The 144,179-nt window shown below is 32.8% G+C and overlaps 12 protein-coding genes and 2 non-coding genes across 17 annotated transcripts in view; 9 read left to right on the forward strand and 5 right to left on the reverse strand.

The window, feature by feature from the left end:
* The first annotated feature begins 2,587 nt into the window (after window positions 1-2,587).
* On the forward strand, window positions 2,588-14,656 carry LOC132030863 (lupeol synthase-like). Its single transcript, XM_059420626.1, has 17 exons — window positions 2,588-2,864; window positions 3,786-3,971; window positions 5,074-5,163; window positions 5,992-6,189; window positions 7,073-7,157; window positions 7,280-7,446; window positions 8,305-8,493; window positions 8,810-8,923; window positions 9,113-9,232; window positions 9,339-9,461; window positions 10,004-10,162; window positions 11,346-11,389; window positions 11,504-11,647; window positions 12,517-12,694; window positions 12,788-12,868; window positions 14,002-14,085; window positions 14,195-14,656. The coding sequence occupies exons 1-17, from the start codon at window positions 2,667-2,669 to the stop codon at window positions 14,312-14,314; spliced, it is 2,280 nt and encodes a 759-aa protein (XP_059276609.1). The 5' UTR covers window positions 2,588-2,666; the 3' UTR covers window positions 14,315-14,656.
* Window positions 14,657-20,404: 5,748 nt separating this feature from the next.
* Window positions 20,405-27,360, forward strand: LOC132030864 (probable serine/threonine-protein kinase PBL17). The gene is made up of 6 exons (XM_059420628.1): window positions 20,405-21,483; window positions 23,041-23,390; window positions 25,294-25,429; window positions 25,540-25,676; window positions 25,916-26,039; window positions 26,814-27,360. The coding sequence occupies exons 1-6, from the start codon at window positions 21,432-21,434 to the stop codon at window positions 27,125-27,127; spliced, it is 1,113 nt and encodes a 370-aa protein (XP_059276611.1). The 5' UTR covers window positions 20,405-21,431; the 3' UTR covers window positions 27,128-27,360.
* A 14,097-nt stretch (window positions 27,361-41,457) lies between these two features.
* On the forward strand, window positions 41,458-48,636 carry LOC132030865 (sucrose synthase). The gene is made up of 13 exons (XM_059420629.1): window positions 41,458-41,614; window positions 43,853-43,993; window positions 44,462-44,588; window positions 44,682-44,833; window positions 44,915-45,107; window positions 45,665-46,000; window positions 46,092-46,187; window positions 46,272-46,445; window positions 46,537-46,653; window positions 46,755-46,921; window positions 47,011-47,799; window positions 48,074-48,212; window positions 48,361-48,636. The coding sequence occupies exons 2-13, from the start codon at window positions 43,896-43,898 to the stop codon at window positions 48,388-48,390; spliced, it is 2,418 nt and encodes an 805-aa protein (XP_059276612.1). The 5' UTR covers window positions 41,458-41,614; window positions 43,853-43,895; the 3' UTR covers window positions 48,391-48,636.
* A 15,361-nt stretch (window positions 48,637-63,997) lies between these two features.
* Window positions 63,998-64,861, forward strand: LOC132069521 (auxin-responsive protein SAUR76-like). The gene has a single exon (XM_059462857.1). The coding sequence runs from the start codon at window positions 63,999-64,001 to the stop codon at window positions 64,509-64,511; it is 513 nt and encodes a 170-aa protein (XP_059318840.1). The 5' UTR covers window position 63,998; the 3' UTR covers window positions 64,512-64,861.
* A 22,774-nt stretch (window positions 64,862-87,635) lies between these two features.
* On the reverse strand, window positions 87,636-90,956 carry LOC132069522 (uncharacterized). The gene is made up of 4 exons (XM_059462858.1): window positions 90,676-90,956; window positions 89,117-89,728; window positions 88,646-88,692; window positions 87,636-87,826 (listed from the first exon to the last, which is right to left on the reverse strand). The coding sequence occupies exons 2-3, from the start codon at window positions 89,604-89,606 to the stop codon at window positions 88,673-88,675; spliced, it is 510 nt and encodes a 169-aa protein (XP_059318841.1). The 5' UTR covers window positions 89,607-89,728; window positions 90,676-90,956; the 3' UTR covers window positions 87,636-87,826; window positions 88,646-88,672.
* A 619-nt stretch (window positions 90,957-91,575) lies between these two features.
* Window positions 91,576-91,648, forward strand: TRNAA-UGC (transfer RNA alanine (anticodon UGC)). The gene has a single exon. It is a non-coding gene; the product is annotated as a tRNA-Ala (tRNA).
* Window positions 91,649-96,563: 4,915 nt separating this feature from the next.
* On the forward strand, window positions 96,564-98,617 carry LOC132030866 (premnaspirodiene oxygenase-like). The gene is made up of 2 exons (XM_059420630.1): window positions 96,564-97,541; window positions 97,761-98,617. Exons 1-2 carry the CDS (start codon window positions 96,636-96,638, stop codon window positions 98,370-98,372), a joined length of 1,518 nt encoding a protein of 505 aa, XP_059276613.1. The 5' UTR covers window positions 96,564-96,635; the 3' UTR covers window positions 98,373-98,617.
* A 532-nt stretch (window positions 98,618-99,149) lies between these two features.
* TRNAA-UGC (transfer RNA alanine (anticodon UGC)) lies at window positions 99,150-99,222 on the forward strand. Its single transcript has one exon. It is a non-coding gene; the product is annotated as a tRNA-Ala (tRNA).
* A 5,707-nt stretch (window positions 99,223-104,929) lies between these two features.
* LOC132030867 (pectinesterase inhibitor 3-like) lies at window positions 104,930-105,699 on the forward strand. The gene has a single exon (XM_059420631.1). It carries the CDS (start codon window positions 104,969-104,971, stop codon window positions 105,533-105,535), a length of 567 nt encoding a protein of 188 aa, XP_059276614.1. The 5' UTR covers window positions 104,930-104,968; the 3' UTR covers window positions 105,536-105,699.
* A 2,181-nt stretch (window positions 105,700-107,880) lies between these two features.
* Window positions 107,881-117,138, reverse strand: LOC132030868 (3-oxoacyl-[acyl-carrier-protein] synthase II, chloroplastic-like). The gene is made up of 14 exons (XM_059420632.1): window positions 116,222-117,138; window positions 114,440-114,645; window positions 114,026-114,229; window positions 113,591-113,701; window positions 113,415-113,510; window positions 112,880-112,925; window positions 112,726-112,805; window positions 111,897-111,965; window positions 111,693-111,777; window positions 110,284-110,438; window positions 110,110-110,190; window positions 109,471-109,530; window positions 108,930-109,085; window positions 107,881-108,262 (listed from the first exon to the last, which is right to left on the reverse strand). The coding sequence occupies exons 1-13, from the start codon at window positions 116,424-116,426 to the stop codon at window positions 108,969-108,971; spliced, it is 1,515 nt and encodes a 504-aa protein (XP_059276615.1). The 5' UTR covers window positions 116,427-117,138; the 3' UTR covers window positions 107,881-108,262; window positions 108,930-108,968.
* Window positions 117,139-130,387: 13,249 nt separating this feature from the next.
* On the reverse strand, window positions 130,388-131,195 carry LOC132030869 (17.6 kDa class I heat shock protein 3-like). The gene has a single exon (XM_059420633.1). It carries the CDS (start codon window positions 131,062-131,064, stop codon window positions 130,585-130,587), a length of 480 nt encoding a protein of 159 aa, XP_059276616.1. The 5' UTR covers window positions 131,065-131,195; the 3' UTR covers window positions 130,388-130,584.
* Window positions 131,196-133,061: 1,866 nt separating this feature from the next.
* On the forward strand, window positions 133,062-133,816 carry LOC132030870 (17.6 kDa class I heat shock protein 3-like). The gene has a single exon (XM_059420634.1). It carries the CDS (start codon window positions 133,154-133,156, stop codon window positions 133,631-133,633), a length of 480 nt encoding a protein of 159 aa, XP_059276617.1. The 5' UTR covers window positions 133,062-133,153; the 3' UTR covers window positions 133,634-133,816.
* Window positions 133,817-134,730: 914 nt separating this feature from the next.
* LOC132030872 (20 kDa chaperonin, chloroplastic-like) lies at window positions 134,731-139,801 on the reverse strand. 4 transcript variants are annotated; one of them, XM_059420635.1, is made up of 6 exons: window positions 139,644-139,801; window positions 137,554-137,735; window positions 136,482-136,661; window positions 136,242-136,397; window positions 135,906-135,983; window positions 134,731-135,051 (listed from the first exon to the last, which is right to left on the reverse strand). In XM_059420635.1, the coding sequence occupies exons 2-6, from the start codon at window positions 137,722-137,724 to the stop codon at window positions 134,878-134,880; spliced, it is 759 nt and encodes a 252-aa protein (XP_059276618.1). In that variant the 5' UTR covers window positions 137,725-137,735; window positions 139,644-139,801; the 3' UTR covers window positions 134,731-134,877. The 4 variants fall into 4 exon arrangements, with proteins under 4 accessions (XP_059276618.1, XP_059276619.1, XP_059276620.1 ...); XM_059420636.1 differs by having other exon boundaries at window positions 137,554-137,730; window positions 139,644-139,800; XM_059420637.1 differs by lacking the exon at window positions 139,644-139,801 and adding an exon at window positions 138,465-138,494.
* Window positions 139,802-142,050: 2,249 nt separating this feature from the next.
* Window positions 142,051-144,179, reverse strand: part of LOC132030873 (20 kDa chaperonin, chloroplastic-like) — a 3,544-nt gene continuing 1,415 nt past the window's right edge. The window contains exons 3-6 of the mRNA XM_059420639.1: window positions 143,861-144,040; window positions 143,621-143,776; window positions 143,259-143,336; window positions 142,051-142,362 (exon numbers count right to left, since the gene is read on the reverse strand). Of these exons, the coding sequence (XP_059276622.1) occupies window positions 142,189-142,362; window positions 143,259-143,336; window positions 143,621-143,776; window positions 143,861-144,040 (588 nt within the window). The 3' untranslated portion in view covers window positions 142,051-142,188. The remainder of the gene's footprint in view (window positions 142,363-143,258; window positions 143,337-143,620; window positions 143,777-143,860; window positions 144,041-144,179) is intronic.

The raw sequence follows: 144,179 nt of genomic DNA on the forward strand, positions 1-144,179 counted from the left end.
CTTTTAAAAGGGTGAAGGAGTGGGCTATTCGATATAGTGAATGAAAGAAGAGAAAAATGCAAAATGAACCAAATGCGAATGATATTTCTTTTTGAAAGGCTAAATTAAATGCAATTAGAAGTGACTTTTGGGGAAGGTTAAATTAACCGAGAGTGTAGTGGGCTGTTAAATGTCATCAGTGACACTATAAGAAAATTAATGAAGATTAAATTGAAAAATAAGGTGGATCATGGTTTAATAAATAATATCTTGTCCATTATATTAAAATCTTTTCTCTATCTTCCTCCTTTTTTCTTTTCCTACGTACAGTATCTATTTTTTTGAATTGATAACTATTATGCAAAAAAACTTTTTACATTTTTCCTTTGAATCTTTTTCTTTAAAGTTAGCTTAAAAAATTAATTATAATTTAGTTAGAGAATAGGAAAAGTACCAATATAGTTAGGAACAGGAAAAGAACAAACAATTTAACGGGAGAGCAAAATTATTAGGTGTACGAAAATAACCAATAAAATATTATATTATTTAATTTTTTTTATCATTAAATATTCAAATTAACAAATTTGCTTGAAATCCTATATTGATACGGAGCATGATTTGTGCTGGTAGCTTATTTCTCCTTTTTCAATTTTAAAATTAATATAAAACATAAGAGAAAATTGCATAAAAGATTAATTAACTAAAAAGAAACAAGAAGCAATTCAAAAAGGAAGTAAATAGATGTACAGGAAAAGAAAAGTGGATGAGAGAGAAAAGATTTTAATATATTTATGGGGTTTACTAAACCATGATTAAGGCTTGTCAATTCACAAAAAGAGCCTCATCTAATTGATTGAGAAGGATCCTTATCATCTCACTTTAAGAGAAGGAAAGGTCTATTAATTATTGATTTCATGTTATTGCAAAAATACATAAAAGTAGTAAGAAAAACAAAAAAAATTATAGAAAAGCCAAAAAAAGGAGAAAAAAGATAAATATGAATGTTGGTCATAGAGAGGTGTCACATCACCTTATATATGCCTAACTTTATATTATATATAGATTGACTTATAATATAAATATTTAAAACATAAGAGAGATAAAATGTTTATAAAGCAAACAAGATGCAGCTCATGTTAAACTTGTGGATCCAAAAGGTGTAAGATGTGGGTTTACTATCTTGTCTTATAAAAAGAGCCATCGAATTGGTTGAAAAGGTGATCTTTCAATTTTTCGGATACCACTTCTTTATTAAAAAAAAAAAAAAAAAAAAAAAAAAAATTTAAAAAAAAAACTTGCGATGGTAGGTATATGTGACACATAGTCAAACTTTTCGATGGCACTTGGCATTAGACAGTAGGTTACCTTTCGAGGTGAAGCTGCAGTAAGATTCGTTTCTAGTCGAAATTGTCCCTGTTAACAGCAGTTGCCTTAAATGCCCTCAAAACTTGAATTTAATGCCAAGACGAAGCAGACATTTCAACCTACAAGAAATAACGTGTGGCGTCCCTAAAAGTCGACGTTCTTTCTGATAATATATGTGAAAGAATAATAGCTATATTCCAACCATTTCCTGATATCAAGGGAATGATTTATGTTTTGTGGAGGAAATTATTTCATTGTCCTTTTTTTTTCCCTGATGGATGAATATCATTTTTCCATTGAATGCTTCCAAGCATATACTTCTAAGTAGGCGTTTGGACATGCGGTTTGAAATTATGAGATAAAACCAAAGATTTGGACATGCATTTTATCTCATAGTTTCAAACCATGATTTGAAACATCAAATCATCCAAAAAGGCATGATTTGGGGTTTCAAAAATTTTAAATATAAAAATTTGACCCATAAGTTTATATTTTGTAAAAAAGACCCATAAGTTGGTAGATGTTTTTAACAAATACTCCCACCAACCATTTATCAACCTCATTAACTTCCACCAATCCTTATTTATGTCTACCTTTATTTATCTATACCAACATCATTACTATTCATGTTAAATTTTCATTTTTATTGAACTAAAGTTTGATAAATTGATGTTGTATTTTTTAGAAAGACCTTTTAGTAGCGTATTAATTTTGTTATGAACTGACTCGCTCATATGGTAAGATTTTATAAGAATTGAGAATGTTCTGATAGTTTTCACAACTTGCGGGAATGTTTTGATAGTTTTCACAACTTGCGGGTTTTTATGCCTATAAGAGAAGATACAACTTAAGATATCCAAATTGCATGTCCAAACATGGTTTGAAACTATGATTTCAAACCATGTCCAAACGGCTCCTAAAAGTGTCTGGTCTTGAATTTTTGTCTCCCTTAACAAAAATTTTAAAAAATTGTCTTAACCTAAAAAAAATCACTGGGAAGAACTTTTGTTGCCGATCAACCATAATTTCTAGTTTTTTACTATAAGCCAGAACTTGTTGTCAATTGATGAGGTTGACTGTCTTGAAATATCCTGAACTTATGAGTTATAGGCAAAACTAAATTTATGTCTACAACCTATGCTCGATGGGCAACAAAAGCTTTGCGTAGCTAAGTATAAGTAATATAATCAAGACCACTAAGAACATAAGCTGTTTCTGGCTCTTATATATAGTATAAGTAATAAGTAAAGTAATATAATAAAAAATCTCTCGTTGGCTTCCTTGTTAGAAAATTTAAAATTTTATATACAAGTTGAGAGAGAATGTGGAAGTTGAAGATAGCAGAAGGGGAAGGGCCATGGCTGACAACTACAAACAATCACATAGGAAGACAGCACTGGGAATTTGATGAAAAAGCTGGAACTCCTCAAGAAATTGCTCAAATTGAGATGATGCGTCAAGAATTCAAAAAGCATAGATTTGTTCACAAACAAAGTGCTGACTTGTTCATGCGAATGCAGGTAATAAGACAGGCAGAGGCCAATTTAGAATTTAATTTTACGAGTTCAACCGTTAAGTTTTTAGTACTAGAATTATTATAAAGTACGTAATAGTTTCAAATCTATTATAAAGTGTGTGTGTATATACACAAACATATATAGTCACATAATTATGGTTTTTTCCAACTAAAATCATGTAACTATATTCTAGCAGAAAAATCACAGAACTTTCACTCTACCAACACAAAAGATTAGAAATATAAAAAAAAGAAGATTTAACACTATAAAATAAAATATTACCACTCATCGGAAGGTTGGGTTTTTGGATAATTGTGACTTTTGTGTTAATACGGTGAAAGCTTTGTGATTTTTCTGTTAAAAATATATTTATGTGACTTTGGTGAAAAGAAAATCATAGTTATATGACCATTTATATATATATATATATATATATATATATATATATATATATATATATATATATATAATTGTTAAGACATTCAATGTCGAACATTCCCTGCCCAGACGAGATACTTGTTTAAAATGGGTTCGGTATAATTTTACGAGCATGATGGCTTGGGGATTCAAAAGATTCATATAGCTATCTCAATATTTGTGACGAACTATGATGGACCGTCATTTTTGTTACAAATTTATATGAAATTATGACAAGTTTCTATGTCCATAAAAAAATTGGTTCATATCGATGAACTCCGTCACAAATCTATATTTTTCTTGTAATCGAAAATATCATCTTAGCCTCACCCCTATATCACAATTTCTTTTTCACTAGGGAGTAAAGTTTAAAAAAATTATTATAATTACTAAAATCAATTTAATAGCCTATATTTCCTGATATAATTTGTCTTACTTACTCTTTACTCAGGAAAAAATTGTGAATAGTGACTGACGTATTACTTGCGTGTTCTATGAAATGTGCAGCTAAGAAAGGAGAATTCATATGGTCCAACTCCACCAGCAGTGAAATTGGAAGAATCAGAAGATATAACAAAAGAAGCAGTAAAGATTACTCTAAGAAGAGCTATTAATTTCTATTCATCAATTCAAGCACATGATGGTCACTGGCCTGCTGAATCTGCTGGACCTTTGTTCTTTATACAACCTTTGGTAAATTATATTCCTTCTCCTTTGGAATTAATTATCAAAGTCTAATGTATCAATTTGGATATAGCTAAATTGGACAATCACAAAGACAAAATAGTGTAATGTCAAAGGGAATATATTGCCAATAAAAGTTGGTATGACTATTTAAAGAAAATAATTACTTGAAATATCCCATGTTTGTAAAATTACCTTAAATGACCCGATTTTTTATCCTCACTTGTATATTTGCACCCTCCTACAATTGAAAAAATGTGTATATTATTGTATAAAAATTTTGTGTGTAAATACTTCTATACAATTATCTAATAAATAGTAATTGAACTCATAGTTGTATCTTTAGTTATATATAAGTTCTAACGTTAAGAATGGTTATGAAAGGTTTTGAAAACATTATTGAATTTAAATCTTAGTTCAACCATAATACTTAATACATTATAATATAGGGTTTCATCTAAACCCGGTATTTTGATGCGGAAAAGAAATTTTGTGTATAAAGATTCACTAAAATTGCAACAAATAGTAGGTCTGAATCCATAACTTTAGTAATATCATAAGTTTAGTGTTAAGAACATTAAAGGTTGAACCCAAAGAATTTTCATGGATCAAAATTTTTCTAACCCTAATTAGAAACTTCTTTAGAAGTTGTGCAAATATAGTCTCTTTGAGAAAGTGTTGGTTAATTTAAGCAAATGACCCTTTTCTAGGTTATCATTAGATTTTATCTCTATTTTTAAAAGTTGTGCAAATATAGCCCTTGAAAAATTATCCTTCCGGATAACGTTAGACTCGAGCCTAATATTTGCATATATGCTCAAATTTAGAAAAGTATTAGACTTAACATTTTTGCAACTTACAAAATTTAGAACATTGTCTAACATTTTCAGTTTGCTCAAAAGAAATTTTTAGATTCTGGTCTAAAAGGTCCATAAGTTGCAAGAAAAATAAAACGAGGGTCATTCACTAAATAATTAAACCCAAATAGGGATAGCCGACAGAAGTTTCATGAGCATTTCAACCCCAAAAGTAAAACTTCTCTACGTGAATCTAAATCAGACGGACCCTAAAATAAATACTCTCGTATCAAGCTAATTTTGTAAATGTGCAGGTTATGGCATTGTATGTTACAGGTGCTCTTAATACTGTTTTATCACAAGAACATCAAAAGGAGATTAAACGCTACCTTTACAATCATCAGGTTATTTTCCACTTAAAAAGCTTTTCATCTCTTGATAATAGTCACCTAAAAATCTTGATAATGTCACTTTTGTACAAATTACTTTCGGTACAAAAATTTTATGTGTTTTAATTTGATTAGACATAAAATATAAAAAAGTAAGGAAAATTTTGAATTTTGTGGTGTTAAATTAAAGATGCATGTAATATATTAAAATGTTCTTTGATTTTTAATTAACATAACATGTAAAATATTGGGATTAAAGAATAAATAAATATAACAAGTGACATTCTTTTTTTAAACCGACTATAAATGAAAGTAAAACGCATAAATTGAAATAGATAGAGTAAAAAAAATCTTCCCTGGAAGGACAAAGACAAATTGTGAAAGGATTTCATTTTTTATGCCACTCTTCCTCATTAGCCTAGTGAGATAAATTTCGCGTCTCAAAGTAATTGGCTGAATTCCTAGTGCTGACAAATTTAACCCGGAATTTTTACACAATCAATGCAATTTAACATGCTATACATACTAAACAATCGCTATTTTCCTACTGAAATTTTCCATCGAAAAATGTTGAATGTCGGTGGGAAAAATAAATTAAATAGTAATGTCTTCATACGGAAAAATTAAGAAGTTTTTAGCATTTCAATGAGAATCTGTTTCTCAGTAAACTAGTTCGGTAGGAATGAAATGGAAAAATCATATTTTATAAGACAAATTCCCCACCGAATGTCAATGGAAAAAATCTCTATTTCTAATAGTGATAGAAGGTTATTAACTTTATTTCAAGGTCACTATTTTTACTAATTATGAATGACTATCTTTAATTATCTTTTAAATGAACAGAACGAAGATGGAGGGTGGGGATTTCATATAGAGGGTCACAGCACAATGTTTGGTTCAGTACTTAGTTACATAGCATTGAGATTACTTGGAGAAGGACCAGAAGATGGTGAAGAAAATGCAGTGGCTAAAGGTCGTCAATGGATACTTGATCATGGTGGTGCTATAGCTACTCCTTCTTGGGGAAAATTTTGGTTGGCGGTATGGATTGGATCACTCTCATTCTTACTTCTCGTAACATATTTCTCGTGAATTAACTTATATACATTAACGGCATAAAGATATTTATATTATCAGTTAAATGAAGCAGATTATTTACTTTATTTTGTAAGTTACCATATCAAACATTCTATGACTAATTACCTGTTGTTGACTTGATCAGTTCATGATGTAAGTTAATAAATGAATGGTCTTTACTTTGAGCAGATACTTTTAGATAGGGATCACAAAACTAGTTCATGAAAACATGATTCTCCTAATTAACCTATTCAAGTGGGATTAACTCAACTCTGTTTGAACTGTTCGATTTAGTCAATCTAAAAGTTGAGGTGATTTGAGCTCGAATTGACCCACAAGGAACCTTGCAATAATAATTTACTCGCACCAGGTGTTTACACCAAAAGAATAAATGCATGACATGTGTTTGTACATACACTTGTATCACTTACCCATATGTAATTAATGATTATTTTCACTCTATTAAATCACTTAATCATGGTAAATTTTTAAAACTGTTTTTGCTTGATAAGTGTCATATATAACCATAATGCATACAACAGGTTATCTTAGTTTTTTTGTTAACTAAATAAATTTTAATAAAACAACTAAGTAAATTAAAAGTTAATAAAGTTGGGTAGCAGGTTGCGTGATAACCCATTGTTTACCTAATGTTGATCTAGTCCTCTTAAACTCAAGTAACATTTAAAAGGGATATTAATTCTAGCCATTTTGACTCCTCTAAATTTAATCCAATCTGCCCATTCGAAACCTTGTTTTTAAGCCTCTGGATCTTAGACAATTTTTGAAAGAAAAAAAAAGGGGGGAACTTAATTATCTAGTCTAGTTTAACATATATTGCTGGCAGGTGCTTGGATTATATGAGTGGGAAGGCTGCAACCCAATGCCACCAGAATTTTGGCTGCTCCCTACACAGTTTCCTATTCATCCAGGTTTCCATTTTCATAAATCTTGCACACCCACAAAAAAAAAAAAAAAAAAAAAAAAAACCTTGAAACATTAGTTATTCAAGAAGAAATTTCACGCAAATTAACTTATTTTTTCTTCAATGCAGGAAAAATGATGTGTTATTGTCGCTTAGTATATATGCCCATGTCATATTTATATGGAAAAAGGTTCGTAGGTACTATAACCAGTTTGGTGCAATCTTTGAGAGACGAAATTCATACTCAACCTTATCACGAAATTAATTGGAATAAAGCAAGGAGTACTTGTGCTAAGGTTATCCTTTTTCAATCTTTATCATTTTAAAGTTTCTTCTGCTTTTAATCTTCTAAAAATGAAGGGAAACTATGGGGCAAGAAAAAAGTTGTCTCTAATTATCTTTCACGAGTAGCTTTGATTTTGAAATCAGGGGCATCTCATAGGGTGTTTCTTAGGATATGCCTATTCATTGCATGAAAAAGCTTCGTGTCTTCCCAGGTCACTTCGAGATGTGGAATCGATCGATCAAAGTTATATACGTTAGAGAAGGGCACTATAGGTTACTACATTTCACCTCATGGGGTGTGGTCCTTCTCCAGGTCGGAGCCTTGTAGTCAGTGGCGGAGTTAGATTTTCACTAAGGGGTTCAAAATATAAAGAAATAAATACACGACGAAATCATAGAGGGTTCAACATCTGCGATATATAAATAAAAAATAATTTAAACCATGTATGAACAGTGTAGTTTTCCGCCGAAGGGATCCCTGGCTCCACCCTGTAGCAACAGTAAACTTGTCTTTGTGTGGCCTATAAGTAATGAGTTTGAGCTGTGGAACTAACTATTGATGTTTGAGTCGGGGTAGACAGCCTACATTACATCTCATATGGTGGAGTCCTTCTCCGGACCCAAATTTTGGAGCAATGGTAAAATTGTCTTTATGTGACCTATAGATCACAAGTTCGAGTTGTGAAATCAGTCACTTATATTTGCGTCAGAGTAGACTGCCTACATTACACCCTTATAGGGTACGACCATTCTCCAAACCTTACATGAGTACAGAATATTTCGTACATCGGGCTGTCCTACTTAATGCTTTAATAACATTTTGGACAATTCATGAGATGTTAACCATTTGTTATATATGACAATTAAAGGAGGATCTTTACTATCCACATCCATTGATACAAGATGCATTGTGGGGATTCCTCCATCATGTTGCGGAACCAATTTTGACAAGATGGCCATTCAAAGCATTGAGGGAAAAGGCATTGAAACTAGCAATGAAACATATTCACTATGAGGACGAGAATAGCAGATACCTATGCATTGGCTGTGTGGAAAAGGTACCAATAAGTCATCTCAAAACCAGCTATTTTCACAATAGTTCTGTACTACACTAATAACACTATAAAATAGCTTTACATTATCAGTTTATCTGAAAGATCATAAATGAAGGTAATTGTAAGTAAATAGTGGGATCAATAATCTGAAAAATAAAGCATGTTACTTGTTATAATATCATGTTCTGGTAGTGCAAATTTTTTATACGGTTAGTATACATAAATTAAATCCTTTCACAAGCATAAAGTAGAGCAAAATTCTTAAAATTAAAAACACAGAACAAAAAAATCATGGAATTAATTACTTTTATTGATGCAGGTCTTGTGTCTCCTTGCTTGTTGGGTGGAAGATCCAAATTCAGAAGCATATAAACGCCACCTTGCTCGTTTACCAGATTATTATTGGATAGCAGAAGATGGCTTAAAATTTCAGGTTTATTTCTTTTTATATCTTGTTACTCATTTATAAAATCAAATTCTGTATATTGATAGTGTAAAATCTTTTTATTTATATCTATAGTTTAATCTATTATAATAAGTTGTTTACGAATATATAAATTTGTTGATATATCGATGTATAAAAATTAAACTCTCGCCATTAACCAATATATTATTGTTGTAGTCCTTTGGTTGTCAACTGTGGGATGCAGTTTTTTCAATCCAAGCAATTTTATCAAGTGATATTGCTCAAGAGTTTGGACAAACCATCAAGAAAGCACACAGCTTTCTTAAAGCATCACAGGTTCAATTATATAAAACAATTTCTAATTAGCTAAATATTTCCTTCTAACAATGTATGATAACACATATAATATTTATTTATTTTATCCAATGCCCTATATTTCAAGGTCCAAGACAATCCTTCTGGGGACTTCAAAAAAATGTATAGGCACATAACTAAAGGTTCTTGGACATTTTCCATGCAAGATCATGGTTGGCAAGTTCCTGACTGCACTTCTGAAGGACTAAAGGTAAAATGTTGAACAATTGAAACTTTTTTTCTTTTTTTAACGATACAGTAACCGCAACTCATTGACTCGATTAATTTAATTTTGCGTCGGGTAGACCCAAGCGGTAGAACACTCTCAGTCAAGAAGTTTTTCATTCCCAGGATTCGAACCCGAAACATTTGGTTAAGGGTGGAGGGATCCCATCCATCCCACTATACCTTTCTAGGTGAAAATAATTGGGATAATTATAGCGAATACCTTTGGGTGATCTAGTTTACAAAATAGCCAGCAATTGTATAGGTTTTGTATATGTATACTCAAATATACATATAATATACTTGTAATATATGTATAATATACATATACTATGCATATAATTTAATACTCGTATTAAGGTCTTGTATATTTGGGCTACTTCCAGTAATTAAGTTTGGCCGGAGGACACAAGACAAAAGAATACAAAAAAAAAATAAAAAAAAATTGCACTCTGTTTCTTTTGTTAAGAGTTAAATTACATTTTCTAGATAGTTCATTACAATGATATTCCTTTCCTTATTTTGCAGTGTGCACTTTTACTTTCACAAATGCCAACAGAACTTGTTGGCGGAAAAATTGAGAATCATCGCTCATTTGATGCTGTAAATATTATTTTGTCACTGCAGGTAAGTTGCACGAGATTAATGTTCATATTAGTCACGAACGACAAATATAATCTTTCTTTGGTTAATAGTATTTTTGATCCCTTAATTGTGTAAATTCTAAAATTTGATCTTTGTGATATATCACACTAAACACATTAAAGTTTAAATCTTCTGGAAAAAAAATATGTAGAATATATAACTACATTTTGACCCCTCTGTTATTAATAAATTTTGGTTTCCCCCCTTGTGATATTTAACTAAGCATATTTAACCTTCAATTTGTTAAAATATGTTGCTTTTGATCCCCTTATATAAAAAAATGTTACATTTTAGATTATTTTTAAAACTATATTACCCTCAAATATGAAATATAGAGTAACATTTTAGTTTTAACACAACACGTGAATGATTAAACGGTTTAACAGCGAATAATTTGCTAAAGTCATAGTTACCCAAAAAAAAAAAAAATTGATAGAGTTGTAAAGATTCAGAAGTAGAGAGATCAAAAGTGAACATTTCAATGAATTGAAGGTTTAATTAGCTTTTTCTTTCTTTGTCATATATTGTCAATGGACTAAAATAAGAATTTATTGGTATGAAGGACTAAACATGCGTATCAAAAAAGAGGTGAATAATATTTTTTTTACTTTCTTTTCACGAAATAATATATTGCCCAATGCATATTAAAATGGGGGTTTTCTACACGATGGGAACCTCACAAAAGAAGTGTTTTCTTGCTAATTTACCCTTAACTTTTTCCAATAAATGTACACTCTATTATGTGTCTTATTCATATTAATACTAGTAATTATTAGAGTTAATGGTAAAAAAAATATAATTAATTCTATCTTGATTTTATAAATTAACAAGTATATTGCGAATATTTTTAGTAATGTTGACAATTAATATGGGATGGGGAATAGTAATTTATTACTTCCTCCCTCCACTTTTATTTGTCCACAATACTAAAAATAGATGTCCTTTACTTGTTCAGTTGGAAAATCAAGAGATAATTTCTCTTTTTACAAGTATTTTACCCTTATTATTAGTACTTGGTTCATTTTAAAATATTAATACATAAGTGATAAGATGGTATAGTAAATTTATCATTTTAATAATTACTTCTTAGGTGCAAGTTGTAAAAATAAAAATTAACTCTAATTATTATTGCTATTGTACTCTAGTATTATACAATTTATTATATATGTTGATTTTCGTTTGGTATTGACTTATCTCCTCTTAATTAATTTGTGGGTATCAGAAGTTTAATCCTACAGAATTTTTCGAGGACGCTTTAGTTGAGCGAGAGTAAGAATATTTGTGGATCCTATTTTTCAATTCTGTTTAATTTTTTCAAACTTACTACTATTAATTCATTATGTAAAACATTTTTAAAAAAAATTGTTTAATTTATTTGGGCAGGTATGTGGAATGCACTTCTTCAGCAATTCATTCTCTAACATTGTTTAAGAAGTTTCACCCTGGACATCGAACGAAGGAGATTGAAGCTTCAATTAAAAAAGGTTTACAATATATTGAGAACACACAAAATCCTGATGGCTCATGGTATGTGTAAAATGATTTATTTCAAGCACTATTTAAGAGTAGATCAGTTTTTAAACCTTCATGAATAAGTTTCAGTGACTAGACTATTCTCGGCGATTTTTAAAGTGATCATGAAAAGTCTTTTCTGGCAATTTTTTCACTTTCTGTAACGACTTTAATTGACACAAAAGGTGTGTTTGGTGGGAGGAAAAATGTTCTTCACGAAAAATATTTTCTTAAAATATATTTTTTCAAAAATAAATGATTTTGTTACTTACTTTATGATATTTAATAAGGAGAAAATATTATTTCACGAGTATTTATATATAATCTAGATAAATACTATTAGTGTGAGTGTGAGATTGGGGATTGGAGTGGGGTGGTTGGAATAAAAGGGGTGGAGTGAGGTATTTAGGGGGTGGCGAGGAGACAAATAGGGGGAATTCATATATGAAACTTGTTTTCCCGACTCTCAGCTAGGAAATCATTCATAATTTCAAGAAACTTGTTTTCCTTAAAAAAAATGTTTTCTAAAATATCTTGATCAACCAAATATGAAAAAATTGAAAAGTATTTCCTCCATGCCGAACACACCCAGAAGGTCCATTTTTTTTTTCATTGTACTTCGTAGTCATATAACTATCAAACAAATTGACTTTTTAATTACCACCAAGAATTGTGGTGGGATGAATAGGATCCTTCTACTCTTAACTAGAAGTCTTCACTTCAAGCCTTCAAAATGAAAAGAAAAAAAAAATCATAGTAGGACCGTTTCTCCCTTTAATAAAACTTATACGGTGCGAATTGAGATTAATCGGGCTAGTTTACTTCAAACATCAAATATTTATATGAAAAAGAGTTACTACTTATTTTTATGTAACATGAAAAAGGTATGGTTGCTGGGGAATATGCTATACATATGGAACATGGTTTGCAGTAGATGGATTAGTAGCTTGTGGAAAAACATATCGTAGTTGTCATGCACTTCAAAAAGCATGTGACTTTTTGCTGTCAAAACAATTACAAGATGGTGGATGGGGTGAGAGTTATCTGTCCAATACATGCAAGGTAAAAGATATGTGATATATTTGTCCATTATTTACATTATCAGTATATAAAATTAAAGTCCATCTTTAACTTTATTTTTCTATTTTGCAATAGGTTTATACGAACCTCGAAGGTGATCAATCAAATTTGGTTCAAACTTCATGGGCATTGTTAGCTCTCATTAATGCTGGACAGGTTTGTATAAGTTGTGCTAAAATGTCATACATGTTTTTCCGATATGTCACATTTAGCCTATAAGAATATTACTACCTCCGTTCACTTTTAATTTTGCACACCGCTTAAAAAATAATAAATGAAGTGCATAATTTACTAATGTACCCATATTAATTGGTGCATATTTTTATTAGATTTGAAAAATGATTTGAAGTTAGTATTTAATGCCATGGGTAGAACAAAAAAAATGAAATAGTCTTCTCTTTATATGTTAAAAGTGATAAGTAAAAGTGAAAATTTATTTTTAGAATACTGGACAAGTAAAAGTGAACGGAAGGAGTATACTCTATTCGTTTCTAAATAAATGGTGTTTTAGGCTTTTCATTTTGTTTCAAAATAAATGGGACTTTAGGATTTCAAGAAGAAATTATTCTTTCAAAATTACTCTTATTTACATAATCAAGGATCATTAAGTAGCTTTTATTTTTCTAAACATTTAATTAGGGTAAGTTAGTAAAAACACTCTAATTTTCTAGGAGTGAAAGACTTTCTTAAAGAGTGTGCATGTGCGAAAATAATCACTTCTTATAAAACGGAGGAAGTAACATGTTTAAATATGGACAAAATAGACTGAATGTATATATTTATTGGAGGGTTATTATTTGTGTTATTTACACCAGGTGGCCACTTTTGTGGCCTTATTCTCATAATTAAGTCGTCCACATTTTCAAATTAAAACCCGTGGTCTGAATAATTTTATAGTGACCACTTTCAAATTTAGGCCACTTATCTAACTCTGAAAGAGTGTCCAATTTCTAAATATAGGGCATAAAAGTAGCTATTTGTGTAAATCAACCTTTACTTTGGGTGTAGCCTTATATCTAAAAGTGTGGGACAATTTAGACTGCATATGTAATCCAAGTTGATCCATAAAAGAATTGTTAAGACAAAGAAAATTAAGTTTTCTTTTGGTTTGTCTCATATAATCATGATAAATAAAGGAAAAATAAAACATTTTAGTTGCACATAATATGTTACGTACAATTTAAGTTCAAAATAAGCATAAAACCTATATATTATTCCATCAAGATGAAAAAGTAAGAAATATATATTGTTTGATAATGTTGCAAAAATATCTTGTTTTGTTTTTTCAGTGTGAAATTGATCCCACACCAATACATCGTGGAATAAGATTGTTAATAAATTCACAAATGGAAGATGGTGACTTTCCTCAACAGGTAAAAGATTAAAAGATAGGATTTGCACAAAATTTAATTCCATTGATGCATTTTTATATTGATTTCTAAATAATTACCTACAATTTTCTTTGTTCTTAATGATTTTCAGGGAATAACTGGTGCATTTATGAAGAATTGCACTTTGAACTATTCATCATATAGGAATATTTTCCCAATGTGGGCTGTTGGTGAATATCACAAACGTCTTATGAAACTAAAGGGGATTTGATATGATTGTTTATCAAATAATATGAATATGCACAATAAAATAATGAGTCGTTTACTTTTAAAATATGTAGTATATCAAATTATTTCGTTTTATTCTTATGTATATCTTGATACAAATAGAAATTTGAAAATGTGTGATAATACGTGTGAGAGAGTCAATGACAGACATACGATTTATGTTATGAGTTCTCAAGCGCCGTTACTTTTAGAGTCAAAACACTATTACTTATATAGAAATATTAGTAATTCATACAAAAATATATTAACTGAGCACCCAATCTCAAAAATAATTTTTAAATTAAAAATAGTTGAGCACCCGTAAGGTAAAAAATCTGAATTTGCCGTGGTGGGAGTAACATATATTCTGGCTATACAACAATAGCTACTCCAGTATCAAGATAAACTTGATTTTCACCCTTAAATTACAAGTTGCTAATCCTTGTTTGTTCATTCACGTTATTGTCATCTAATGGAATTAGAATTTAAATTATTGGAGATCAAAATTGTCATTGGTTGTAAAATTGTTAGAGGTTGTTGTTATATCTCGTATTTTAAACATTGGGACATTCTAAAGCTAATCGCGATAAGTTAAGGACAAGACTATTTTGGGATAAGGGGTAGAGATTTTTAATCTCCGATTTTATTTTAATCACAAGTTGCTTATAAATTTTATTTGGTATAGAAATATTATTGGAGATTAGGGATTAATTAAGCTAATTAGACCACTAAGTGGGCCCCACGACACATGGCAGAATTTGATTGGTAGTTGAATAAAAAGTTGACACATGTTACTAGAGTGGACACATGTCCACTTTATAAACAACATATAAATACTAGGATTGATGACTAAGTCATCAACAAAGGGTCATTTTCATCTTATGGAAAAAGAATTGAGAGAGAGGAAAAAATGCTAAGCTTGAGAGAGAAAAGAGTCACGGCCATGGCAGCCATTTAAGGGGCTCTCGGCCAGCCCCTCTCCCTTCCTTTCTACATAATTAAATTGAGGGATTTCATGGCTAATTGAAGGAAAAAGATGGAGACCACAACAGCCATGGCAACTCACGGCGGTCATTTCTTGAAGAGGTTACATGTTGACTTTAAGAGCTTTGCTTCTAAGGTAAGATTTCATTCTCTTTTCCATGTTTTGGGAAATGATTAATCTTGGTATGAATTGGTGGATGTGGAATTGAATGCAAAAATTGTGTGGGTTGATGTTGAAGCTTGTTTGGGCCGTGGGGGGCTATTTTAAGCTAGAAGTGGTGAGCAAATTTTAATTAGTATTGTTGTTGTTATTGTCATGAATTAAATGATGAAAGTAAAGGGAATTTGATGATTAGAGATGAAGTTATATTTGTTTAGTGGGCTGTTCTTGTTGAATTGAGGGATTAAGGATTGAGATAATGTGTTATGTTGTTGATCTTGTGTAATTGGTGGACTAAGTGTCATTAAAACTTGTGTTGTGTTGATTGTAATTGACGGGTGTTACGGGACTTGTTGTAAAGTTAAGATAATTTTCTTGCACATAAGGGCTTTGAAGTCGTTGTTGTGTCGTTGCTAATGTGAATCACTAATTTGATAAGAAAGGAATGCATGAGATATTGTATGCGAAACGTATGTGGGCTGTGTTGGAATATCTTCGAATCTTGCCTCGACTAGTTCTTAATGCGATAACTTAGACGTGCTTTGGTTGTTGTTATGTTGGTTGTTGTATAGTTGGCGTAAATGTGAGGAGATTGAACGATATAAGGGAAGTCTTTGCCCAATTGTCGAAATAAGTTACTAACGTTAAAGTACGTGTTATGCCATTTCGTAGCTTAACTATAGTCTTGACGTCTTAATATAGGTCGAGATATTTTGGGCAACGTGTACATATCGAGTCATGGATTAAGCGCCAAAGGTATGTAAAGCCTACCCTTCTTTCTTTTGGCATGTCTTAGATGTAAGTATGATACGATATGAGCTTCGGGGTAACTCTATTCATAAGTTCCGAGCATGTTTTATGATTCCTATTCACTTCTTGATATTGGATTTCTTAAGATGATCGGGCTATTGCCCTCGAGTCTTTTATATGACTGAGTAGTAAATGATGCATAAAAGTTCCTATTCCTAAAGGGTTCTATAATGAATAATGTCTTTAACTTTCATAAGATGTCTCGGATTGACTTGATACATGTTTATGACTCCTGAGACTTTCCTTAATATAGTTCTTAATGACGTTTAGAGAAAACTTAACATGACTATCATTTTAATACTCGAGCGTTGATTAGTTTACTTATCTATTGAATCTCAAATGATGACTTATATGTATATGGTTACTTACTACTCTGCTCGTGCATATTGTTACATCTTTCACTGAGTCCGGGCCGGGACATGTTCTCGTGCGCGGCTTCATTGCATCGTTCACCGAGTCCCTCACTGAGGGGCGGGACACGTTATATGTATATGTATATGATAATATGATGACATGATGATATGATGATATGGGGATGGCGGCCAGGAGGGCATATGATGACTTTATTCACCGAGTCCCTCACTAGAGGGCCGGGACACGTTATATGTACATGTATATGATGATTTTATTTACCGAGTCCCTCACTAGAGGGCCGGGACACGTTATATATATGCATATGTACAGATGATTATCTAATTATGTCACTAAGTCCCATAATGAGTTGGGTATGATATGGTCACACATGATTTGTGTTTCAAAGGCAAGCCTTGTGGTTTTCTGGTTATTGTGTTAGTTTTCTATACCCTTTATTTCAGTATGATCCTGTTCTTGTATTTTATGCTTTACATGCTCAGTACATATTCCGTACTGACCCCCTTTTCTTCGGGGGGCTGCGTTTCATGCCCGGCAGTACGGACGCGCGTTTTGGTGATCCGCCACTTAGGATATTCATTCACTATCTTGGAGTGCTCCTTGTTCCGGAGCCTAGCTTTTTTGGTACGATTCTCTTGTTGTATATATGTGTTTATCCGGGGTACGGCGGGGCCACTGTCCCGTCATATGATAATCTTGTTGTTACTCTTGGAGGTCCGTAGACATATGTGTGGGTTTGTATATAGTTGTCGTTCGATTGTGTATCCATGACTTATGTTTTGGGACGTTCCCGTTCGTAGTGGCGGCCTTGTCGGCTTGCGTATATATATGTTTTGGGATGTTGTGTGTGTGGTAGCGACCTTGTCGGCTTGCGTATATATATATATATATATATATGTTACGGAAGTCGTGTGTTATGGTAGCCTTGTCGGCTCGTGTGTGGTTGGGACATTCCCCCACATTATGACGACCTTGCGCTTGCATTATGATATCAGTTGAAAGTTGTGACTCCACAGGAGACAGGTTACTATGATACGTCTATACAATGCGACAGTTTGAGGCGACATCTTGCCTTTTTATTTATAAGTTCCTTATTATGCTAGTTGTGGATGGTTATAGTTAACAGGTGTACACGAGTGTCCAGCTCGGGCACTAGTCACGGCCTACGGGGTTGGATCGTGACAAAAGTGTATTCACCAAACAGTATGTGAGAGACCTAGTTGTCTACTAGTTCTCTGATACAGTGCATTACGTAAATCATATAAGATTTTACCGTGGAAAATTCCTTGCTCAAGGAATTAAAAACCACGACCTACCACGCAAGATTTCAACTCCACTAACACCGAGCAACTTCAAACTACAACTCTTGCAACCTAAGAATTAACTCACATAATCCCTCAACCCTTACAATACACCTTATTGTAAGTAACTCTTGACTACCTCTAGCCAAGCGAACTAATACACCTAGACTAACCCCTAGCCTAATGTACCACTCAGAAGCTTAAGTAGGTAAACCTTCTTCAAACAACTTCTGAGAATTTAACTAATACATCTAGACTAACTCTAGCCTAATATACCACTCAAAAGCTACAAACAACTTCTGAGAATTCAAAATACCTACAAACAGCTTCTTAAAAGAGAAGAGTAGGTTTACAATTTATAGAACAAAAGACAAAGACTCAAACAAACCTAAGGACTTAAAATATCTTCATTGGTGAGAACTGATCCTTCTGTTCGTTGGAGCTTTGTTCTTGAGAGCACCTCATGAGATGGAGACTTGCACTTAGGTTATGAGTAATTTGATTGTGCAAGAATGAATTTTCACTTCAACATGATGTTGTCTATGTAGAAAGAAAGAGTGAAGATGACAGCCCATAAACTTTGGACCATTGGTCAAGCCACTCTGCTGATGTATTGCTGCACTGCTACAGTGTCAGCAGCTTTACAGCTGTACAATTGACCAAGTAATAGCTGGATTTGGACCCTCTGAAAACATATGTGGTCCTTCATATCCTGCAGCTTGTGTAAAGTGACTGATAGTATCTGATTCTTCGAGAAACATGTTAACATATCAGCACAGAAATATACCAAATTCAATAGGTGAACCTGATCATATCTGATTCCTTAGGGTTTGTCAAATCATCAAAACATAAGATAGCATAGCTTATCAAATATTTAAAGGACTAAATATGTTTAGTGTTATATTTACAGGACGGTATTAGACTTATTCCCAAATAAAGTATCAATTATGTCATTTCTCGAATGAACGTCGACATCTTTTCTAATAACAAAAAAATTATATATATATACACACACTTATAAAAGGATCTGAAGGCATTTTGGATTTTTAGGGGAAAGAATAGGAGAAAGGGACGGTACAACCTGAGATGCAAACATAAAAGACCAATTATGTCATCAAACAAAAATATGTCATGATTTTCTCGAACAGCAATAGACATCTTTTCTAATGCCCAAAATAAAATACAAAAATAATCAAAAGGGAAAGGACCAATTATGCTATTTTCTCTATATATAAAAAAAAAATTCTCATTCCGCATTCGATATTCATTTAAGGCCAATTATTCGGATTACGCCGAGAAATTTCATTTTAAAAGGTAAAACGCTTTCTATAAAAAATATTGAAACATATATCCCTATTTTGTGTTGATCTTTAATTTTTGTCTCTCATAGCAAACAACTTTTTTGTGGGGCATAAATTTGTCTATTCGCATGATAATATTTGACACTTATGTCCCATGTCCTTAAAAAACTTATATCCCGCTAACGTAAACCTATTTGAAGGGCAAACCGTGCTATTTCTTCACTCCATTTTCAAGAATTTGAATTCTGAGACTTCTATTGACATTGAGGTAGTTAGTGTTCCGGCATAATCTTTGATGTGTCTTTTTCTCTAATAAAATAAATAAACATCCACATCATCTTTAAGGCCAGAAGAAAATAAAAAAAAATAAAAAAATAAAGAGAGAAAGCAATTGTACAATCTGAGATGCAAAAGCCAATGTGACAGCACTAATCATTATAGCCTTTGATTTTTATTTCTTTATCTTGCTTTTTTCTTTAATCCGTTTTAAAAAGATTATTTTCTTGACAACTCCTCTAATTCTAACAACTACAATCTACTCCTAACAACTACAGGATTAAAAAAGTTTTTTTTAATTTTCTTAAATAAAATATGATAAAAAATATACTTTTAAGTATCATTTTTTTAATAAGTTTCCTACATGAAGTATCTCTCAAAATACATCTGGAGTTTGTGTTTCTACCTGAACTATCACTAATTATTTATCAAAACACACTTTAACTAGTATCTTGACGGTGCTAGAAACTCGCAAAAAAATGATACTTCAAATGTGTTTTTGATCATTATCGCTTAATTTTTTTAATTTTCCGATTAATTGCTTTAACTATCCCATTTGACACCATTTTTAAACAAACAAAAAAGAGAATCTACACCACGCACCATTAGATACGTGTGTTTTAATAAATAATTAGTGATAGTTTAAGTAGAAAACGTAAACATCTGATAGTTCAAATAAAAAAATCACAAAAAAATAATACCTAAGGTGTGTTTTTTATCATTATCTTCTTAAATCTTTATTAAATTAAAATCAGACAAATAAATTAGAACGGAGGGACTAACATGTTTTTCTTACCAACCATGGACTCTCATCATTCATCATACGTAGGGCCAACTGTTTACTAAACACTCTTTTTTAACACCAAAACAAAGCAAAACAAAACAAAAAAAAAAAATACTACTCCTACTACTATTCTTTTTCTTCTTTTATTGCATTTCTACTTTGTACATTTCTCAGTTTTTCTTGCTACTACTAGAACTTCCCAAAATAGCATATTCTGAGAGTTCTAGTCTAAACTGAAAATGGGGTCTAAGTAGAAGGTTGTAATTTGTTTAAAAATCTAATCTTTAGTGAAAAATCATTAACCCCAAAAAAGAATACTTAAAAAAAAAAAACTTTCTTTTTCTTTTCTCTTTCATTTTTACCATTTTAGATTCTAGGGGTTTTTTATTGGGAACTGAAAAAAGGTTGTAATTGTTTAAAAATCTAATCTTTAATGAAAAATCATTAACCCCAAACAAGAAATACTTTAAAAAAAAAACTTTCTTTCTCCTTTTTCTTGCATTTTTGCTGTGTGCATTTCTCAGTTTTTCTTGCTACTGGAATTTCCAAAAATAGCATTTTCTTGAAGTTTTAGTGGAAACTGAAAATGTGGTCTAAGTAGAACTGTTTGGTGAACAAAAAAAGGTTGTATTTGTTTAAAAATCTAATTTTTAGTGAAAATTCATTAACCCCAAAAAGAAATACTTTCAAAAACACTTTCTTTTTCCTTTTTCTTGCATTTTTGTTGTGTGCATTTCTCAGTTTTTCTTGCTACTGGAATTTCCAAAAATAGCATTTTCTGGAAGTTTTAGGGGAAACTGAAAATGGGGTCTAAGTAGAAGTGTTGGGTGAGCACAAAAAGGTTGTGACAGTTAAAAAAAAATAAAATCTAATCTTTAGTGAAAAATCATTAACCCCAAAAAGAAATACTTTTGAAAAATACATTCTTTTTCTTTTTTTTTCTTGGATTTCTGCTCTGTAGATTTCTCAGTTTTTTCTAATTATTGTAAGTTTGGAAAGTTTCATATTTGTGTTTAGAGTTAAAAATAGAGTCTAAGTAGTGTGTGTGGGGTTGTTTAAAAATCTAATCTTTTTTACTTCTTATGTGATTTTGTTAAAATGTGAATGTATTGTTAAAGTGAAGCTTAGATTCCATGGGTTCTTGCCAGAGTGTTGAAGAAGATAGAGCAGGACAAAGACCAGGGAGTAAGCAATTTTTTATTTTTTTTTAAATTTATTTGTGGTAAATAATGTTTTTTTGATTAGTTTTGTGATTTTGATAATTGGAAACTGTTTAATGTGCTAGATTAAAACTATATTTTTGGAGTCCATGGCATATGGTATGTTTAATATCTGATATGTTTTGCCTGTGATGCTACTTAATGAAATTTTTGAAGTGAAGTTAGGGTTCGTTTGGTTTGAAGACAAATAATGTTAGGATTAGTTATCCTGGTATTATTTTTGATCTACTGTTTGGTATGTTGTATTAGAAATAACATGCATTGCCTAATTTTTGAGAAGTTGTTTGTTTACAAAAATACCCTCCACCCTATTTAGCCTAAAATGCCTAAAATTTATCTTAGGGGAGCTTTTTAGTCAATTTCTCTGTTTTATCCTGGGATAAGTTATCCCAGGATTATTATTCCAACCCTCTGATGGGTATAAGTTATCCCGGTACTATTTTTAATGCTGGGATAACTTATCCCAGAATTAGCAACCAAACAAGTGATAAGGTGGTACTAAATTTTTATCTCAAGACTATTTTTGCTTATACTTCATACCAAACGTTCCCTTAGCGTTACTGGTATTAGCAGTGCTGGTAATGCACTATGATAAAGTTATTGATCTGATCTATTTTTTTAACCTTAATTACCTTGAGCATTTAGTTTCATTATTTTTTGAGTTATTAAATTTGATACTGATCATAAAGTCTATAACTATGGATAAAGATTCAAGTTTTTACTGAATGATAACCATGTGATCTACAATTTAATCTATGGGTTTACGTGAACCTAGTACCTTTGTCCAAACCTCTACATGTATTAAGAAATCTACTAAATATCTATAAGTGTTTCGCTGTAAGAAACCATAAACTTCAAATCCTGGATCCGCCTCTTAAATTATTACCACTATTTTTTTTTTTGATTAAGTGTTTCTCTTGAGCCCCGACTAATCCCGGGGGTGCACAGCCTCGGCAATCCTTCCCGCAAGTGCACCACGAATCTGGTTTCCCCATCCCCTCGTAAATTGTTTGAATTATTGACCTTGAAAGGGAGCACCCCAAGGCTTTTGCCACCAGGTTCTTAAATCTATTACCACTGGCTTTTACTTATAGTGATCTGACATGCTAGGCATTTAGGCAATGCATATTCTATAACAGTGTAACAAATTCTACAGCTTTTGAAATGTATGATCTCCAAAAGTAACATATTAAAACAAGCCTATCATTGCTTTGCATAGGGAGAATCAAACTTTAGGGTCCGTTTGGCCATGGGAATTATTCTGTTTTTTCCGGAAATTTTTTTTCACTTTATTTCAGATGTAGGGTTTGGTTATAAAATTCGAAATTCGACTTGGAGTTGGAAGTCAAATTTGGAAAAGGGCTCTCTTCTATCCTTTGCAAAAAGTACAACCAAACACAACTCCATTTTCAAATCCAACTTCATAATTTCCAAATAAAGTGAAAAATATCTATGAGCAACAGCCCATTTAATATGCTAACAGAACAAAATTAATTTTATCTTGTAATTCTTGGACTCGCAGTTGTCCGTGGAGTGGGTTCATATCCTACCAAGAGAAATCCTTTAATTCAACCGAAGTTAAATACACCCGAGGGACATGACTCTAGACGAAGAAGCAGCATTATGGTCATACCTGAAACTGTTGAGGACTTGCAGCAGAATCCAGGGATTAGTGATCTTGATATCTTCAAGTATGAAGAAATGAAATTGGCTAGCCAGCACTTTCGACCGGCTCAGGTTTTGGGAGAAGGTGGATTTGGCATTGTCTACAAAGGAGTTATAGATGAACATGTCAGGCCGGGATACGAGACTACTTATGTTGCCATTAAGGAGCTTGATCCAGAAGGTCTTCAGGGTGATAGAGAGTGGCTGGTAGGTGCTTCGATTTCTTGTTTGTTTAACAGCCTTGATCATTTTCTTATAGGCTGTAGTTTGTAATTTTTTGTGAAATTTATACATGGTACTCCCTCCGACCCAATTTATGTGAAGGTGTTTGACTGGGTACGGAGTTTAAGAAAGAAAGGAAGACTTTTAAAACTTGTGGTCTAAAATTAGCCATAGATGTTTGTGTGACTATAAATCATCTCATTAAGGGTAAAATGAGAAAGTTGAAGTTGAACTGTTACTAAATATAGAAAGGTGTCATTCTTTTTGGACTGACTAAAAAGGAAAGAGTGTCACATAAATTGGGACAGAGGGAGTATGTTGTTTTGAATAATGTCATTAGATTCTTTGATTATTGAATTTTTTTTTTTTTACATGCACCGGTATAGTCTAGTATGTACTTGGAAAGAGTTACCTGCCACCCTCTCTTTTTCTTGTGCCATCTTCCCTCCAACCAACCGTGGCCCAAAAGCATGTGATGAAGGAAAGATGGAAAAAAAAAGAGAGAAGCAATTGTGCCGTTGTGAAGGACACATAATGCCTGATTTATGTCAAAAACAATATAGACTAACCAACTTTTGGGGAGATTCATGACATGTCATTTTGAAGCATAAGACTTACTTGATTGAGCCTGCACCCTTCCAATTTGCTATGATTTACATTTTCAAATCTTTTAAAAGTTTTTGGCCTTAAATTGTGCTGTCTGATGGAAAGTAATAATGTAAATACTTTCGGAAAGCTATCCTGTGAACGTCAGTCCAGTTATTTATATTAGTAAGCTATCCTGTGAATTGCATATTTCGAAAATTCTGTTTAGAGAACTTGATGTCAAGGAATGAGCTTTCCACTACTTCAAAGGCTTTTCTTTTCTGCTCTCTACACTGTTCACATTAGAGCATGATTGTAACAGCTCACGGGCTACTGGTGATTGAACTCGAAAGGAGGTTTGATGTGAAGTTGCCTTAGGCTAATTACACATCAGAATGAGAGGGAAAAAGTAAGGGCCTTAAATGGCGATTCAGGAATTCAACTGTTGAATTCAGGACAAAATGCTGAGGCCCGAGAGGTTGGGTTAGAGCAGATAATACCTTGGCAGTTGGGCCAGAGCCGTTAGAACTGGTATCAAAGCCGCTACCTCTAGCACGGTGGTGGGGCAAATATCACGAGGACATTGAATCCCTAAAAAGTGGAGTGTGAGTGTAACAACTGTAGACCACAAAAGGAGGTTTGCTGTAGAACCTGCTTTAGCCAATCCTACATTGGAATGAGAGGAGAAAGTCAGGGGCCATAAAGAGCGAGTTAGGAATTCAACTGTTGAAATGCCTTTTGGATTAAAGCCCTCGGGACAAAACCTATGGCCCCAACAGTTGGTCCAGAATGAATAATACCTTATTAGTTGGGCTTGGTTAAAATGATGGTTTCTTTTCTCCAAAAACTTTCCCGTTTCTTCACTTGCCAATGACCTTAAACGATTTGTGTAGCTACTCTATGTAGTAAATTTCAAGATGCTTTGGTGAATTATACAGGCTGGTCAACTTTTTCGTTTTCCTTTTCCATATGAAGTCATTAATGTTGAAATTATTTGCATAGAAAATGTCAAATTACTGGTAGTCAATGGAAACTTAAGTGGGAGATATCATCACTTCATGTCAACTGGATTTCATTTGAGTGGTACGCATGCTTCTGGAAACCATGGAACAGAGTGTACGTAAAGGAAGTTATTGACGGGTGGTCGGGTGTACATTTTCTGAACCAGATTTTTATGAAAAAGAGTGTCTTTTGACCAGATTTGCCAAAATACATGTTACTTCAAATTTTATGTTATTAAAGTTTGCCGTGAATATGGTAGGGAAATTGCAAAACTCTTATTTTACCTTCTTTTTTTATTCAGGCAGAGATGAACTATTTGGGGCAGCTTCGACATCCAAATCTAGTGAAGCTGATCGGATATTGCTGGGAGGATGACCATAGACTATTGGTTTATGAGTATATGGAATCTGGCAGCCTTGAGAAGCACCTTTTTCCAAGTGAGTACTTTTTATGAATGCGAGTCCGTGCTGGTAATGGTGGAAATAATCTCGATGCGCGTAGAAGGGAATGAAACAAATACTTATCTCATTGATGTCTTGTACTTTAGGAATGTGTGCTACTCTAACATGGTCAAGGAGAATGAAAATTGCTTTGGATGCTGCAAGAGGGCTTGCTTTTCTTCATGGAGCAGAAATGCCAGTAATATATAGGGACTTCAAGACCTCGAACATTTTGTTAGATGCGGTGAGTTTTTGTTTCGCTGATGCATTTTCTTCTTCTTTTTAGTGCTCCATGTGGATGTGGTCATGTCAAAACAATATACTACTTACACATCTTCTGTATAGTTATTATTATGATTATAGTTCTTCATGAGTTTCATTCAGCTACCCTATAAACAAGCTTCTGTTTGTCTATGAGAAAGATGTGGGCAAAATATCAATGGGGTTTTCAACGTCTGACTTTGTTTAAATTTGGATCTGCAGGATTTTAATGCAAAGCTTTCTGACTTTGGACTTGCAAAAGATGGGCCAATGGGAAGTCAGACCCATGTATCGACTCGTGTTATGGGTACCTTTGGTTATGCCGCTCCAGAATACGTCATGACTGGTAAGTCTAGTAGTACCTTGCGACCAAATATTACACTAAGAGGTCCTTTGGTAGGAGGTATTAGAGAAAATAATACCGGTATTAGCTTTGGTACTATTATTTAAACCCTTGTTTGGTAGTGTTTTCAACCTATGTATGAGTACCTAGTTATACACCCTATTCAATACTATTCTTATACTTAGTAAATCATGTCATTAGCTTAGATTGACCCATACTTTAAATCCTCCGCCTCGTATAGTTATACTAATACTATTCTTATACTATTCAATACTACCAGTACTATACCTATTCTAATACACCCTATTGTGCTACTCCTGTTCTGATACACCTTAGTCATTAATAAAACAAGCCAAAGAGTAGATAAAAAATAATGTCAGCATAACCAATCCTCGCATTACTAATGCACCCTATTTAGTAGAATTCTTATTCACCCTATCAAATGACCCCTAAGTTAGCTTTGTTGTTTCAGTAGGTACAGACGTAGATTGTAATTGCAAACAAACAAAAAGGATGGTCAGTCCCATTTTTTGGCCAATTCATCTTCAACCTTATTGCGCTTTTTCCTATCTTAAGAAAATCCACATTTGCCATCCATCTAATAACAAGAATCGCCTATGAAGTACCATAAAGCCAAAGTTTTAATGCCTTTTGAATAATCACTCTTCATATTTGCATATGGCTTGTGATTCTTCGGTTTATTGTTGTTTCCTCTTATTTAGCAATCACCGTTGCTCATTAACACAGTGAATTAAGATGCAAAATTGAATTATTCAGGACATTTAACAGCCAGAAGTGACGTATATGCTTTTGGGGTTGTTTTGCTTGAGATGCTCATCGGAAGGAAAGCAATCGACAAGACTAGACCTAGCCGGGAATACAACCTTGTAGAGTGGGCACGTCCACTTTTGCATCATAATAAGAAGCTCTTCAAGATACTCGACCCAAGACTTGAAGGGCAATATTCCTCTAAAACTGTTGTAAAAGTTGCCATTCTTGCCTATCAATGCCTCAGTCAGAACCCGAAAGGAAGGCCTGTCATGAGTCAAGTAGTTGAAATTCTTGAAGCCCTTCAACCACAAGGCCTATGACAAGAACTAATTTGTATTACATATTTACTGTAATTTTGGAAGACACAATGTCCTTCTGTATCTATTTTGATTTCTTGTTTATTTAGGAATTAGTTTAGTAATGAGACACTTATCATTGATGTCAAATAGATTGGCATTGTTATAACTTTGAAGTCTTTGGAGATCTTTATTTCTTGAATGAAGTCTCATAGGGGAACCTACAAAGTTGTTTTGTGAAATTCTATTCTTTAGCCTGTGTTGATTTTCTTCCTCTGCCTTTTTTTTTTTTTTTTTTTTTTTGGGGGGGGGGGGGGGGGGGGGGTTTAAAGATAGTGGTGTCTGGCCTAACTTAGGCATAGCTCAACTATTTTACAAGTAAACGCACTGAGTAACTGTTTCAATCAAGACTTTAAACAGATGGTAAGAACCTTAGTTGATGTTGATACGATGGAGTAGTTACTCAGATATTTGAGATGCACACACTGGCCAGGCAAGTGTGTAATGTAATTATTTTTGGGATGGAAAAAGCTCATGTTTGGCTTTTACCTATCTTTTGGTTAATGGAATTAGGATCCACTACTCACGGAATAAAATTTGCATTACATTTATCTCATAATTGGTTATGGGATAAATCTATAGATTTATGCCAAAATTATATTGGTATTAGCTATTTCATATAGGACGGCAGACAAAAAATCTTAGATTATAATCCTGAGATTGATAATCTCTGAGTAACTCTATTTGGAACCAAACTACCCTTAAAGAGTTACAAACTTATGGGCAAGAGAAGTTTTTTCATGTTTGGTTGATCAGAATATTAGGAAAAATATTCTCTAAGAAAACAAGCTTTTTAAAAATCATTTTCCGGATGGAAGTAGGGAATTCCATAATGATTGTCTTCCTCCTCCCTCCGCATCCCCAACCCCACTCCCACTCCCAACATCCTCACTTCCAGCACCTTCGGTCCTCGACCCCCCACCCCCCCACCCCCCGCACCAACACACACTCCCAACTCACCCCACACCTCATCCTCCGTCACGTAGTATTTGTCTAAATTATAATGCTCTTGTGGGACAGTATTTCTGTCTAATTATCAAACATAAAAAATGAGTAAGAAAACCACTTAGTATTTTATAACAAGAAATTTTCGTGATTTTTTTTTCTTTGTAACAGACAAACCCTAAAACTATCGCCAGTAGGGATCTAGTAGCTCAATTGGTTGGCTACCTGAACTTTCACCTTGTCGGTGAGGTTTCGAATCCCCACGTTGTAATCCCCTTTCCCATTTCCCCTTCTCCTACCCCACTATGTGTTGGAAATCTTACGGAAAATACTTCATCGCTAACACGTGTTGGGACTTTTCTTCATCACGAACACTTGTAGGGACTTCTCTTCATCACGAACACTTGTAGGAACTTCTTCTAAGCTTCGAGGAAAATACTTGATCACGAACACTTGTAGAGAATTCTTCGTAGCTTGAGACAGGACCAATGGCAACGTCATGGATATTTCACCCGGTATGGGTGTATCCCCCAGATTCAACAAGCTCGCTAGTACAAAACTAGGAGCCGTAATCTAACAAATATTTATTTTGGTGAAAAACCCAGCAAAAGAAAGGAGAATAATTTATGTTTTCATCATTTCTATCTAATCACCAAATGTTAGGACTTGAGTTATATAGGAGGAAGATCATCAACCAATAGGCTGACCATCTGATAATAAACCAACGTTATCATTAGTTTGAATGCCAAGTAATGACACTTTAAAGATTGTTATTGAATAATAATAAATACGAGTAAAGAGCTAACAATGGTCATTCCACCGTTTAGATTATATAATGACTATTCAATATGGTCTTTTATTGGGTAGAATGAATAGGCTCATTATTAAGGATTTCAAAGCCTTCAACGGATAACATAGAGTAAATACTCATTTTGAAAACTTTTAAGACAATTTGATCAAATTGAAGATAATAATAGCGTTTGAAAACGTCAAATTCATTCGACATGAATTAAGCCATTAAGGCTAATAAAAAATGAGGTGATTAATGGCTAGTAAAGAATAAAGAATATGGTAACTTATTTTTGAGATATTAAAAAGAAAAGAATATTTTTCTAACAATCCCCCATATATCTCAAAAATAATACAATAAATAAAATAAGAAGTTTTGCTGGGTCTTCACATATGAGTACAATGCGTCGAATCTGGTGTCTCGTAGACCATGAACCAGACCTAGATAAAATAAGATTAAACTTACAGAACAATTGGTGAAGTTTAGAACTTCTATGAACCAAGAATTCTTTTGTAAGCCTAGTGTCTTATTCTATCACATTATACTCGCACAATCTTTGTCGTTATCGCGGTTTTGCGCTAAGAGGCCATGCGCGTGTCCTGGTATTCATGAGTGCTCTAGAAATCCGTCACAATTTTATAGGAGCGGCACCACTCTACACTCATATAGTCCACCCATCAAGTGTATTCTCGCAGCAATACACCACCTATAAAGGATATGGTAATGGATTAAGAGTTTATAGCTCAACCTCACTTTGCCTTGCAGTATTGCACTATATTCACACACCATAGGAAGGGACATAGTTTAATAGTGCACTTTTGATCAACTAATAACTTGTTATTACCCATATGAACCTAATTCATGAGATCTCCAATTACATAAGTTGGGTTACCATCATTGTTAATCTTCTCAAATGACAAAAGTCTCATTCCCCTCGATGTTTCTTTTAGTCTTGTGAATAGGCCAAATTCACCTCAGACATCACATAATAATTTCATCTCACAACAACGTTGTTTTATCACTTTATGTTCCAAACGAATATGTTTTATTGCCACCGAAAAAATTATTTATTCACTACAGCTAACGCTGCTTGGCAACCACAATGTATAGACATGCTGGTTTTAACTCAACCTTAATACTCACTGAGAAGTCTCATTACCAGCCAACTCCAAACTATACTCATATTTCATTATGGTTTACTTGGCTGATTTTCATACTATTACACCTCCACAAAGGGTGAACACATAACCATAAATCCACTTAACATCATTGTACCCCTCTAGTACAATAAATATTAATTCAGCAAACACTTTACCATCATTTGCTTCTTATCAAACTTTATTTTCAAAAGCATTTCGAACAACACCACCACATGTTATCATTTTATTTTTTTCAAAGAATCCCCTAAACATAACTTTAGTAAGACACCGTGACCCCCACATTTTCAAAAAATTTAAGACATTAAAATAATATTTTTCATAACTCATAAGACGTCATAACCCCCACATTTTCAAAAATTCTACGATAAGGGAATAATATTTTCATAACTCATAAGAAGTATTACTCATTTCTCATAAGAGATTTCATCTTATAAATAACAAACTAATAGTATAACTTCACCCAAACGATTTTGTATAGTTACCCACACTATGCCATTATCAATAAATATTTTAAGAAAATAATATTTTTATCAAGAGTTGGATAAGAAATGATACAAATACTAGTTTTATTTATTTAATGGAAGTAAACACAAATAAACAAACTATGATGACAATACTCATTGCTCATAAAAATATTATTTTGGTTGATACAACCTTATCATACTCAAATAAAATCTTCTCTTCAAGTTTTTCTAGTAATTCCACAAGAATCAAATTATTGGCTCAAATAATAGAAATATAGATCACTTTCCTAATGCCAATAATTTCAGATGTGAGTTTAAGAAGAATTTTTCTTTTTCCAAAAACTTGAGTAACTCTTGAATCACCAAAATAAATAAATTCTTCTCCTCCACTTGGGTGTAAGTCATACAATTAATTTTTTCACACAAATATGCATAGCAACACAAAGTCTATCATCCAGCCACTCAAACTGACCACAAGATTTTATTGAGAAACGACCACAATAATTATATCATGTTACTATATATAGTAGTTACGACTTTTGCTAACTTTCAAGTATCTGATAAATTATTTTCACATGTCATTCACCATATATAATTAACCATATAGCTATAGTACAATATGCTATTTCACAAATCCTTGTTCAAACTAAATACCAAAGCGTATGGATTAGATTCACGAGTAAGACTATTTCATATGTCAAAGATCTATCTTTGGGGCTGATGTAAGATGAAATACTCAAAACTTACTCATAATGGTCATAGACAAATTAAAATTTGTGATTCCGTGACTAATAAGATCTTGCTACACTTTCTGCAGTATATACCCCAATTAAACAATACTAAAAATGATTGCTCATGATAACTCAAAAAATGAAGACTAAATCTTTATTCTGTTTTATAGCAAATATAGAACTTGTTATCCCACACAAATAATATACTTCACACTTAAAAGTTTTTTCATTTCATACTTTGCCAAAGCAGAACAAACCAAAAAAAAAAAAAAAAAAAAAAAAAAAAAAAAAAAAAGAGAAACCATAAAATTTCAATTAAGACAAAACAAATCTCTTTCATTAATAAATTTACGTTACTCAGCAAAACATCAAACCTATATAACGAAAGTTCAAATATCATTTTTGATGTGCATTTTCACGAGAATTCAAGTTCACATGAGAAGAAACAGACAATGAAAATTAAAGTATTTCAAAAAGTTTAGAATACCCAAAATTCAGCTTCTCTTAAATATTTGGTCTCTAGCCAAATACCACAGAATTTCACAAATTTCACGCAAAACAAATTCAGAATTATCAAGCATACATTTGCCTTGAATGATAATTTCCTTTTGAATGATAATTTCCTTCTTTATGTAGAATGGCCAACATGCAATCAAATATTATCAGAAGCATACCTGGAACTTAGACAGATTGTACTAAGTTAGTCTCTTTCAATTTTCCGTAAGAAAAGAGTGAGAAACATCCTTAAGATTGTTGGAAATCTTACGGAAAATACTTCATCGCTAACACGTGTAGGGACTTTTTTTCATCACGAATACTTGTAGGGACTTCTCTTCATCACGAATACTTGTAGGAACTTCTTCTAAGCTTGAGGAAAATACTTGATCATGAACACTTGTAGAGAATTCTTCGTAGCTTGAGGCATACCAATGGCACTGTCTTTAAGATATTTCACCCTATGGGTGTATCCCCCAGGATTCAACAAGCTCTTCTAGTACAAAACTAAGAGCCAGAATCTAACAAAGATTTATTTTGGTGAAAAACCCAGCAAAAGAAAGGAGAATAATTTATGTTTTCATCATTTCTATCTAATCACCAAATGTTAGGACTTGTATTATATAGGAGGAAGATCATCAACCAATAGGCTGACCATCGATAATAAACCAACGTTATCATCGGTTGAATGCCAAGTAATGACACTTTAAAGATTGTTATTGAATAATAATAAATACGAGTAAAGAGCTAACAATGGTCATTCCACCGTTTAGAGTATATAATGACTATTCAATATGGTCTTTTATTGGGTAGAATGAATAGGCTCATTATTAAGGATTTCAATGCCTTCAACGGATAACATAGAGTAAATACTCATTTTGAAAACTTTTAAGACAATTTGATCAAATTGAAGATAATAATAGCGTTTGAAAACGTCAAATTCATTCGACATGAATTCTGCCATGAAGGTTAATAAAAGTGAGGTGATTAATGGATAGTAAAGAATAAAGAATATGGTAACTTATTTTTGAGATATTAAAAAGAAAAGAATATTTTTCTAACACTATGTAATAAAACAAAATAAAAAAATAAAAAGAAGAACCATCGCCAAAAGCTTTCCAACATTGTAAGATATGATACAACTTCAATTGGCAATGACGAGCACTTGAGCAATTGCTACAAAGTTTTAGGAAGGAAAAGCAAAGTTGCTGCTTCAAGCCTTATATCTTATTTTTTTTATTTTTTTTTAATTATTATTATTATTATTATACCAAAAAAGAGGACACAAACGAGTATCTTTACGAAGCAATTTTTGTAAAATCAATTTTGTCTAGAAGGGCCAAAAATGAAGAAATAATTATAATGGGTTGTAGACTTATAGTGCTTATCCATAATCGTTGATTTAATTCTATTATCTTCGACAACTCAAGTTATTGTATTGTGATACCCAATTCTCTTGGCACACTACCATCACATCAAAGATTTATAATTGAGGCTTAACAAACCTTATCATAGCTAAGACAATTATTAGATGGATTGAGACAAAATGAATATTGATACATGCATAAAGAAATCACTTTTTGTGTACCAAAAAAGAAAAAGCAACCTTTTTTGCTTTCTTTTGAATTTTCATGCGGCGTCACACACTTACTTAAAATGAACGAAATACTAGTGAATAAGTCGAATAAATTCTTATGAAACCAAAAAAATATCAGACGAACCTTTACTTAAATAAACATGGTGAGTATTGCCTATCAAAAAATTATAAACACCTAAAAGAAAAACAATTGAAGAAAAGGTAAAAAGAAGTGGACGGTACAGTTTATGTTATGTCAATTGGTCAAGCCATCATCTAAAACTGGTCACAAACCATCAAAACAGTTCACTGGTTTTTATCATAGGTTAATTAATTAATTAGCTGCATATGCTCCAATGTATCATAATATGGGAATAGTATACTACTCCTACACTCCAAATTATCATAATATGGGAATAGTAGTATACTACTCCTACTTGACAATTCGGTGGACATTGATAGACACATTTAACTTAAAAAATAATAATAGTATTTAACTGCTCTTGCTTTAGGACTACGCAACTTTTGGTTTTCAATATTTTTGTGGGGATACGTGTGGAGGGATCCATTTGGACAATATTTGGTTAAAATAGAAAAGAAAAAAAAACATGTGAAAGAATATTTGGTAGCTAAATTGTGTTTGGACATAAATTTTAAACTGAAAAAGAAGTTAATTTTTTTAATGAATAATATTATTTTACTTGAAATACTGCTCAAATAAATTTTTCTACATCAGATTCTTTATTTAATAGACAAAATTGTAAGGCACATATTGATTAGCAAATAAATTGAAACAATGAAAACCATGCCATATTACCTGTATAACTGAACATCTATATATGCAGTATTTTCTTTTGGCCAAACCCATCGATAGCTCCTTGCAGGTGTCAAGATTTTTCAATTGAACACCTCAACTAAATCTTGTTTCATTTAAACATTTGAGGTAGGGCCTGAGTGTGCCATTTAGACACTTTTCACTGACTCAGTCAAATATGTAAAGAGTGTGTAACACACTTGCTGATGACGTGGAAAAGTTGCCAATTAACTAATTACATGTGACATTTGTGTCCAAATAGTTAAAAGTGAATTATGAGAAAAAGAATTTTTCAGCAAAAATAAAAATAAATTATTTTCTAAACAAATTCCACATATTTTTTCGCCAAAAATGATAGCTTTGCCGATTTTTTTTTTTTTTTTTTTTAATTTTCAGATCTGTTTTCTTTTTTAGGCTGAAAATTTTAGAATTATTTTTCTTTTTTAAGGCTGAAATTTTCAGATCTGTTTTTCTTTTTTTAGGTTGAAATTTTCAAAAAGGGGAAGGGGTTGGTGGGAGAGGGGTCGCCGGAGAAGAAGACTAATAGGGGGTGAGTGATTTTTTTTTGTTGATTTTTTAAAACCTAAATTCATTCTTGAAATTGATTTTATACAATGTTCGTAGGGAATGGTGGCGGTTCATTTTTTTCCCGGTGGAGCAAGATAGCAATGGTAGAAGCTTTGTTAATGGTATAATATTAAGTTGAAGAAGACAGAGAAAAAGAATAAAGATGAAAAAGGAGGAAATATAAAGAACTAAAAAAAATCTGTTTTTTTAGCCCTCCCATGTGCCTGTTTTGTGTAAAAATCAGCAACTTGCCAAGTCATCAAAAAGTGTCTAAATGGCACAGTCGGGCCCTATCTCAGGTGTCTAAATGAAACATGGTTTAGTTGTGATGTTTAAGTGAAAAATCTTGACGATCACAAGGGGTTGTCATGGCTTCAACCTTTTTTTTATAAGAGGCACTGACATTTAAAGAAGTAAACTTATGAACAAATAAAATCACATCTTATGAACAAATAAAATCACATTCAATAATATTATAAACTCTAAATTTATTGAGTATTAGAATGAAATCAGTACAAATGAAGTAAAATAAATATTGGGAATTCGAATAACAGCTTCAAATTAACTTGAAATTGAGACGTAGCAATTATTATTTTTGCGTTAAATTGTCAATACTTGGGAGAAAATTTGACACCACGCAATCATATCAATTTAAGAAATTAAAACATCTCTTTCTGTATCCAACTAACTTTACATATTTTTTTCTTCACATGAAACAATATATTTTAGCTGACGGTAAATATAGTACTATGATATTCTTGGTGCTAAATCATTGATGGCCCCTCAGACCTCGACAAATGATGTTTGCGGTGATTATTGCATGTCAAAAATTGAAAAAGCGCTTATTATATACTACGTGTACGGTGTAACACCTAGGTTAAAAAAAAATAAAACATTTAAGTTTCACCAAAAACAACAAAATAAAAAGAACTATTTAATTTTCGCCTACCATATATAATTGTTCTACTTATATATTAATTGCCGGATTACACCAATATCCCATAGGTGAAAGTCGATTGAAGGTGGTTGGAGTCATAGTCATAATCGAACATGACGCTTGCTTAATTAACTTACTGTTGACAAATATTATTAGTGTTGAATGTGATTGATTATGGTATCGAAATTTCCGCCAAGCAAAGACTAAGGAATTTTGTTCAATTTCACTTCTCCAACATGCTACTACGTATAATTATTTAATTTTTAGATTATTAATTCATGTTGAATGTAGATATTTACATCGTCTTAAGTGAGTAAATTGAAAAAAATAGAGTTTTATGCCGAATTTGTGCATCCATTATTAGAGATGTTTCTTAATTTGATGGAAAGAATTGTAGATGATGTAGTCCCTCTAATTTTTTATGATTCCTTTCTTCAAACAAAAATAATGCTAGTAGAAATAATTTGGTTATTTATATAAATCTAGGAACCTTATCCATTTATTCACCCATTCCAGATTCGAAGTGGGGCTTTTAGTTGGTAATTGGTGCTTGATAATGAGAGTATTTTACCAACAAGAAGCTAGTGTTGCTAATATTTTGCAAATAAAAAAAAAAAAGGAAAAGAAAAAGAAAACCTTAGTTTCTAGTTGGTTCTTGGTAGTTAAGACTCAGCAACAAGAAAGCACCTGTTAACTTAAAATATTTCTTATCTGTGATCTAAGTTTATAAACTCTTTTAGTTTAGTCATTAACTTACTGACCCGACTAAGCTAGACTTGTGCTGTGTAGGACGGTATTAAAGGATAAAACACTCTCTATCAAGTGTTTTTCTTTTATTCCAAGCTCAGATCGAGACTTTTAATTAAGAATAGCGAAATTATATTCATCTCACTACGTCTCTTGCTATTTAAATTTATATATTTAGATGTTAAATTAAAGGAGAGATTTATGCCAAATTTGTGCATCTATTATTAGGGATCTTTTCTAATTTGATGGAAATAATTGTAGATGATGTAATCCCTCGTTTAACATTTTATCATTCCTTTCTTCAAACAAAAATAATGCTAGTAGGAAGAAATTGGGTTATATATATAAATCCAGGAACCTTATCCATTTGCTCATCCATGCTAGATTCAAAGGGGGCTTTTAGTTGGTAGTTGGTGCTTGATAATGTGAGTATTTTACCAATAAGAAGTTAGTGTTGCAAATATTTTGTAAAAGGAAAAGAAATCTTAGTTGTTGGTTGGTACTAAATGGTAGTTAAGACTTAGCAACATGAAAACACCTGTCAACTTAAAATATTTCTTGTTTGTGGTCTAAATCTAAACTCTTTTAGTATAATCATCCGATTTTTGATATTTATTGACTCGATTAATTTGGACCTGTGTCATATTGGTCGTATTAAAGGATAAAATGCTCCCTCCCAAGTATTTTTTCAATTCCAAACTCAAATCGAGACTTTCTAATTAAGCGTAGCGGAATTACATTCATCTCACTGCATCCCTTGCCGTTTAAATTTATAAATTTAGATAGAATACGAGTGTTGTGAACAGTATACGTAATAACGTACGAATAGCCAAAAGCGTAAGGCTTAAACCTTAAAGAAGTGTCAATTTGTTAGACGATAATGTATTTGATCGATAAAACAGTCAACTTAAAATTGGGAAGAATTGCTAAATTCCATAGCATGTGGCATGCAATCAAAGTGAGGTAGTTTTCTCTTCTCAGCCCATAGATTTTCTTATTTTGGCTACTTGAAAATGACGACACATAGTTTCAACGTACAATTGGTTCATATACTTCGACCAAGTAGAATTTGAATTGTCTATATATAAAAAAAGTCATTATGCTATCGATATAATAGAACATGTACTATATCAAGTTACTTATCTTTTAATTTAGCTTACCAAACATTTATTAGGGTAATTTTACGGATTGTTAGTCATTTTACTTTTATCATTGTTGAGATAACTATTTGTAACGACAACAGCTCAACTAATTTACTTACGTATCACATGAAGTTATTAAACAACTTTTTTCTAGCATAAAAACTCACTCAATTTTGCTGAAATACCGTAGAAATTACATTATGTCGATCTAGTTCCATTATATATCCGTTGTTTCCTTCTAATGATTGTTTTTTTTTTTTTGAAATTTGAAAAGTTGAATAATATTGTTGTTACAAAAGCACAGTTATGTGACTTCGCGACACTTAGGTAAAGTTGAGCGATAATCCATAGGAAAGTGTGGAAGTCGAGTATTAGGCTTTTTAGTAGATAGCCTAGTGTTCTCCTTATTAGTAGTATTAGTTAGTAATTGCCGTATTTTCTTTTATTCAATGTGTATTACTACTTGTTACTTTATTTGCTTCGTATCTTGCTATTTTACTATCATATTTTTATTTCATACCATGCTTCAAATTCTTTTCTTTTCTTCCAAGTCGAGGATCTATCAGAAATAGTTTCTCTATCCCACAAAAGTAGATATAAGGTCTGCGTACAACTTACCTTATCCAAACCTATGTGTGTGATTAGTGATTACACTGGGGTATGTTGATGTTGTTGTTACTTATTATATAAAATTTGTAATTTTATTTACGTTCTAATAATATAAGTATTTTATTATCTTATCAATGCATATATGACATAACTTTGACTCGATAAATTATTGTAGAGCTTTGAAGATACATAATAATACATTATCTTCTCAAAACATTATAAAGTCCAGACAACTCTTCCGAGAATCATGCCAAAACATAGTAGTATTACGACAATAGGGATAAACATACATTGGAGGAGGGTCACTTTCAGGAGTATTAATAATCCAATGTTTATTTTTAGTTTCTTTAGTAAGTCTTTTTTTACTTTTCTATACCTAATTTGACTCCAACTAAAAAGTGAGAAAAATTTGGACTTATTGTTTTCTCATTGGCTATTTCTCCTTTATTAGGTTTTGATAGGGACTCGATATGAAGGTACTTCCCAACTTTTTTGTTTTCCATCAGATGTAATTCTATATTTATTTTTTGGCCTCGATTAATTCAGATTCTCATCGCGCAAAGGAGAGAGCGACCTGTAATTTTTTTTTTATTTTTTTTATTTTTTTTTATCATTTTCAGGGTTCTAACTCGAAATTTCTATCTCAAAATGAAGGGATCATATTCATTGACCACTGTCCTTGGTAGGGGTACTTCCACCTACCTTACACCATGCCATTAGTTTCAAATAAAGTATTAGCCAGATAGTCTTTCGACCTTAGTGTAATGTGATTATGCCGTTTAATTATAATTTGAGTATGAATGTATGATAGAAAGATCAATAAGTATGATGAAATTTATAAGAGATCATAGTTTGAATTCAACCCTGAGGCAAAAAGAATAATGTGATTTCTTTTCATCTTTCTTGTTTTGGTGGATAAAGTTATTCCAAAGTTTGAAAGAATACATGATTCTTCAACCATGTTGCAGTTTTCAGCAAATGAAGCCGTAATAGGTAATTCAGTTTCTTTTTGGACCAAATTTAGAAATAATTAGATAAAAAGATCCTCTGGAAAATCGAATATCAAATAAACACAGTACAATAATATACTACAGTATCCTAAAACAATAGTAGTACGTGTCACAGCAGTAGATCTTCAGTTCAATTCATTGCATTATTTTATGTACATAATAAAATAATTAAAATGTGGAAGAGTCAAATGATGAGCACTAAATATATAAAACCAGATCAAGAAAGATTTGTTTATTTATACTATAGTAGTCGTTTGATAGGTAGCTAAAATTATCTCGGGATTATAATTCCAATACTAATTTATCCTATCTCTTGGAATAAGAAGGGATATTTTATCTTTTAAGTTGAGATGTATTTTATACTTTATTTGATATAAGATATAAATTTATCTCTGAATAAATTTATACCTTTCATTAAATATGATATAAAAAATTAGTGTTGGGATATTTCAGCTTATACCATGCAAACGACATATGAAAAGCGGATAAAGTGTCCATTTATTAAACAAATGGGTCCACAGGATTAGTGTCAAATACAGAAGGGAACAAAGGTGGTTTTGGTTAAAACCGAGAAGTACTATAAACCAGCAGCTGCCAACTGGAATAAATATATCATATAATTATTATGTGGTTACAAAATATATTACTCCATCATTTTAATTTATATGAATTCATTTAACTAAACACAATATTTAAAAAAAAAAAAAAATTAAATTTATAGTTCAAAATAAGTCTTGAATATTTGTGTGCCTATAAATCATTTCGTAAAGTGAATTTGTTTCCAAATTAGGAAAGAAGTCATTCATTTTGACACGCATTAAAAAGAAAATAGATTCACATAAATTGAAACAGAGAGAGTATTATAAGAATAAAATAAAAAAATCAAATTAATTTTCTTATATATAGAACAACAACAATATACCCAATGTAATCCCACAAGTGGATAGAGTGTACATAAACCTTACCCCTACCTTAACACGTAGCGAGGCTGTTCCGATAGATCCTCAAGTCAAGAAAAAAATATTTCCCAGCAGATCGGACAAAAAAATAGCAAAAGTAAAGACGTCATGATAAAATACTATAAAAAGCATGTCACAACATTCTAAAAGAAAAAAGAAACATTAGTTACAATAAAATAATACGATAATCGAAGTACTACAACAAACATAGATTGTAACAAAAATTGAAGGACAAGAAATTACAAAAGTAATACTAAAATTATTAGTATGGGAAAATAAGCGAGATCACGCTCTACACTTACTACTTCTTCCACAAAGTGGCGGACTCTTTAGCCGAGGGTATTCATCCGAACTCCGAAAAAACATTTTTTTTTACAAGGTTAAAATTATTTTTTATGTATATATATTAGATGTTGAACCTTCATATGTTTACTTTTTTATATTTTGAACTCTCTTCCATCTTAATTTTTATCCTTCACATCCTCCTCTCAAAGGTTATGTTCGTTTGGTAAACTGAAATTGCGCCATAATTATTTTATCGATCTTCTATTCCTTATTAGCACCGATGCCATGTTCACATTTTGTTTGTTTTGACTGTCAACACACATGTTCAGATTTCTTACCATAGAGTACCAAATAGTGCGTGCCTATTTCAACCAAATTTTACCACCCATTGACTATTACACATCTTATTATTTTTGTGTACTAAACCAAAAGTTATTGTAGCATATGGTTGAGTGGTAAGTATTTTTTTTATTTTTAATCGCATATCTCGAGTTAAGTTTTATATATTGAGTACCTTTTTTGAGAGCATTTTGTTTTTAATGTGAGATTTTCTGATACAATATAAATTTAATCCGACCTTAATATGAATAACAAACACCAAATGTAAATAAAAAAGAAGCCTTCTACTACTTGTTTTTTGAAACATATAATCAGTATACATATATAGACACTTAAACTTGAACTTATACCTTTCAACATCGGAAATTCTCTTCATCACGAACACTTCAGACTTACAAAATGGTCACAAAATGATCATCCCATCTTTCAAAATTCATGTGTACCATGTTAGCATCGGGGGTCCACAAAACACATTGGGTATAAATTTAGGTGTCTAAATGTGTATTATCAAATCAAAGTGTTTAGTTGCCATTTAAGGCCACGTTAAAGTGTCTATATATGTATTATGCCCATTCTTACCATACCAAATAGTGTTTGTGCATTTCAACAAAAATTGACCGTCCATTTGCTATTAGTCTATTAGACACCTTATTTTTTTTCTAACTCAACTAAACCAGAAGCCATTATAGCATATTGTTTCTGATACAATTAAATACTTCACCTAATAATTACACTGCTACAAGCTCCACTTTTTTGCATATAAAAAGGGGTCTCTAGCTTTGCTTTCTTCACCATTCACAACCAAAACTCTTTCATTTCCATTTCTCTGTTCATTAATTTCATTCTTTCTCTTTGCATTTGCTCCCATTCTCCTCTCAAAGGTAAAATTACAATTTTTTTTTTTTTTTTTTTAAGTCCCTCATGCAAAAATAGTCTTTTTTTTTGTGTTGGGTTCAAATTTAGTTCCAAGTCTTGATGTTGGAAAATAATGTTGATCTCATCTTTGATTTTGCTTACAAGGTTCTTTTTTCTCAGTTGAGTTTACTTGTACATCTGTTTTTTTCTTTTTTCTTTTTTGCTTTCTTCTGTATACTATAGGACCATAAATTTTGCAGCTAAAAAAAACCAAAGAACCATAGTTTTATCAGGACATTTCTTTATAGAAAAATCTGTTTATCATTCCACCAAAAACCCATAAAAAGAAGTAATCTTTTGATCATTTAGCAAAAATATTCCAACCTTTTTAGTTATAGAAAGTGAATGAACAAACTAGAAGTTATTTCTTGAATTTTTTGTTCTTGATCACATGTTGAGGTCTGTTTTTTGTTTCTCATAGTTTTTGATAGAAAAATCTGTTTAATCATTCCACCAAAAACCAAAAAAAAAAAAAAAAAAAAAAAAAAGGGAAGAAGTTATCTTTTGATTTTTTTAGCTTAAAAAATTCCAACTTTTTTAAAAAGTATAAAGTTTGATCTTTACTAGAAGTTCTTTCTTGAAAAATTTAGTTCTTGATCACATTTTAAGGTTTGTTTTTTTGGTTCACATAGTTTTTGTCAACTTTTTCTTTCTACACAAACTGTTCTGGTCTTTTTTTTTTTTTTTTTTTTGTGTGTGTGTGTGTGTGTTTGTCCTGTTTGTTGGTCCTTTTTTTGTGTCTTATTTTGCATCTCATGTATGCTTTAGTCATCAATTCTTGTTTTTCCTAGTACATTTGCTATTTTCAACTGAAAAACTTACTTGGGGTTGTTGTAATGATCTTGTTTTATTTAGTGGTCCTGTTTATTTTGTATTTGCTTGAGTAAAATTAAGATTTAAAACTGCAGTTCACTTTGTAATAGGAAAATCACTTTTTTTTTTTTTTGTGTGTGTGTGTGTTTGTCCTGTTTGTTAGAATCAAATTCTTAGTTAAAAAGTACCTCATTAAAGACAAATCCATCTTCATCATTCATCAGCTAAGGTCTTTTTTAGTGTTACCTTTATTATCTCCTGTATGCTTTAGGGGTCGTTTGGTGTGAAGGATAAGCAAAAATAAATTTCATGACAAAATTTTAATGCCTCCTTATCGTATGTTTGGTTGGAATAAAAATTCGGAATAACTAATCCCGGGATTAGTTACCCAGGATTGTAGCCTTATTTTATCCCACTTTGAGGGTGAAATAACTAATCCCGGGATAAGTTATTTCCCAACCAAACGAGCACTTAGTCATCAATTCTTGTTTTTCCCTAGTACATTTGCTATTTTCCACTAAAAAACTTACTTGGGGTCGTTGTAAAGATCTTGATTTATTTAATGTTCCTGTTTATTCGGTTTGGTGTTTTGGTTAAATCAAGAATTGAAAGCTGATGTATAGTACTTTGTAACATGAAGATCACTGTAGATCCTTTTTGTGGGGTCTTCATTGAGTTATATTTTTGTAGTTTAGCTTTGGTTGTAACGCATAGCATTGTGCTTTTGCCACATAAGTATTTGAGTAAGACTTAAATTAATGTCATCTGGTCGGTTGGTTTTGGTTTTATTACTTACTATATTTAGAGGTGGAGCCACAATTTTAGTTTATGGGTTCTGGATCACAATTTTTTTTGCTTAGAGTTCTGGATAAATTATTTTGTACATATTAAATAAATTTTTAACATAAATAAAGAGTATAAGCCAAAGTACCAGTTCTGCCGAACCGGTATTACCACCCTGGCAATAGTTAGGGGCAGATGTAGTCTTTTGGCTACGGGTTCATCTGAACACATAACTTTCGGGACGGAAAGACAAATATGTGTCACAACCTACTAAAATATCAAGAAATATTAGATCTGAGCGCATAATTTAACAGTGTACTTGCAATGAGTACAGTATTAAGAATCTTAAAAGTTGAACCCATTATAAATAAATTCGGGATCTGCTTCTGACTATATTAAGTGGAAGGTTTGAAAACTTAAGAGTGGAAACATTATAGATGTTGAAAATTATGGTGGTTCATTGACTTTTTAGTATGTCATTTTCATTTTTTTTTTAGTGGTTGTACTAATTTAGTACTACTTAAAAATTTGTTTGGTATATTGGATAAGATCATGAGGTGTGCCTCTTCTACTAACTGCACTAGTGTATTTTTTTTGGTTGTTTACAGTTGAAACTTGTCTGAGGATTTCCCATCTGCTGAATCAACTGCAATGGCTGAACGTGTTCTGACTCGTGTTCATAGCCTTCGTGAACGTGTTGATGCCACTTTAGCTGCTCACCGCAATGAGATTCTGCTGTTTCTTTCAAGGTATAGGATGTTCTTGTTTCCTAGGAAAGAAATTTAATTGGTGTGTAAAAAATGCTAGGTGATTGTTTTCCATATGCCCAATTGATGGTGGGCAGAGTTTCTCGATTGTGCTAGTGGAGGTACAGTCAATCTCTTTATAACGGCATTGTTTGTCCAAATATTTATTGGTTGTTACAGTGAAATGTTGTTATAAGAACATATAACATAACATAACATAGAAAACCGGTTCCAAAGAAAACTTGGTCGTTATAGTGAAATGTTATAAAGGATGGTTGTTATAGAGTGGTCCGACTGTAGTAAATACAGTGGAATAGTCTAGGCCATGCAAACTGACCTAGAGACCACAGTTATTATAAAGAAGAGGATTTAGTTGGTGTTATCGCTAACTCTGAAGCATAGACTATTAGATCAGATAGATCATGGCTAAAAAAGGAATAAGGTTTACTTATACTGGTTTTGGTATTATAGGATTGAAAGCCACGGAAAAGGGATCTTGAAACCTCACCAGCTTTTGGCTGAATTTGATGCAATTCGCCAGGATGACAAAAACAAACTGAACGAACATGCATTTGAGGAACTCCTGAAATCCACTCAGGTAATTTTTGTTTTGGCTATATGCGTCACCAAAAGTTCATATTTATATCTTTTTGAGTGTATGTGTGAATATTACTATGATATGTTATACTAGGAAGCGATTGTTCTACCCCCATGGGTTGCACTTGCCATTCGTTTGAGGCCTGGTGTTTGGGAATACATCCGAGTGAATGTCAACGCGCTAGTTGTCGAGGAGCTGTCCGTCCCTGAGTATTTGAATTTCAAGGAAGAACTTGTCGATGGAGCGTAAGTTTTAGCCTTTTATGTGTTACAGAATAGGCTATGAATTCATTGTTCAATGTTAAGTGTGTTTTTTCCCTGATGCAGATCCAATGGAAATTTCGTTCTCGAATTGGATTTTGAGCCTTTCACCGCATCCTTTCCTAAACCAACCCTCACCAAATCTATTGGAAATGGAGTTGAATTCCTCAATAGGCACCTCTCGGCAAAAATGTTCCATGACAAGGAAAGCTTGACCCCGCTTCTTGAATTTCTTCGCGCCCACCATTATAAGGGCAAGGTAACTTGTTAGTCCCCTTCATTTCATTTTGAGGCAGATCCAAGACTCACATTTATGGGATCAATAAGGTTCTTATAATTGAATTTATTGTATTTTTAGGACTATGGATTCAGACCTGCTATTTAGTAAATTTTTAGGCATAGATTTGTGCTCCGTGTTAAAAGTACTTGGTTTAGATGAACGTCCGCAACTGCATTCATTGATAGGTTTAGTTTGAGAATATCTCTTTACCTATTAGGATATTCATTTAGAGGATGATCCAGGATTTAAATTTTATGGGTTTAATCTTTAAGGTTCTTAGTATTGAATCTATTGTACTTTTAAGACTATGGTTTCAGACCTACTACTTATTGTAATTTTAGTAACTTTTTATACATAAAGTTATGCTCCGGTGTTAAAAGTACCGGGTTCATATGTTCATCTGCCACTGCATTCATTGATAGGCTTATAGTTTTTGAATATCACTTTACCTATTAGGATAGTCACCAGCAACTGAATCGTGTACTCGATGACTGACGATTATGTTCTAAAGGATAGATTTATAATTTCCTGTACAGACAATGATGCTGAATGACAGAATACAAAATTCAAGTACTCTTCAAAATGTCCTAAGAAAGGCAGAGGAATACCTCATTATGCTCCCCCCCGAAACTCCATATTCCGAATTTGAACACAAATTCCAAGAAATTGGATTGGAGAAAGGATGGGGCGACAAAGCGGAGCGTGTGCTAGAGATGGTATGCATGCTTCTTGATCTCCTTGAGGCTCCTGACTCCTGTACTCTTGAGCAGTTCTTGGGGAGAATTCCTATGGTCTTCAATGTGGTTATCCTTTCCCCCCATGGATATTTTGCCCAAGAAAATGTCTTGGGTTATCCCGACACTGGTGGCCAGGTGCATTACTTAAATCTTGACCTTAATTTCCAACTATGTTTCTAATGCTTACTGCCGATAAATGCTAAGCTCCTTCACCCTTGTTGTGCAGGTTGTCTACATATTAGATCAAGTTCCCGCCTTGGAGCGTGAAATGCTTAAGCGCATAAAGGAGCAAGGACTTGATATCACGCCGCGTATTCTTATTGTTAGTGGTCCCTATAATTGTATATACTGAGGATTGATTATATATTCTCTTCTTGTTAACAACTGATCTTGCTGTTATTCCCAGGTTACTCGTCTGCTACCTGATGCAGTTGGAACCACTTGTGGTCAGCGGCTTGAAAAGGTGTATGGAACGGAGCACTCGCATATTCTTAGGGTCCCCTTTAGGACTGAGAAGGGGATTGTTCGCAAATGGATCTCTCGCTTTGAAGTCTGGCCATACATGGAGACTTTCATTGAGGTGACAAAAGCTTCATTTGTATTTGTCTATCTTCTGATTCGTATTTGGAACAATTTGCTAATTATTAGCACTTTGGTTTTTCATACGTTAGGATGTCGCAAAAGAAATTTCTGCAGAACTGCAGGCCAAGCCAGATTTGATAATCGGCAACTACAGCGAGGGCAATCTTGCTGCTTCTTTGCTGGCTCACAAGCTAGGCGTAACACAGGTGTGTTTTTCACCTCTTATATATTATTTGGTTGCATTTCATTACTTTGGAACAAGGAGTACTAAATTTTTTTTTTTGACTGTGTTATTTGACTTCTGCAGTGCACCATTGCCCATGCGTTGGAGAAAACAAAGTATCCTGATTCCGACATCTACTGGAAAAAATTCGACGAAAAATACCATTTCTCATCCCAGTTTACGGCGGATCTTATTGCAATGAATCACACTGACTTCATCATCACCAGCACCTTCCAAGAGATAGCAGGAAGGTATAAACAAACATTAATTTTCTTCAATTGAAAGAGCTCTCTATTCTTTTTCCCCGTGCTTAATCCTAAATCCTTATTGATTTTTCCAGCAAGGACACTGTGGGACAGTACGAGAGCCATATGGCATTCACAATGCCTGGATTGTACAGAGTTGTTCACGGCATTGATGTGTTCGACCCCAAATTCAACATTGTCTCACCTGGAGCTGATATTAACCTCTACTTCCCGTACTCGGAAAAGGAAAAGAGACTTACAGCACTTCACCCTGAAATTGATGAGCTGCTGTATAGTGATGTTGAGAATGACGAACATCTGTGTGTGCTCAAGGACAGGTCTAAGCCAATCTTATTCACCATGGCAAGATTGGATCGTGTGAAGAATTTAACCGGACTTGTCGAGTGGTACGCCAAGAATCCACGGCTAAGGGGGTTGGTTAACCTAGTTGTAGTTGGTGGAGACCGAAGGAAAGAATCCAAAGATTTGGAAGAGCAGGCGGAGATGAAGAAGATGTACGAGCTGATAAAGACGCATAATTTGAATGGCCAGTTCAGATGGATTTCTTCCCAGATGAACCGAGTGAGGAATGGTGAACTCTACCGATACATTGCTGACACTCGTGGAGCATTCGTGCAGCCTGCATTCTACGAGGCATTCGGTCTAACAGTTGTTGAAGCCATGACCTGTGGTTTGCCTACATTTGCGACTAATCATGGTGGGCCCGCTGAAATCATAGTTCATGGGAAGTCCGGCTTTCACATCGATCCATATCACGGCGACCAAGCTGCTGATCTGCTAGCTGATTTCTTTGAGAAATGTAAGACTGAGCCTTCCCACTGGGAAACCATTTCTACTGGTGGCCTAAAGCGCATCCAAGAGAAGTAAGCAACCCTTTCTCGACCCTAGTCATTAATATCCACTTCTAAAAAACAGAAATTAGGGACAGACAAATTCCGTTGTAAACAGCAAGATCCATCGCTAATCCTATTTAGCGACGCATTAGCCAGGAATTATCATATAATTCTGTTAGCTACCAGCAATTTAGCAACGGATCAACGATGAAATTCATAGCTAATTCCAGTTTTTTTATAGTGATCAATTTGGAATTTGATGCGTAGTTGATTGATATTTTATCGCGTCTATACTAAAATACAGGTACACCTGGCAAATCTACTCGGAGAGGCTATTGACACTGGCTGCTGTTTATGGGTTCTGGAAACATGTTTCTAAGCTTGATCGTCTAGAAATCCGTCGTTATCTTGAAATGTTTTACGCTCTCAAATACCGCAAGATGGTGAGTGTCTCTTCTTCCTGCCCTTCTCCTAGTGTTTAAGACTCAAATACATTCACTTGGAGAGTCAAGTGTTAGAAATTCCTAGTTCTTGAATCTGCCAATGAAGATTAGGTGCTAATGAATATTTTCTTTGGTTATTTTTGTTTAGGCTGAAGCTGTACCATTGGCTGCTGAGTGAATGAAGTTTCCTGTTTGGTTGAATCAAAAGAAGGCTTCTGTTCTCAATTTTTTTGGTCATCCAGAAAAATTGCTCTATCTAGTGTTTCTTTTCCCATTAGTATGCCAACTTTGCTACCCCCCCCCCCCCCCCCCCACCAAAAACCCCCACCCCTCTTCTTTTTTTTACTTTTTTGTCTACATTTTGTCCTGCCAATATTGGTTGGGCTGTTATTGAGAATAAAAGATCAAATTTCAATCTGTCCAATCAGCTTTCTTTGTATAATGCTATAATAGTGTGTGTTACTTTTACTTCAAGAACACTACTTTGGTTTACCTATTCTCATTTTCTATGAGAAAATTATCATTCATTATAGCCACAATGCAGAACCATTCTCATTTGCAGAATGATGAAATTTCCATGCTATCTAGCAAAGATCACCATCAATGACAAATCTTTTGGACAATCTTGAAGAGAGCTGGCACAATTAGTTTGCGTATATTTTCTAATTGAACCTTTCTATAACAATCCTTTCTATAACAATCGTCCTCTATTATCCTCTATTATAATATTTCACTATAACAATCGTCCTCTATTATAACATTTCACTATAATGGTCAAGTTATGTTACATTATACTATATTCTATAACAACCAAAAAAATATCTAAACAAACGATACAGTCATAGAGAGGTTTGATTATATATTGTTTTTATAAGGAAAAGAAAAGTATTTGGATTAAAGCATTTGACACCTTTGTGTCTTTATGTGATGAAAGGAGAAAAAAGTTTGAACAGAGTTTACCTTTCCAAAGTTCAGAATAGAGATTGCTGAAAGATCATTTTCAACGCATCAGAAGACTCTACAATCAAGGCCTCCATGCATGTAATATAAGTGTTTGACAGTTATTGCAACTTATTCAGAGAAATGTAAACATTTGACATTATTAAGATACAAACAAATGACTGACACAATATGACACATGTGAACTTAATCTTATTTGATTTGGTATTGCAGAATATCTGCTGCCTCATAAGTAGAACATAAAAGACTAATAAGCCATTTGTCATGGGGTGTTAAGTTTTCATCGTTTAAAAAGAAGGATAAATTTGTTTCATTTCGCATAGTTTAGAAGCAAATTCGATCCCAATTGTAACGGCGAGGACATATTTGATTTCAGCTATTAACGAAGGACAAATTTGTTCCATTTCGCATAGTTCAGGGACGAATTTAACCCTTTACCCTATAATAAAACTCAAACTTATACTAAACTCACTAATTCTAAATTTGAATTCGCCTCCTATAGTCTTGTCATTATCTTGAGAGAGAATGATAAACATATTTCAATTTATATGATAATATTACTGTTTAGAGAGTATCATGGTTTTATGATTCTTTTTTTTCCCAAACATTTTCCAAGTATTTTAAATTATGAAATGCATGATTCATGATACTTTTTATATAGTTCTCAATACATGGATTTTATTTTAAGAAAATCTAAAAATTGATGTCAAATTAAGACTGCAAATTAGATGTGTCACTCTTTGCTCAGGAAAACAAATTGATCATCAATAAGGAAACCAATATATAGAAAAAGGGGAGTACTATGCATACTAAATTAGGTAAAATTTAGTAATAGCCATATTTTAACTTCTGTAATTGAAATATAACCATTGAAAATCAATATTATAGATAGATGGGGTTACAATGGCATAATGAATTGGGAAAATTAAAAAATAACCACTTTTCAACTTCTATAAATGAAAAATAGCTATTGTCCTTGAGTTTCAATTTCCATAAGATATTGTCATTAATGTTCACTTATGAAATTTGAAACTCTACAATAATAGTCATCTTTTAAAGATAGGACCAAAAGTGAATTCATTTTTTTGCGCAGATTGCCCTTCTTTTGGGGTGGTCATTAAATTTTGCCCCTCGTATTTGTGGTCTTTAAGTTTTGCCTTTCGCTTGGAAAGGTGGGCGAATACCTGAGGTTTTGGGTTCGAACTCCTGCTCAGGCATAAAATGAAATAAAAATTTCGCAAGGAGGGCTGGGGGAGTGTATGCCGGATCCGGCATAACTAAAAGTTTACCCCATGAGACAGAACTTTTCCTTAAGGCATAGTTTAGTTATGCCTTATGGAATAGACTTTTAGTTTAGACATAATCAAAAGTATGCCCCATAAGGCAAGACCTTTCCTTAAGGCATAGACTTTGCCTTGCAAACTTTTAGTTATGCCTTAAGGAAAAGTTCCGCCTTATGGGGGACACTTTTAGTTAAGGCATAACTCAGTTTACCTTGAATAGTTTAAAAAAAAAAAAAAAAAAAAAAAAAAAGGCCTCGAGCAAAATGCCCTAAGAGACTTTTAGTTATGTTTTAACTAAAAGTCTACCGGAGGGGGCATAACGAAATTCAAACTCTGCGTTGCGATTTTTTTTAAAAATTTTGACTGAGCAGGGGTTCGAACCTGAAACTCATGAGTTTTAGCCGAAGGACAAAATTTAAAGACCACAAATATGAGGGGCAAAATTTAAAAGCAAACACACCCCCCCCCCCCCCCCCCACCCCAAACCCCCGCGGCAATTCTACGAATTGCCCAAGTGAATTAAGTGCTATTTCTACTACTGAATTTGGGCTCAGGCCCAATGGACGGACCAATGACCCAAATCCAATTCATCATAAGTAGACTTGATTTGGGCCCAAATTTGAAGCTTGAGTCCAGAAATAGATTTCTGAGTTTAAGCTTTATTCACTGGGAGAAGGACATATATGGCCGGTCGGCAATAAATAATCTCACCCTCTAACTCAATATTTTCCAAACCCAAATTATACCCATTAACTAATCTCATCCATTAGCCAAAACTTAAATAAGACAATTTTCAAATAAAAATCCAAATACAAAAATGTAGGCGATTTTTATATATAATATGTGTCATTTGTGTATAAAATATGTATCAGTACCTATCTGTAATGTATAGAAACTGTATAAAATATGAATCACTAAGGTATGTATCATTTTTGTATATAATATGTATCATTTGTGTATATAATGTGTATCAGCACAGTGCAACTGCCCTGTATAGAATAGAAAATTGTATCATTTTTGTATATGTATCATTTTTGTATAGAAAGTGTATATATAATTCTCGCATGTGTATATAATGCGTATCAATCTTGTATAGAAAGTGGATGTATAAAAAATGTATAATAGAAACCGTATCATTATGGTATATAATATATATCACTATTGTATACGTAAAAAAAAATATCATATCATTATTGCATAATATGTGTATAATAAATGTATAATTAACGTACTCCCTCTGTTTCAATTTATGTGAACCTATTTCCTTTTTAGTCAGTGCCAAAATAAATGACCTCTTTCCTAATTTGGGAACAAATTCACTTTATGAAATAATTTACATCCACAAAAATATTCAAGACTTATTTTGAACCATAAATTTCAAAAGTCTTCACTCTTTCTTAAATATCGTGTCTAGTTAAATGGGTTCACATAAATTGAAACGGGGGAGTATAATTTATGTAAAATAAATGTATGATTAATTCCAGCATATGTATATAAATTGCATCATTCTTGTATATAAAGTTTATATATAATTCCATATGTATAAAAAAAATATCATATCATTATTTTTAGGCATAACCGGTCATTTTTGATTATAATAAATTAGGCTCAAATATTACATTACTTTGGCCATTATATTGGACACGTCATTCTTTTCCCTTATTTTGGCGATGTAAAAATTATGACACAATTATATGGATTGGGACATATTCCTGAATCATCCAATAAGTCAATTTCATATGCTTGAGAAAGTTTAATATTCCTTTGTGATGGTAACAAGTGAGCTAGAGATGGATGAACAAGAGGATGATTGTGCTTCTCTTCAAATGAAATGACAGAAAACTTCCCATTTGGTTGACGACTTACATTAATATGAGCTAAACAATCCGTCCTAGTTTCCTTTCGAGGTTTTTTGACCAGCAAATCTCTCGTCTTGTCCTCTATGACCTTCTTTATAACATGTAAGTTTTCTTGAAGTCACGCATCCATCGATTTTACTTTTGTTTGCATATTCCTTTCTAACACTAAAACCAATTGTAGCAGCATATTCATTGTAATATTCAAATGCATGCTCATCTGAATCAAATTCCATTCCAAGTTTTATTGGCTCAAACGAATGAGAAATATCCATATGCTCATTTTGGGGCTCAGTCTCCATAAATCTATCATGCAAAAGAAAAAAGTAAGACAGATGTCCCACTCAATTGTTCTGCTAACTCCCACTATGTTTGACAAATAATTAAATAGTTAAATCACATCTCAGTTTGTAAGTTAAAATGGAGTTACATGCTATCTAAAGCAGTCCATATTTTGATGTAATTGGCGTAAAAAAAGAAGTTCAAATCTTTACAGACGTAAAAGAATAACAAAGTGTCACTCTTCCCATCCCAAAAAGTACTTGGGAATTTTCACAAACACCTTGTATACAATTTTCTACTCGTCAATTACCACAATGAAAAACACACAACTAACAAGTATTTAATCTCTAAAAGATCGAAATGGATAAAGAAAACCTGGCGAGATAGTCAGTTTAAATCCAGCAAAAATGAAGCTCCACGTCTTGTTGTCTCGTTCTCTGTTTTTTTTTCCCACTTCCTGTGTTCTTTTCTGTTGATTTTTGATCTAAGATTATCTTCAGAAGACTGATTTCTACGGTAAGAATCTGAAAGATATCTGCAGCCATGATTTTCGGGCGTTGCAAAAAAAATTTACACCAGAAATTGTTTTGGCGCCAAGATGGAGTAAGGAACGGGTAAACTGAATAAGGAGAAATATTACTGTGTAGGAAAGTAAAATAGCAAGAGAGAGAAAATACTTTAATATATTTATGAATAAGTTATTAATTATATAAACTATGGTTAGGGTCTTATTTGAATCAATTAAATCTTAGTCATTAAATTTAACCCATGGCGAATGTAAAAATTATGACACAATCCCAATTATATTACTTATTAGGTATTTGTAGATAATTGCATTTAATAGGATTGATTAGTAACTTAGAATAAATGGTAAGTGACTTGTTATAACGGGCTGAGTTACACTAATGATGTAAAAAACTTAATATGCTATGAGTGTATATAACTTTTTTTTTCTTTTTCTTTTCCTTATGCTTTCACATTTGTTAGGCTGCGTCTTTTTAGTTTTAGCCTATCTGGAGATATCAAGGCCGGTGAGGTCATAGGCATCCAATGTTTCATCAATGCTTATTTGACAAAGAACTAATGCATCAGTACTTAGCTGTCTAAATTGTAATATTAACACGTGTATATAAATTGTAGGCCTAAATTTTAACACGTGTATCATGATTCTCTCTCAAGACTGACAAGACCTAAGTTTCTTCAAACTCAGCAACTAGTATTGCTGGACTTAATGAAAAGGCGAATTCATGATTTAGAATCAGTGAATTTAATACGAGTGTGATTTGATTGTATATTTGCACATGTATATATAGACTGACAGAAAGCGAATGAGTTCAATTGAATCCATAGAACTCGTCCTGTATTCTCCTTCCAACATAATGGTTAGCTTTAGCCTTTAGGTTAGGAAAAAAAAGTTCTATTTTAGTAGCTGTCTTCCTTGTCCCGATGACCTGCAGCTTTTTTTTTTTTGCCAAACCAGTTGTATGATTGGACAAAGAACAATATATCCCAAAAACGTCCCAACAATTAGTTAAGCTGGGCAAGACTATTCTTCTTTCCCTTTTCTAGGATATTAGCTTACTAGAGAAGATATAAAATGACCACATGAGACATCTAAGGATATAACTTAATAATTAATTAAGTGGGTTGAGAATTTTAATGAAAGCAAAGAATACTAGGTGATTTCTTTTCGTCTGTGTAAATTTTGCTGACAGAATTATCCTAGGTAATTTCTTTTGGTTTGTTTCATCAATGCTTATTTGACAAAGCACTAACACATCAGCATTCACCTGTCTAAATTGTAACATGCGTATCATGATTCTCTGAAGACAATGACAAGATTTAAGTTTCTTCAAACTCAACCCAACTAATATTGTTGGACTTAATAAAAGGTGAATTCATGATTTAGAATCAGTCAATTTACATGAGTGTGATTTTATTATATATTTGCACATGTATAAATAAATCGATTGAAGCAAATGATCGAGTTCAATTGAATCCATAGAACTCGTCCTGTATTCTCCTTTCAACATAATGGTTAGCTTCAGGTTATGAAAAATAAAGTTCTATTTTAGTCGCTGCCGTCCTTGTTCTTTTGGAGTCTAGGACTTGCAGTTTTTTTTTTTTTTTTTTGCCAAACCAGTTGTATGATTGGACAAAGAACAATATATCCCAAAAACGTCCCAACATTTAGTTAAGCTGGGCAAGACTATTCCTCTTTCCCTTTTCTAGGATATTAGTTTACTAGAGAAGAAAATGACCGCATGAGACATCACTACTAAGAAATCTCTAATTTATCACTGAAAAATATTCAATGGCTACTTCCTATTAAATGTCGGTGGAAAAAATCTAAATAGTAGTGTTTTCACATGTGTAATTAAGAAGTTTTCTAGCGTTTTGATGGGAACTTGTTTCCCACCATGTGTTTTCTAGTGAGCTGGTTCGATGGAAATAAAGTGAAAAATCATATTTTATAAAGATAAATTTCTCACTAAATGTCGGTGGGATAAACCTTAATTTCTATGAATGCCTCTAAGAATATAACTTAGTGGTTAATTAAGTGGGTTGAGAATCAAATTCCAGCGAAAACAAAGAATACTAGGTGATTTCTTTTTGTCTGTGTAAATTTAATTTGGTGGATAGAATTATCCGATAACTATGCTGATGTAGGTAGCTATACCTCATGCAATTAGTTGAAGTGCGTGCAAGTTGATCCATATATTATGATTAATAAAAAACAAAAAAAAAATGACCATATGCTGTTAGGAGGTGCAAGGGCATTGATGAGTACAATTTTTGCCATATAGATCTAGTTGAAAGTATTGGACGTAAAAGAGTGTTTCTAAGATTGTGAATCCATGTGTTGCTCACATGGCTATTATCGAGTATATATTGCCATGTGTATGTCATTTTCAAGGCTTGAGAATTTTAACCGAAGAAAAAATCCACATTAATTTGTCATTAATAATGTATTTCCCTATTTAAACTATTTTTTCTTTCTTCAAAATTTTCATATTTTCTTGTCCCCGTGAATATAATTTGATTGTGTGATAACATGTTAGTATGTTACAAAGAATTAAGAATATAAAGTGACCTTATTGTACACAAAGTAGAATTTTATTATACTTGTAGGATCTATTCTAATTATAGGTTAAAGTGACCCTATTATTTATTTTGCTTCTAGATGTAGAATCTATTCTAATTATAGGTTAACGTTTATATTTTTGAACTGGAATCGAAGATTGATATAACTTCATCTTAGGTGTATGTACATCTAATTGACACCTTTCATTCTTTTAAGTTCCAATATGTAGATTCTTTTTCTTATTAACTCTCCTCGCATATCTAGCAAAAATCAAATGAGTGGAGCTTCTAGTTAATAATCCAAGACATATTTTTAGCACAGAGAGGTTTCCCCTTCTAATAAGATCAGAGAAAAACTATAATTGAAATTATACATCAAGCTCAAAATCTCCAAAAAAAAAAAAAAAAATCAGCTTTACCCTTTATTTTTCATATCTTTTTGGGCACCACCAATTAACCAGTAATGATGAGGCTTTCCCTCTTGTTCTTTTCTTTTTTGGTATTCTATTTCTTTATTCAATTTACCAATAACTATCAATGGTAGAGCCTTAGATAGGACAGATTCTTTCTAAGTTAATACGTTGATCCATATATAATGCACCCGCTCCAGATGACCCTTCGTAAAGTAGGGAAATTAAAGAAAAGAACAGAAAAACATCAACATCCAACAAAAGTCATTTGGAGTGCAAAGGAGAATCATTCAATAATTTTATATTTAAGACATGTATGAAATACTTTTTGCTGAAACATTGAAGAATAGGAAATGTAACTAATTTTATATTTATTATCGCATGATTAGAAGGTTACAAATTCGAGCCGTAGAAATGGTCTCTTGTAAAAATGTAAGGTCGGCGACACTCATTAATAGAAGCAGATTCAAGATTATAATTCTGTGAATTCAAAACTTGAGTTTAATTACTGAACCCATCATCTTATTTGAGTTACGGGTTCATAGTTCAATCTTTTCAACAATTTCAATTTATTTTTCATAAAAAATCTAGGTCTAGGCCAAAAGTTATGGGTTCATTTGAATCCATAACTATTATACTAGATACGCCCCTGCATATATATATATTACTACTATATAGAAGTTATCCGGCATTAAAAAAAAAAAAAAAAAAAAGGTGTGGTCAATATTAACACCAACCAATATTAAAGTAATATTTATAATAAAGTTTTAGATACGAGCACAAACTACAATGTTATATTAATCGTGTTTTGAATATATATAAGTGAATCTCATATTAAAAAAACAAACAATGTAAAAAAAAAAAGTGTAAACTTTGTATTCGTATAAACACTAATATAATAAAGTTTTAGATACGGAGGCAAACTACATATATATATAATATATATATATATTATTATATATATATATATATATATATAAACAACACCAAGCAATATATAAAAAAAAAAAAAAAAATAAAGAAACCATATAAAGCATGGGTTTAGACTCATGCTTCGTCGTCCGTTGTCCCTTAAAAAAAAAAAAAGGGGGTGTGGGCCCCATACTAAATAACACCGAGCAATACAAAAAAAAAAAACAAAAAAGAGGAAGAAAAAAAAGTGGACCCCATATTAACAAAATCAAGCAATATAAAAAAAAAGAAAGTGAATCCCATATTAAAAAAAATATAATGTTAAAAAAAAAAGTGCACACTTTGTATTCGTAAGCGTATATATAAAGTTTTAGATACGGAGCAAACTACAATGTTATATTAATCGTGTTTTGAACATAGTGTGTGTGTGTGTATATATATATATATATATATATATATATATATATATATATATATATATATATATATATATATATTATATATATATGCATAAAAATAGTGCAAATTAATAATGTCCAAAAAAAAAAAAAAGTGCACCCCATATTAAAATATCAAACAATATTCATATAATTTCCAAAGTATCTCATTAAGTCAATAATGATGGATTCATTGCCACGTGCATATCAATCCATTAGTGCGAACAAATGAAATTCTTTTCTTCAAAAGGTTAAGTAGTCAAACCATACAATTTTTTTTTTTCAGTGATGTCATTTATTTGTTATGTTTACTAAAATAAATATACTTAAAATATTTATATTTTAAAATAAGATAGAATTTAATTATTTTTTTTATTTTTATTCTTACTTTTAATAAATGTGAAAAGAGATTAATGTCGTAAAAAAAAATCAAATGGAAATCAAATAATGAATAAGGTAAATGTCAAATTATAATTCTAATCGACGTTTTCTTAAAAAATCATGCAAAAGACAACATGACAAGTAATGAAATAAACTATTTATCAAAAATTAAAAAATAGTATTTCTTCGTTTAAATAGAAAATCAATTTCTACTTTGTTTCGTTTTAAACATGTAAAATTAATTTAATAATTTGAATTAGAATTATCCAAATCAAAATTTGATTAAAAATAATAAGTATTTTACACCTTTAAATTAATCGAATTAAAATTGAAAGTATCAAGATGCTTAAATATTGCATTGTTTTATCTCCTTTTTAAACAAGTCTTCTCTTTTAAAAACTATTAATAAATTTGCCGATTTTGTATTCGTAGCAAACATTAATATAATAAAGTTTTAGATACGGAGCACAATTCTGATGTTATATTAATCGTGTTTTGAACATAATATATATATATATATATATATATATATATATATATATATATATAATCACTATCCAAACACAACTACATACACATAGATGCATTATAGTGTTGGGCCGTGCGCGAGCATCCTAGTATATATATATATATATAGACACAGAAAGAACTTACCTACACCCGGTCAGATCATACTAATTTACTGTGATAAGTATAAATGAAAGTGGAAATATGTATTAATTTAAGCGTATATGAAAGCATGTATTATGTATTTTTTGAGTTGATGTAAACACCAGATGAGAATAGATTTTTTCCTTATAAGACCCAATATGGTCTGGCCCTTCCTCAAATCACACGCATCGCCAAAGCTTAGTGCGCAGGACCATGCCCATTTATTAAAAGATTAGGAAAATGTCACAATTTCCATAAGTGAAGACAAACACAACATCAGTAACAGTGAAACACTTTACTCTATCAAAAAGGAACTTTACCAAACAAGAGATCAATCTTGACAGTATCTATCATGTTATAATAAGTTCATGTAACCTAGCTATCACTTACAAGTTACTAGTAAATTCACCAATTCGTTAGGTCTTATCCAAAAACAACTTTGCTTTCATTTTCATCCTTTATAGCGTTCCTCACTCTACATGAATCTCTTTCATCAAGCTAATTCAATGAATATCAAGAACTTACATGGATATGGTATACATGGGGTGTTTTCATATGTAACTTCTCTCTCTCTCTCTCTCTCTCTCTCTCTCTCTCTCTCTCTCTCTCTCTCTCTCTTTTGTTTTTTTAACTTTTGGTCCCTAAGTTATAATTGGTAATTAATTCTGCTTTTGGTCTTAATTTGTGATATATGACTAAACATATTTAACCTTCAATTAGTTAATGTGTGTTTATGGTCTCTTTATGTAGAGAATATATCATATTTAACTATTTATAGAATTATATGATCGCCAAATATAGAGTAACAATATAAACTTAAAATAAGACATGGGTAATTAAGTGGTGGAAAGGTTTATATTTATGGTAAATTTGTGAATGCACAAGCAAAGGGGATCAAAAGTGCATAATTCAATTGAATGAAGGTTTAATGAGTTGCTTAGTCTGACAACATAATAGTCTGACAACATAGGACTGATCTCAGAATTTATCAATAACTGAGGGACCAAAGTGCTATGAAACTTTTTTTTTAATTTTTATTTTGACTTTTGCATGAAAGCTAAACTAAGAGTACTATGTCTATCACCTTACTTTATATTAAACAACAGAACTGTTGTTAACGATTTAATGTTAGAAGAAGCTCGTAGACGACTTTTATATATAAAGAATACGAGTTAGTATTTGTTTACAAGTTCAATATAATTTATTTGATTAATTAAATGAGGAGCTAATTAGTATTCCTTTGATTATTTAATTAACTAATGAAGAGTTGATTATTCTCTCAACCAAAAACAAATAAAAGAATCCAGGTCGCTACCTCCTCTATTTTGTCTTCATGCAACAAGGCTCCTTAAAAAGGAAATTCCTTTCAACTAATGCTTTTTAATGATTAAGAAAATACTCACCGCTAATCCCTCCTTTAAGATTATAAAAATAAACAAAAGCTAAAAAGAAATGGAAGTCAGACACAGCATGCATGCATCGAAGGGGTGTTTACACAGGAGTCAATCAAATGACCGAATAATTATGGGAGATTATAATTAAATTTCATAAAGACAAAATACACTAGATATTATAATGGCAGAGCCATAGTTTCATATAAAGTGGTTTGAAAATGAAGAAAAAAACTAATATTTCACCTAGAATTTGAACATATGATCTAAAATAATTTTGGACCACCCTTTGCTAGGGGAAAAACTTATTACTCTAGAAATAAATGACACTTGTCATATTATTTAATTATAATTATTAACACTTAACCATAGTTAACCAAGTATTTTGCACATGATCTTAATTAAGATTATTACCAAAGTATATTAACCATAACTCGATTAGTAGAGTCTTTTTAAATAATTAAGTTGAACATTTGTTTCAACTTTGAATACTTTTTAAATATATTTTTTATCTTCTTAACTAATATATTTTACAACATGTTTTGGGTTTGTTCATTTTCGATGATCATTAAAACGCGCTCTATTTAACAATAGACATCGCAAAAAAGTACTTAGATTTACACTTAACATAACTAGAGTATGGGATTTACTCCATCTTGTATATGCAACATTTTTGTTCTTTTTCATCATGCAGGATTCCTTTTCATCTTGAACAAAATATGATCTTTAATCTTGCATCTTTTTACTTGCATATGTACTTAATGAAGTATGAAGTTAAGGAATCACCAAAGTCAAATTTTTTATGCTTAATGAGCTTAATTTTAACTCCAACGACTTAAAGGATGATAAAAAGCTTTCAATTTGCACACTAGAAAGAATGAATCCGATGATGCAACCTAAGTTGTGATGTTACGTTATTAATTTTGCTTCCTTTTTAATTTTTTTCCCTTTATTAACCTTGCTTTCTTTTAATTAATGTTTTCTTTATTAAAATTAGGACTCTTTTTATTATCTATGGTTAATTTAATTGAGTTGGGTGTATACACCCGGTGTGGGTAAGTTTTTTCCCTTTGCTAGCTACTACTCTAGAATCTTTGCTTATGTTAAGAAGATCCAACAATGCATAAAGAAAAATCATTTTATCTCATTTGTACAATATAATTTTTCAGCGAATTGAAGGGGATTCAAATTGAATTTCCTTGCCTGCACCTAGTTGCTCCCTGGATGATTATTTTCCATCTTCATATCCCTTGTCGGGTAATGTTTCACAAAATATGTGCTGATGACAGTAAAAGATATTCGATAAAATAGTTAAAGTGCGGATTAACTGAGCGATAAAATAGTTAAAAGTGCGCATAAATTGACAAACAACACTATCTTATATATTAAACCTTCGTTCACTTTATTTGAAGTATTAAAAATAGATTTTATAACATTTCGATTTCTTTTTTACTAACTTTTTACATAACATTAATTACTAATTTCAAATCATTTTTTCAAGTTGATTAAAACTATGCACCAATTAATATGAGTATGATGGTAAATTATGAACTTCATTTATTATTTTTTTAAGGAAAGTCTGAAATTAACATTTGTAGTGAACGGAGGGAGTATATAACAAAAACAAATGGGACATGCATACTTATATTTCACACATTATATCGTATCCAACGCACGAATCCACATTTAGATCTACCAATATTTTTGTTTGTTTAGTGACTAACAACTTTAACTAGTTGGTAAGCTAAATTGAAAGAAACAAAGTGAATAATAGGTTGTTGGCCTTGAAATTCTTAAACATTGCACATAGCCTTGAGTTGAGAGGATTAAAATATTAATAACAACAAGAAATGATAATGGTGGATATGTGTCCCAAAACACCGAAATTCGAGGAAAGATTTACAATTAGATACTTAAGCTTTTAATTTGAATAAATTTGTACGACCAATTACTATTACTTAATTATTAAATTCCTACTTAATGAATTTGATTAGTCGTTAAATGTAACGTGGCGCCTTTAGGAGAAGATAACAACTTAACCCCCTTGTCGAAAACTTAAATTAAAATAAAATAACCATTTGAAGACATTTTAGTTGATATGCTCTGTCCAAAAAGAGATACCGATTCGTAAAGTATGACTAATTTTTTTTTTTTTTTTTATAACTTCACGAATCATTCAATTTTTAATTAACAATACTAAAGTCATAAAACTGTTTTTTTCTTTATAATGAAAAGTAATTTCAGTATGTCTATGTACTTATGTACTACAAAAATGAAAAATAAGCACTACTTCCTCCGTCCCAATTTATACAACACTTTTTCCTTTTTAGTCGGTCTAAAAAGAAATGACACCTTTATGTAGTAACAATTTAACTTTAAATTTACTTTTTTACCTTTAATGAAATGAATTCTAGCCACACAAATTTCTATGGGTTGTTTAGACCACAACTTTCAAAAATCTTCATTTAAATCTTAAACTTCGTGCCCGGTCAAACACCCTCATATAAAATGAGACGGAGGAGTAGTATTTTTCTGTCCCAATTTATGTGTCACACTTTCTTCAATTTATCATATAAAAATGTCATATTTCCTTATTTAGAATGGATTTACCACTTTTAAACTTTTCATACTTTTAATGAGCTGATTTATAACCACACAAATAACTATATCACTTATTTTAGATTACAAGATTCAAAAGTCGTAATAACTATATCACTTATTTTAGATTACATGATTCAAAAATCGTTGTTTCTTTCTTTTTTTCTTAACTCTTATACCCAATAATCAAACATCACTACATAAATTAAGACAGATAGAATACTAATTAAGGTTCGAGAAAAAACATAAATGTTATCATATACTGTATAATTACCATGCAAGTGTAATCACGTCAAAACTCCATTTACTTAATATTCTATTCGTTTTATATTATTTTATATGACACTATCATCTTTTGAGTATGTTTAAAGTTAACCAATAATGCATTTCAACAACTTAAATAAATTTAAATTTTAAACTTCTCACTCAATCCTTAAAAACATGTTTTGAGGGACACGTAAGTTTCTTGACTTATTTAATAGTAAATTTTCTTTCTTTTTTAAATTTCGTGTTTAATGAAATGATGCCACGCAAAATGGAACGGAACGTGTATTCTTCATATGGCCACCACTTAATGGTCCCCTTAAAAGGTCCAAGCCGTAGCTGGTTTCAATTTCCCTGCCACAAAACTTGGCACCAATAGGAAACACAAGCAATGCCCCTCCAAGTATTCATTTTATATGATACATCATCTTGTTTAGTTTAATTTAAAAGGAATAATATATTTTTATATTTAAAAAAATAATTTAACTTAAAAATTATCATCTTATTTTTAACAAAAAAATCATAGTAATATTTATGATATGTTTTAGATAATAAATTTCAGTAGAATCAGATTCAAAATTTAAACTTCATACGTTCAATGCATTTGTTGTGATTTTACTAGTTTTTTTTTTTTTTTTTTTTTACATTATATATCTATACTCCATATTAAAAATTATGAGTTCGGATGAATTTATAGTCAAAAGGCTACGTACAATCTGCTTCTGAATTTCATAATTCTTTCTTTCTTAAATTCTATACTAATCAAATATCATCACGTGGAGGAAATATTATTGTATATAATATTCGAAACCCACTGAATCGACTAATTTAGGCTCGAGTCCACTTATAGCTGTTTGTGAGAACATTTTTTAAACAAAGTACTTATTTTTTCAATAAGTGCTTATTTTAAAAAAAAGTGAGGTGTTTGGCCAAGCTTTTGGGAGAAAATAAGTGTTTTTAGGGAGTAGCAGAAGCAGTTTTTTAGAAGCTAAAAAAATAATTTTTGTCCAAAAGCACTTTTTTTTGAAAAGTACTTTTGAGAAAAATACACATAAACTGTTATTTAAAAGGCAGTTACTAAATACTTAATTCTTCTTTCAAAAGATTTTTAAATTAATTATTAAACACAAACTTTTAGAAAAAAAGATCTTTCTTTTCAAAATCTTTTTAAAATAAAAAAAAATATTTTTTTAGAAAACTTCAAACAATATTAGAATCCCACATAAGCAATTCAATGTAAGTGGTACTACATAGTTGTCCCAAGTCTTAAGTTATATATGAACCTTCCTCCCTCTTTCTCCCAAACACCAACTCTTATTCAATTCAAACAAAAGCTTTCTCTCTTCTCCTCTTTTTTCCTTTCTTCTACAAGAAAAAAAAAAGTAGCCATGACCAAAGGAGGCAAACTTACAAAAATCAAGTCAGTCTTGAAGAAAATGCAATCTTTCAAACTTAGTCGTGTCAACAGCATCAACAACACAATCATGATGACCACCTCACACAATTCTTCCTTAGACGATGATTCGTATAATTCCTACGACGATAACAACAACAACAACAATAATTTACACCCCGTTTACGTTGGCAAATCGCGACGTAGGTACCTAGTTACATCTGATGTTGTCGATCACCCTCTTTTCCGGGAACTTGTTGAAAGGACCGGTGGTTCGGATGACTATGTTACTGTTGGATGTGAAGTTGTTCTCTTTGAACATTTGCTATGGATGCTTCAAAATGCTGATCCTCAACCCGAGTCGTTGGACGAGCTCGTCGAGTTTTATTCCTGCTGATTGGTTCAATGGTGAGTGTGATCTTATTATATATGCATACATTTTATTCTTTTCTTTTTTTGCGTATGTATAAATAGTTCTGAGTGATCAAAAGCAATCAGTTCAGTTGAACCTTCATCCGCCATATAGTTAGTAAACACTCTTTTTTTTTTTTTTTTTTTTCTCTTACCAGATTTCATAATTTGATTTTGATTAACAGACTGTTCAATGGATGATCTCACAATAGAGGGAGAATTAAGACTAATGGTTACTTATTGTTTCTTCATCAATGCCTGTTGTTGCCTTCTTTAATGTATGCATTTATTCTTATCTCAATTGTTATGTAAAAATCCAGCTTTCATCTTGTTCTATCTGTTATTGACTTCAGTTCTATTCTACTTGAATTTTTGTCCTTTTTGACTTTTTGTTCCTTGGGACCTAGCTAATAACATGACTAACTGCTGATATGTTGGGTATTTTTGAAAAAAAAGTAGTTCCGTGCACAAAACATACTGCATTTATGCAAGGTTCGGGAAAGGACCGTAATCTAAAGGTGCAATGTAGGCAGTCTATGTTGAAACAAGCTTTAGTTGCTGATTTCAAAGGTGTGTTTATAGGTTACATATAAATAACATCACTATTGCTCCAAGAAAATTTCGTGTTAGCTATCTCAAATATAAACAAAATGTTTCACTTTTATACACTGACAATGGAATTTAATTATTACTCAATTGATTATTGGTTCACTTATAAAATCTAATGAGATTAGTAATTAACCTGAAAATAAGATGGATTACTTACTATAACATGTAAAAAATCTAAATAGTGTAATTTTTTTTTTACCTGAACGACATTATATGTAAGTCATATCTGAAAAAGAAAATATACTAATTGTCAATGCATGTACGATTATGTCTGTGTATGATCACAGTTACCTTAAGAAGACAAACTCCAAAATCTATAGCTATGTTTCTTTACTGCAGTCAATTGATCAGTTATATATCTCTAGGCTAATAAAGTCTAAAAAGAAAAACTTGTTTATTCTTAATATTTTTTCTCCAAGAACAGAAATTTTAAAACCGGCCGGGTTGATGGGTCCAAAAAAACAACTACTCCATTACCAACATCATAAGTCATAAATAGCATACAAATTAAGTGGAGTAGACAACTCTATACAACTGTTGGAAAAAAAAAAAAAAAAAAAACAAGATAAAACATTATGCTAAATTTGGGCATCTAGCTGTACATATTAGTGGTGGAGACACCCTTCGACAAGGTGTAGGTGGGGGTCTCATCTGACAATTACTCTCCCAAAAGATTCACTATACATGCCTATAACGTTTTATACGATGATATTGACTGGACATAAAATTTAAAGATTTTGTTTTTGAAATTTGTGCTTTAAAACAAATAATAAATATTGGTGTGGTTATAAATTCTTTCATTTCAAATAAATGGGAAGTTTAAAGTAAATTATTTTTAAATATAGAAAGGTATTCCGCCCCAATTTATGTGATGCACTTTGACTAGGTACCGAATTTAAGAAAAAAAAAACTTTTGAAACTTGTAGTCCAAAATAATTAGTCATGTATATTTTTGTGGCTATAATCATCTCAATGAGGGTAAATGAGAAGTTTAAAGTTAAATTACTTCCAATTATAAACAAAGGTACTCATCTCAATTTAAGTGATGCACTTTTGTAAGCGTCATATATTTTAGTTAAATATAGAATTTGAGTCAAAATTATTGAATTTATGCGCTACCATAAATGGTATATCCGCCCCTGTATCTCATACCCAAAAGAATATACAAATTGTGAAAATAGGCTAACATTGATTGTGCAAAAATATATGCGCGTCACCAGGGGCGGAACTAGAAAACGGATTACGAATCTTGCCTAATTCAATAGTATTGGTCCAAACCCTGAATTTTGTTTTTAGAATGTAAAAGTTAGTAATTTAAAATCCCATTACTTAAAAAAACTAAAATTCCGTATGTGACTGTAACATATCGTGAGTCGTTGATTCCTTAAATTTAACATACTTACAGCTGTTTTGGGGTCACAATCTTAATGTTTGTCTTCCACGTTCATTGTTATATACAAAGAGATGGGCTCCTACTTGTACTCACTTTTTGGGATACGTAAATGGATGATGATCTGTCAAAGTTTTAAATTTTTTTTCAACCACATACTATTTTTTCACTTTGTAAGTTTGAGTTTCAGAGAAGCTATATATGCTTCTAAACGTGAAGAACAAGTGTGTTTTTTTACTGACAATATTGCTAAGGATAAAATTTTAAGGAATTGCAAGTTGTGAGAAATATAATGATGGTGAATAATTGCCATTTAGCCACTTAGCTAGCTTAGCATGTAACTTAGCTATGATCATCTCCAATACCAACTCGTAATATTACTTGGGATCTATATAGCATGATTTAACTTTTTTTTTATTTTTTATTTTTGGTTCCAAAATCTCTATGATTTTCCTTTAGAATTTCTCTTCTAATGCCGCAGTGGATACAACAATAGGTTCACGAGTTTCGAGGTTTAAGATCGAACCTTATATATATGTATCCGATAAATAAGTATAGATAGAGTAAAGATTTAAAATATACATTTCTGAATCCACTCTCTCACGACTCAGAATTCATAATTTTGTCTAAATTCTGGATCAGTACCATGTACACTATGAGTGAATATCAAGATCATTAGTTACGGATGGCAAGTATATTCAAGAATATATGGATCCTCGTATTATATCTTACATGTACATTCCAAGCAAAGGAGAATATACAAGTGCAAGTAGAATTTTAGTATGATAACTAGAAATGATCAATGAGTACTAAGTAAGTGAAAAGTTGAACTTATTATATATTATAATCACTAGCAATCGTCTTAATTAATATGTCGCTAGAGATTAGCCTGTCAAGTGGGCCGGTCAACCCATGTTCAGCCCGATCCGGACCGATTAAAATCGGGGCGGGGAATAGCCCGATGCGCCTGAGGTCGGGTTGGATCATTTTTTTGCGCGAATTGCCCTTCCTTTGGGGTGGTCTTTAAATTTTGCTTTCATATTTGTGGTCTTTAAATTATCTCCATCGTATTCTTTGTCTTTAATTTTTTGCGCCCGCGTTGCAACTACGAGCGTTCACGGGAAATCGTGAGGGTTACGAGTTCGAACCCCCGGCTCAAGCATAAATTAAAAAAAAAATTGCAAGGCAAGGTTTGGGTCGCGTGTATGCGGACCGGCATACACTTGTTAAGGAATTTCAAATTTATGGGACCGGCATACTCGTGCCTTATGGGCGGACTTGGCATAAGTATGCGGGTCAGTATAACTTTGGTAATTCATTAACAAGTTTATGCTTAGGTGGGGGCATACTTATGGGCAAATTTTTAATGGGCAAACTTTTATGCGGACCGGCATAAACTTGTGAAGGAATTACTAAAGTTATGCGGACCGGCATACTTACGCAAGTACCGCCCATAAGGCATAAGTATGCTTAAAGGTCGGCCAAGATAACTTTGGTAATTCCTTCACAAGCGAAATTTAAACTCTGCCTTGCGAATTTTTTTTAAGCCAAAGGGCAAAATTTAAAGATTTCAAATATGAGGGGCAAAATTTAAAGACCACCCTGGGGGGAACCCGGGAGGGGGCTGGAGTGAATGAGGTATTGGGCCCAATAGACCGGCCCATGTGCAAGGCCCACCCGTCCACCGGTCCGGCTCGACCCTGTTATTATCAATTTCTTAAAAAGTTGTCCTTACAATATTATTATCTAATTCAATATTTTAAATCACAAGTCAAATGGATGAAAAAAGTAAATTAGCAATAGGAATAAAACTAATTATAAATGGTTGAAACTTTAAACAGTCATAACTTTGTGCTACTTTGAAGCGTTTTGGCCGAGTCAAGTTTGAGAAAAAGCGTCTTTAGTATCCCATTCAATTTACATTTCCTCCAAATTGTACAAGATTTTAATCTTTCAATCTATAATTTTTTATTCAAAAAAAAAAAAAAAAAACAGAGTTCAATATTAAAACGGCTTCACATAGCTTATGTCGATGTACATTCTAGCAATTAAGCAACAAAAAGAGGGCCCCGCCAAACCAGTTATATTTCTTAACGGGTGAGGGGTTGGGCGGCACCCTTTTTCCCAACCCGGCCCTCTAACAGAGAGCCCGACCCAGAAACGGTAGGGGCTCACTTTTAGGAGGTCGGGTTATAATCCGTCGTTAAATAAAATTAGCAATGATTTTTCGCTATTTAGCGACAAAATTAGTTATCCGTCATTAATTTCTATTTTTTATTTATAGTGTAGTATCTGAATCTTACACAAATTAAAAAGGAAATTACTGTACTTTGCAACTACCAGCTGGTTGAGGAAGTGTAAAGCTCTGTCTCCATAAAAATATTCCCAAATAAAATGTGGACCTTTTTTTCTTTATAGATTAGGTTTTGAGGTATCTTAATTACCTGTTTGTCCCAATTAAGCTTTACACTTTTGTCAGCACTTGGTGGGCTAGCTAGCTATAAGTTGCTTTAAGGTAGTCTAGTCTGCGTAGAGTAAAATATATCTTTAATTAACCTACTTTATTTTGCAAACCCCACATAGTATGTATAGAAGGAAAATTAAAGAGAAAAAAGGGCAGTTACATAATTTATTATACGAATGATTGGTGTAGTTGGAGATGCTTTTTAATATTTATTTCAAAAACATATCTTTTTGTTTTGTATCCTTTGTTTGTTGTTACAAAGAAACTCTCATTACACGTTTGAAAGAATGTTTGAATATGGATGAAAGGATTAGGCAGATTATTATTATAGGGATATATATTGGAGGATTGATTTTGCAAAGTGGAAGACATGAATATAATTCAATACACGTATTGAACAGAAGTCACCTCTATTATGCAATTATCTGTAACGCAACTTGTTAAATAATTATTAAACTATTATCATATTAAGAAATTATTAGAAAAATCCTTAATTTAGTTGGTGTTGTAAGAAATTATTCGAAAAAATCTTAATTTAGTTGGTGTTGTAAAAACTATCTGTTTGATGAATCACACTCTAAAAGCTAGAGGATTTTATAGTCACCAATGACGGTCAAAGGTTGTGGTTGATAGAGGTAGCTAATAATGGTTGTTATATAGTGATGGCTAGAGATGATGATCGCACCAGTAGTAACTCATAGTGATAACTAACGATAGAGGTGTTGGGTACGTGGCCGCTGTAGTCATGATGGTTGCCGGTGAATGTGATTAGTCGTTGCGACTCGTAGTGGAAGGAGTGGTGGTAGCTAGGATGGTTAGGCGGTGTTAGGTGGTTGCGTTGATCGTGTGGTGACTGGTGGTGGAAGTGGTTTATGATAATTGTAATTGGTGTGGTAGTTGTGCATTGGAGGATATATGGCGGTGGTATGAATAGGCGGTGTCAGGTGGTTGATTGTGGTGGCTAGGGATGAAGTGGTTTATGATGATGCTCATTAGTGATTGTAATCGGTAATAGTGGAGATGGTTGATGGTGATGGTTGTATGTTGGAGACTGATAGTAAATTTACATGTAAATTTTTTATTACTTTCAATACAACGAAAGTTACAAACATAAAAATGTTTTTTTTTTTTTTTTGTGACAATTTAATCATTCATTTCCAGACATTGAAGAAAACTTCAGATGAAAGTCAGTACCACAATATTTTACTATAACGAGGGTATATTTTGACTTCACAGCTTAATGATGCTAGCTATTAGTGTTCACGGGCACGTTTGACTTCCTTAAGTTTCACAAAAGTTGAAGTAAATGACTCAATAAGCACATCGACTTAATCATTTGAAATAATAAATTACATAAAAAATACCAAGTAATAAAGATCAACGCTTTTATATTAAATCTGGAAAAAGTTAAACGTAAATTGAAATCAAAGAAAAACTATCTTAACTTCCAGATATTAAGAATGTTATGAGAAAAAGATAAACTTGAATGTTTGATTTAAAACTTGGCTGATTCAATTACTAAAAGGGCAAACCCATCGAGAGCCTCCCGAGGTAGACAAGATCTTTCACTTAGACACTTTAACTACGCCTCGTTCCATTTAAACACCTAAGATGGGCCCGGACTGTTCCATTTTGACATTTTTTGCTGACTTGTCAAGTTGGGTGATTTTCACGCAAAATAGGCGCGTGAAGACCCTAAAAAATCAGATTTTTTTTTTCTTTTAATTCTTATTATTTCCTTCCTTCTTCTTTAAACATCTCCGTGGGTCCCACCATCTTCTTCTCCTCCAGCTATTCATCCTCGTGTAAAGAATCCAAAGTGGGCATTATCAGTTGATGTGCCCTGTAATTTCACTGAAACTTATTCCTCAAGACCATTGTTAAAATCCTTGGTGAAATTGTTCATGGCATTCAATGGGTTATTTTTTTACAAGCTTTAGCAACCAGTCGGCGTTCTCCAACCATTAACGTTACCACTGCCCCACCTCATATTCTCCTGCGATTTGATTTCTATTTGATTTATATGTACCTGTAGATAAGCCGGCAAAATTTGTTCTTCTGATTCGCTGATGTTCCTAATTGCATTAATTCTCTGGCGAAGCTGTAATTTTTCCGACTAATTGCAACCCAAAAAGGAATTAGAGTGAGAATGAATATACCATATAATTGAAGAGAGGAATCAACAACTTTAAAAGAGAACCCAAAAGAGTGAGTTAAACAGAGAGAAATCTCCTTCACCCGCTAAAAGTATTTGATGAATCAGATGAAGTTCATTGGAAATTTTTTCGGCAAAAAGTATGTGGTTTTTTTTTTTTTTTTGGAAGGGAAGGAGGAGGGACTGGGTAGGTGGGTTTGGATTTTAGATTTTTTATTTATTTTTAGTTTTGCTGAAAAATATTTTTCTTTTCTTTTTTCTCATAATTTCTTTTTAACTATTATTTTGGATTTAAGTGCCACGTGTCTTCATTTAATTCGTCACGTTGACACGTCATCAACGTGTTACACTCACCTTATAGATTTGGCTGATGGTACAAAAAGTGTCTAATTGGAACCAATTTCTAGTAGTTTAAGTGCTCAATAGGAACACTCCTAAATTAAGGTGTCTATGTGAAAGATTTTGTCAACCACGGGTGTCTCCCGATGGGTTCGGCCTTACTAAAAAGACGAGCATAGAAGTTTTAAGATTTAAATTGCTATGTGTAATTCTTAGTTGCATATTACCGTCCACTTCGGTTGATAGAGTGAAAAGAGTGTAAAAAATAATATAAGTCTTATAATTTATCATGGATTTAAATTAGAAATATTGACATTCTTTTTATACATTCAACAATAATTTTAACTAGTTATAACAAGTCATTAACTAACCCCTTTGTGGCCTTCTCCTTGGACCTTGCGTCTGCGTGAGTAGGAGATGTTTTGTGCACCGTGCTGCCCTTTTTATAACAAGTCATTTACTGTAAACTCATTTATTTTTAGATAATTTACAAGAATGACCGCCATAAGGGATGATCTTGAATTGTTGGTCCTACTTAAAAATGACTTCATTTTAAGAAAATTCATTCCGTCACAAGTCACACGCTTAACTAACGTATGCTCACATTTCAACTAAACTTTATGCCTGAAGAGCAACATAAGTTTTTTCTAACCAATAAAATCAAGTGGGTTGCGGAGCCAAAAGTTTAATACCAGCCCTTATGATATCCTGTTTATGTATTTTTTTTCTTAAGTTTTCGTATGAAGTAATGTAATTTCTACTTCATTACTTTATTTGTGCGTGTGTACAGGGGCGGAGCTAAGTGTAACCGAGGGGGTTCATCCCTCGGCAGAAAATTACAGTGTATATTGAAGGTTAAAATTATTTTTTTATGTATATATGGTAGGTGTTGAACCACACATAAACCTTCGTATGTTTACGTTTCATATTTTTGAACACACCTTCTGAGAAAATCACTGAAACCATTCTGCGTGTGTAATGAAGAAGAGCAACTTTGTACCACAATTGAACCAAATGATATGAGATATTAATCATATTCATTCTGGAATACAGCACGTACAGTAAGTAATATAATGAAAAAAATTGTCTATTTCTGTTTGTTAAAAGAACTTAATTTTGGGAAAGAGCTTCTTGTAAGGACAACCCACGAGTAAGTGGGCCAAGTAATCTAATGGGCCCCTTCTCTTTAGCCCACAAATCCTTGACTAACCAAAGGCAATCTTGTTCCTCGTGTGGTTTGTCTTCCAAATTTATTGACCTTTTCTTCCATAGTACCTTGGCTTGAGATTTTACAAATAGAACTATTCCGCGACGCTATTTACAAATCTTGTCGGATTGATAAAATTTGCTTTGTTCACAATTATGCTAAGTGGGACATACATTGGTACAAATTGTTGAAAAGTTCAGTCAAGATGGACAGAACTTATCTTGTTCACTAGTTATAACGTGCGGGCATAACTTTGGTACAAATTATTTATAAATTCTGCGGATGGAAAAAACTTGCATGTGTTGTTCAGTTGTTCACACATTCTGCCGGGCTGGTAAGACTTGATACTATCTTCATTCTACGTATCTTTTTAAATTGGTGACAAGTGATGGCGGAATGGCTAGACTTTGCTTGTGTTGTTCAATTGTTTGCATGCTTTGTCGAACTGATAAGACTTGATACTATCTTCAGTTTACCTATCTTGTTAAATTGTTCATAAGTCTCGCCGGCCTAACAAATCTTGCATGTGTTGTTCATTATGACGGTCTTGCATAGACTAAAAAATGTTCTAAAGTAAGAAACTTGTACAATTGAAACTCCAAGCGTAGAAGAAGCTGAAATAATCGAGTCTTTGAGAAGAATGGGATAGAATCGCTAAATATATAGCTTACACTTGTAATGTGAGGGCAGCTATAGGACATTAGGACTTCAAGCTTTGCTAAATGAGCTGAAATTTTAGCTGCTTAGTCTATAGGATAGAGTTTGTGTGATGCTCCACTTGCTGAGATAGTTGCTTGTATACTGCAACTATGGACTTGTAATGAGTTCCAGTTTGGTGATTAATAAGATTGATTAGTTACCCAAAAAAAATAATAGGGGAAAGATCACGGATGCCCCTTCAAATAAAAAAAAATTACCCGCCCATACCCCCTAAAAAAATTAAAAATATTTATCCGAGATCCTGCCAGTTATAATACCCATATGATATATAAATATACTGAGATGGTATCATGGAAGATGCTTCAATCCTTTTCTTTGTCCTCTATGATACCATCATGGTATATAAATATATTGAGATGGTATCATGGGAGATGCTTCGGTCCTTTTCTTAGTCCTCCATGATACCATCACGGTATATAAATATACTGAGATGGTATCATGGAAGATGCTTCAGCCCTTCTCTTAGTCCTCCATGATATCATCATGGTCTATTAATATACCGAGACGGTATTATGAATGATTATGTTCATTTATTAAAAATGACACCCTTTTTTCAAAAGAAAAAAAAAAAAAACCTTATGATACCATCGTCTTGTACATATACCGTGATGGTATCATGAAGCACTGCTTCAGTCCTTTATTGAGACAATCCTTAGGACAATGATACCATTATGGTATATAAATATGATATATAAATGTACTGAGATGGCATTATGAAAATTGTTTCAGTTCTTCTCTTAGTCCTCCATGATACCATCGTGATATATAAATATACTGCGATGGTATCACAGAGATAAAGGATTTGCCTGAGGGTATGCCGGGTAAATATTTTCAGTCGGTGGGCTAAAAGCGAAAATAGTTTAGGAGGGGGCTTGAGCGGGTAAATATTTTGTATATTGGGGCAATGAGTGATGTTTTCCCAAAAAATATTTATCAAAATCATTCGAAGTTGTGCTGTATATCCATAAGTGGGCCCAAAACGTCATCCGACTAAAAGAGGCCCAATCGGCAGCATATTTCTCAAACTCTTTGGGCCTAAAGAAGTAGTCTTTCACTAATTTTTGACATTCCAATTTGGTACGGGCAATTCGCGAGAATTGCCATTTCTTTAAGGGTGGTGCTTTAAATTTTGCCCTTCATATTTAAATGTTTAAATTTTGCCGCCCTTCGGCTAACGCCCCGTAGGTTCCGAGTTCGAACCCCGCGCGATCCAAAATTTTAAAAAAAAAATTCGCAAGAGCAGTTTAAATTTCGCTATCGCCAAAACGACATACACTTGTTAAGGAATTACACATTTTATGCGGGACCGGCATACTCGTACCTTATGAGGCGACTTGGCATAAGTATCTTGGATCATAACTTTGATAATTCCTTCACAAAGTTATGCGGTGGGGGAACATACTTTTAATGGGCAAACTTTTATCTTAGGACCGGCTAACTTTGTGAAGGAATTATCAAGTTATACCGGACCCCGGCATACTTATGTCTCGTACGCCCATAAAGGCATAAGTATCACGGGTCCGACCTCTTTTGATAATTCCTTCACAAATTATCTTGGTGGGGGCATACTTTTAATGGGCAAACTTTTATGCGGGACCGGCATAACTTTGTGAAGGAATTATCAAAGTTATCGGACCGGCCTCTTTTATGCAAAGTACGCCCACAAGGCATAAGTATGCGGATGCAGCATAACTTTGGTAATTCCTTAACAAAAGTATCTTTTAGGGTCATATAGCGAAATTTAAACTTGCCTTGCGAATTTTTTTTTAAATTTTGGCTACTTGCGCGTGGATTCGAACTGGAACCTATGGGTGTTAAGCGAAAAGGGCAAATTTTAAAGATTTCAAATTTGAGGGGCAAAATTTAAAGACCATACAACGAGAAACTCACATCAAAAAATGATTTGGTACATTGTTCCCAACTTCTGCATACTATTCTGTATTTCTTTTTTTTTTTTTTCCCCTTTGTTGATTCTTCAACTTTCAGTATTGATTACACGTACTTCATTTTCTAAGAATATTAAATGGGATAATAGTCAAAATACCCCCCAACGTTTGACCAAAATGCCAACTACACACGAACCTTTGCGGGGTCTGTACCTGGACAAATTTTTTTTTTAATAGCAAAATAGCCACTTTTTGCGATGTGGCGAGAGAGCGTAAATACACGCCCGGTGGCGCGTGGCACTTTAAAAATACGCATCGACTGTTTTGGACGCCAGCTAAGGCCACATATGATGCGAGTAGATAAAATTTGAACTCCACCTCCATTTTTGTTACTTCATCTTCGTCTTCACTTTCTTATTTAATATCCGTCCCCATTTTTTGTTGTCAAAATAATATCCATTATAAACGAAAATCTCATTTGAAGAAAATCCACATATGATTAGAACAACTTGTTAAAGAACAACTTTCCACCATAAGCGAAAATGCGAAGAAAAAAAATGAAAAATGCGAAGAAAAAAAAGGAAAAATGCGGAAAAAAAAAATAAGGATGAAAAATCTAATCTTGTTAAAGAAAATACGGTTGGAAGTTAACTTGTTTGGAGTTGCTACTTGTTGCTTGGTTGGAGTTATTTAAGCACTAATTCTTTGAGTTGATTTGGGGAGAAAATTAAACTCCATTGCTAAGAATTTGGAGAAAGGCTATGAAGAACACTAAATGGGTTTCTCTAAATTCTAAATTATGCGGAGGGCGGAGACTTTGCCTTGAGACATTTTTTTTTTTTTTTTTTTTTAAACTTTTCAAGGCACACTTTTAGTTAAGGCATACTTTTGGTTATGCCTTAATTAAAAATATACCCGTAAGGCATAGTTCCTTAAGGAAAAATTTTGCCCCGTAAGGCAAAAAACTAAATTATGCCTTGAGGAAAAGTTGGCCCCCCACGCATAACTTTGTTTTTCCTTAAGGAAGTTATGCGGAGGGAAATGGACTTTGCCTTGAGAATTTTTTTTTTTTTTTTTTTTTTTTTTTTTTTTAACTTTTAAAGGCACACTTTTAGTTAAGGCATACTTTTGGTTATGCCTTAATTAAAAATATGCCGTAAAACATAGTTCCTTAAGAAAAAATTTTACCCCATGAGGCCAAAACTAAATTATGCCTTGAGGAAAAGTTATGCCCCTCGGCATAACTTTAGTTTTCCTTAAGGAAGTTATGCGGAGGGCAGACTTTGCCTTGAGAATTTTTTTTTTTTTTTTTTTTTTAACTTTTAAAGGCACACTTTTAGTTAAGGCATACTTTTGGTTATGCCTTAATTGCCTTAATTAAAAGTATGCCCCATAAGGCATAGTTCCTTAAGAAAAAAATTTGCCCCAAGGCAAAACTAAATTATGCCTTGAGGAAAAGTTATGCCCCCTCGGCGTAACTTTGTTTTTCATTAAGGAAGTTATGCGGAGGGCGAGACGTTGCCTTGAATTGTTTTTTTTTTTTTTTTTTTTAACTTTTAAAAGGCACTTTTAGTTAAGGCATACTTTTGGTTATGCCTTAATTAAAAGTATGCCCATAAGGCACATAGTTCCTTAAGAAAAATTTTTACCCCATAAGGCAAAACTAAATTATGCCTTGAGGAAAAGTTATGCCCATAGGCGCATAACTTTAGTTTTCCTTAGGAAGTTATGCGGAGAAACTTTGCCTTGAGAATTTTTTTTTTTTTTTTTTTTTTTTTTTTAACTTTTAAAGGCACACTTTTAGTTAAGGCATACTTTTGGTTATCTTAATTAAAAGTATGCCCCATAAGGCATAGTTCCTTAAGAAAAAAATTTGCCCCATAAGGCAAAACTAAATTATGCCTTGAGAAAGTTATGCCCCTCGGCATAGCTTTGGTTTTTCCTTAAGGAAGTTATGCGGAGGAGGGCGACCTTTGCCTTGAGAATTTTTTTTTTTTTTTTTTTTTTTAACTTTTAAAGGCACACTTTTAGTTAAGGCATACTTTTGGTTATGCCTTAATTAAAAGTATGCCCATAAGGCATAGTTCCTTAAGAAAAATTTTACCCCATAAGGCAAAACTAAATTATGCCTTGAGGAAAAGTTATGCCCCTCCGCATAACTTTAGTTTTTCCTGGAAGTTATGCGGAGGGGGACTTTGCCTTGAGAATTTTTTTTTTTTTTTTTTAACTTTTAAAGGCACACTTTTAGTTAAGGCATACTTTTGGTTATGCCTTAATTGCCTTAATTAAAAGTATGCCCCATAAGGCATAGTTCCTTAAGAAAAATTTTACCCCATAAGGCAAAACTAAATTATACCCGAGGAAAAGTTATGCCCCCTCCGCATAACTTTAGTTTTTCCTTGGAAGTTATGCGGGAGAGCGGGCTTTGCCTTGAGACATTTTTTTTTTTTTTTTTTTTAAACATACTTTTGGTTATGCCTTAATTAAAAAATCCGTGGATACAAGGCATAATTCCTTGAAAAAGTTTGCCCCATAAGGCAAAACTAAATTATGCCCCTCCGCATAACTTTAGTTTTCCTTAAGGAAGTTGTGCGGAGGCGTACTTTGCCTTGAGACTTTTTTTTTTTTTTAAACTTTTCAAGTCACACTTTTAGTTAAGGCATACTTTTAGTTAAGGCATACTTTTGGTTATGCCTTAATTAAAAGTACGCCCATAAGGCATAGTTCCTTAAGGAAAAGTTTTTCCATAAAGGCATAACTAAACTATGTCTTGAGGAAAAGTTATTTCCCCTCCGCATAACTTTAGTTTTTTCCTTAAGGAAGTTATCTTGGGAGGGGCAAGATAACTCCCTCAAAATTTCCGCCTTGCGAAATTATTTCTTTATTTTATGCTTGAGCGGGGTTCGAACCCAAAACCCATCCAAGCTAAGGGCAAAACTTAAAGACCACAAATATGAAGGGCAAAATTTAAAGACCGCAAATATGAGGGGCAAAATTTAAAGACCACCCAAAAGAAGGCAATTCGCGAATTGCCCATTGTTTAATCAAATTAATGGATGAACTTTGTTCTATTTGGTGTTAGGAAGCTTCCTTTCACATTTGGGTTTGTTTGGATTAGATTTGAGCAAGTTGGTGTGATTTTTTTTTCAACTCCTAGTGAAGATGATGATGATGATGATAATGTTGATGAAGATGAAGGAGAATTGGGTATGGGTTTTCGGATCCTTAATAAAAATGGAGTATGGAAAATCGAGAGATTTTTTTTTTTTTGAAGAAGAGTAGATGGATGGAGGAAGGGAAATTAATAAAAAATGGGGCAAAATTAAACACGTGGCACGTGGGCGCGCGTGTGGACAACCGCCATTTAATATTTGGGGGTTGGCAGATTGATCGCCACATCAAAGAAAGCGCCATTTTATCGAAAAAATTTGTCCAGGGGGGTAATAGGACCCCGCAAGGTTCGGTGTGTAGTTGGCATTTTGGTAAAACGTTGGGGGGTATTTTGACTATTATCTCAATATTAAATCATTTTCGCAAATATGCCATTACAAGAAGTCACGGATAAAGTTATTTCCGTGAGACCTATAGGTCATGAGTTTTAATCGAGCCGGTAAAGTTATTTTCGTGTGATATAGGTCATGAGTTATAGTCGAGCCGATACGTGAAAGCAGCCACTAATACTTGCAATATAGATTAAACTATTTATATCACACCTCTTAATCAAAGAGGTTGGGTTATCTACATCACGTCTCATAGGTGTGTTCCTTTGTCGAACCCGTCTAACACGAGATGCTTTACATACCGGTTATTTTTTTTTTAAGCCATTACGGGAGGCTGTGTCATTCCAAGATATTGAGGAATATATATTTTTTCCTTTTCTTTCCTGCCTTTAGAATTTCAAAGGAAAATTGTTGTTTATGTAATTTTTAATAAAGTAATTAGATTTTTAGTGAGACAGTAAATAAATTTTAGATTTTTGTTGTTTAAGTAGCAAGAACCGATCCTTATGCAAATGTATCCCAGAGTGTGACTAAACCATCGTTAATTCATACGATCAATTATGGCTCAAGTAGAACTAATACTCTGATCTGAGAGATCACTTTTTTGAACAGTGTAAAGTCACTTAATCATATCCACAAAATTAAACAATCCAAATTAGTGTGTAACTTGCTCTAATGTTTTTGTTGCCACCTATAACTAATTCCAACAATGAATCAATCAAGAATATTGATAACACTTTATCATAAATATTTGTTGGGAATTTTCCTTTTACCCACTTGCAAAGAAAGAACAAAGAAACAAAGGTAATAAATGAGTTTGTAATGTATCTACGCTCGACATGTTTAATCAAATAAAACACTACTCCCTCTATCCCAAAAAAGAACGATACATTAATATATTTAAAAATAATTTAACGTAAAATTTTCTTTCTATCATTAATAAAATGATTTACAGCTGCACAAATATTTCTGACTTATTTTAAGCACAATTTTTTGACTTAATTTTTAAAAGTTTAACTTTTCTTATTAAACTCCGTGCCTAATTAAACTATATTAGATGCAGTGAGACGGAGGGAGTACTATTTAGACTTCGATTGGATAAGTTCTAATGACATATCTAAAGGATGTCGAATGTTCGCAGGGGTGGAGCCAATTCATTTGAACCTAATATTTTCAATAAATATTTAATTTAAATTCATAATTTTCAAAGTAAACATGAATTCAATGTTGAAAACTTTAAAAGTCAAACCATTAAGTATAAATTGGATGATTGTTCATTCGATGATCAATCTAACACCCAAATCACATATTAATTTTAAGAAATTTACTCTCTTTGTCCATTTTTACTTGTCCAATTTTGATTAGAGTTTGAGAAATCAAGATCAAATTTATCACTTACTTCCTAGTTCATCCTTATTAATAACTATAATCATTTCCACTGCATTTCCCAAAATATTGAATTTATACCTTTCTCAAAATATTAAATTTATTATATTTAAAAGGTGATATAGTAAAATTTATTTTTTTATTAATTATTTCTTAAGAGGCGTGTCAACCCAACCATGAACAAGTAAAAATAGACGGAGTAAGTATTTCATACGAACAAATTATTAATTTACAATTAATAAGTCAAAATGACTATAAAAGTTCAACCTATAACTTTTCAAATCCTGCTTCACCTTTGATCAAAACCTGTCATTTTAGCAATGCATAGGAGAACATGACTCTAATAGTACCATAGTATGGAATTGCAGGGGCGCAGATAACTCGAACTTCTAAAGGAATAAAAATATGACTTCTAAATCTTATTAATAGGAATTATCCTTTCTTAATACATTCTCCTGAAGTTCGAGTTATTTGCTCCCGACAATTCCAAAGTATGATATTTATATTTAATTGTTCAAGTTTGTTGAAATCTCACCATGTTAAAATTGTTATTTACTTCTAGCTGGTTGAGGTTTATAATTTCGTAGCCTATCAAGCTTATCTCGAGCTAGATTCATTGTGTCATTTTCTTGGTTTATTGTCCGGGCTCTCCTTATATTGTAAGGATTTTGATGATAATTATAAGAATGAGGTTATTTTTTCATCTTGTGGTGTAGTAGGTTGAGGGTTTTTAAAATGGTGTGTATAGTGAAATAGATTTATTAAAGAAATAGATAGCCACGTGTATGTTCTCTAAAAGGGTACGTGGATGGTAGTTAAAGCAACTTCAAGTGATGGCTGTCCATTTGTAACCTTACGTGTCTTCTTGCTAAATTCACAAATGTTGATGATCAAACTTGGCTAATGTTGCAAGACTTTGGGCAATGCCAATTGTAATGCGATCAATTTCCTCAAAAACAAAATTGTTTCTCATTCAGTGGCCCTTATTTATATTGGAGTCCGTTTAATATCAGATCGCGCACTTTAAGGTTCATTAGGATCATTTGCACTTTTTCCCCTAGGCTACGTATTATATGTCAACTTCTTTAAAGACCTTATATCCTACTAGGCATAAATTTAATTTTAAAAGACAAATATTAAAGACCAACTTATTTGAACTGCAAAACTTAAAAGACCGGTCCATTTGAAGGACAAAACGTGAATTACTTGTCCCTTTATGGGGGCAACACTTCAACAAAAAATTTCCATTCTCATGATTTTTTCTGAAGCTCGAACCGAGACTTCTGATTAAGGGTGAAAGAACTCACCTATCTCACCAAATTCATATCGGTAAATTTCTCGGCTTAGTATTGAGTAAGAACACTACAAAAAAAGGCTCCATTTGCAGGGTTAAATTCACACATTGCGGCGGTTGTTAACCCCCGCTATCCGCTGTAGCAGCGGTCCACAAAACCCCCCCAATTCTTGTCGCCGCAAACATTTTGCGGAGCTTGTTTTCCTGACCGCTGCAACACAATTGCGGCGGTTGTGTGATGTATTTAGCGGCGGTTCTGACCTCCGCAATTGCTATTTAATTTTTTTATTAAAAAATGTTAGAGGGGGTTAAAACCCCACAATTCATTTATTTAGCGGGGGTTACAACCTCGAAAGCTTGAATACATTTGACCAGCTAGCCATTGTTAGCTATGCTATTCTGATACCTTTTTTTGGGACAATTATTACTCCAAAACTGATTGAGAACATATTAATGTAATGAAGCCTCAATTTATTATTCAAATTGTTTACTAAAATCAAGTAACATCAATGTATTATTAAGCCATATTGACATTAACATAAAGCAAGTATTATCATTAGTCTCAAACCTAATATTAAACACATTCACTCCAAAATCAGTATCCTTATTAGTCTCAAAAACTAACATTAAACACATCCACTCAAACCACTAATCATAAAGGATCTGTTACGTCCATTCAATCAACTACCATACTTAATTGTCTAATACAATTGCACGGAACTTCATTGGTTGCCATTACGATTACTGCCACCAAATGATCTTCTAACGTCCGTGGGTGAAACGTGTCCACTAGCTGCATCACTTGGCTACAAAAAAGAATTTAAAATAAAATAAAATTAATCAAAAGGACCAAATTGAACTTTTAAATTCTGGGACAGAATACATGTGGCACAGACAGACAAAAGCACATCAACATGAATTCATTCAAGGACAGTTAACTCAGGTCACTTGCTTGTAGACAAATATTTTAGCATTTGGAGACTGGCAGGATATAGCAAATCAGGCTTTCAGTTGTGCAAGTTAACTTAATAACAAAAGGGGGATGGGGTAAGCATGAGGGCGGGCCAGTTGTGCCATAGTAGGTATTCAAATATTATAGGCAGTTCTGGATAGAACTATCTTGTACCAAACATATAGCACACCTCAAAAATCACACTATGACTCAATATACTCATGTGTTTCATACATTCCATTACATAACTGGGATTAAACATCTATGAAAAAACTCCCTACTCACACATTCTTTAAATACATCAATCATGCTCAGACAGAAAAGAACATATTCCAGTGAACAGTACACTTAGACCTTTATTTAAATAGAGACATTTGCATCCACATAGCAGTATTGACTAAAAAACCTCAAACCAAACCAACAAACATAGAGAATCACTTAGATGTCTAAGCTTAGAGGGATTAAAAAGGGGTTAAGGGTATTTGGGGGGGGGGGGGGGGTTAATCAAGCTGTACAAAAATGAACTTTCAATCAACAAATGGACCTATCATTTGTTGATATAATCAAGGGAAAGCTTTTTGATGGTTTTCTTGGCCTCATAGAAAGAATTAGGGATCCTTGCAAACCCAAATGCATCCCTAAGTAGATCTAGAATCATAGTCATTCCCTTGTCACTTAGCCCAGACGAACACTTTATGTGATACAACTTTAACAAAAACTCTAGCTTCGAGTACTTTGACCCTTCAAATAATTCTTCACTTCCATCTCTAAGCAACTCAAAAAAATCTTTGTTATTTAAAGGCGTATCATTTAACATTTCTTCTTCTCCAACTACTTGTGACGGACCTACATCAATTTCCATTGGCCTTGAGCCCTGAAATGCTTCATTAATCAATAATTCTATAGGATTTTCAAGAGGCAATGTGTCCGGAATAACCTCTATGTTTCCAGAGTTTTGCAACACATTTGTTTCCCCTTGCATAACCCAAGTGACATAATTTTGAGGGAATGGCTTGTCGATCAAATGATTGTACACTATCCTTCTAGGCTGCCACTTCTCATTCCCACATTTAGGACACGGACATTTTATTTTATTTCTTACAGCTCCGTTCGTAAATGCAAAATCTAGAAATTGATTCAACCCAATCAAATATTTAGTTGTGGTTCTAGGCATTCCAATCCAAGATTTATCCATTCGGGAGTATTGGTTTACAACCTTTTAACAAGTGAAACTGATGAACAAAAATCAGATTTTTGAGAAGAAGTGTTGAATATAACCTACAGATTTTCATGCAAAAAGAATAGCTCAGTAACTTATCAATGTTGTATGATTACATACATTCAGCAATTTTTTACGCTAAGAAAAAGTATTTCAAAACATAGCAGAACACTATTTCAAAACCTTTGCAGCTCACACATATATAGCACAAAAACTATAACAATCTGGTTATAGTTACAAACTAAAATCACACAGAAGGCGAAATAATTTAACGAACAGAGAAAAACAACCAGAAAAAAATCTACAATTCTTCCCCTTGTCTAGCTTCCGTAAGAGAACAAACAGGCAATTTTTTGAGAAATCTCACCAGATAATGGAAGTATTGAAATATAAAGCAATAACCAAATAATACTAGCAGATTCCTTAATGGACTGATTTTACCCAACATCTTAACAATAGGTAACAGTATGTATAGTCTATCCTGAAGCAATACACCAATGTTAAAGGATTTAGCTCTTCCCTAACTCCAAGACATTTAACAATTGACTGACTATCTATAACTCTGAATAACTAGTTTATGCATGATACGAATTACGAATATCAACAATTACAGAGCATTTGGCTGCAGTTTCTTTTGCTTAAATGAGAAAAGCAAGTACTAAAACGAAAATGAAATAGTCCAGACACTATTCAGCTCATAATCACACTATACAGAAAAGATGAAATTAGTTCAAAGGCAACTACCACGGTACTAAATACAGATATACACCACCACCCAGAATAGTACATTCTTATATGTTAAAACACAATGCACTTTGACTGTTATTCATGGTCCAGCTAATTCATGTTAACATTCCATGAATTAGCTAAAGGCCTTTGTACTTACAAAAAATCCATAGGCTATAGTGAACCAAAATTATTTATCACAAAGGTGAAGAATATTAAATAAAAAGCTCTCATGTGGATTTTTTTTTTCTAATTACTCAATTTGTGAATTTCAAACTTTAGATATCACACAGGTTTGGGAAAAGTTGAAGTTGGTGATATCAAGTCTAGTGAGACTGATGTTGTTTACTAATGAATTTTGTTCGAGATAGCTGTGGAAGCATTGTAGACAGCTTCATAACTGTTGAGGGACTTTACATTATTGAATTTTTTTGTTTGTCATAAAGATGTGAGTTAGCACTCGGTGCTAATATTTTCGATGCCATTTATTTTTGAAAGCTAATATAGATCTTTACATGAAGTTTTGAGGGACTTTTAAAGATCTGCAAATGTTCAATTTTATGGTCTAAATTTTCTGTTGCTTCATTGCTTTTTCCCTTCTCTCCATCAAGTCATCTGAATAATCATATATTGTCCATATCTCTTTTTTTTTGAGGAAAATTTAAAATATGTCGGACTAATTTCACGAGCACAGGTAATTCAGTCCACTAGTGCAGTTACCAAACACACCGCTAAACTAAGAAATTTCAGCAAAATACACCAAAAAATAGTTGCAGGTATCATTATCCAACAAAAAAATCACCAAATAATAGTAGCAGATTCCAAATACAATATCGATGACAATTTCAATCCAATAATCAAACAATTATTTCTCACTGATAATCAAACAATTAGTTCTCACGAAGCAAATCAAAAATGAAAGATCTCACTGATTACACTGAAAAATCAACTGAAAATTTGGATTTGAAAATCGTACAGTACCTTTATCGAGAGAAGAGGAGAAGCTCGGACAATATCCCAGCAACAGAAGAAGCAATTTCTTCAAAACATACGAAAATGACAACACAAAATCAGTAGAATCAGTGAAGAAAAACACAAATATGCAGAAAAAATCCACATGCAAGATGAAATAAAGCTAAATTACAATTTGTAGAGCAAAATCAAAGAATAAGGAAGAAGAATACCTTAGATCAGTAGAAACTTGAAGAACTCAACGATTTTCAACATTTATTTTAGATTTACAACTTTTGATTTTTGAAGAACTCATCGATTTGGGGAAATTTTAGAGAGAGAGTGAGTGAGTGTGCGGAAATTTGAGAGAGAGAGAGAGAGTGAGAGTGAGTGTGGAAAGTTCTGAGGGAAAGAAATAAAAAACACGAGGGAAAGTAAATATTTGTGGCGCCTCTTTTTTTTTAACAAATCTAGCGGAGGTTTTGAACCCCGCAAATCCAATGAAAATTAACGGGGCCTACGTTAACCTGCACAATTAATATAATTTTGCGGAGGTTATAATAACCCCGCAATTAAACCTCCGCAAATTCTCCTTTTTTTTGTAGTGGAATTTGAGCGTTAATTTTCGTACATTGAATAATATTGGCATAATACATAAACAAACACTCAAACTTGGCCTCAAATGGCAAGTATGCTGATGTGGCGTGATTTTACGCCACAATCGATGATTTTCGGCTATAAATTTTACTTGTTTTTAAGCAAGTCTATGTGATTTTACGTGGTTTTTATTATGTTTCAGGTAATATGAGGTCCCTAGAGCCTAAGTGTGGAAAACAAGCGAAAAAGAGAAAAAAAGTTGATCACTAGAAAAAATTGGAGGTTCTGGACATTTTGGTGGAAAATTAGCCTGCGCGTTCACGCTGGGAAGTCATGTGTTCGCGCCCACGCGTGTCAGTGACTCTGCGTGTTCGCGCGAGTATATCACGTGTTCGCGCTGAAGAAGAGAATTCTTGCTGAGGTCATCCACGTGTTCGCGCTGCACGTGGCGCATTCGCGCTGTAGGTTTTCCGGCCCAGTCCGAGCAGAACTTGGATTTTGATGATTTTTCTATCCCGCCATTTAAAAGCCAATCGGGATATTGTAAAATTATCTTTGGCATAAAACACAAGTTTGGAGGTTGTGGTTCCTACGTACATTTTCTTTCTTTTTATTCAAACCTTATTTATGGGAATTTCTTGGGTGACAATTGAGATTGAAACTCTTGTTGTGCTTATTTATTGATCGACATTATTTTTAATTAAGTAAGTTATTATTATTTTAATTATTCTTGTTCTTCAACGTTTCTCAAGCGGAGTAGCTAACCCTAGACTTTCCCATTTACTTTGTTTGAAACTCGAAGAGGAAGAATCTGGTTGGGATAGAATAATTAACATGAATTTGGGGCGTTAACCTCCATCTAATGGAAATTGACGTAGAATAGGCGATACCACTTGTAGCCATAGTTAGGTGTTCTTAAAGCTCCTAATTGCTTTAGGGATATTCAATTAGGTAGTCCAGTTAATCTTCGGGAGAAGTTAATTTAGAGTCATTATCCGAGGCTAATTAACATAATATTACCATTATCCGTAATTCGGAAATATATCGGATCGTTACTGAGAAGTAGTTTCCTTTATTCCATTCTCGGGCTATTGATCAATTTACTTCGCTTTCTAGATTAGATTTAATATTTTCGTATTTGATCAAAACTACATCTAAAAACCACCATTGATGCATTCGCCTAGCCGTTGCGATAATTCCTAATCTGCTAAACGCCTACATATTGTTCTCAGATTCGACCCTAACCTCGTCGTTACTATATTTGACAACGTCCGCGTTATGCCATTAAAAGGTGTAATTTGTGCGTATCATATGCCTTTCCACTTTGTCGCAAGACAAGTAGGTACCTCCACTTGCATAAAGTTGAACACATAAACACAAACGTTGATTTGGCACCGACGTGGCACATAAATTTTGGAGGTGTCTAGATCACATTTTGTAAGTTGGAGTGTTCAATTGACAAAGTGAGACTAAATGGAGTGCCGCCTACTCTCGCGCACACTTAAACTCGGCGTCATACTTACCGGCCACGCGTTTCTCAAGCATTTGTTTATGTATTATGCCAACAATATTCTATGCTCATAGATGGTCAAAGCTTTATGCGCTGCCCTTTAATTCTATCAACAATAAATTTCGTTAAAAATCTCTATGTCTAGACCTTCTTTTTCTTTCCTTTTCCTGTTCTTTAACAAAAAAATAAATAGATTTGAAGTAGAGACAATAAAAGGGATAAGTGTTGATAAAGTGATAGTGAAATACAAGTACAAGCAGAGATCTTCGTATATTTTACACCAGGATACAAGAAATTAAAAGAAAATAAATAATTAATCCTAATTAATATCAATCCATCACTAATTATAAAGACCATGATAGAGTTACTCCTGATCAACTGTCCACGAAGATCTGTCTGCATTCAAAACCATCAACGTTTCTATGTCAAATAAGATGAAAAGTAAATTATACTAAGGTGTATTTGGTGCGAAAAAAAAATCTTAGAAAATTTATAGACATTTGGACATAAAAAGCGTGATATCTTAAAACACGTAGTATTTGAATTTTTTTGGGCAATTTGCAGGATTACCCTTCGCTAGGGGTGGTCTTTAATTTTTACCCTCAAAATGGAAAAAATTTTAATTTTACCCTTCAAAAAAGCAGTTTTACACCTCACGACGATTTGTGGCTTGCAACCCACAATTTTTTTTTTTTTTTTTACTCGAAATTGTTCACAACTCCTAAAAGGTGAGGTAAATTAAAGATTACCAATTTGAAGGGCAAAAATTAAAGACCACCCCAAATGAAGGGCAATCCGCGCAAAAAAAAAGAATTTTTTTTAAGAAAGGGTATTTGAAAATTGACATTATGTTTGACATGTATTTAACTTGACCAAAAATTAGTAGAAGTTTTGTGAGTTAATTTATAATTTCACTTGAAAACCAGTCCAATGTATAACCAAACACAGTTTTAAAAATCATTTTTGCTAAAAAAGAAAACAAAATCATGTCCAAACAACCCTTTGTCTATTTGGCAATCAAATACTAAAAATGTGAAAATATTTTTCATTGAAAGGAAAAAATACGACTTTATTCGATTATGTCTTTTCTCTAATAGTCTGTGTGAAATAGTTGTAAAATTTTAAAGAGTATTGGACAATAAGATAAAAAAAATTCTGAAAAATATTTTCATTCGTACCAAACGCACCGTAAAGGCCAGTCAAGTCAGAAAATACCTTAGCTAGTATATATTGAAATCGTTATCAGGCCATGATCCCTGCATCTGAAACCAAATTAAAAGGCCAGTAAATTGATTAGTTCTATTTTCTATTGAAAAAGAATTATTAGAAGAAATTGATTATTAAAATAAAAAAATTAATCGATTTGAATCTTTAAAGCTTGAGAATAAACTCCGAATAAAAAACACTTATGCATTTATTTATTTTTTCAAAGATAAGCTGATTTTAAAAGCATGGTCAAATAGACTATTATTTAAAGAGTTTTAAGGCCTTATTATTAAAGTTAAACATTCGACTGCTGATTTTATTGAGTCGTACCACTCTTGACATGTGTAACTTATGTTGAGATCTTCAAAAATATTGTATTTTGAAGAATCCAACACACACCTGACAAAGATTTGTAAGAATCCGGGCAACATATATCCAACAGAGATAAAACAAAAGTATATGGTTATGGGAAAAAATTACCAGAACCATTGTGATGATTATCAACAGGGGCACATCTCTGATGCTTCTCCATACATTGCAACAAAAACTTGAATGTCTCAATCTCACAAGGAATAGTAAGCCCACCACTATGATCAAACCCAAACTCTTCCTCAACTTTTTCAAGTAACACTTTGAACAAAGGGTCACTTAGATAACTTGTTGGAATTATAAATCTCCTAAGTTCTGGCCCAACATAAACTGCTAAATATCCACGTGGCACGCCATGTGGCGATTCTGGACTCTGACAATTGTCCTCGTCTGAATCCCGTAGCCTCTTGCTTATAGATGGGGAAATACCTCCGTAGGTCTCGTTTTTTCTATTATTGGATGATTTTATACGTCCGATTTTCGGACTATGGTGTTTTTCCTTAGTAGGGCTAAGTGTGACATTTTGCCATTTCTGTAACAATTGTTTGAGTCTCACAATTTGTCCAATACCTGTCACTTTGGTTCCGCCATGACCATCCATTTTCCTTTGCTAAAATAGCCACAACAAGATTGATGATGAGGAAATTAATACTCCAGTGCTGAGGTTGATTATAAGGCCTTTGATTTGCTAACATATAATTGGACTCATCAGATCTTGTTGCACTGCATGCATTATCATTTGAGTTTAATTTAGATACACTAACAATATAAAAAAAATTATAATATCAGGTTACTTTAAAATAATTGTAGAAACTCATTCATGAAAAGTGAAATTAGTAATGTAAGTGGAAAAACGAGGAGAGTTCCATTGTGTAAAACCATCAAATTTAATGGTAACTTTCTTAGCAGTGCTATGTTTATTTTAGTCTTACAAATCAATGTGAATTGACAATGCCACCTAATACTTAGTGATGAAATTCCATGTAGGAGATCAAGCTCTTATTCGGCTAATAAAGTAGGAAAATTAATTTAAATAGCTATCCGTCCAAAAGAATCAAACAATTAAAGCCAACGCTGAAGAAAATATATTGTGCATATCACCTTTTTTCAAACACTATATTGTTTAAATATGATTTTGTTCAAATATTTTAAATTATATGAAAAAGTTTATAGTGTTTTAATATGCGAATTCATTTAAAAAAAAACAAAAAGTATCATGCCTTTGCTTGATACCATATATGGACATCATTATTCATGAAAAATGTTTCCGACGAAAAATATTTCTTGAAAGATGTTTTAGTAGGTTAGCAGAGAATATTTTCTTGAAGAAACATATACACTAAATTTAACAGTAGTATTATAAAATTGGAGCCTAGTTTGATATCTATAATGCAATGATCTCCTTCCATAAGTGTGCAAAATCTTTTTCCCGGCCCTTTGACAGAATGCTTTTGGATAACATTTTTTGGTAAATAAACACATAGAAATGACTTGTTCATCCGAAACATTTTCCTGAAAAATGACTTCCCTCGTATCAAACATACATACACTAACATTAATACCGCAAATCCCATCATTCATTCTCGATGAATGGAACATGTAATCAAATATATATCTAAGAAACGAGAATATAATATATTGAATTAATGCTCAACTTTGGAGTAAATTACCAGAATAGGGTGAGCTAGAGGTAGCGAGAACAATAAACCGCCATCTTATAATAAACATAGAAAATAATTGGGCTATATAGAAGATGAAGGCTCTTTGTTTAAGAGTTTTCGCCTTGGAAGATAGAACATGTATAGATTTTTTTTTGCTTTCAGAATACACTAAATATGATATAATGATTCTGAATAAAAAAAGATACGAATTATATAACTTCCATGACATGAAAATAGATCTCCGTCTTTTGCCTATATATGTATTCATTCTTTGTCGCAGTAAATTTCTCTAAAACTTATGGCTTTACTATGTTTTCGTAGGTAATTTTCCTTTTATTCATTCATATCCACCATTTTTTAATCTCGTTCATACAATGTTTAATTTTCCTTTTATCCATTCATATCCACCATTTTTTAATCTCGTTCATACCATATTTTTCTAGAGAGAGAGAGCTTTTTTTTTATAAACTTCAAAAACGGGTCAAGGGATGTAAGCATGAGAATAAAGCATTAAAGATTAGGCTTTCATTTCTTACAATTTTACTTTTGAGAATTAAAGCAAGATACGTAAGATTTTTTGTAACCTGTGTCACTATTAGAACAAGTGAACAGATGAATAAACCACTATATTAATGACAAGCAATTCATTTTTTATATTTAAATCTAATATTTTCATTTTGCTTATTATATGTATATGCATCAGCATATCTAGTAAAGTATTTCGAAAACAATTTAACTTAAAGTCCATTTTACTGTTAATAAAAAGTTTTTACGGCAATACAAATATTACGACAAGTTTAAAATTACCAGTTTAAAGATAATTTTAAGACCATAAGTTTTAAAAGTTTTTTTTTGTTTAAATTTGTTATTAGTGATCATATGACATAACTGGAGGTCACATTCACAACTGGGGATGTAGCTCAAATGGTAGAGCGCTCGCTTTGCATGCGAGAGGCACGGGGTTCGATCCCCCGCATCTCCACTATTTTTCTTTTTTAATGTTCTTTATGAACTCACTTAAAAAATAAAATAGATTATATTTTGGTATTGAATAACTTCACTTGAACTTGTTCCTCGTTTCTACTGGTAATAATTTTGTTGCTTTAATTCGTGCATCTTTTTATATTTGTTATTTCCTTAATTCGAACATTTTTAATGGTATATTAAGGGCCATAACATTCAAAAAGCGTTTTGATATAACATGTCTTTAGTTTAAGATCACAAGATTAAAAAATCTCTATATCGTATCCACTTAAATTGAAACGGAGAGAGTAATAAAAATATTGTCATATGAGAATGACACAATACATCCATTAAAAATAGTTTTAAGGGAAAATTTTAGAGATTTATTGTCAACTTTGGCTTCACTGACTTTCCTTGTAATCTGTGATATTACACTTACCTTTCCTATTTTAGTTTCTTTGTAACATAAGTTAACTTTGTTAATTTGACAAGGCAAAGGTATACCTTCTCAACTTTACAATTTAGAGCAGATATACTCTTCGTTAAAAAAGTGGTATATATGAAATGGTGCAAATATATCCTGTCGTTATGAAATAGTGCGAATATACCCCTGCTTTACACAAATGGTGCAAATATACACTTTTTCCTGACGGAATTTTAAAAAAAAAATAATCATTTAGCTTATTTTTTTATTAAAAAAAATGTCACGGGGCTTTTAAGAAAAATTTTGCCCATTTTTTTTAGTGGACATATTTTTCTAAAGTCACATGGTAAATTTCTTTTTCTGGTGGGTCAGGTATGGTTAGTTTAGAAAAAATATCTCCGTGACTTTAAAAAAATAAATCTACCCATACCAGATTCGACCCACCAGAAAAAAAATTACCATATGGCTTTAGAAAAATAACATTTTTTAAAATTAAAAAATAAGCTAAATGATTTTTTCAAAAAATTTCACATGACATTTTTTAAAATTAAAAAATAAGCTATATATTTCGTCAGCAAAAAGGATATATTATACCATTTTATAACGACAAAGGTATATATGCACCCCTTTTTTTGATGAGGGGTATATCTGCTCTTAATCATAAATTAATTGTTATATTAATAATTTAATTTAATTATAAATTCTAAAAGTTAATAATAAATAAAAATATTATATTAAAATACGACAAATAAGCATTATATCATAAATTACAAGAGATATTACTGTTATGGTATATATTTTCATGAATTGTACTAAAGAACTGGTCACACCACTATAAGAACATGAAAAGAGAGTAAGGAGTATAAAGTTAAATAGGCTAGAATATGAAGTTAATTTTCAAAGCAATATTTGTTCTATACGATTATACAACACTATAAGTGGTCGTTTGGTTCAAAGCAATATACGCAACTTTTTTATACACGTTCTAAAATAATCCCTAATAAATTTATACCTTGTATATAAAAATACAATACACTATATACCATCTTTTATATTGATAAAAATAATCATGAAAATTATAATCCCGGGACTATTTCGACTAGCAACCAAAGAGAGCAAGGAGTATAAAGTTTCAACTTAGAATAAAAGAACGAAGCACTTCATCTAGCCTCAACATAAGTTTCCACATTGAATTGAAAAGTTTACAAGTCTAAAAATAGTTACTACGGCATAATGTATTCTACAAAGTAACTCCAATAGACCAAATTTTGTCTCCGTTTATATTTTTTACTTGATATTTATTTCTATCAACCTCATTTCTCACATCAGTTAGGACTTCCCAAAAGTCAAATCATTTTCCAACTCAATGTATTTTAGGGTTTCAAATTCACTAATTTTTCCATGTAATATTTGTTGGGAGGAGAAACACATTCATCACTTACATTAACAAAGACGCTCCTTTTCAGAACAAGAAGCTAGCGGCGGAGTGAGAGAGGATTTTGGGAGAGAAGTGTTTTGTGGCAAAGTGGGATTGTATAGTATATCTGTTTCTAATTTGTTTTTTTTTTTTTTAAATATATATTTCGACCTCGTGAGGTCGCAAAGTTAATTTATGTTTTAATTTTTCTTAAATAAATACCGACCTCATGAGGTCCGTATCTTTAAAATTAATTATTTACTTTTTATATACGTATTCCGACCACATGGGGCAAAGTTAATTTCTTTTTTAATTATTCTTAAATAGATTCCGACCTCATGAGGTCGCCAAAGTTTCAGGAACATATTTGCGACCTCATGAGGTCGGTATTTAGTTTTCCAGAATTTTATTATTAAATACCGTCCTCATGAGGTCGGTTTCGGAAAAAAATAAAAAGAAGGCTTATACCGACCTCACGAGGTCGCTTTTTTTTTTCCAACCTCATTGATGTCGGTTTTTGTATGTCGCTTTTCAACAGTTTTTTAGTAGTATCTCTACTTGTGAACGTAGGTTAAATAATCGAACCATGTCAAATTTTTGTGTCTGTTTTGTTATCTAACATTCCATCGTCAAATTTTTGTGTCTGTTTTGTTATCTAACATTCCATCGTTCTAGACTAAGTTTGCATAAGACCTGATTAATTTAATCCTAACACAATATCATCTCATATCTTAATTAGGATCCTTCATTTGACTAAATGGGAATTAAACAAAAAAAAAAAAAAAAAAAAAAACCGGTGCTCTTTGAATTGTACTAAAGAATTAATCAAACCATAAGAAAGTAGAAGGATGTTTCCTACTCTCATATTTTGCACCAATTTCTAAAATTAATAGCGCCACTATTTTGACTGTTAACAAAAAGGTAAAATTAGGTTGGTGAAAAATTTATCTGCACAATATTTATATCAAATCAGTAAAAGTATGATATGCGTCTGTACATAGATTATTAGCATATAATTAATAATGAATTAACATGCATTCCTCATTAAATCACTTAACTATAATAAATTTATATGATTGGGATAAACACCAGTTGCAAATAAATATTTACTAATTATGTTTTGTGTGTAAAGGGCGGATACGATATCTAGTTTCACGTACATCGCTTCACGAAAACGCTCACTAAATATATCTACAAGTAATGATTTTTTATTTTTATTTTTTAAAAGAAGAAGAAGAAGAAGAAGAGGTCAATGTGAATAAATATGACAAGCTCGAGAGTCAACAAATGTACACCAGCTACCTGTTAAGCTGTATATGCCTTACTGTTAGAAATTGTTTGAATAAAATTAATATATATATAGATATATGTCTTTTAAATGAAATGATTATTCGTGATGGGGAGAATTGACGTAGAGAGCATATAGTAACTACAAATGGTATTCTTTTTTGAAAAGAATGTCTTCTATTTTAAAGAACATTCTATATGTAACAGAGAATCATTCCCCATGTTTTACCTTTCTAAAAGTCTCTTTTCTTGTCTAACTTTTTTACATTCAAAAGATGAAGTTCTAGTTTGTATTTTCTAATAGAATTTTTTTTCAATATTTGCTGCTTGTAAAAATTTAAAGATTTATCTTATGCACTAAAGTTATTTACATACAATATTATCAGAAGCGAAGTATTTGTAAATATTCGGGGTCGATGAACTTGTAAATTTAGGATTCTAGATCTTGAACGCATAGGAGTTTCGCGGAGGAAAGGGAATAAATATCGCTTTCCTTAGCGTTTTGGATGTGTTTACGCCTTTAATACCGTGTTCATCATTCATGGTTTCATGCCTTCAATATTGTATTTGTAAATACTATTCATAAGGAAAAGAAGCTCGTGAAAGATAGATGTTGTAATATTTGAATGTCGTTCATTATTTACTTTTAATTTGGTATTATACATAGATAGTCATTCGCACAAACTGCCATCTAAACACATTAACTATATATACTGGTTACGGTATACACACTTTTTTTTGGCATAATACATAGATGAACAGTTCTTTCTATTTTCCCCAGTGTCTGCGAGATTCATGGATGAGGAAAATTCAGAATTACATGTGTTTATTCTATAAACAAAAATTTAAAATCAATGTAAGTGGCTATTATTTTTTTGAATAACAATAAAGACGGCATAATGCATTCTACAAAGTAAAAAGAAGAAGAGGAAGAAAGAAGAGGTCTATGACAAGCTCGAGAGTCAACAAATTCGCTACCTGTTAAGCTGTATATGCCTTACTGTTAGAAATTGTTTGAATAAAATATATATATATATATATATATGTCTTTTAAATGAAATAATTCCTTATATAGTAACTACAAATGGTATTCTTTTTTGCGTTTTATGGAGAATCATTCCCCATGTTTTACCTTTAAAAGTCTCTTTAACTACCAAAAGATGAAGTTCTGTTTGTATTTTCTAATAGAATTTTTTTGTCATTTGCTGCTTGTAAAAATTTAAAGATTTATCATGCCTTCAATATTGTGTTCTTCGTTCATGTTTTCAAGCCTTATTAATCTTCAGGATTCTTCTTCTTGAAGTTAATTGTTTAGTTATTGTGTTCCTTTATCCGTGTTCATCATGTATATACTTAGTGCGGGTTTAGTTAAGTGTATATACTTATAAGAATAAAGAAAAGAAGCTCGTGATCAAAAGATAGATGTTGTAATATTTGAATGTCGCCTTTTTTATTATTTACTTTTAATTTGGTATAATACATAGATAGTCATTCGCACAAACTGCCATCTAAACACATTAACTATATATACTGGTTAGAGAATACACACTTTTTTTGGCATAATACATAGATGAACAGTTCTTTCTATGTTCCTCAGTGTCTGCGAGATTCATGGATGAGGAAAATTCAGAATTACATGTGTTTATTCTATAAACAAAAATTTAAAATCAATGCAAGTGGCTATTATTTTTTTGAATTACAATAAAACACGACTCTCAAGTCATCGATTAGCTAGTGTACTGTTTTATTAATTTCAACTCACGTGTTAGAAGTTTATGTGCACCCTCTTTATTATAAGTATCATCAGCTAGTACTCTAAATGAACAATCCATCAAGATCACTTCACACTATCAATTGTTGTGTTGTAAAAAAAAAAAAATGGAGATTGATCAGCAAATTATTTCATTCTTGCTTTTCATCTCCTTCCTCTTTCTTCTAATTCATAAGTGGAGTAATACAAAAATAGGTGTCAACAAGAAATTGCCTCCAGGACCTTGGAGGTTACCTATTATTGGTAGTGTGCACCACTTGACAAAAGGAATACCACATCGTGTTCTCAAAAAGTTGTCTAAAAAATATGGCCCAATGATGTATTTACAGCTCGGGGAAGTCCCCACTGTAGTCGTATCCTCACCACACATGGCACAAAAATTCCTAAAAACTCACGACCTCGCCTTTGCGTCGAGGTCACCGACCATGTTGGGGAAGATATTTTGTTATGACTGTACGGACATTGCATTTTCTCCGTATGGTGATTACTGGAGGCGAATGCGTAAATTGTGCATCATGGAGCTCCTTAGTGCCAAGATGGTCAAGTCGTTCAGCCCAATTCGACAAGACGAGCTTTCGAGTCTCTTGTCATCTATTGGATCGATGGGAAATACACCCATCAATATGTCAGAAAAACTATTTTGGTTTATGAATTCTGTCACATGTAGGTCATCTTTTGGGAAAGCGTGTAAAGATCAAAATGAGGTGATGATAAGTTTGCTTCATGGGGTATTATCCTTGGCTGGAGGTTTCGAGCTGGCTGATTTGTTCCCTTCGAAAAGGTTTCTTCATGGGATCAGTGGGATGGGGTCTATATTAACCGAGGCACGTAACAAGGTAGATGTAGTGTTGAACAATATTATCGATGTGCACAGAGAGAATCGGACGAACGGAAAAATTTACAATGCTGAATGTGGAACAAATGAAGATTTGATTGATGTTTTCTTGAGAGTCATGGAAACAGGGGAACTTCCATTTACTCTAACAAATGACAACATCAAAGGGATAATTCTTGTAAGTTCACAAACCTTTTGTGTTTTGATTATATAAGTTATAAAAAGAAACTTTTTGACAATTTAAAGAGGTAAAACACATTTTATTGAATTTTGACAATAGTCCATATATGATATAAAGAACATATATATAGTCATAATATCTACTCTTCGCGATTACGAGCTAGGAATTGATTGACTAGGTTGACGATAATTTGACCACTAAATATATGTGGTGTAGGATATGTTTGTAGCAGGATCTGACACATCATCTTCAACCGTTATTTGGGTACTATCGGAAATGATGAAGAGTCCACATGTCATGGCTAAAGCACAAGCTGAAGTGAGAGAAGTTTTCAAGGACAAGAAAATATTTGATGATGATGATTACCTTGACAAGTTGAATTACCTAAAGTTAGTGATTAAAGAAACACTAAGGTTACATCCTCCAACTCCATTGCTAGTCCCGAGAGAATGCAGGGAGGAAACAGAGATAGACGGATTCACAATACCATTCAAAAGTAAAGTCCTGGTAAACGTATGGGCTATAGGAAGAGATCCGGAAAGTTGGGAAAATTCCGAAAGTTTTATACCAGAGAGATTCGAGAACAGTTCGGTTGACTTGAATGGGACTCACTTCCAATTTCTTCCATTTGGTGCTGGAAGAAGAACTTGTCCAGGAAGACTATTTGGTTTAGCTCTTGTTACTCTGCCTTTAGCCTATTTGCTTTACCACTTTAATTGGAAACTTCCAAATGGCATGGATCCGAATGATTTGGATATGACTGAAGCAAATGGAATGACTGCTAGAAGAGACAAAGATCTCTACTTGATTGCTACTCCTCATATATAATATCTTTGAAACTGGACGATCTCAACTTGTTTGAAACTGAGGTGAAGTTATTACTATTGTAGACTAGAAGTATAAAAAAAAAAAAAGTAACGAATAACTTAATGGGCTAGCTTGTAATCTTTTCTTTCTATTGTCCTTTTTTCAACGTTCCATCCTTTTTGTCCAGTGTTAATGTACCATGTGAGGAATAAATCAAATAATATATGACTCGTATTTGGCTTTACAAGTCGTGTGTGTTTCTATTATCCTTTGCTATCAGTATGTGTCGCTTTTCTAATTAAAAGTAGGAGAGCGTCCCTTCTCCCAAAGTTACGGGTGATTTTACCGAGTTCCTTCGACATGGTTCTCTCAAACGCCCTAATATACTTTGCTTATTCAGTTGTGTTAGTTTGGGGTACAGTCAGTTCACCGGCAGAATCGCCTTCCCAATTCATAGTTTTGTTTGGTAATCAAGCCATGGATAAATTGCACAATGAATTTATACATTTCCATTTAAATAAGCTGCCTAGACTCTAGAATTTGAAGATCACATTGATATTTCTTCATCAAACAACTAAGATAACTCAATTCATGATCAACAAAATCATGAAGATATGTGATACTAGTGCTTTCATTTATATGAATACATACATTTTTTGGACACATGAATATTTCTGCATAAATTAAAAACTATACATTTCGTTTTTTGCGAAGCATCCTCATATAGAAATTGAATCCGAGGTAGTGTCTAGTGTGTATATTTGGCTGTTATTGGAACTGGAAGTCACCTAGACAATTGGGGATGTAGCTCAAATGGTAGAGCGCTCGCTTTGCATGCGAGAGGCACGGGGTTCGATCCCCCGCATCTCCACTTTGTTTTCATAATTTTTTATTTTTATTTTTGATGATTCTTGTGAGACTTTGAATTGAGGCTAGACCTTTTATAATTATCATGAAAGATCTATTAATCAATTCAAGAACAGAAGACAATGTGGTACTCATTTTTTTCCTTTTTATTGTTAAAATTAAATACGTGAACATGTGATAGTAGTACTAATCTTACTTGGAACATTAATTTCAGGATTCTAATACTGAGACAACTTCACCATATGATAGCTGGAGAAGTATAGCAATATCTAGTGTGGCATCAAGTGGAAGAAAGAAATTGGAGAGGACTAAAAGTGCACATTTTATAGGGTTACCAGGGAATTTGGATCCTGTGTTTTAATGGAGTGATGAATGAAGTTGCAGAGAAGGTAGTGTACAGTGTCAATGGATGTCCTTAGTAGTGCCTTCCAGTCCAGTCAATTAGTGATATTGTATGCTTTGGTCTGCGGCCTGCACGACTTTAAAACGTGACATTAACGTCTAAACCTTCACTTCTTAATTATATACCCAACATCTCTCCCCTATTCTGTCGATGTGAAATTTGTCAAAGGAGCTGCACAAATCCTCTTAGAGACTCAGCGTCCTCACTGAGGTTTGTCATCCCACCATCATCTCAAAGATGTGAGACTCGCGTGAAGTAACTTGAACGCTAAGGTTTGCCCAATAATCGCCCAAGGTTGCACGAGCAGTGCTATGATACCATATTATATGCTTTGGGTCTAGACCCTCGGGTTTATAATGCGTCAATAGATGCTAAGACTTGCTTCCTTATAGCAACACCTCTCCCGTGTTTTATCTATGCGGAATTTGCCTAGGGTACTGTTACAATTCCCTTTTCTCCTATGATTAGAGATTTTAGTATGGTCTATTACTACTTTCATTTTGACAATTTTATTACCAATCAATTCAATATCTCCGTTACTCTGCTGATTGCAATGAAACAGGATCAGGAAGAAATGCACAATTATTAAACTATTTTGTCAGCAAAGAGTAGAGTGCAATTGGACTGTTTAACATTTTTCCTCAAGTAACAGATATTTAACTATAAGTAGGTAAGGACACATTTTACAAGGCCCAAAGGGAAAGAAGTATTCAACAGAATAGCTTCCAAGCATTCCTTTTCAATAGTTGGTAAAATAATTCTTACAACCTAAATTGTGATGAACTAAGCATGTGCATGCAGTTGATTCTTAAATTTCTTTGGAAGGAAACAAATCAGTCAGTACTAACTGTAATGAAGATCAATTTGTTCATACTTTTACAAATAATTAGATCAAAGGTAATTCTCTAAAGTATTTAGCATCTCCGTGAGAAAAAAGACATGAGTTAAGTTATATACACCGACATTGTTAAAGATGTTTTATGTATTATTAGCGTTATTAAACTTATTATAGCAGGTTCATCAGCTTACCAATTATTGCATATCATAGTGATGTACGGACCGACAACTAACTTGTAATGACCTGATTGTGTAAATATCATTACACCATTAGTGTATAGAACTTGAATTCAAAAAGTAACGAACAAACAATCAGCAGAACAAAAAATCAAAAAGTAAATGATGCAGGAGTCTTCTACTGTGGACCCCTGTCTTAGCCAAGTAATTGAAGAAGCCATCAAAACTCAAAAGTACTGACTTACAAGACATCCACAAGAATCATTTTTCACAAAGAATTCTTTTGAAGCTACAAAATTTGGGTAACAAGCAAAACTTTGTTTTTCTTTTTGTTTCATTTCTCTAGTTGTGTGTATAAACGGAGCTAGGGAAGCGCAATGGGTTCATATGTATCCCCTTTGCTGGAAATACACAGAATGTGCAAGGTCAAAATTATTCTTTATGTGCCTATAGTATGAATCCCTTCACTTCTTTGTGTGTTTACTTATTTATAGTTGAATTTCCTTAATGAAAAATTCTGACTCCACCCTTGCATATAGCAAAAAAGTGATTGCAGTGAGAAAGATATCTATATGTTAAGAGTATTTTCAATAGAAGAATGTAAATTGCTAAATTTTGGGATTTTTTCTGGAAAACATTAAATATCTCTCTTGTGACGCAGGAAATGAATTTCTTTACATTTTTCACTAATTCAAATTCATTCTTCTCTTCAAATTTTATAAATTTTATGTATTTGCTTGCACTTGTTTGGCCACAGCCCTTACAACCAACAGCAACTTACATAGTTAAGTTGTTTACTTGTAAATTATTTGAAATCTATTGGGCGTCTGAACCAAAAATATCATTTGGTAGGTCATTCTCATTAATTTCTTGTGTCCTTCCAAATTGTGCTTGAAAAGGATGCATAGATGAGAACTTTGATTTGAATTAAATTTTCAAATGAACAAGATGCCGAACATAACTTTCCAATTATGGGGGTTAATCAGCACAATAAGTAACAGTACAATGAAAGCCACAAACCCGAAATGACCCTCCACCAAAGGTTGCGGAGAAATTGATGAAATCCGTCTATCCTTAATTAAACAGGTTCAAGTCTTGGGTATAGAGAAATTTCTGGCAAGAATCGTTTTTCCTTAAATAGGCCCTACGCAATGTGAATTTGAGTTATATCAGGGGTCTGTAGATTTCGAATACCAAATGGTTAAATAAAAAAATTTAAAAAAAAAATGACCCTCTCATGTCCTATTCCCATTTGGCTATAAATAATATTTTTGTATTTGTAACTTCTGTGGATCAATAGTATTTGAAAAGCAGAAGTTCATTATTTGAAATACTGAAGAATTATCAATTTAACTTGTTTGAAATATACTTCAAGTGAAATTATACAGGATATTTTGATTTCATGTTTATGAGTCTCCTCATTCCTTATTCATCATTTTGGAGTTTTCTGAAAAAGTTGAATACTCAATTAATGGAACCTTGTGAGTTGTGGCAGGTTATGTACAAACAAAAAATATTTATGGAAGAAGAGGCCATTTTAGCCCTTGTTGCACTTCAACTACTACTGATGACCCTGACTTTTAATTTGGAAATGTAGTGATATTTAGAGGGACCTTCATCCCTGAAATCGCTCGTTTAATTTTCTCCAATAAAATAGACTTAAAATTCATAAATGGACCCCTTTGATTCTTTATTTTTTATTTTTTATTTTTTATTTTTTTTATTTTTTATGTTTCCTCATTACTTCGATGTGATTAATACAAAGGATAATTGTAATTGACAGTAGTGATAAAAGTCAGAAATTTCGATGACGTACGAGATATGGTATGTATATAAAAAAGAAATATTTCCTTATATCATTTATGTAATTTTCGAGATATACTTTGATAGTTCCGTATTGATTTTTTTCTTGGCTTTATATTATTCAAATACGTGTAAAAATTATTTACATAATTTTATATCATTTATGTAATTTTATATTTATGCCATTTAACCATGTTAAAAATGACTCATTTATGCCACTTATCAATATTTTGACTATTTATGCCATCGCTCGTCACCAAAAAATGACTCATCCATGCCATTTTTTTATTAGCGCGCCGCTTTATATAATACCGTATATGACATGTGGCCTCCAATAGTTCCGCTTAATTAAACCACCCAATTTTAATACCAAATTAATAAAAAATCCAACCCATACACCTTAACCACCCACAACCATAATCTAGCGTCATTATTATAAACCGGCGTTAATAAAAATGGCATGGATATATTTTTATTCGGCGATGGCATAAACGATATTGATGAATAAGATAATGAGCCATTTCCTATAGTTCGATGGCATAAATGAAATTTTTCCTATTAAGATAAAACGGTTACATAATTGAATTATATTTGAGCCTTTTCCGTTGAATTATTCATAGGTCATCTAAATCGTCTGCACTACGTATGAGTTGGTAAAAAAAAAAACAATTATATTATATGAAATTTAGAGCAAATAGCTGATTGGCTTCTATAATTGTTTTGAATGGTAGGATTCATTGACCGACATTCCAGGATGAGTAAATATTTGCTATGTAGTTAATCAAGTAGCTAGTAATAACATGTAGTACATAATTTATTGAGCTTTTAGCCACATACAAAAACAGTACTCGTCTCAAAATAAGTGTCATCTTAGCAAAAAAGTTGTCCCAAAATAAGTGTTACCTTAGGAATTGAAGACAAAATTTGGAAGGGTGTTTCCAACTATGCCCTTAGCATTAAAGAATTAGCGGAAAAGGCTCAAATATGCCATTCAACTATCGGAAATGGCTCATTTATGCCACTCATCAATAGTTTGGCTCATTTATGCCATCGAACTATAGGAAATGGCTCATTTATGCCACTTATCAATATTTTGACTCGTTTATGCCATCACTCGTTACCAAAATGACTCATCCATGCTATTTTTTATTAACGCCGGTTTTAGAGGTCTACGTCGTTTAATTAAACCAGCCCAATATTAAATACCAAATTAATAAAATATCCGACCCATACACCTTACCCACCCACAACCATAATCTAGTTGGAGGCCACGTGTCATATGTGGTATTGTAAAACCAGCTTTACTGAAATATGGCATGGATGAGTCATTTTTATTAACGGGCGATGGCATAAATGAGTCAAACTATTGATGAGTGGCATAAATGAGTCATTTCCTATAATTCGATGGCATAAATGAGTCATTTCCTATAGTTCGATGGCATAAATGAGCCAAACTATTGACGAGTGGCATAAATGAGTCATTTCCGATAGTTGGATGGCATATTTGAGCCTTTTCCGTAGAATTAGTCCTCTTTAATATTACTCAATTCTAAAAACAAAACATCAAATAAATAGGAGTAGTTTAGTAAGCTCCACATTGTATTTATTAATTTCTTAATGAGCGTGATTTTTGCTAAGTTGACACTTATTTTGTGATGGTAGAAGTAATTTTTTAGCTTACTTTCAAATTTTGAGTTATGAAGCTCAAAGAAAATTGTACTAATACAAGGGAGTTTTGGTTTTGTTCAAGAGTTTTTGTAGAGAGTATTGTTTCTTAGAGAAATTTAAATTAAGTTACTGTTTCCTGGTACTCTTTCACAGTTCATAGCCAGTACATTTTTAATTTCCTTATGACATTTTGCTATCTTCCAATTTCTACTCTCACACAAAACTCAGTTAACCAATTTCTATTTCCAGAGTTGAGTTATTAGCTTATTTCTAAATTTTAAAAGAAAACTGCCCTTTAAAAATTAAGAGCATTGAAATCTGCCAAATCATGAGACATTTGTTCAAATTCTGAAGGCCTTAAATGAATGCTTGCTTATTAAATTCATCAACCCCTATAATTAAATCACTTCATAGTTCACACTTTCACATTTAAGAAAGAGTCATCCAAAAATAAGAAGGAAAAAAAAACTCCATCACAACGTCACTCATCCATCTATTTTAATTGGCATAGTTGGCTCAACACAAAATTTAAAAAATATTAAAACTTGTGATTTTTAAAATATGCCATAACATTTGTGTTTCTGTAAGACTTCTAAAATTTGTGTGGCTATAAACTCTTCTCAGTAAGTATAGAAATGTGATTTTTTTTTTTTTAAAGACGAACTAATAAGAAAACAATATTAAACAAAGTGGAGCAACAGGAGTATATATACACAAAAGAGTTTGTTTTTTAATTTTTTGCACCGTAATTTTTTTATGAAGAGGATTCAATTGAACCCCTCCACCATAGGTAGCTCTGCCCCTGCCTATATAAATTAGACTCATTCTAAACTCATCAACCATCTCTGATCAGGACTGACAAATGAAGATACTTCTCTTTGTTCTCCTTCTTCTTCTCCTCATTCTCCATTTATCTCACTTCACAAGCGGGGAAAAAACAATCATTTCATCATCTTCATCTTGCAAAAATCTTGTTAACACGTCTTGCACCAATGCAAGTTACCCCAAAATTTGCATTAGAACCCTCTCATCATACTCAGCCATAAAAACACCAAAAGACTTAGCAAAAGCATCTCTAAATGTGAGCCTTTCAAGAGCCAACAAAGCTTCCAAATTCCTCATACATTTGAAAGTAAAAAGCAAGAGAGAAAAAGGGGCACTTGTTGATTGTATAGAGCAAATAGGCGACTCTATAGGTGAGCTAAAAAAGGCTATTTTTGAACTCAGACATTTGCATAAAGGGTTTGGTTTTAAGTTCCAAATGAGCAATTTGGAGACTTGGGTTAGTGCTGCTATGACAAATGATGATACTTGTCTTGATGGTTTCAAAGAAATTAATGGCAAAGTTAGGCATGATTTGAAGAGAAGGATTGCTAATGTTGCTAAGGTTACTAGTAATGCTCTCTACCTCATCAATATACTTGACTAACCGAGGCGAATTCAAGATTTAATGACTTATACGTATATATGTATTTTTGCGTCTAAGTTGCTGGATTCAATTCATGAACTTGGAACCTTTGTTTGATGAATCTTGGAAAAATGTGTTTTTTTTTAATTTGTCTTTGATCCATCAATTCAATTTTGCTTCCCTTATTATGTTTCGTAGCTTGTTTTGATATAATCCTTTCTTCCATCTTTTATGATACATTCGACTAAGTATGAAGTTTAAGAAAGAAAGATTTGTGATCTAAAATAAGCTATAAAGATTTATATGGTTATAAATTTATCTCATTAAGAATTGCAAAGTTTAGAAATTAAACTGTTTCTAAATATAAAAAAATATTATACTTTGACAAACAGAAAAAAAAATGCATCACAGAAGTTTGGAACATAAAAGAATGAACATTTACAAGCTACTGTTGTTTAGGAAGAAGAGAGATATGGAAATAGGAAAAGACTGGTTTGTCGGTGCAACTAATTTTGCATACGGAAAAGGCTCAAATATGCCATCCAACTATCGGAAATGGCTCATTTATGCCACTCGTCAATAGTTTGGCTTCATTTATCAACTATTGACTCATTTATCCATTCATCAATATTTTGACTCATTTATCCATCGCCTTCGTTACCAAAATGACTCATCCATGTCATTTTTTATTAACGCCAGTTTTATAATACCAGATATGACACGTGGCCTCCAGTTAGAGGTCTAGGTAGTTTAATTAAACTAGCCCAATTTTAAATACCAAATTAATAAAAAATCCGACCCATACATCTTACCCACCCACAATCATCATCTAATTGGATGTCACGTGTCATATATGGTATTGTAAAATCAGCTTTAATGAAATATGGCATGGATGAGTCATTTTTATTAACGGGCGATAAATGAGTCAAACTATTGATGAAATGGCATAAATAGTTTGATGATAAATGAGTCATTTCATATAGTTTAATGGCATAAATGAGCCAAACTATTGACGAGTGGCGTAAATGAGTCATTTCTGATAGTTGGATGACATATTTGAGCCTTTTCCGTTTTGCATATATGTTGGCTACCTTCTTTTTTTTTTTTTTCCTCTCTTTTTAAGACTTAAATGCAGTCCACGTCTTTTTTGTGTTTTTTTCTTTTTCTAATCAAGCCATAATAATATTGGTTCACTTGGATGTCTAGTTTAGTTGGAGATAAAGGACTCAAACTACTTAAGTCTGACAAGAACTTTTGCTTGTATTTTATTACTTGATTTACGTAACAAAATTGATAACATTCAAGTTACATTATGTGCTAGTGACAACCGTGGTCCATATATATTAGATTCTTAACACGTTGCACGTAACTAATGATACATGGATAAGGCCTACAACATCGCAAAATTGTCACATCAAAATTGTGCTGGGGTCCTACGACCTCCCGGCCAAACTTATTTTTTCGTATTATCTATCCCCTTCACTAATTATACAATAAAAAAAAACTAATTAAAGACGCGGGCCCTGCCCTTCCCTCCCACCTTCACGCTACCCCCACCCCCCAAATCCTTCACACCACCAGCACCACCTGCCCGCCAGCCCCCAATGTGTGCTTATTTTATATATAAAAAAAAAAAAGGAGAATTCTTAATGTCTTTTTAAGTTGATTCTTTCAAATCCGACACTCATCAAATGATTCAGAAAAGAAAATGTGTTATTCATGATAGTCTTTTTTTAGTTTCTATGCTTTATCCCAATGATAAATGAATCATACCATGAGACTCATTGCCTCATACTAGTTCAAATATAACACATTCACACCATGAGACTCATGATCCAAGGCTACCTTATATTCCTGAACAGTTTTAAGGATATTTATACTTCATTTAAATTTATATAACACTATTTTTTTATTAATCTGTTTTAAAAAAGATGATGTATTTTTATAATTGAAAATAATTAACACTTCCTGTTTACCATACAAATGATTTAGCATATTTTAGGCCACGAGTTTCATAAATTTTATCGCCATACAAATGCTATGACATATTTATTTCTTAAACTCTTTATCACATAAACGGAAACCAAGAGTGTACCATCAATAAATTTTAACCGGTTATAACAAGTTGTATTGCATTTTAATTTACCAAATTGGGATCAAACAGTTGCCTATTTTGTAGGTTGATTTAACCTGATGAGGTAAAAATGAACAAATTAAACACAAAATTATATAGTGCAGAAATGGAAAAAACTTAACCTTGCATTTTTACACCAAGTTATTTTCTGTACATGAACACAAAGTTTGAGTTGCAATAACACTGGTGAAACCAATTGCTGTAAATTAAGAAGTGCAGAAAAAACACTAAAGAAACCAAAACTTAAAGTTGTTAAGAGAAAATAATATGATATGTCCACAAGAGCTGATATGTGCTATCATTCAAAGGTTCTATAGTAACGCCATTTCCACACAATCATTTTCTGATGCCTAAGAAAACAAGATATCAGTTTAATGATCGAAAACAAGAATGTCACAATGGCCATGATCGAAAAGTAAAAGGAAATCCTACGCGATTATTGACCCTTTATGTGCTTGCTCCAACAATTATCTACAAGGATTGGCTTCTTCCACTAGAGAAGTCTCATCAAATTATGTTGCAACAAAGCAAAACCATGATTCCAGTAAAATGAGACCACCTTCTGAGAACTTTGACTCCATGTAACTTGGAATCAAGGACCCTATTAAATTTTCCTGAAAAAGACAGTGAAGTTCATGTTTATGACACGAATGTAAACATCAAGGTTAGTGTTTTCATGTAGAAATGAAATAAGAAGAAAAGAAGATATTTGGAGGAAAAGAAAAGAGAGAGGACTGGTAATTTATTCCGCTTGAATATAGAATTGCAAAGAAACAAGTTTTAGTTCGATTGCTTAACCCAATGCCAGATATCAAAATCATCTATGTTATACATTTCATTCGCTATGAGTAACAATCTCCACGCCGTAAGTTTTAAACCAAATGAATTTAACCTCTATTTTATGGTTAATTCTTCTCATTTGCCAGATGAAAAAGTCATGGTTTAGAATCTAAACTTCAGATATTGGGGTTTTTGAATCGTTTTCTCAAGTCTACTAACTGACGAAACTGCTCTTAGTTTCTCACTGTATATTAAGCCTAGACTATGCTGCTACAGAAATGACAGTTCTCTACTCCCATCACCACGTCGACATGTAACTTGGAGGGTGAAACTCCATTTTCTGTTTTCGCTATTGCACCCTTATTTAACTAATCTCTTTCTATTTCCTTAGCTACACTATATAAGGTGATGAAGTTCAACCTACATAAAAACACTTAGAACCACTAACTGTTCTCACTAAAAAATCACATTTAAAATAAAAAAGCATGCATGCTTACATACCTTTGGCCTGTTGAATAGGACCAGCCTTGTCACAGATATCTACTTGTAAGGAGCAAATAAGATCGACGAATTATGGCCACCAAATCCAAATGAATTAGATAATGCCACCTTAATATCCAATCTTTCCTTTTTGGGACCGACAAGTAAATTTGTATCCTGTTTCATGCATTTACACATCATCAAATGCCAAATTGCTGGTCAAACACTATAATGTTGCAAGAGTTGAACTAAGAGAGGTAACATATCAGATGCTTCACATTCATGTCAAAAAAAGAAAAATATTTGTGATATGATAGAAAATTTGAGGAAAAAAAAAACAATTCAGGTGATGTTAACCAACTTGCCAGTATGTTTAATTATTTCAGCAGAAGGCTCCATGTTGAGCCAAATTTTGGTTATAAATAGAGAGAATCTGGATAGCTCTAATTCTTCCAAGATTATGAAGTGTAACCAATCACTGATAAAAGTCTTTAATTAAGATACTAAATCAACATAGAACGAACAATAAATGATTGGCAATGCAATGAAAAGAGAGCCATACCACACCCTCATCTGGGTTTTCAAGATTTATATTTGGATGAACCCATCCAGTTCGTATTGCCTACAAATCCATTTGAACTCTGTCAGACTCAAGCAGTAGAATTTTTACGAGGGTCAGCACAGAAAAGACATGTTTAAAGGGTACTGAGAAAGCCACATTAAAGAACCAAACTATGAATAAGCAGTCAAACATATGAATTCTTCTCTTCTTCGTAAAAGTACGATGTTACCCTATTAAAAATACTTCAGTTTTTATAACCACCAAATCGGTGTTAGCAGCCACAAACCCACTCCGTAAAAGCAAATATTGATTGGCATCTTCACCAATTCTCGCTTAAAGAAAGTATTATGAGGAAAATGTGTTGTTCGCATTAACCTTCTCTAATTTAATTCCAATACGTGTAAAATATAAGCCAGAATAACTGGTCTATAATAGTTTGACACCCAAATAAGTAATAACATATCCAGATTGCACGATAGGCTATACATGCCGCATAGTAGACTTTGCCACCCTGCAAACTTATATTTGTGCAAACAAGCGCCACAATAGTAGAATTTGCACCCTGCATCTCTATAGTTGTGTAAATATGTTTAGATGATGTGTTAGACGAGGAATTCAAGGCATATGAAATAAAATTACCTGAACAGTTGCTACAGCTTCAACGGCACCAGCAGCTCCTAGCAGGTGACCAATCATAGACTTCGTAGAATTCACTCGTAACTGTAAAACAAGGAGTAAGCAACTGATTAATTAGCTGAAAGAAAAACCTGAAGGAACAGGCATAAACAACAATAGTTGAGAGAAAACTCTGACCTCTGGGTTCTGGCCAAAACAACGTACAAGCGCTTGGTACTCTCTGAGATCCCCGGCCGGTGTGGAAGTGGCATGTGCATTAATGTAGTTCACTTCTTCCTTGGATACACCAGACTGAGCTAACGCCTTCTCTATGCATAAGATAACACCAGCTCCTGCTTATTTGTGGAAAAATGCAGAGATCAAGTTATTTCCTATTATGGTTCAATCAACATTACACAAAAATAAGATATCATGCATTTCTTATCAAGTTAAGCTCTCATTGTTTCTAATTCAGCAAAATATTACCGTCTCAATTTATATGTCTTAGCTTGACTGGACACAAAGTTTAAGAAAGTAAAGAAGACTATTGAATTTTGTGGTCTTAAACTAAAGATATGTACAATGTACCAAAATGCCCTTCAATCTTGTGGTCTTAAGCATGCCACATGAGATGTTGAAATTAAAGACTAGTCAAATTTGGAAAGAGGCATTCTTTTTTAAACAAACTAAAAAGGAAAGGACGACAAACAAATTGAAAGAGAGGGAATATAAAATTAAATATGAGATTAGAAAGAAACTTTGAAATTGAAATTACGTGAAAATCTTAGATCTTGTCATCTTGGAGAAACAACACTGGAAATAGAGCTATTTTTAGTGCATGTCTAACCAATACAAATAAAGAAACACAAAATTAGCAAAAAATTATCCATACGGTAGTGAGAAGAAATTCAAGCATGACAAACTAGAATGGCTAAACAGAGAAGCGCTTCAAGAGCTTTATGTCATTAGTGCATCCCGTGATGTTGGAAGCAAATCTTATAAATGCCAAGAATTTGATGACAGAAATACACAAGTTACTAAAAGCAAGAAATTGTGACATTATTCATGTTTGTCACACTTTAAATTTAATTGTTCGCCTTAAAAGTAGGTGGCTAATTTACAACTGTAGTCAATTGTTCACAATACAGGGAACTTCAGGCTCCTGATTGTTTAATTTGATAGTGGGAACACAAGGGCAATTGTTAATTTAAAATTTTAGGGGAGAACATAGAAGTTGCTCTAGTGCATTGGTTCTTTATTAGGATATAGACGAGAAAGTGACAACTGAAAGGCACTAGCAGATTTTTTTTAAGAAAAAGGATCAAATGCAATAAATGGTTAGACATGAAGAGCTACTCATAAAATCTTAATGAGTGCAAATTATTTAAATCCATCCTAACAGCAAATGAAGCTATAAGAGGCTCAAGAAGTGCAAAGGCCCAATTACTTACAGCCACGATGTTTCCACTTAAAAGTTGAAGCCGTTCCCTTAGTGACAACTTAAGAGGTTTAAATGATGCAATTAATGGTTTCTAGGCCCTCCCGCGACCTTCCCGGTCTTCCCCTCTTCTGGATTGGTGAATTGAAAAATTGAGAGAGCAAAGTACCTTCAGGATGAGGCTCGGTCATATGATAAGCATCACATGTAAAGCTTCCACCCAGAAATTCAGCATAGATAGTTGCACCTCTTCTCTGCTCATTCAGACATTGAAACTAATTAGCCAGGGATTTGCATTCTTATTTTTCTCTTTTGTTTAAGAATCACAAGGAGAGTGACAAAGAAGAGCAATCTAATATACTTAATAAATTACCTTGGCATGCTCAAGTTCTTCCAGAAGCAGGACTCCAGCTCCTTCACCCATTACAAATCCATCACGATTCTGTCCAAGAAAAACGAATATGCAATCATTTTTATCCTTAAAAAATGAATTGAGCTCCATTAGTGCTATTTTTTTTTTTTAATCCCAAATCATTTCTTAAGTCATTAAAATCATGAAATACATCACGTAAGGTTAGCACAAGGAACTATGAGCCTGGACGGGGTCATAAATTCTGAAGAAAACGACATATGTCCAGATTCAATCTCAGGACATGGAAGATGTAACATTGAATATGCATAAAACTTGTGCAAGCAAAAAAACACAGAAAAAAGAAGCAAAAAGCCCATTTGATCACAATGAGCCTTATAAGCCTTTTTGGCCAAGCTCCTGGGGAACCAAAAGTACTAAGTTTCTTTAGAAAGTGCTTATTTAGAAAGTTGAGATGTTTGGTCAAGCTTTTAGTGGGGAAATAAGTGCTTTGAGTAGTAGCAGAAGCTGTTTTTCAGAAGGCTAAAGATAGTAACTTTTCCCCATAAGCACTTTTGGAACCTTGACCAAGCACAAATTATTGCTCTAATATTATTAGCAAAAGTATTATGCAAATTGATTAGCCAAATGCGAACTGCTACTTAACACTTTTGACAAAAAGTACTTTTCAAAATAAGCAGATTTTGGAAGTTTGGCCAAACAGGCTATAAGTGCCTTACATGGACTATAACAAGTATTCTAGAATTAGCATTTCCATTCCAGATAAAATTAATGCATTTCCAACTAGACAGCAGCGTGAGAACAAGAGGAAAAGAATGATACAGAACATTACCTTATCCCAAGGCCGAGAAGCTCCAGTAGGATCACTGTTTCTCTGGGAAAGTGCTCTGCATGCAACGAATCCTCCCAATCCTACAAAAAGATAAAATCACTTGGGAAAAAAATAACTCAGATCGCTAAATAAAGACAAGACGGAGGATACATACCAATTGGTATAATTACTGCATCTGATCCACCACAGAGCATCATATCCTGCAGTTTTCAGTAACGGAAAAAGGAGAACACAAACTATTAAGCATGTTATAGCTTAGAAGTCCTCCATTAGACCACAACGAAACTTTCTAAACAGGGTGAATAGCATTTTTTATCCTTCAATTATTGGTAAATTCTAATTTTAGTCCTTCTGATAGTTTATCAGTCACATTTAACCTTCAATTACTTGAAATGTGCATTTTTTATCCCTTGGCTTAGGAATTTCACTACTTTTCAGAATTATTAACAGTTCCACCATTAAATTACTCATTTATTAAATTAAACTTATACTTTACTCCATATTTGAGTAGAAGGATCAAAAGCACAGATTTTAATTTATTGAAGGTTAAATGCGTCGAGTCGAATATCAGAAGGACCAAAATCAGAATTTACCAATAACTGAGGGATTCCCAAAAATGTTGTTCTCCCTTCTAATGATTCAAGATACGCTTTCAAGAGCTCTTTAGTGATTCAAGGTAAGAAACTTACAGCTTCACCTCTAATGATATGGTTCGCAGCATTTAAAATGCAGAAGTTGCTTGTAGCACATGCTGTTGAAATTGAATAATTCGGACCCATCCATCCCTGCAATTTAATTTACAAATAAGCACATTATATGGACTTCCTTACACATTAAAGCCTTCAAAGATGAAACACTGGCTAACCAGGTCCATGGCAAGCATTGCAGAGCCCATGTTTGTAGTGGCAAATGGTACACAGAAAGGATTCATCTTCTTATAAGAAATCCTTAAAGATTCTATTGCATCATTGAAGACCTGCAATTCAACCAAAACCTTTGAGTCTACTCATTTACTTTCGGACTAGCAAAAATTTACCAACTCATATAGTATTATATTGTTATTGTTGTTTCCATAAGTCAAGGTGTTTGACAGGGAATGAAAGGAAGACTTGATACTAAAATAAGCCATAGATGTTTGTGTAGCTATAAATCATCTCATTAAGGGTAAAATGAGCATTTTAAAGTTAAATTGTTACTAAATATAGAAAGGTGTTATTCTTTTTGGGACAGAAAAAAAGGGAAAGACTGTCGCATAAATTGGGAGAGAGGGAGTAATATTTAAGAAAGTAAAGATGATCACCTTCATCCCACCCATACCAGAGCCAATCAAAACTCCACATCTTGTTTTATTCAATTCTTTCATTACGTCTTCAGTAATTCCACCGTCTGACAATGCCTTCTTGCCAGCTGTTAGCATGTAAAGCATGAACTTGTCCATTCTTTTAGAAAGTTTAGGTGCCACCCAGCCATCAGTTGAGAACGACTTGATCTCTCCAGCAATCCTCTGCAATTGTACCCCTTTATTAACATCTAAAATATTAAAGTTACGGAAAGCTAACCCAAGAAGCAGTCTCAAGTTCAAATCTCAGCGGAGACAAATACAATAGGTGAGTTTTGGGAAGTAGCAGATATCTTGTGGAATTAGTCGAGGTGCGCGCAAACTGGCCCAGACACCACGATTATAAAAAAAAACTAATCCAAGAAGAAGACGTACTGTTGGAAAAGGCGAACAATCAAAAGCTTCTATCTCGCTTATGCCACTGACACCTTGAAGAAGGTTTTCATAAAACACATCAGGATCATGACCATTTGGTGTGACCACTCCCATTCCTGTCACAACCACTCGCCTTTCCTTGGTTGGTGGTTTCTTCTTTGATGCAACTTCCATTTCTGGTTGTACGGCAATGGCTCTTATGACACCTAGTACAAGACGGTTGCAGAACGTCAACATACATGTAGGGTAGCAGATAAATTTAAGGGGATTTCTATTAGGAAATTGACATTGAAATCACATGTTGAAACTAGATCATAAGCAGCTATTTCGACTAAACTACAACCAAATTGCATGATAACTTGCAATCGTGTCGACACCTAGTACAAGACGGTTGCAGAACGTAAACATACATGTAGGGTAGCAGATAAATTTAAGGGGATTTCTATTAGGAAATTGACATTGAAATCACATGTTGAAACTAGATCATAAGCAGCTATTTCGTAGAAAGAAAAAATACTCAAAACATGCAAAGATCGGTTCCTTCTTATGTATGAGAATACACATTAGAGGTAGGCTGACGAAACAGCCAAAAAAACACAGCTACTTTCACTTCTTAGAAAAAAAAGTAGTTCGACTAAACTACAACCAAATTGCATGATAACTTGCAATCGTGTCAACAAGATAACAAAGTACTCCATTCTTAATTAGAAATAACCTAACTTTAAAATTCGCGTTTTATCATTATCGAAAGGATTTATAGCAACACAAGTGTTTAAGGTTTGTTTTAGACAACAAATTTCAAAAGTCTTCCTTTCTTTCTTAAATTTTGTCCTTTCTTTCTTAAATTTTGTGCCTAGTCAAACAGTGTCACATAGATTGGGACGGAGGGAATATAACATTCTTTCCATAATGGGACACACCAAAAGATTAGACACCATCTCATTTCTATAAAGTTAACAAATATCAAGATTTCAAATTCATTAAACAATTCAGACTTTGAACTTTAATGTGACATTCTCTCTATCAAACTAATTTCTCAAACCATTACTTTAACATTTATCTTTTACTATCACCAATATAATATGTAGATCAAATCAGCAGCTTAAACTTCATATTTGGTTTTTCATGTTGCATAAAGGGGCAATTTTAAAACTAAAAAAACAAAACATTCTTAGAACAGCAGCAGCAGCAGCAGCACCTGTATTACCTTTGAATTTAAAGACTCTGGCAGAAATTCCCACAATAAGAATATGCCATGCATAAATTAAATAGGATACACAAATAACAAGTCATATGACTTATGAGCTCCATTTTGCTCAAATCAATTCAATCACACTAAGGGTGTGTTCAGTAGGGAGGTTTGCCAATTTTTTCATATTTGGTTAATCAAAATTTTCGGAAAACATTTTCTCTAGGAAAATAATTTCCGGAAAATGACTCGCCTAGTAGAAGTAGGGAAAACAAGTTTCACAAGTGTCATTCCACATTTAGTGTGTCCTTTCCACCCTCTAACACACATCATCTTCACCCAAACCCCTAGCCCCCCACCCCTAGTATTTGTCTAGATTATATACAAATACTTTTCGCATAATATTTTTGGCTTACGTACAGAACACAAGAAAATAAGTAAGAAATCCACTTATTTTTCCTGGAAACATTTTCCTTCATACCAATCACACCCTAAATGAAAAATGTAATCCAAGAAACAGGGTACACAAAATTTACACCCCTGAACCTTAAATAAAACAAATTAAGATTTTTTACAAAAATATCAAAATTTACCTTGTTTGCCACTGCAACTAAATTTGCTCCTCCAACAATTAGGATAACCACTTCCAAATCCATAGAGTGAAGAAAAACCATTATTCACTAAACAAGAATTGGAAAATGAAAGCTCTTTGCAAGTCTTTGAATTCTGCTGCACATTTTTACAAGCACCTGACATGCATGCAACCATTACCCATGTCGATACATTCAATGAAGACATTCTTGGTTCAATTTCCAATCAAAAAAATCAATTTTTTTTTTACCTTAAACAACGTTAAACCCAAAAGGGCATCCTTAAAATGAAGTAAAAAGTCCAATTTCCAATTAAAAATCAAATCTTTTTTCACCTTAAACAATGTAAAACCCAAAAGGGTATCCTTAAAATGAAGTAAAAGACATTCTTGATTCAATTTCCAATCAAAAATCAAATCTTTTTTTCGACAACAACCTTATAAATATCATTAAACAATGTAAAACCCAAAATGGGGTATCATTAAAATGAAGTAAAAAGTGTTGAGATTAAAGAAATGAGTGGCATTATATTTTTTTGTGGGGTTGCTTAAATCTGAGAGAAAAATAAATTAAAGAAAAACAAAGTGGTTTTATTTTTATGGATCTCTGTGCCACAACAAACAGAGCTGTCTAAATGCCAAGTTTCAATATTTATAAATTTTTTTCTTCTCTGTATATATTAGTAGGGACGATATCTGAGTACTACTCATCACAGAAAAAGACAAAAACAGAGAGCCTTGAAAAGCTAATATTAAAAAAAAAAAAAAAAAAAAGGTTTCATTAATGGAAATGAGGCCAATTAATAGAATTATACTGTTAATAAAAGCATATTAACCAAGAAAGGAAAAAGTTAACAAGATTATGATATCTATATCTCAGGTTTTCTGGGAATTGAGAGTATATAAAAGGAGCTAGGAGAATTGTGGGGTTTTTCTTTAAAAAAAAAAAAAAAAAAAAAAAAAAAAAAAAGGTGTGTGTGTGGGGTTGAGGAGGGAGGGGGGGTGTTAATATAGGGTGGTCTAATGAAAAATGTGAAAAAGATTCTTTAAAAAAGATTGCTGACGGACTTTTGGATTTTGCAGTAGTAATAAATATATAATGTAGTAGTACGTGTAGTGTTTTTTGGCTTTTACTTATTCAACCTACTAGTAGTTTGGGCAGATGCTACTTGCTAGTAATTGCTGGAATATTAGATATATGCTGGCCAAAGCAAATAAAAAGATTAGACTGTAATGAGGTGTGAGAGGTTGGCTATAGCACGAGTTAAGAGAGGTAGATGTAGGTCGAAGAAGAGTTTGGGGAGGTGATTAGACGGACATGATACAGCTTCAGCTTACTGAGGACATGACCCTAGATAGGAAGGTGTAGAGTTGGGTGATTAGGGCAAAAGATTAATAAGTAGCCGTATGTTCTCCTTATTAGTAATGTTAGTAGTAAGCACGTAGTTTAATTTCTCCTATATGCATTACTATTTTTTGCATCATTTGCTTTTAATCTTGATATTTTGTTGTCGTGTTTTTCTTAATATCGTGCTTCAAATTTTCCTCTTTTTAGCCCAAGGTCTATCAAAAACAGACTCTCTACCCCACATTCTACCCTTCGCAGACTTCACTTGTAAAACTACACTGAGTATATTATTGCTGCTGTTGTTATATTTGTGAACAAAATTTCAATTTCAATTTGAATTTTTATGGCATATGGATCATTTAAGTAGTTGTAGCAGGTTAATATTTTCATATTCAAGTTGTATTTGACAATTTTCGGGAAAAGGTATCTATTATCAACTTAATTTGGTAGTATGAAGAACTATCTATAATCGGTGCACAAAATTTAAACTTCTCATACACTTATTCATTGAGCCAAATTACACATTTGACTTGTTAGATAAAAATAATTACATCATCTAGCCAAATATATAAGTTTTACACTGATTATACATTTATGTATATTATATATACGTATGTTATATAGCTGCAGATTATTATATTTAGGTGATAGCTATAAAAGTGTAAAAATCCCTATCCGTTTAGTACAAGCATTGTGAATAAGCATTTACTCTCATTTTATCTTCTGAATGGTTTAGGGTAGTTACAGGCCATACAAACTATATATGTAGCTATCATTCTTAGGTACTACTCGTCTGCCTGAAAATTCAATTTTGGTTTAAATTTTCAAATCTCATTCTGCCTGAGTAGTGTGAACTAATCTAGATCTAGGTTAGCTCATTCTAGCATATATAGCTTTTACTATTAACCATACAGGTGTGAATTTGAAGAGTCCGGAACCAAAATGACCCCAAAAAAAACAGTTTCGACCAAAATACCCCAACAAAAAAAATGTTACGAAAACACCTTTAGCGCAGTAATTTACTGCGCTAAAGAGTTAACGGAGACGGTTCCGTTATCTGATATAGCGCAGTAAATTACTGCGCTATAGTGTTGTCGTTTTTTTTTTTTCCTGCTCTTTTGGTTAACTCTTCTTTCATTACACTTTTTAACGTACTTTGACCATAGATTAATCATGCTTCGGGACCCCGAAACTTCAATATTTTATATAGAACCCTACTTATTTTTGTGCGATTAATTAGGTAGGATCAACACATCAAGGATACACAAAAGTTCGGATGACCGTTTTAGAGGTTTAAAAGTGCTCGAACGCCATTTTCGTTCAAGGCTCGGTGACATTAGCTTGAAGTTCTTTACGAATACTTAAACTTGTTCATTAATAATTAATCAAAAGTTAGTCAAAATGGCAGCGTTCATAGAAAAAAAAAACTTAATTAAATTGCATCATTCATAACCTTGAGTAGATGAAAATACTTAACATACTAATTCATTAATAAGAGCATAATGATATATTAAACTTAAAACTAAAATCACAACATTCTTGAGTAGATGAAAATACTTAACATACTAATTAATGCCTAAGGGCATAATGATATATTAAACTTAAAACTAAAATCACAACATTCTTAATCATCATCAGAGTACAAGTCCTCAATATCGTCCTCAGAAAAATATTGGCGGTTTCTTAAGACACATCTTTTTTCGGCAGCAGTTAGTTCTCTACCAGTTGATGATGCTTCTTCTTCGGCCAACTTTAGCATGTAAAATCTACATCGTCTTGCCAGCATTATGTTATTTTCTTTTCTAATCCTTTGCACGGCAAGCTCGTAAGTTTCTGCACCTACTTGAGGCATGGTTAAGGAGTACCTTGTTGGTATTGGAGCGTTGAGATTTTTCAAATCACGAGCAAGACGTTCGATTCGGCAAGCGGAAATGTGATCATTCTCGCGTAAACCGCAATAATATTCCCACGGATCAATATTTCACAATCGCAGAAATCATCATTACGCTCTATAAGAAGGTGGGGATTTAGCTCATCTAGTTTGAAATCAAACGTATCGCTCGAAAAAGCTCGCTATGATTTGAACTCTCATCATCACTACTATTTGGTTCTTTTGGAAGGAGTAAAGACCAAGCTGAGTTTCTACTACTCGACATTGAATATGGTGTAGTCTAATAACAAAGAAAGGGCTACTTATATAGTTGCAAACCCCAAGTACCACGGGGGGAGGGTCTTTATGACCCTACCTACTTACCTTATTGTAAGAAAAATATTAATCTTCATCGGATATTTCACAGTCTGAATCCCACTTGGATCTAAATCTTGTGCTACCATATATACCATATTCTACCCTATGGTAACGTATTTGCATCCGATTGTTCTCTTCGCGAAAACGATTAAGAGCCAAATTAAACTCTTGTGGAGTTCCGCTAGGCATTGACATAGCACGTTTTTTTGGGCGTTTAAGCCCTACTGACGCTAACTTGTGCTCCAGTGATGCAACCTCCCTAACACGCCAATCTCACTCCTCTGTCATTTTATTATTATATTCTCGATTGAATCTATCGTTAGGGTTATTTGAGTAATAAAAATCATCATCATCTAGTTCCCAGGTCCTACCCATTGCTTCAAATATGTTTGCTGGAGTGAACGATATAACACGGCTAATATCTCTAAATTGGTCAAAAAATGACATAGTAGCTCAATTTTGTGTGGAATGTTGTGTGGTTGGTAACAACTATTCGTCAAATTACGTTATATAAAGTTTGATTCGAATCATGACGTTTTTCTGTCTAACATTTGATGGGACGAAGGAGCAGTTGTATAGCGCAGTAAAATAATGCGTTATGACAGTACAACGCAGTAAATTACTGCGTTATACTAAATTAACGCAGTTATTTACTGCGCTATACTGCTGGAGTGTAGTATAACGCATTTATTTCATGCGTTATGCATCTCTCCACACTTATTTTGATTTGACGTAACACTGTAATTGCATGCATGCGTTGGTTCTATATTCAAACTTCAAATCTTATAAATACCGAGTTCGTGTAAGGCAAAAAAACAAAAAATTCAAAGTTTCATCTAGTTTTTGCGTTTTGTATTCCTCCTAAATTATTCAAAATATGGCAAATGTTCCAAGAATTAAAGTTTCTTTATTCTGGGACGGACAAATTATATTCGAGAAAAATAATTTGCGCTATGATTCTTCCCAAAATACCATGTTAAGTTTCCACTTGACTTAAAATTCTCAAAACTACTCCAAGCCTTGTATAATAGACTACAAGTTAGTAGAAGTGATTTTGATCTAAATATAATTGAAAAATATCCAACGTCATTTACGCCGCAAGGTGTAACTAGTTATGGACAGTGGTACATTCAAGACGATGAATCGTTGATTGATTTTTGAAGCGCCTTATGATTATAGGAAATGCATAACTTTAAACGTCCTTGAAATGTATATAGAGAAGGTCCCCATTAATCGATTTGAATTCATGGCTAGGGCTCCTCGAAGCCCGAAATAGACCTCGTCGGGAAGCCCCGTCTATAATTCGAATAAACACTCAAGCGAACCTACTTATCAACACAATTACCCCGACATGAGTGCCTATGAAAGCATTTTGACTAGCCAAATGCCTCTGGATAGTTTAAGTCGACAATTTGACGGTAAAATGGTAAATATTCATTTTTTACATTATTATTATTATTATTATTATTATTATTATTATTATTATTATTATTATTATTATTATTATTATTATGTGTAATGGCACTTGAATGCTACTAATGATGTTGATTATATTATTTAGGGGTTATACACCTAATATGGATCATATCGGACGGTCTCCTCAATCGGGATGGATGAATCAGGTTGGAACATCCTCAGCCTATCCAACAACTCAAAGCGATGGTCCTTCCTCAAGTTTCGGTGCGATTGATTACTATCGGTACGTCTATTTTTTTTAACATCAATAGTGTTATTTGATGTGTAGTAGTTAAAACACCCTAATTTCTTGTGTAGTAGGAGAATATGGTGGTTGCACCAAATTATAGGCAAAGGCGTGCTATGGATGGTCCGTTATCCGAATATCCGAATTATATAGTGACATCCTAATGCGGAGGAAAGTGACAATGAGCAAAGTGAGTGAGGAAAATCCTCAACATCAATGCGAGGAAAGTGAACGATGAGCAAAGTGAATTCACGAGATTTGAACGACAAGATCGTTGGAACTAATCCTCAACATTCAAGATCCCTATCTTGATCATCTTCAAGATCGCCCGGGATGCCTTTGTCTTTACTAATGATGATCATATTCGAAAATTTGTGAAAGAGCCGGTGGATGCGGTAAAACAAAAGGCTCATATTGAAAAGGGATGATTTTCACTCGAAAAAATCATTGCAAAAGGTTATTGAGATTTATTGCATCCGGATTGAGGGAGTTTAAAGTTGACGATTCACACGAAAACTTTGGCGATTGGTCAAGCGAAAGTATCAAGGTGCGAATGGATGCTCCGTGGTAAGAAGCTAAAAAGATGTGGACTATTTCAAAGTTCTACAAAGCACACTTGTGATATGGGTGACCTCCCGATTCATTGCAATCTAGATACTAATTTGATTGCGCGTGTACTAGTTGGCGACATTAGAGAAAACCCTAAGATCCCCTATCTTTTATTTTTTGTGTTAATATATCTTCAAGATATTTCAAATTTTTCCCGTGATGCCTATTAAAGATCAGTATTAGGAGCTGTCTTTATATAACAAAACTGTTACTAGACGATCTTGATGCACATAAATAGTCTTCGGCAAAATTTGTTGGAAAGATGGCGCTAAACAACACTTCAATCATGGTAAAATGGAAGCTCAAAAATCGCTCATATTTTTTGATTTTGTATTTTGGGCCTTCAAACCATGCATTGATGATTTTCAATAGATGGAACACAAAAAATCATAAAGCAATAGCATTGGAATGGATGCAAAAGATTTATTGCATCCTAATGGGCATTAGTACGGGGTTGTATACCCCATTTAGGCGGTTAAACTAGACGATTCCTATTTTTTGCTTTATTTTAAAAAAGGAGTCGAAATTAATTTTACGGTGAATTAGGGCACCTATTTATTAACTAAGGTAAAATCTAACTATACCTCCGTTAATGGTCTCGAAATTCTAGGTAAGGGTTCTAATTATCCTAAAGGGAATGGGTTAGGCATCCTCTAGGATCCGTTAACTACGGTTTACCGACCAAACTTAGGTTAATTAATTAAGACTAAATATAGTTCTTAAATTTAATAAAATAGTTTATAATATTACTAAAGTTTGGAGGAAAATATAGTAATGCTTATTTGAAATAAGATTTAAAAGTGTAAACAAAAATGCTATATTTAGTCAAGACTTGGAGGATAATTTGCATAAAAGAGAGAGTTCAAATACTATTTAAAATAAACTATAAATATTGCTAAACTTTAAACAATAATGTTATTTAAAAATAAGATTTGCAAAATATAATAATTTGCGTGTAGAAGGCTTTAAATGCTATTTTAAAACTTCAAGTGCTATCTAAAAATAAACTATAAATGTTTATAATTTAAAGTTATTGAAACTTGCAAAATATGATAATTTTCACATAATTAGATGCTTGTAAAAAAAAAAAAGAAGGCTAAACCAATTTAAACTTGAGATGAATTATATTATCTAGACTTACATTTAAATAAAATGCAAAAGGTATCCTTCCTCTTAACTTTATTTAGTTGTATTTGGCTAAAATATGCATGATTTGATAAATCTTGAAGAAATGGTTTATAAAGTGTTCTTGAATTGATATTTGCATACTAGTGACGTTTTGAAAAAAAAATTTAAGATAGTAAAATAAAACCTAATTCCTTTGATTCATAATATGTAATCATGCAGCTTTGCAAATCAATTGTTCCAATAAAAATAAATATTATATAGGCTATAAATAGTTTAACATAAGAGAAGCTTATAGGACTAATGGTAATTAACTACCCATTATACTAGAGCTAACCCCACTAAATTTACTAGAATTCATCTAAGTTAAGAAAACAAAACAAAATAGAGAGCATGTAATACAAATTAAATGCAAAGTAAAATAAAGAGCCAATAAGCTAAATGTTTTTCTTCGTTAGTCATGTCGTCGTTTGAAAGGGGTTCACCCCGGGCTCTCTCAAGGGCCTCGGCCCGGCGAAATTTAGCAAATTGCTGCGTATGGTTTGGACTCGGACGATATTCGATGAGATTATGTTGGGCTTTCACAACACACCAAGTGCGGAGGAAGAACGAGTCCCTCGGACTCGTAAACGATGGTTGAAACGGATTCGAGCCTCCGATATACCCTCGAACACTACCAACTCCGAGTTTTAGATTCGAACCAATATCCGTAAAAGGAACCCGAAATGATTCAGAATATCAAAAGACGATTATTGAACTAATATTTTCTAAGGGGGAATTTCTGGTCCGCTCCCTCTAACACGAACTTGAAACCCATATTTATAGGGGTAGGAATCACTAGGGTTTTGGGGTTCGAAAATTGAAAAAAAAATTGGGCGGGCTTCTAGGTCAACTCTGTATTCAAATATAAATAATGGAACATCGAAAACAAACCGAATGAGACAAAAAACCATTAAAATTTCGGTGGAAAATGAAAAGTAGGTGATAAAGGAGGTGGATTTGAACTCAAAAAGGGCCAAAACCCATTAAAACTTTCGTATCAAAACATTGAGAATGGATGCAAACGGAGGACGAGTATTCCCTCTCTTTTGTCCATGCAAGACCCGAAGGAGAGCATTAGCTATTTTCGTTGAAGGAGAAGACAACGAGGGAAAGGTGAAATAGACGACTACTTAAGGCGAACACGTTATTAAGGATGGTTTTTAGCGGAAATGGAGAGGAGGCGATAGAGAGAGAGAGAAAAAAAGGGGAGAGAGAGAGAGGACGGGGGAGGGGCGGCGGATGATGAAAACCTAATGGTTTTCATCTTGAACAAAAAGTGATATGTAGCACAGATTAAATGAATGTGGGCTGAGTAAATAAATTAAGATGTGGGCTAGTCGGATGAATTTAAAAAAAATGGGCTTTTCTAAATTTGAATAAAAGACCTTCAATTGGTAACGTGTGCCAAAACATTACTTAATATGAAAATATGTAATTATTAGTACTCATATAAAAATAAAATTACTCGACGTTGTAATAGCCAAAATAATATTTTAAAAGTTAACGGTAAATAAACGTTGTTATTTAATTGTGCCAAATAAATGCGATTGTGCATAATGCGAATGCGGTAAAAATGCTAAAATGATTATAATGCAAATTATGATAATACTAGTAATAACAAAATAACAATGATAATAATAACGATATTAATAATAATAATAATAATGGTAGCAGTAACAAAAATAATAACAGCAAAAGAGGCTGATAATTATAGTAAAATATAAATAATTATTTTACAGTTGCCAAAATATCGAAGGTAAATAAATATTTCGCGGGTGTCAACAAGATGCTTTTGGACTACTTAAGGCAACACGTTATTAAGGATCGTATGGGAATATGTGTGATATCGTGACGAAATGCTAGCATATTGCACAATATGTAATTTGCGGGGGGCGACCACCCCTTGCCTACCATCGTTATTGTTTAAGGCATTTGAAGGCAAAGCTTCCAAAAGGCATATCGAATCGAAACTTTGCAATTGGATGTAACAAGAAAGCATCGAGAAGAAGTTTAACTGAGTGGACATTATTAGGCGGGCGAATGAGGAAGCCTTCCATTGGTTAAATGCAATTGATAAAGACAAATGGACATTACACCGGATGAAGGTAGACGATGGGGTATGCGACAACAAATAGCTGCGAGTCATTCAATGGCTTGTTGAAATCGCACGACGGACTACCCGTCACCGCAATGGTGAGAATGACATTTAAGCAAAGGTGGAGCGATTCGTTAAGAGATCAAAAGAGGCCAAAGCACATGCAGAAGGTCTAAGATGGATGCCAAAACCGTTAAAACTATTCGAGTACCATAAATATAAGGCTCAGAAACATGATCAGATGGAGTACAACCCTGTAGAGCGCATATTTGAACTCACAACAAGTGTGCACCAAGGTAAAGGAGGTAACGTTCACACAATTTGTGAGATTCCAAGAACATGCACATGCGGTAAGTGGCAATCATATCACATGTCATGTTCTCATGCCTTCAAGTGTTTTATCACAATGGGAAAGAACGCCTCCTCGTACATACCGAGGAATATACGGTTGAAAATTATGCAAGAACGTATGCTGGAAAGTTCTACCCACTTGGTAATGAGAGTTATTGGCCACCGGATCCATTTTCAATGGTTACAAATAAAGCATTTATCCGTAAATTCAAAAAGGAATGCATACTCCCGTATTCATAATGAAATGGATGTTCCACCGGGGAGATACACTCGAAAATGCTCATTTTGCAATTATGTTGGTCATGATAAGCGCAAGTGTCCCCTACGGCGGTGGTCAAACTACATCTCGCGGTGGAAGTACCTCTCATGGTGGAGGAAACTTTAGTGGTGGAAGTACCTCTAGTGGTGGTGGCACATCTCGCGGTGGTGGCACATCTCGCGGTGGTAGCGGAAGATCAACTCAAGGGCATTAATTAGTATGTTAAGTATTTTCATCTACTCAAGAATGTTGTGATTTTAGTTTTAAGTTTAATATATCATTATGCTCTTATTAATGAATTAATATGTTAAGTATTTTCATCTACTCAAGGTTATGAATGATGCAATTTAATTAAGTTTTTTTTTTCTATGAAAGCTGCCATTTTGACTAACTTTTGATTAATTATTAATGAACAAGTTTAAGTATTCGTAAAGAACTTCAAGCTAATGTCACCGAGCCTTGAACGAAAATGGCGTTCGAGCACTTTTCAACCTCTAAAACGGTCATCCGAACTTTTGTATATCCTTGATGTGTTGATCCTACCTAATTAATCGCACAAAAATAAGTAAGGTTCTATATAAAATATTGAAGTTTCGGGGTCCAAGCATGATTAATCTATGGTCAAAGTACGTTAAAAAGTGTAACGAAAGAAGGGTTAACCAAAAAAGAGCAGAAAAAAAAAAAAAAAAAAACGACAACACTATAGCGCAGTAATTTACTGCGCTATATCAGCTAACGGAACTGTCTCCCTTAACTCTTTAGCGCAGTAAATTACTGCGCTAAAGGTGTTTTCGTAACATTTTTTTTTTGTTGGGGTATTTTGGTCGAAACTATTTTTTTTGGGGTCATTTTGGTTCCGGACTCGAATTTGAATGAAAAGAGAATTTAACCAGAAATTTGACCACAAAAAGATGATATAAAAAATTAGTGAATTTAAAATAATATGAAATATATTTTATTTTTTAAAAAAAAATGTCACGGAGAGAAAAAAAATTCAAATGACAGGTAAATGTATACCACTTCCGTGGGATTTCCTTGGGATGACAGTGTTCACGGGGTAAAGACTAATCAAATAGCCAAAAGTCCAAGGGGATAAGTAAGACTAAGTATAGTTTGATGAGGGAACTAATAATCGAGCTAAGTTTAGAGGTGTTTTAGGTGTTTTGCTTAATTTAATAAACATATAGGGGAGTTCTGGAAGACTGCAATCTTTAAATGTTTGAGTTTTTCTCTATCTAATACTATATTAAACTCATTAATTGAACGATTAACCTCTAAAATAACTTACTGAAGATGGGACAAAAAGGAAGTGTCCAAACTAGACACTAAGCTGAGTCGAGGGTGTTTGACTAACTTTAATCTAGAATTACTTGTAAAGAATGGTACTCAATCAATATTTTGTATGTTATATAAGTTTCCTATATAAAATATAGCGTTCATGTGAAGAATAACGGATGCCTAATTGCCTCGTGGCGTCATTGTAGGTCAAAGAACTGTTTCAGGCTAATTTTATCGGTCTAATTGAATTCATTGCTTCCAGCTCGAACTATATATATATATGAAAAGAAAAGAAAATTACACTAATTCTTAATCAACAAATTGTTGATTCTAGATTCGTCTCAAATATTAAGAACAATATTGAAAAAGTTCTTTGATCAGGAGCGGACCTATACTTGTACTTGTGGGTGCTCAAGTACCTATTCCCAAGGACTCGGAACATCAAATTTTTATATAACAAATTGAAAAATTCAATAGATACAGAAACCATCTAATCTTGTCAAATCTGTATATCTGTTGGAACTCTAGTTCAATTAAATTTTAGATCGGTCGCTATCTTTGATAAATGACTTGAAAACCAATATATTTGTTTATCAACTGACTGACCCAAACTTGCTGGAAACTTCAAAAGGTTGTTACATTGACGTGACATCACAACCATATGGACAAAACCATAAAACCTGCATAGTTTTCATTGTGATCTAACAGTGTACTATTAGGATGCCAATAATTACAAACACGCAAACAAGTTGTTGAATTATTCAAAGTTGGCAAGACCAAATCGATCATCCAACTTAATTGATCACACAATTGATTCCTGCCAATAAACCAGCCTAAGGCTACTTAACTGTTTACATTTTCTCAACTGTCTAATTTCTATGTGACAAATTCAATATACTATTTATCTTTTGGAAGATAGAAGGTTATAAGCAAAGAATTGAATTACTCTTCCAAGAATATAGATCATCATTCCCATTACTGCACACAAGAGTATGAGTGGTCAACAAAATTGAGTGTAAACCTTGGAGAAAGAGAGAAAAATCTTGCATCAGGGTTCAAATTTCAACCAACACAAAAATATTAAGTGATTTTTTTTTTCATTTGCCTTAATTTGTCGGCAAAATTATTTGATACTTGTGTTGATAGAAAATTATAGATATCTCATGGAATGAATAAGGTGCGCATGAACTAACCTGGACACTACCTTTATAATTAAAAAAAGAACTCATAATAGACATCTTCTCATAATAGACATCTTTTTGGGAGCATACTGCTCACAACTTACAAGCATTGAAACATATCATTAGGGAAAGAACCATATAGTAACTCTAAATCCGTGTAGAAAATGGGCAAATTTAAATCAAACTTGGACTAATTACAACACATTTGAGTTAATATATGAATTATCAGTCACATTCATTTTGTTTTTCTAATTTATAGCTATACAATTGAGAGTCACTAAAAATTATCTGTTGCATAATAAAGCAAGATCATATACATATCCATCTTTTTGCCACTCTATTTTAGCCACAATGACCCAAATGGGATAAATTTATCTTTTTTTATTTAATCTAATAAAGCAAGATCATTTCCCACACCACTTTCTTTTTCTATTTCTAATCAAATTCTCATTGTTGGTTGATTTGGACCATTTAACATCCCAAGTTGAAACATTTTAGTTGTTACGGCCATTTTAACCTTACAAGGTATTCGGTACCCTAACAACTTATGGGTTTGACTAGTGACCCTAGTTACACATTTTAAAATGAAATTTCCACCGGTTATCCCTTTTTGGGATAGCTGTTTAGATATATGATTTTTTTTTTTTATTGCTCTTACAATTTTTCGACTTAGTAAACTCAAAATCTAATAAGAAAACACTAGACCTTCATCTAAATTTTTATAAGTTATTTTAAAATCCTCTGATGTCTTAGATTGTGATATATGTGCAAACACTAGACCTGAGTCTAATATTATTTGGAAGGATAATTCTCAAGACTTATATTTGCACAACTTTTAAAATGAGGACAAAATTTAAATGATGGTCTAAAAGGGGATATTTACCTAAATCGGACCATTTAATTTACTAGTTAAAAGGGTATACACATACTCTGAATCACTGTTTGAAGATTTGTGGTGCTTAATAAAGAACCTGAAGTCGAACAAAAAGAAAAACAATCAAAGTTGATTCACTTTGTTGTAAGATTCACTTTGTTGTAAGATGCTCAATCAGATGGCTAACATCAAGTTGATTATTATAGAAGCGAAGAGAAATTAAGAATTGCACAGATACATGAAAGCCAAAATTCTTGTAATCTTATCCTATCACTAGGAGTGCACATAGTTCGGACCAACCCCAAATCTAAATCGAAATCCAAATTTTTTTTATATTTGATTTGAATTTTTGGATTAGCCAATTTGAGATGGTCACACAAGGGTTGATCAACTCTTTTTGATACTACTATTGTTATATTTCGAACAATAAAGCCCAACCCAAAAAGCTAAAAATCTAGCCTATTAGGTGGGAAACCCGACTGAAGCTATTGTTAATTGTTATATCAACAAAGCAACTTCAGCATAAACTTATAGGCAAATGGCATTTTTTCTCCACTGAGAAGGGGTTCAATTGCAATTTAGCAGTCCTCCTCTAGAGTGCGAAGTTTTTAAATACAAACTTTACAATAATTAGCCTACCACCAAAAAATATAATGCAGCAGATAAGACTGCTTCTCCCTTATGACTTGAGGTTAGGTTAGAAGCATTTTTCTATAAAAGAATTTTTAGTAAGAAAAATTTTCCCAACTAGCCCTACACGGCACGACACAAATTCAAGATGCGAGTATCGAACACCGAATGAAAACCAAAAAACAATAATTACCATGAGTGTCTCTGAATTGGCTTAGGCCGACACAGCCTTGGGTAAAATATAAAGGCTGAATTCCTATTGTTCTATTGGGTGATATTATCCCACAATGATCACAGTTTGTATTTATGAGCAATTGCTAAAGCCGTTTTTATATCAGCTTGATAAAGCACATTTTCATGAGGATCATTCCTTTCACAAACAATACAACAGAATGAACAAGAGAAACAACAACTAATAAGTAAGTTGCACTATATGCTAAGCAAATTATTCAGTAAACTCTCACAACATTTTCTTGATTACAACTGCAAGTATAAACCCAACGCACAAACAATTACACACACATAATTAAATCGAAATAAAACCTTAAAAACTCCTTAACAAACAAAAAGACATCAGAGAACAAACATTATTGACTTTGATCAAAGACACTGATCTGCACTTTCTTTAACCAGAGATATCAATAGCTTTCACTTCAGGTTTCTTCTCTTCTACTTTAGGAACAGTAACAGTAAGCACTCCATTCTCCATAGCAGCTTTAATTCCCTCCATTTTAACATTCTCAGGCAACCTAAATCTCCTTAAGAACTTACCACTACTCCTTTCCATACGATGCCATTGATCATTCTTCTCTTCTTGCTCTTTACTTCTCTCACCACTAATCTGTAAAACTCCTCCTTCTTCAACTTCAACTTTCACTTCCTCTTTCTTGATCCCTGGAACATCTACTTTGAAGACATGGGCTTGTGGGGTTTCTTTCCAATCAATTCTTGCATTTGCAAAAGCTGAGGTTTCACGAAAAGATGATGGGGTGTTTGCGAGTGTGTTTGAAAGTGAGAAACCTTCGAATGGATCAAATATGTCGAGTGACAATGGGTCGAAGATGTTGCTCCTACGACCACCAAAGAAGCTTGGAATCAGAGACATTTTTTGCTCACTTTGAAAACTTTGGTTTGTTTAAAGTTTTGAAATTTTGGTTTTGATTGTAGTGTTTGAATTTACTTGATAACTTACTGATGATGAATGAGAAAGGTGATGTGTGGTATTTATAAGTGATAAACTGAGGAACTTTTGCTACTCTAGTGTAATCTAGGATGTTCTTCACTTATGTTACTTTGGTTGGGACAGAAGAGGATTCTATAACATTCCATCATGAAATAATTTATATGTTTAATTTTTAGATATTCTATCTCGATTAGACTGGAAAGGTCCTTTTCATGTCATCCAATATCCAAATATTTATATTTTAATTATTTAACGATTGAAACTTTTCAAATTAATACTATAGCTTACTTGTTTTTTTTTTGTTGGGATATTTTTAGATTATAGGAGAGGATTCTATATATTCCATCCTGAAATAATTTTTATGTTTACTTTTTAGAAACTCTCTCGAATAGACTGGAAAGGTCCTTTTCATGACATCCAATATCCAAATATTTATATCTTTTAATTATTTAACGATTGAAACTTTTCAAATTACTTTTTAATGAAGGTGTAATTTTAAAAATTAAAAACAGTTTGACTTATATTTTAATTAATTATTTTATTGAACAATAGAAACTTTTGAAATTAATACTATAGCTTACTTTTTAATGAAGGAGTAATTTTAAAAATTAAAAACAGTCTGACTTCTAGAATTATATATTCCTAGTGCACTTTTACTTATTCACAATAGACTTTGTATTTTTTTCTAAAGAATAATAAATGAAATTCACATTTTTATTATAATACTTATATTAATTAGTGTTAAAAATTAAAAACAGTTTGACTTATATTTTAATTAATTATTTTATTGAACAATAGCAACTTTTGAAATTAATACTATAGCTTACTTTTTAATGAAGGAGTAATTTTATAAATTAAAAACAGTCTGACTTCTAGAATTATATATTCCTAGTATACTTTTACTTGTCCACAATAAACTTTATATTTTTTCTAAAAAGTACAAATGAAATTCACATTTTATTATAATACTTATATATATTAATTAGTGTATATAATGCTTATATATATTAATTAGTGTATAAAATAGCTTACTTTTTAATGAAGGAGTAATTTTATAAATTAAAAACAGTCTGACTTCTAGAATTATATATTCCTAGTATACTTTTACTTATCCACAATAAACTTTATATTGTTTCTAAAAAGTAAAATGAAATTCACATTTTATTATAATACTTATATATATTAATTAGTGTATATAATACTTATATATATTAATTAGTGTATAGATGAAATTGACTTGAAAAATAGTTTGCGAAATAAGTCGCTAACATGGAAATATAAAAAATAAAAAAAAAAAAAAAAATTCCTTGCTATATCAGCATGGACGAAAAATTGAAATTCACTTATAATATAGTCGACAAGTAAAAGTGAACATTGAGGAGTAATAAGATTAATTTGTAAAAACGGAAGGAATAATGTTAACAACTATAAGGCGTCGTTTGTTTCGCAGATAAAGTTATCCCGTAATTATAATTCTGGAATTATATTCTTTGGACTAATTTATCTCACCTTTAGGTGGGATAAAATAACATCAAGTTTGAGGTATGAATTTATCTTGAGATCAATACAAATCTAATTCCAAACTTATCCCCTTTTTTTACCGTGAACCAAACAACGCCTAAGGTACATAGTTTTTGGTTTAGAAAAACAGTTATTACTGAGTATAATTACTAAGTGAATGACAATTGCATCCTCTGTGGCTGACATGTAAAGGGACATTTCTAGTCTGTTCGAGATATCTAAAAAGTGGGCACTAAGATTACAATACTATTTTAGAAAAAATCTGTGGAATATTGTAGAATCCTCCGCTGTTATCCAACCTCTAGAAAAACAAAAAAAACAAACAAAAAAAAAGACTGAAGAACTTCCTAGATTATACTAGAATTGCACAAGTTGGTTTATTGCCTATAAATACCACGGTACCTTATTTTGTTTATCATCTAGAAGTCATCAAAGCAAATCAAACACAACAATCAAAACCAAAACTTCAAGCTAAAAACATCCTCAAAAGATGTCTTTGATTCCAAGCTTTTTTGGTGGTCGTAGGAGCAACGTCTTCGACCCATTTTCACTCGACATATTTGATCCATTCGAAGGTTTCCCACTTTCAAACACACTCGCAAACACCCCATCATCTTTTCGTGAAACCTCAGCTTTTGCAAATGCAAGAATCGATTGGAAAGAAACCCCACAAGCCCATGTCTTCAAAGTAGATGTTCCAGGGATCAAGAAAGAGGAAGTGAAAGTTGAAGTTGAAGAAGGAGGAGTTTTACAGATTAGTGGTGAGAGAAGTAAAGAGCAAGAAGAGAAGAATGATCAATGGCATCGTATGGAAAGGAGTAGTGGTAAGTTCTTAAGGAGATTTAGGTTGCCTGAGAATGTTAAAATGGAGGGAATTAAAGCTGCGATGGAGAATGGAGTGCTTACTGTTACTGTTCCGAAAGTAGAAGAGAAGAAACCTGAGGTCAAAGCTATTGATATCACTGGTTAAACAAGTGTTTGTTGAGAGTCGTTGTTGTTAATAATGTTTGTTTCTTGAAAGTGTTTTGGTTTGTAAGGAATTTGAGGTTTTAATCTGAACTATGTGTCTGTGTAATTGTGTCTTGCTGTGGATTTTCTACTAGCAGTTGTAATGAATAATGATTAAGAGATTAATGTTGCGTGTGTTAGTTAATTGTCAGTTTAGTGAGATTTTCCCTGGTTTCCCCTTTTACATTTCCAGTTCAATTGCAATAAAATATTCAATGAATTTAGCTTCCAAAACCTATGTATTTTGTTGTGGCAGTATATAGTTTTTGGTTTAGAAAGTTGAAGGAAAGCTTTTTGGGAACCAAAACAATTGGCATGTAAATAGGAAATGTAATGCCAATAATATCACCTTAAGTTAGGCTACGCATTAGTTCTTCGACCGGATGAATGCAATAGCTCATCTAAAAGATGATTTTTTCCATTTTGTCCCTATTTTTAGTTAGGTTGAATGGATATCGAGAGATACACTACTTTAAGTGATTCAGGTATGCCTCGTCAGTTTTTTCACGCGACCCACACTCATTTATTCTGCTTGCATCTCATGCAAATCTGCTCATGCCTACTGTTACTCTTATCTTGTATGATCCAATTTAACCATACTCCTATGGATATATTGCTTGCCATATAACTGTACAGGCATATCTATATACCGGCCTGCAGGTAGCCATTATCTTATTGCTAGGAGGTACAATTACTAAGTTCTCTTCTGAATGTCTGAGCTGAGATTTTACTTGATCTTAAGGTACCATATATATAGAACAGGATGACAAGGAAGCCATTAAGTCTGAGGGCAAGGCTTGGAGGCTATAATATAAGACTAAAAGATCAGTATCATATAATCATTTGGCTGGTGTATTTTTAGCTTAAGCAATTATTGGAATCTTGTCAATAGCACACTAGCTGTTCTAAAAAGCTCTGTATTTTTGTCCCCTCCTTTGGATGTTCAAGTGAAAACCACACCCGCTGATATCATTCCTGAGTTAAATATCTTAACAATCTATCTTTCTTCACTGTTAATTGAAAGCACAAAACTTGATTAACCAAAAGAAAAAATAGCAGTTCCAAAATTGGATTCTACAGAATATGATATTAATTGCTAATTTGCAAAAGTTTTATCCCGAAGTGGTACAACATTCTCCTCTTATCTAAGACTACACTGCAAGTACTAGCATGAGAAGGAAGACTTGTTACATATAATAATTACATCTATGGAAGCACAGCAATTACATCAGATGCCCTTAGAGTGATGTATTCAGAGCCATCAGCTCCTTTGAAGTCATTGCCAGCATATTTGGAATACAGAACTGTATTTCCAGTGGATATTGAAGGTGCTTTCCTCTTCCCTTCCTCATCAAGAGGACCGGGTCCAACGGCTACCACCTGTTTAAACCACAGAAAGAGTAACATATTAGAACAAGAGTTTAACTTCTTTACACAGACGTTTTCCACTGTCAGGTTACCTAAAAGATAACCAACACATGTTAAAATACGTTGATAGTGTAAAATCTTTCACCGTCAAGGGTAGTTTGGATCATATCATACTTGTAAGAGAATTATAACGCATGAATTTTTTTATACGGAAATAAATAATGAAGGGCTGTTATGCCGTGATTAATAATGAGGAGATAGTTATGCATGAAATACTAACTTTAAAATGGCATTTTTTGCTTTAAATACTTTAATCCCTGCTATTGCCAACGCATTTATTCTTATTCCACATTCTATTATGCATAATGTAATGTAAGGTATTATTAGACACATCCAACAAATGCCGCATTAGGTATGCAGCTAGTTCTTTCTTATGCGGCCAATCAAATATTGTATTATTTTACGTGATGAACTAGGATTTGAAATTTATGAGTTTGGAATTAACTTACTGGGTTATAAATAAATAATTTGTGATCCTGTTCCTCCCTGTGTGATTTTATGGGGGAATTGGTTATTCCAAACCATCAATCAAACGACTCCTCAGTGTATAAGAAACTATGCTGCTCGGACTCTCCAAAAATGCTATCGCATTTATGTCGGATCCAAATACACTACTATCCGAGGATCTGACACGCACCCACTGACATTTTTTGAGAGTTCAAGCAACATAGATGAGATTATATCCTTTCAGCAATATTGTAGCATTGACCTACCTAAGGATATTATAATATCTGACACACAAATTGACCGGAAACAGAAATAATAGGAGTAATGATACTAGCTGAACTGAAGGGTGTGTATTTTACCGTGCCAATTGAAGGTTTCTCCTTTGCGGCCTCACTCAAAAACAATCCTCCAGAAGTTTTTTCCTCAGCCTCAGCCACCTGATAAAAAATGTGATCAGCAAATCAGCACTGCTCAGCAAAAGATTTTAAGCAAGTGCAATATCAAGAAGATTAAGCGATGGAAATGAAGCCAGACTTCCAAAATTGCAACTCTCATTTGGAAAGACCACTTCCGGGAAAAAAAATTGAATTAGGAAAACAGCTCATTATGTACAAATATTTACCATACAGAGCATGTATCGTTTAATCAAGATATAGATGCAAGAAAGAAACAAATAAATGGGAATAATGACAAACCTTGATTAGAACTCTGTCATTCAAGGGCTGCAGATCCTTGATATCATCTGTCTCAAGAATACCAACAATGTCGTCCTCTTTCAGAATCAGGTGCTTTGATCCATCGAATTCCAATTCAGTTCCCGCATATCTTGAGTACAGCACTTGAGTACCATTCTACACGTAATAAGATCCTTTTAGCGAAAAATGATTCACCATGCTTAGTCGCAAAGTTGAGTATGTCATTGGTTATGGAATTACCTTTATACTAACTTCCACTGTCGTTTTGCCAATTGTACGACCCTCCCCGACAGCAACAACCTCACCTCCTTGTGGCTTTGACTGTGCTGATGTTGGAAGTATGATACCACTTGTAGTCTTCTCCTCTGCGGTCTTAATCTTCACGAGAACTCTATCACCCAATGGTTTAAGTGAAGTGTACTGCACAAACAACAGCAAAAGAACAAGGAAGCATATAAATATGAAAAACTTCGGCGATTGACATAGCTAGACTCTGAAAACCACTAATACTAATAGCCTATTTGCCAAGCTTTATAGAGAAGAAAAAGTGTTTTCGTGAAGAAGCAGAAACTGAAACAAGTAGTTAGTTTTTCCCCAAAAGTACTTTCTTGCAAAAGACCTTTGAGAAAATACATGTAGAAGCATTTTTTAAAAGCTTGGCTAAACACTAATTGCTGCTCAAAAGTGCTTTTCAAATTGATTAGCCAAAGACAATAAGCTGATTTTAGAAGCTTGGCCAAATAGGCTATAATTTAACTAATACATTCAACTAAGAGAATGCAAAAAACAACAGATATAGCCATGTTTAGGATGCAAAGAGGAATCCCCCATTTGAGAAGAGAGTATTAAAGCCTATACCGTTCAACTAACGAAACCTAATGTTCATTGAATTCATCTTTGGTTTTCAGATACATATATTTGCGGGAAGATAACTATTTTATCCGTGCTATGAACGCCAGAATCACAACACTTTGACTAGAAAAACAAGAACAGAATAGGGATAAGTCCAATTACGAGCTTGTCAAGTAAGCTTAAGACATCAGAACGAACAGTCAGCTTAAGTCAATTAGCAACTTACGTTTAACCAATCAAACTTTGTGTTGACAGTAAGTGGTTCAGAAAACTTTTCCTAGCAGATTAAATTGACTTTGAAATTGCACTAACAGGGGAATGCAGAAGATTACAACAGCCAATTTGGGAACAGTGAAAAAGCCCATCAAGGTGATTCCTCCTGCCTTTCCAGCTATTAGAAATCGAGCAAAATAATGGAATAAAACAAGAACTACAGAGGAAATAAACCAAAATTATATACCTTGGGGGATACAACAGTTGCAGCCTTAACGACAAGTCCACGGAACGACCTGTTATTCTGCTTTAAAGAAGCGAAAGATGCAACCTTTACATTACTTGTGGACCTAAGCCCTTCGAAGGATGCAAAACCTTTAGCAGAAATGGATGATGCGGTCAGCTGAGTTGTCGCCATTGCTTTCTGAGCTAAATCAAGAAACCCCACAGCAAAAATAATCAATATCCTCAGCACCCAGAAGCAAAAAGAGTGCACTTTTTTCCAGAGCAATTTTTCACTTTATTTCAAAATTAGCAAAATTAGTGTTTGGTTATAAAATTTCCAAATCCAACTTGGAGTTGGATTCCAAATTTGAAAAAGTGTTCCAAGCCTGTTTTCCAACTCATATTCGTAAATTCCAAATAAAGTGTCATCTTCTCTCCTTTGCAAAAAGTATAACCAAACAGAACTCTATCTTCAACTCCAACTTCATAAATTCCAAATAAAGTGAAAAATATTTGGTACCTATGGCCAAACGCCTACTTAATCAAGAATCCCATAACAAAAATGGTTAAATGAACAGTACCCCACAAGCAAAAAGAGTCAAATTGAAGGTAAGAACCATAGAATTCTGAACTAAATCAATAACCCCACAACAAAAAAAGATAAAACAGCAGCTCCCCACAAGCAAAATTAGCAAAGTTAAGATAAGAGACATAGAATTCGGAGCAAACCCCACAACAAAAATGGTAAAAATGCAGCAACCAAGAAGCAAAAAGAGTAACAGTTAAAGATAAGAACTTTAAAGAATTCTGAACTAAATCAAGAACCCCACAACAAAAATGGTTACAAGCACAGCACAACAGAAGCAAAAAGATAGTAGCAAATTTTGAAGGCAAAAATCAAGAATTTGAATCAAATGATTAAAAAGGAAGCACCTTTATTGGGAAATTGGTTGGACTCAATAATTCTTAACTAAATCAAGAACCCCACAACAAAAATGGCAACAAAAACAGCATACTAGAAGCAAAAAGATAGAAAACTTAATGACAAGAACTCAAGAATTTCAATCAAATGATAAAAAAGGAAGCACCTTTATTGGGAAATTGGTTGGACTCAATAATTCTTAACTAAATCAAGAACCCCGCAACAAAAATGGTTACAAGAATAGTACCCCACCAGCAAAAAGAGTAAAATTGAAGGTAAGAACCACAGAATTCTGAACTAAATCAATAACCCCCACAACAAAAAGGGAAAAACAGCAACTCCCCACAAACAAAATAGTACTACCTCCATTACAATTTGTTTGCCTTACTTCTCTTTTTATTCTGTTTCAAAATGAATGAATCTTTCCTAATTTGGCAACTCTTCGATTCCACTATCTCATCACTCTGTTTGAATTTACTTGTCTGACTTTCCTTTTTAGTCTGTTTAAAAAGAATGCATCTTTTCTAATTCGGCAACTCTTTAAGGGCCTTTTGGTACATTATACAGATCTTTAGTTTAAGACCACATTATTCAAAAGTCATTCTTTAATTCCTTAAACTCCATGTCAAGTCAAACTAACAAACAAATTGAAATGGAATGAGTAAAAGTTAAGATAAGAGCCATATAATTCTGAGCTAAATCAATTCACAACAAAAATGGTAAAATGGCAGCACCCCATAAGCCAAATAGAAACAGTTAAAGATAAGAACTCAAGAATTCTGAACTAAATCAAGAACCCCACAAAAAAATTGCCAACAAAAACAGCATGCTAGAAGCAAAAAGATAGTAAACTTAATGACAAGAACTCAAGAATTTGAATCAAATGATTAAAAAGGAAGCACCTTTATTGGGAAATTGGTTGGACTCAATAATTCTCGACTAAATCAAGAACCCCACAACAAAAAATGGTTACAAGAAAAGCCAAATATAGTAAATTTAAAGACAAGAACTCAAGCATTTGAATTAAATGATAAAAAAGGAAGCACCTTTATTAGGAAATTGGTTGGACTCAATAATTCTTAACTAAATCAAGAACCCCACAACAAAAAATGGTTCCAAGAACAGCACAATATAGTAAATTTAAAGATTACAACTCAAGAATTACAAGCAAATGATAAAAAAGGAAGTACCTTTATTGGGAAATTGGTATTATTGATAGTAAAGGAGAGGTTTTTTTCTCTACTATGGACTGAGGAAGTGAATGAAGTGTGTTTTTAGACTCTGTTTTGAAGATAGAATGTGTAGAGCTGTTGAGGATAACAAAACCCTAGAAGGTTCTAAAGGGATTTTCTTTTAGGAAATTAAAAAAAAAAAAAAAAAAAATTGGGATATTAAATATCTCAAAATATTTGTATGATTATAAAACTTTGCATTAATTTCTGCTACTATTATAGTATGTTGCCACCATTTATTTATTTTCGTTTTTTTTTTTATATCAGTTTTGAATAGTTTGTCCTTATGCTGAAGGTTTATCAAAAAGCAATTACGCTTATAAGAATAAGGTGTGCGTACACTCTACCCTCCCCAAATCTTACTTTATGAAATTTATTGGGTATACTGTTTTGTTGTTATAAAAATTGGCATCAAGAGTAAAATGAGATGTTTAAATTAAATTATTTTTAAAAAACAAGTTATTGGCACATAAACTAGAACGAGAAAAAAAAAAGTATGGTGTCCTTTAAAGTGGCTTATTTTGCATTTGATTATTTTTCCCTAGGCTATGCTTATTGTCGATGTGCATTATTATTATACCGGCTTATGTTATTCGGACTCTGCAATAATGTTGATGAGTGCTATGGGCGGATTCAGGTATAAAAAATGGGCCATGTGAACACATAATCACCCAATTAAACTCGGTGTATTATGTATATAATTCGTAAAATATATCTAATATTAACTAAAGGAATACATGCTCAAACTAGACCGAATGGAGCATTGGCTAGTGCTACCTTTAATCCCTAAGGTTGTGGGATCGAATCCTACTAAATGTAGTTTTGCGTCTTTGTTTTAAAAAAAAAAGTGAACTCATTTTTTTGAAAGCCTAGATTCGCCTCTAATGAGTGCGTGTCAGATCCAAGTAGTATTATTTGGAGGTTCAATACGGATGCGATAATATTTTTGGAGAGTCTTGAGCAATATAGATTACCATCGGGAGAATATACTACAGCTCGAATTAGCCTGCTCCTCATAATTCAAGTTGATCAAAGAAAATTTCGGCCGAGAATTTATTTCATTGTGCATCCTTATTGTGGTGCCTTGCTCTTTCTTTCCAACATAAACCACCTCAACAACAAAAAGGAATTTTTCTATAAATATCTGACCACATTCGCTGTTTACTTTTCCTAGCCGATATATAAATAAGATTATGCTCATATAATACATTATTATATATAATAAAGGTCAATCTAACTCTTTTGTAGTACTTAGCTAGAGTCCTTGATTACATTACAACTAAGGTTGCCAACTAAAGGTTTCCTATTTCAAAATTTACCCCTATATTTGTCTTTTATTGTTTCCTCTGCTATAGGATATTTTAGAAATATTAAGGCATTTCTAAGCCTTTTTTTAATAATACAAAATCTCTTAGACTAACTTTTTGAAGGTGATGACATGTACTATAACTTCTTCATATGACTTATTTTTTCTCCTACTCCTACTTTATTTCTTTATTATTTAAGGTGTCTCACAAATTTTGGTAAATTTAAAAAATTTTAAGGTTCTCTTAAAATGCTTAAGAAATTTTGAATTGTGATGATGTATATTAAAAAAAAAAAAAAAAAAAAAAAAAAAAAAAAAACACTACTATGCATAATTTGAATGAGAGAATACTCCACATTTGCAGTTACCTTAATTAGAACATGTATTACACACAAAAAAATGAAATTTCTTTAACTAACAGCTCTTTAATTGTTCAGTGAAATTTAATATATAAAATTGGTCTTAATTTGGATTAGATATTGTTACCTAATTTTTTGAAAGAAAATGTGATATTGGATATATGTTGTTTAAAATTAAGAGACTTTATGTATTTGTTTGAAGGTTAAAAAAAAAAAAAAAAAGGGTCAAAAGTAAAGACAAAAAAAAAAATTGTTCAATTTTCAAATATTTTTATGCAATTTAAATATATGGGAAGCCTTTAGTTTATAAGAATTTGCAAAAAATATCGAACTAATCTTTCAATAATTTAATGTCATAAAGAATGGGAAAAAAATAAAAAATAAAAATTGCAATTGTAACTTTAAATTTTGATTTTGAGCCCGTGCTAGAATTTACAAAAAAATTAAACTGATCTTTCAATAACTTAATGTCACAAGAAAGCGAAAGAAACTAAAAAGTAATTATAAATTTAACTTTTAATGTTAACCGGGCCAAATGCCCACTAGTGGTATACATATTTATATATCCAACGGCTATTTAGTTTAATTCTTTCAATTTTTTTAAGTCTCTTAAACATTTTCACATATCCGTCTTTCCTTCACTTATAAGGAAAACCAAAAAGGTTGGACTTTGCCAACAAAATATGGGAGGAAATGGCAGTTACAAAATTGGATTCTATAATTTATATTCATCATTAATTTGCAAGAATTTTAACCCAAACTAGTACAACAGCTTCTCCTCTTGTCTACACTAAACTGCAAATATTGGTATGTAAATGAATTGTTATATAAAACACATCTATGAAAGCACAGCCATTACATCAGATGCCCTTAGAGTGATGTAATCAGATCCATCAGCCCCTCTGAAGTCATTGCCAGCATATTTGGAATACAAAACTGTATTTCCAGGAGATACTGAAACTGATTTCCTGTTTCCTTCTTCATCAAGAGGACCGGGTCCAACGGCTATTACCTGTTTCAACCATGAGAAAAGTAACAGATTTCAACAGGAGTTGACTTCACGATCGGGTCATCTAAAAGATATCTACAGCTAACCTTTCATTAAAAATAAGACTAGTAGCCTAAACAACATATGTTAAAGTACATTGATAGCGTAAATACTTTACACTGTTGAGGGCCGTTTTGGTCACATCACAGTTATACGAGGATTAAAATCCAGGAATTGTTTATACAGGGATTAATAATCGCCTGCACCTTCCTTTTATCAAATATCAGGGTGGTTCCATCATGAGGGGTATCTTATCATGGTGTCGGATCCTAAATTTTATGGATTCCTTCTTTGTTACCAGATCGACCCCTAATCCATAGTGTCTCAACAAGGAAGCCAAAGAGATTCTTTTTTTCCTTTATACTGGGTATGTTATTGTTGTTGTTGTTGTTCTTTATTTCAAACTTGAAGGGATTGTTATGCAGTAATTAATAATGAGGAGATGGTCATACATGAGTTACTAACTTTAAAATGGCATTTTTGACTGTTAATAGATTAATTCCATCATTGATAATACACATATTTTTATTCTTCATTCTATCTTGCATAAAACAGTTCATAGATTCCCACATAATTTAATCCAAGTATATTCAAATACAGCCACCCAAACGTTGCATTAGTTATGAGGAGATTATTTTTTTCCTTATGCAGCCAACCAAACACGGTATTAATCTATGTGAGATTTTATGTTGGAATTAATTATTCAAAACCAGTGAACGACCCCTTAGTGTATGAAAATTATATCCTTCCAACAAATATTGGATTGACCAGAAGAAAATATAATATCAGACACAGAAATTGACTGTGAAATATTAAGGGTAGGAACAATACTAGGTGAACTGAAGGGTGCATATTTTTACCGTGCCAATCGAAGGTTTCTCCTTTGTGGCCTCACTCAAAAACAATCCTCCAGCAGTTTTTTCCTCAGCCTCGGCCACCTGATAAAAAGTATGATGACTATATATCAGCACTACTCAGAAAAGACAACTTTTTTTTTTTTTATCAAATGTCCACGAAGGGACACTAAAAAAACACCGTAGAAATGAAAATTTGAGGGATGTGCAATATCAAGAAGAGCAAGAGAAAACATGGTAACGAAGCCAGAATTTCAAATTGCAACTCAGTTACCAAAAACTACATGACAAAAATTAGAATTAGGACACAAAAAAGGCTCATTTCATTAAATGAGGAGATAAAGTGTGATAATAACATAATAACAAACCTTGATTAGAACTCTGTCATTTAAGGGCTGCAAATCCTTGATATCATCTGTGTCAAGAATACCAACAATGTCATCCTCTTTCAAGATCAGGTGCTTTGACCCATCAAACAACACTTCAGTTCCTACATATTTTGAGTACACCACTTGGGTACCGGTCTACACAAATAAGATTCTTTTTTAGAAAAATGATCGATCACGTATACAAGCCAGGTCGAGTACATAACTTGATTACGAAACTACCTTCACACTAATTTCCACTTTATTCTTCCCAATTAAGCGACCTTCTCCAACAGCAACAACCTCACCGCCTTGTGGATTTGACTGTGCTGATGTCGGAAGTAGGATACCACCTACACTTTTTTCCTCTGCAATCTTAATCTTCACCAGAACTCTATCACTCAAAGGTTTAATGGAAGTGTACTGCATGAACAACAGCAAGAAAATAAGGAAACAGATAAATATGAAAACTTTCCTGCGAAAACAACAAGGGAATTGCCGTTTGGTTCAAAACCAGGATATCCCAAGATTATAGTTCTAGGATTATGAGCAAGATTATAAC

Source organism: Lycium ferocissimum, chromosome 9 (assembly GCF_029784015.1).
Source record: "Lycium ferocissimum isolate CSIRO_LF1 chromosome 9, AGI_CSIRO_Lferr_CH_V1, whole genome shotgun sequence".
NCBI lineage: Eukaryota > Viridiplantae > Streptophyta > Magnoliopsida > Solanales > Solanaceae > Lycium > Lycium ferocissimum.

What these genes read in the sequence shown, in the direction of transcription:
- LOC132030863 (XM_059420626.1), top strand. Translation starts at nt 2,667, where the DNA reads ATGTGGAAGTTGAAGATAGCAGAAGGGGAAGGGCCATGGCTGACAACT. An exon ending in TGTTCTTTATACAACCTTTG is followed by an intron (nt 3,972 to 5,073) that starts GTAAATTATATT and finishes GTAAATGTGCAG; the next exon opens with GTTATGGCATTGTATGTTAC. An exon ending in GCTTTCTTAAAGCATCACAG is followed by an intron (nt 9,233 to 9,338) that starts GTTCAATTATAT and finishes CTATATTTCAAG; the next exon opens with GTCCAAGACAATCCTTCTGG.
- LOC132030864 (XM_059420628.1), top strand. Translation starts at nt 21,432, where the DNA reads ATGGGTTCTTGCCAGAGTGTTGAAGAAGATAGAGCAGGACAAAGACCA. An exon ending in CGAACATTTTGTTAGATGCG is followed by an intron (nt 25,677 to 25,915) that starts GTGAGTTTTTGT and finishes TTGGATCTGCAG; the next exon opens with GATTTTAATGCAAAGCTTTC. An exon ending in TCCAGAATACGTCATGACTG is followed by an intron (nt 26,040 to 26,813) that starts GTAAGTCTAGTA and finishes TGAATTATTCAG; the next exon opens with GACATTTAACAGCCAGAAGT.
- LOC132030865 (XM_059420629.1), top strand. Translation starts at nt 43,896, where the DNA reads ATGGCTGAACGTGTTCTGACTCGTGTTCATAGCCTTCGTGAACGTGTT. An exon ending in ATCCCGACACTGGTGGCCAG is followed by an intron (nt 46,001 to 46,091) that starts GTGCATTACTTA and finishes CTTGTTGTGCAG; the next exon opens with GTTGTCTACATATTAGATCA. An exon ending in ACATGGAGACTTTCATTGAG is followed by an intron (nt 46,446 to 46,536) that starts GTGACAAAAGCT and finishes TTCATACGTTAG; the next exon opens with GATGTCGCAAAAGAAATTTC.
- LOC132069521 (XM_059462857.1), top strand. Translation starts at nt 63,999, where the DNA reads ATGAACCTTCCTCCCTCTTTCTCCCAAACACCAACTCTTATTCAATTC.
- LOC132069522 (XM_059462858.1), bottom strand. Translation starts at nt 89,606, where the DNA reads ATGGATGGTCATGGCGGAACCAAAGTGACAGGTATTGGACAAATTGTG. An exon ending in TAATCATCACAATGGTTCTG is followed by an intron (nt 88,693 to 89,116) that starts GTAATTTTTTCC and finishes ATTTGGTTTCAG; the next exon opens with ATGCAGGGATCATGGCCTGA.
- LOC132030866 (XM_059420630.1), top strand. Translation starts at nt 96,636, where the DNA reads ATGGAGATTGATCAGCAAATTATTTCATTCTTGCTTTTCATCTCCTTC. An exon ending in ACATCAAAGGGATAATTCTT is followed by an intron (nt 97,542 to 97,760) that starts GTAAGTTCACAA and finishes TATGTGGTGTAG; the next exon opens with GATATGTTTGTAGCAGGATC.
- LOC132030867 (XM_059420631.1), top strand. Translation starts at nt 104,969, where the DNA reads ATGAAGATACTTCTCTTTGTTCTCCTTCTTCTTCTCCTCATTCTCCAT.
- LOC132030868 (XM_059420632.1), bottom strand. Translation starts at nt 116,426, where the DNA reads ATGTCTTCATTGAATGTATCGACATGGGTAATGGTTGCATGCATGTCA. An exon ending in ATATCATTAGAGGTGAAGCT is followed by an intron (nt 112,926 to 113,414) that starts GTAAGTTTCTTA and finishes TGAAAACTGCAG; the next exon opens with GATATGATGCTCTGTGGTGG. An exon ending in GTTTTGGCCAGAACCCAGAG is followed by an intron (nt 110,191 to 110,283) that starts GTCAGAGTTTTC and finishes CTTGTTTTACAG; the next exon opens with TTACGAGTGAATTCTACGAA.
- LOC132030869 (XM_059420633.1), bottom strand. Translation starts at nt 131,064, where the DNA reads ATGTCTCTGATTCCAAGCTTCTTTGGTGGTCGTAGGAGCAACATCTTC.
- LOC132030870 (XM_059420634.1), top strand. Translation starts at nt 133,154, where the DNA reads ATGTCTTTGATTCCAAGCTTTTTTGGTGGTCGTAGGAGCAACGTCTTC.
- LOC132030872 (XM_059420635.1), bottom strand. Translation starts at nt 137,724, where the DNA reads ATGGCGACAACTCAGCTGACCGCATCATCCATTTCTGCTAAAGGTTTT. An exon ending in CAACTGTTGTATCCCCCAAG is followed by an intron (nt 136,662 to 137,553) that starts GTATATAATTTT and finishes TTGTTTGTGCAG; the next exon opens with TACACTTCACTTAAACCATT. An exon ending in CAGTGGAAGTTAGTATAAAG is followed by an intron (nt 136,398 to 136,481) that starts GTAATTCCATAA and finishes TATTACGTGTAG; the next exon opens with AATGGTACTCAAGTGCTGTA.